This window comes from Bombina bombina, chromosome 7, assembly GCF_027579735.1.
Source record: "Bombina bombina isolate aBomBom1 chromosome 7, aBomBom1.pri, whole genome shotgun sequence".
NCBI classification, from domain to species: Eukaryota; Metazoa; Chordata; class Amphibia; order Anura; family Bombinatoridae; genus Bombina; species Bombina bombina.
This window is the reverse complement of record NC_069505.1, coordinates 572,758,053-572,902,231: the sequence shown is the minus strand read 5'-3', so window position 1 is coordinate 572,902,231 and position 144,179 is coordinate 572,758,053. Positions and strand designations below refer to the sequence as shown.

At 39.6% G+C, this 144,179-nt stretch overlaps 1 protein-coding gene across 1 annotated transcript; it reads left to right on the top strand.

The window, feature by feature from the left end:
- The first annotated feature begins 35,788 nt into the window (after window positions 1–35,788).
- On the top strand, window positions 35,789–95,855 carry LOC128636587 (uncharacterized). The gene is made up of 4 exons (XM_053689581.1): window positions 35,789–36,161; window positions 52,264–52,368; window positions 81,973–81,995; window positions 95,645–95,855. The coding sequence occupies exons 1-4, from the start codon at window positions 35,789–35,791 to the stop codon at window positions 95,771–95,773; spliced, it is 630 nt and encodes a 209-aa protein (XP_053545556.1). The 3' UTR covers window positions 95,774–95,855.
- The last annotated feature ends 48,324 nt before the right edge of the window (window positions 95,856–144,179 follow it).

Here is a 144,179-nt window from a genome sequence, read left to right as displayed (position 1 = left end):
GGAGTCCAGAGGCTCAGAAAAGGACTCCAGAGAGGCTTATTTGCTACCAAAATAATCCCTAAGGAAGGTAAAGGCCACGGTGGAAGCTGTGACAGGAGACTGTACTGTGTTAACCGGTTAATAACTGTTATTAGCTCCGGTTTGGGCATTAAGGGGTTAATTGGTCTGAAAACTTGTGTGCAATCTTTTCAAAACATTAAGACACTGTGGTGAAAATTTCATTAAAATCGGATGTTTATTTGATGGTTTTTTGATGTTTCAGCAATAAAGTGTGCACTTTTATTATTTAAAGAGACAGTAACATTTTTGTCAAAAATAATTTTTATTGCATTGAAGTTCTGTTTATGTCTGTCAAACATGTCTGAACCATGAAGCCTATGTTCTGTATGCTCAAAGTCCAAGGTGGTTCCCCCATTAAATTTATGTGTGAAGTGTGCCATAGCGTCCAAGCAGTTTAAGGACCATACAATCACACTTAAAATTATAGCCCAAGATGATTCTTTAGCTGAAGGTAGTGAAGATAGCTCGCTATCCTCTCCTTCTGTGTCAATACCAGCTATGCCCGCGCAAGCGTTGCCCAGTACATCTAGCGCACCAATTGTGATTACTATGCAACAGTTAGCGGCAGTAATGGATAATTCTCTTTCAGCATTTTTATCTAAACTGCCAGCTTTTCCTAGGAAGCGTGATTGCTCAGTTTTAAACACAGAAAATGAGCAAGCTGATGCAGAGGATAATTTATCTGTAGTACCCTCACATCAATCTGACTTGGCGGTGAGGGAGGGCCTGTCTGAGGGAGAAATTTCTGACACAGGGAAAGTTTCTCAGCAGGCAGAGCCTGATGCCATAGCATTTAAATTTAAGCTAGAACACCTCCGCGCCCTACTTAAGGAGGTCCTAGCTACACTTGATGATTGTGATCCTTTGGTGATCCCAGAAAAATTGTGTAAAATGGACAAATTCTTAGAGGTCCCAGTACACACTGATGCATTTCCGATACCTAAGAGGGTGGCGGATATCGTGACTAAGGAGTGGGAGAAGCCAGGTGTACCCTTTGTTCCCCCTCCTATATTTAAGAAAATGTTCCCAATTGTTGACCCTAGAAGGGACGCATGGCAGACGGTCCCTAAGGTAGAGGGGGCAGTTTCAACGCTAGCTAAGTGCACGACTATACCAATAGAAGACAGTTGCGCTTTCAAAGATCCGATGGATAAAAAATTAGAAGGTTTACTTAAGAAAATTTTAGTTCAACAAGGTTTTCTTCTACAACCAATTTCTTGCATTATTCCTGTAACCACTGCAGCTGCTTTTTGGTTTGAGGAATTAGAAAACTCCCTCCAGAAGGAGACTTCTTATGATGAAGTCATGGATAGAATTCACGCCCTCAAGTTGGCTAATTCTTTCATTACAGATGCCGCTATGCAGTTAGCTAAATTAGCGGTGAAAAATTCTGGCTTCGCAATAGTGGCGCGTAGAGCGCTTTGGCTAAAATCGTGGTCGGCGGATGTGTCTTCCAAAACAAAATTGCTTAATATTCCTTTTAAGGGTAAGACCCTATTTGGGCCAGAGTTGAAAGAAATTATTTCAGATATCACTGGGGGAAAGGGCCATGCTCTCCCACAGGATAGACCTTTCAAAGCTAAAAACAAGTCTAATTTTCATTCCTTTCGCAATTTCAGGAACGGACCGGCTTCTACCTCTACAGCCACTAGGCAAGAGGGTAACGCACCGGCATGGAAACCAATGCAAGGCTGGAACAAGGGTAAACAGGCCAAAAAGCCTGCTGCTGCTACCAAGACAGCATGAAGGGGTAGCCCCTGATCCGGGACTGGATCTAGTAGGGGGCAGACTTTCTCTCTTTGCTCAGGCCTGGGTGAGAGATGTTCCGGACCCCTGGGCACTAGAAATTGTCTCTCAGGGGTATCTTCTAGAATTCAAGGACCTTCCTCCAAGGGGAAGCTTCCACATGTCTCGCTTATCTTTAGACCAGATAAAGAGACAGGCATTCTTATATTGCGTAGAAGACCTTTTAAAAATGGGAGTGATACACCCAGTTCCAACAGCAGAACAAGGACTGGGATTTTACTCAAACCTATTTGTAGTTCCCAAAAAGGAAGGAACTTTCAGGCCAATTCTGGACTTAAAGATCCTAAACAAATTCCTCAGAGTTCCATCATTCAAAATGGAAACCATTCGGACAATTTTACCAATGATCCAGGAGGGTCAATATATGACTACCGTGGACTTAAAGGATGCGTACCTGCATATTCCTATCCACAAAGATCACCATCAGTTCCTGAGGTTCGCCTTTCTGGACAAGCATTACCAGTTCGTGGCTCTTCCCTTCGGATTGGCCACTGCTCCCAGAATTTTCACAAAGGTGCTAGGGTCTCTTCTAGCGGTGCTAAGGCCAAGGGGCATTGCAGTATCACCTTACCTAGACGACATTCTAATACAAGCGTCGTCCTTTCACAAAGCAAAGGCTCATACAGACATTGTTCTAGCCTTTCTAAGGTCCCACGGGTGGAAGGTGAACATAGAAAAAAGTTCTCTGTCCCCGTTCACAAGGGTTCCCTTCCTGGGAACAATAATAGACTCAGTAGAAATGAAGATCTTTCTGACAGAATATGTCATCGGTTCCACCATGGAAGCTACCTTTGAGGCAGGACCTTCTAATTCAAGGTCCATTCGAACATCCAAACCTAGTTTCTCTGCAACTGACTGCTTGGAGATTGAACGCTTGATTCTAGCTAAGCGTGGGTTTTCGGAATCAGTTATAGATACCCTGATCCAGGCTAGAAAGCCTGTCACAAGGAAAATTTACCATAAGATATGGAGGAAATATCTTTGTTGGTGTGAATCCAAAGGTTACTAATGGGGTAAGATTAGGATTCCAAGATTCTAGCCTTTCTCCAAGAAGGATTGGAGAAAGGTTTGTCAGCTAGTTCCTTAAAAGGACAGATTTCCACTCTGTCTGTTTTGTTACACAAGCGTCTGGCAGCGATGCCAGATGTTCAGGCGTTTGTACAGGCTTTAGTCAGAATCAAGCCTGTCTATAGACCTGTGGCTCCTCCATGGAGTCTAAATTTAGTTCTTTCAGTTCTTCAAGGGGTTCCGTTTGAACCTCTACATTCCATAGATATCAAGTTACTATCTTGGAAAGTTTTGTTTTTGGTAGCTATTTCTTCTGCTAGAAGAGTTTCTGAATTGTCTGCTTTGCAGTGTAATTCACCTTACCTGGTGTTCCATGCAGATAAGGTTGTTTTACGTACCAAACCTGGTTTTCTTCCAAAAGTGGTTTCCAATAAGAATAGTAACCAGGAGATAGTTGTTCCTTCTCTGTGTCCTAAACCAGTTTCTAACAAGGAACGTCTGTTGCACAATATTGATGTGGTTCGTGCTTTAAAGTTCTATCTAAAAGCAACTAAAGACTTCAGACAAACATCGTCCTTGTTTGTCGTCTATTCTGGCAAGAGGAGAGGTCAAAAGGCAACTGCGACCTCTCTGTCCTTCTGGCTGAAAAGCATCATCCGGTTGGCTTATGAGACTGCTGGAAGGCAGCCCCCTGAACAAATTACAGCTCACTCTACTAGAGCTGTGGCTTCCACATGGGCTTTCAAGAATGAGGCTTCTGTTGAACAGATCTGTAAGGCAGCGACTTGGTCTTCTCTGCATACATTTGCCAAATTTTACAAATTCGATACTTTTGCTTCTTCGGAGGCTATTTTTGGGAGAAAGGTTTTACAAGCAGTGGTGCCTTCTGTTTAGGTTACCTGACTTGTTCCCTCCCTTCATCCGTTTCCTAAAGCTTTGGTATTGGTTCCCACAAGTAAGGATGAAGCCGTGGACCGGATACACCAATGTAGGAGAAAACAGAATTTATGTTTACCTGATAAATTTCTTTCTCCTACGGTGTATCCGGTCCACGGCCCACCCTGGCATTTTAGTCCGGCTTAAATTTATTTTTCTAAACTACAGTCACCACTGCACCCTATGGTTCTCCTTTTTCTCCTAACCGTCGGTCGAATGACTGGGGGGGCGGAGCCTGAGGGGAGCTATATGGACAGCTCTGCTGTGTGCTCTCTTTGCCACTTCCTGTAGGGATTGAGAATATCCCACAAGTAAGGATGAAGCCGTGGACCGGATACACCAATGTAGGAGAAAACAGAATTTATGTTTACCTGATAAATTTCTTTCTCCTACGGTGTATCCGGTCCACGGCCCACCCTGGCATTTTAGTCCGGCTTAAATTTATTTTTCTAAACTACAGTCACCACTGCACCCTATGGTTCTCCTTTTTCTCCTAACCGTCGGTCGAATGACTGGGGGGGGCGGAGCCTGAGGGGAGCTATATGGACAGCTCTGCTGTGTGCTCTCTTTGCCACTTCCTGTAGGGATTGAGAATATCCCACAAGTAAGGATGAAGCCGTGGACCGGATACACCGTAGGAGAAAGAAATTTATCAGGTAAACATAAATTCTGTTTTTGTATTTAGTGGAGGATTTTAAACTCACTTTTCGCCTCCCCATAATTTTAATTGTTGTTGAATTTCCCCCAGAAATGAACTTTACCAAGCAGTGATTTAGCCTACTCCCAGCTGATGAGTGGCAATAACCACGAAACAGCTGTCCTGGGATTGGTCTAAATCACTGTACTAACCCTAGCTAAGCATCAAAGCTGTGTAATGCAGCAATGCTATGGCATAAAGGGAAGTCTGTCTTAAAAAGCAGGCTAAAAGTAAAAAGGTGAGTCATTGTGAACCTCATTTGCATATCTTACCCAGATTCCTTTGCTGCATTGGAAACAGTGTAGTCCGAGAGTTTCTGGGTTTAAAGCAAGTCTTCTGACTTGTTTAGATTTGTAAATGGTTTACGCAATGAGTTATTTTCTCTATATTTTGTATTTAGTGGAGGATTTTAAACTCACTTTTCGCCTCCCCATAATTTTAATTGTTGTTTTATATATATATATATATATATATATACATATATATATATATATATATATATATACATATATATATATATATATATATATATATACATATATATATATTTTTATATATATATATATATATATATATATATATATATATATATATATATATAGTTATATACAGGGAGTGCAGAATTATTAGGCAAGTTGTATTTTTGAGGATTAATTTTATTATTGAACAACAACCATGTTCTCAATGAACCCAAAAAACTCATTAATATAAAAGCTGAATATTTTTGGAAGTAGTTTTTAGTTTGTTTTTAGTTTTAGCTATTTTAGGGGGATATCTGTGGTGCAGGTGACTATTACTGTGCATAATTATTAGGCAACTTAACAAAAAACAAATATATACCCATTTCAATTATTTATTTTTACTAGTGAAACCAATATAACATCTCAACATTCACAAATATACATTTCTGACATTCAAAAACAAAACAAAAACAAATCAGTGACCAATATAGCCACCTTTCTTTGCAAGGACACTCAAAAGCCTGCCATCCATGGATTATGTCAGTGTTTTGATCTGTTCACCATCAACATTGCGTGCAGCAGCAACCACAGCCACCCAGACACTGTTCAGGAGGTGTACTGTTTTCCCTACTTGTAAATCTCACATTTGATGATGGACCACAGGTTCTCAATGGGGTTCAGATCAGGTGAACAAGGAGGCCATGTCATTAGATTTTGTTCTTTTATACCCTTTCTTGCCAGCCACGCTGTGGAGTACTTGGACGTGTGTGATGGAGCATTGTCCTGCATGAAAATCATGTTTTTCTTGAAGGATGCAGACTTCTTCCTGTACCACTGCTTGAAGAAGGTGTCTTCCAGAAACTGGCAGTAGGACTGGGAGTTGAGCTTGACTCCATCCTCAACCCGAAAACACCCCACAAGCTCATCTTTGATGATACCAGCCCAAACCAGTACTCCACCTCCACCTTGCTGGCGTCTGAGTCGGACTGGAGCTCTCTGCCCTTTACCAATCCAGCCACGAGCCCATCCATCTGGCCCATCAAGACTCACTCTCATTTCATCAGTCCATAAAACCTTAGAAAAATCAGTCTTGAGATATTTCTTGGCCCAGTCTTGATGTTTCAGCTTGTGTGTCTTGTTCAATGGTGGTCGTCTTTCAGCCTTTCTTACCTTGGCCATGTCTCTGAGTATTGCACACCTTGTGCTTTTGGGCACTCCAGTGATGTTGCAGCTCTGAAATATGGCCAAACTGGTGGCAAGTGGCATCTTGGCAGCTGCACGCTGTATATACAGGGAGTGCAGAATTATTAGGCAAATGAGTATTTTGACCACATCATCCTCTTTATGCATGTTGTCTTACTCCAAGCTGTATAGGCTCGAAGGCCTACTACCAATTAAGCATATTAGGTGATGTGCATCTCTGTAATGAGAAGGGGTGTGGTCTAATGACATCAACACCCTATATCAGGTGTGCATAATTATTAGGCAACTTCCTTTCCTTTGGCAAAATGGGTCAAAAGAAGGACTTGACAGGCTCAGAAAAGTCAAAAATAGTGAGATATCTTGCAGAGGGATGCAGCACTCTTAAAATGGCAAAGCTTCTGAAGCGTCATCATCGAACAATCAAGCGTTTCATTCAAAATAGTCAACAGGGTCGCAAGAAGCGTGTGGAAAAACAAAAGCGCAAAATAACTGCCCATGAACTGAGAAAAGTCAAGCGTGCAGCTGCCAAGATGCCACTTGCCACCAGTTTGGCCATATTTCAGAGCTGCAACATCACTGGAGTGCCCAAAAGCACAAGGTGTGCAATACTCAGAGACATGGCCAAGGTAAGAAAGGCTGAAAGACGACCACCACTGAACAAGACACACAAGCTGAAACGTCAAGACTGGGCCAAGAAATATCTCAAGACTGATTTTTCTAAGGTTTTATGGACTGATGAAATGAGAGTGAGTCTTGATGGGCCAGATGGATGGGCCCGTGGCTGGATTGGTAAAGGGCAGAGAGCTCCAGTCCGACTCAGACGCCAGCAAGGTGGAGGTGGAGTACTGGTTTGGGCTGGTATCATCAAAGATGAGCTTGTGGGGCCTTTTCGGTTTGAGGATGGAGTCAAGCTCAACTCCCAGTCCTACTGCCAGTTTCTGGAAGACACCTTCTTCAAGCAGTGGTACAGGAAGAAGTCTGCATCCTTCAAGAAAAACATGATTTTCATGCAGGACAATGCTCCATCACACACGCCCAAGTACTCCACAGCGTGGCTGGCAAGAAAGGGTATAAAAGAACAAAATCTAATGACATGGCCTCCTTGTTCACCTGATCTGAACCCCATTGAGAACCTGTGGTCCATCATCAAATGTGAGATTTACAAGTAGGGAAAACAGTACACCTCTCTGAACAGTGTCTGGGAGGCTGTGGTTGCTGCTGCACGCAATGTTGATGGTGAACATATCAAAACACTGACATAATCCATGGATGGCAGGCTTTTGAGTGTCCTTGCAAAGAAAGGTGGCTATATTGGTCACTGATTTGTTTTTGTTTTGTTTTTGAATGTCAGAAATGTATATTTGTGAATGTTGAGATGTTATATTGGTTTCACTGGTAAAAAGAAATAATTGAAATGGGTATATATTTGTTTTTTGTTAAGTTGCCTAATAATTATGCACAGTAATAGTCACCTGCACACACAGATATCCCCCTAAAATAGCTATAACTAAAAACAAACTAAAAACTACTTCCAAAACTATTCAGCTTTGATATTAATGAGTTTTTTGGGTTCATTGAGAACATGGTTGTTGTTCAATAATAAAATTAATCCTCAAAAATACAACTTGCCTAATAATTCTGCACTCCCTGTAGATAGATATTTACAGTATATATAGAGATATAAAAAATACAAGAAAAAAACTATATATATATATATATGCGCTAGCAGTAGAAACAAAATTCCAGACTAACATTACTCAGTCGATTTAAACAACCTGCAAAAGGATTTTCTCAATGAAACAATAGTTCTCTTAGACAGTTTCATTGCTACAGATATAAAACTAAAACAAAGTTTCCAACATTAATGTCCCAAAAAGATACATAAGTTGTTTGTAGGTATCAAGTTGGAGGCATCACAGCAAAGCTGTTAAGTATCCCCTTCCCACAATCCCCAGTCATTCTCTTTGCCTTCGTCAATGGAGGAGGTGAAGTTCTGGAAAATTGTATTTAGTGGAGGATTTTAAACTCACTTTTCGCCTCCCCATAATTTTAATTGTTGTTGAATTTCCCCCAGAAATGAACTTTACCAAGCAGTGATTTAGCCTACTCCCAGCTGATGAGTGGCAATAACCACGAAACAGCTGTCCTGGGATTGGTCTAAATCACTGTACTAACCCTAGCTAAGCATCAAAGCTGTGTAATGCAGCAGTGCTATGGCATAAAGGGAAGTCTGTCTTAAAAAGCAGGCTAAAAGTAAAAAGGTGAGTCATTGTGAACCTCATTTGCATATCTTACCCAGATTCCTTTGGTGCATTGGAAACAGTGTAGTCCGAGAGTTTCTGGGTTTAAAGCAAGTCTTCTGACTTGTTTAGATTTGTAAATGGTTTACGCAATGAGTTATTTTCTCTATATTTTGTATTTAGTGGAGGATTTTAAACTCACTTTTCGCCTCCCCATAATTTTAATTGTTGTTTTATATATATATATATATATATACATATATATATATATATATATATATATATATATATATATATATATATACATATATATATATATATATATATATATATATATACATATATATATATATATATATATATATACATATATATATATTTTTATATATATATATATATATATATATATATAGTTATATACAGGGAGTGCAGAATTATTAGGCAAGTTGTATTTTTGAGGATTAATTTTATTATTGAACAACAACCATGTTCTCAATGAACCCAAAAAACTCATTAATATAAAAGCTGAATATTTTTGGAAGTAGTTTTTAGTTTGTTTTTAGTTTTAGCTATTTTAGGGGGATATCTGTGGTGCAGGTGACTATTACTGTGCATAATTATTAGGCAACTTAACAAAAAACAAATATATACCCATTTCAATTATTTATTTTTACTAGTGAAACCAATATAACATCTCAACATTCACAAATATACATTTCTGACATTCAAAAACAAAACAAAAACAAATCAGTGACCAATATAGCCACCTTTCTTTGCAAGGACACTCAAATGCCTGCCATCCATGGATTATGTCAGTGTTTTGATCTGTTCACCATCAACATTGCGTGCAGCAGCAACCACAGCCACCCAGACACTGTTCAGGAGGTGTACTGTTTTCCCTACTTGTAAATCTCACATTTGATGATGGACCACAGGTTCTCAATGGGGTTCAGATCAGGTGAACAAGGAGGCCATGTCATTAGATTTTCTTCTTTTATACCCTTTCTTGCCAGCCACGCTGTGGAGTACTTGGACGTGTGTGATGGAGCATTGTCCTGCATGAAAATCATGTTTTTCTTGAAGGATGCAGACTTCTTCCTGTACCACTGCTTGAAGAAGGTGTCTTCCAGAAACTGGCAGTAGGACTGGGAGTTGAGCTTGACTCCATCCTCAACCCGAAAACACCCCACAAGCTCATCTTTGATGATACCAGCCCAAACCAGTACTCCACCTCCACCTTGCTGGCGTCTGAGTCGGACTGGAGCTCTCTGCCCTTTACCAATCCAGCCACGAGCCCATCCATCTGGCCCATCAAGACTCACTCTCATTTCATCAGTCCATAAAACCTTAGAAAAATCAGTCTTGAGATATTTCTTGGCCCAGTCTTGATGTTTCAGCTTGTGTGTCTTGTTCAATGGTGGTCGTCTTTCAGCCTTTCTTACCTTGGCCATGTCTCTGAGTTTTGCACACCTTGTGCTTTTGGGCACTCCAGTGATGTTGCAGCTCTGAAATATGGCCAAACTGGTGGCAAGTGGCATCTTGGCAGCTGCACGCTGTATATACAGGGAGTGCAGAATTATTAGGCAAATGAGTATTTTGACCACATCATCCTCTTTATGCATGTTGTCTTACTCCAAGCTGTATAGGCTCGAAAGCCTACTACCAATTAAGCATATTAGGTGATGTGCATCTCTGTAATGAGAAGGGGTGTGGTCTAATGACATCAACACCCTATATCAGGTGTGCATAATTATTAGGCAACTTCCTTTCCTTTGGCAAAATGGGTCAAAAGAAGGACTTGACAGGCTCAGAAAAGTCAAAAATAGTGAGATATCTTGCAGAGGGATGCAGCACTCTTAAAATGGCAAAGCTTCTGAAGCGTCATCATCGAACAATCAAGCGTTTCATTCAAAATAGTCAACAGGGTCGCAAGAAGCGTGTGGAAAAACAAAAGCGCAAAATAACTGCCCATGAACTGAGAAAAGTCAAGCGTGCAGCTGCCAAGATGCCACTTGCCACCAGTTTGGCCATATTTCAGAGCTGCAACATCACTGGAGTGCCCAAAAGCACAAGGTGTGCAATACTCAGAGACATGGCCAAGGTAAGAAAGGCTGAAAGACGACCACCACTGAACAAGACACACAAGCTGAAACGTCAAGACTGGGCCAAGAAATATCTCAAGACTGATTTTTCTAAGGTTTTATGGACTGATGAAATGAGAGTGAGTCTTGATGGGCCAGATGGATGGGCCCGTGGCTGGATTGGTAAAGGGCAGAGAGCTCCAGTCCGACTCAGACGCCAGCAAGGTGGAGGTGGAGTACTGGTTTGGGCTGGTATCATCAAAGATGAGCTTGTGGGGCCTTTTCGGTTTGAGGATGGAGTCAAGCTCAACTCCCAGTCCTACTGCCAGTTTCTGGAAGACACCTTCTTCAAGCAGTGGTACAGGAAGAAGTCTGCATCCTTCAAGAAAAACATGATTTTCATGCAGGACAATGCTCCATCACACACGCCCAAGTACTCCACAGCGTGGCTGGCAAGAAAGGGTATAAAAGAACAAAATCTAATGACATGGCCTCCTTGTTCACCTGATCTGAACCCCATTGAGAACCTGTGGTCCATCATCAAATGTGAGATTTACAAGTAGGGAAAACAGTACACCTCTCTGAACAGTGTCTGGGAGGCTGTGGTTGCTGCTGCACGCAATGTTGATGGTGAACATATCAAAACACTGACATAATCCATGGATGGCAGGCTTTTGAGTGTCCTTGCAAAGAAAGGTGGCTATATTGGTCACTGATTTGTTTTTGTTTTGTTTTTGAATGTCAGAAATGTATATTTGTGAATGTTGAGATGTTATATTGGTTTCACTGGTAAAAAGAAATAATTGAAATGGGTATATATTTGTTTTTTGTTAAGTTGCCTAATAATTATGCACAGTAATAGTCACCTGCACACACAGATATCCCCCTAAAATAGCTATAACTAAAAACAAACTAAAAACTACTTCCAAAACTATTCAGCTTTGATATTAATGAGTTTTTTGGGTTCATTGAGAACATGGTTGTTGTTCAATAATAAAATTAATCCTCAAAAATACAACTTGCCTAATAATTCTGCACTCCCTGTAGATAGATATTTACAGTATATATAGAGATATAAAAAATACAAGAAAAAAACTATATATATATATATATGCGCTAGCAGTAGAAACAAAATTCCAGACTAACATTACTCAGTCGATTTAAACAACCTGCAAAAGGATTTTCTCAATGAAACAATAGTTCTCTTAGACAGTTTCATTGCTACAGATATAAAACTAAAACAAAGTTTCCAACATTAATGTCCCAAAAAGATACATAAGTTGTTTGTAGGTATCAAGTTGGAGGCATCACAGCAAAGCTGTTAAGTATCCCCTTCCCACAATCCCCAGTCATTCTCTTTGCCTTCGTCAATGGAGGAGGTGAAGTTCTGGAAAATTGTATTTAGTGGAGGATTTTAAACTCACTTTTCGCCTCCCCATAATTTTAATTGTTGTTGAATTTCCCCCAGAAATGAACTTTACCAAGCAGTGATTTAGCCTACTCCCAGCTGATGAGTGGCAATAACCACGAAACAGCTGTCCTGGGATTGGTCTAAATCACTGTACTAACCCTAGCTAAGCATCAAAGCTGTGTAATGCAGCAGTGCTATGGCATAAAGGGAAGTCTGTCTTAAAAAGCAGGCTAAAAGTAAAAAGGTGAGTCATTGTGAACCTCATTTGCATATCTTACCCAGATTCCTTTGGTGCATTGGAAACAGTGTAGTCCGAGAGTTTCTGGGTTTAAAGCAAGTCTTCTGACTTGTTTAGATTTGTAAATGGTTTACGCAATGAGTTATTTTCTCTATATTTTGTATTTAGTGGAGGATTTTAAACTCACTTTTCGCCTCCCCATAATTTTAATTGTTGTTTTATATATATATATATATATATACATATATATATATATATATATATATATATATATATATATATATATATATACATATATATATATATATATATATATATATATATACATATATATATATATATATATATATATACATATATATATATTTTTATATATATATATATATATATATATATATAGTTATATACAGGGAGTGCAGAATTATTAGGCAAGTTGTATTTTTGAGGATTAATTTTATTATTGAACAACAACCATGTTCTCAATGAACCCAAAAAACTCATTAATATAAAAGCTGAATATTTTTGGAAGTAGTTTTTAGTTTGTTTTTAGTTTTAGCTATTTTAGGGGGATATCTGTGGTGCAGGTGACTATTACTGTGCATAATTATTAGGCAACTTAACAAAAAACAAATATATACCCATTTCAATTATTTATTTTTACTAGTGAAACCAATATAACATCTCAACATTCACAAATATACATTTCTGACATTCAAAAACAAAACAAAAACAAATCAGTGACCAATATAGCCACCTTTCTTTGCAAGGACACTCAAATGCCTGCCATCCATGGATTATGTCAGTGTTTTGATCTGTTCACCATCAACATTGCGTGCAGCAGCAACCACAGCCACCCAGACACTGTTCAGGAGGTGTACTGTTTTCCCTACTTGTAAATCTCACATTTGATGATGGACCACAGGTTCTCAATGGGGTTCAGATCAGGTGAACAAGGAGGCCATGTCATTAGATTTTCTTCTTTTATACCCTTTCTTGCCAGCCACGCTGTGGAGTACTTGGACGTGTGTGATGGAGCATTGTCCTGCATGAAAATCATGTTTTTCTTGAAGGATGCAGACTTCTTCCTGTACCACTGCTTGAAGAAGGTGTCTTCCAGAAACTGGCAGTAGGACTGGGAGTTGAGCTTGACTCCATCCTCAACCCGAAAACACCCCACAAGCTCATCTTTGATGATACCAGCCCAAACCAGTACTCCACCTCCACCTTGCTGGCGTCTGAGTCGGACTGGAGCTCTCTGCCCTTTACCAATCCAGCCACGAGCCCATCCATCTGGCCCATCAAGACTCACTCTCATTTCATCAGTCCATAAAACCTTAGAAAAATCAGTCTTGAGATATTTCTTGGCCCAGTCTTGATGTTTCAGCTTGTGTGTCTTGTTCAATGGTGGTCGTCTTTCAGCCTTTCTTACCTTGGCCATGTCTCTGAGTTTTGCACACCTTGTGCTTTTGGGCACTCCAGTGATGTTGCAGCTCTGAAATATGGCCAAACTGGTGGCAAGTGGCATCTTGGCAGCTGCACGCTGTATATACAGGGAGTGCAGAATTATTAGGCAAATGAGTATTTTGACCACATCATCCTCTTTATGCATGTTGTCTTACTCCAAGCTGTATAGGCTCGAAAGCCTACTACCAATTAAGCATATTAGGTGATGTGCATCTCTGTAATGAGAAGGGGTGTGGTCTAATGACATCAACACCCTATATCAGGTGTGCATAATTATTAGGCAACTTCCTTTCCTTTGGCAAAATGGGTCAAAAGAAGGACTTGACAGGCTCAGAAAAGTCAAAAATAGTGAGATATCTTGCAGAGGGATGCAGCACTCTTAAAATGGCAAAGCTTCTGAAGCGTCATCATCGAACAATCAAGCGTTTCATTCAAAATAGTCAACAGGGTCGCAAGAAGCGTGTGGAAAAACAAAAGCGCAAAATAACTGCCCATGAACTGAGAAAAGTCAAGCGTGCAGCTGCCAAGATGCCACTTGCCACCAGTTTGGCCATATTTCAGAGCTGCAACATCACTGGAGTGCCCAAAAGCACAAGGTGTGCAATACTCAGAGACATGGCCAAGGTAAGAAAGGCTGAAAGACGACCACCACTGAACAAGACACACAAGCTGAAACGTCAAGACTGGGCCAAGAAATATCTCAAGACTGATTTTTCTAAGGTTTTATGGACTGATGAAATGAGAGTGAGTCTTGATGGGCCAGATGGATGGGCCCGTGGCTGGATTGGTAAAGGGCAGAGAGCTCCAGTCCGACTCAGACGCCAGCAAGGTGGAGGTGGAGTACTGGTTTGGGCTGGTATCATCAAAGATGAGCTTGTGGGGCCTTTTCGGTTTGAGGATGGAGTCAAGCTCAACTCCCAGTCCTACTGCCAGTTTCTGGAAGACACCTTCTTCAAGCAGTGGTACAGGAAGAAGTCTGCATCCTTCAAGAAAAACATGATTTTCATGCAGGACAATGCTCCATCACACACGCCCAAGTACTCCACAGCGTGGCTGGCAAGAAAGGGTATAAAAGAACAAAATCTAATGACATGGCCTCCTTGTTCACCTGATCTGAACCCCATTGAGAACCTGTGGTCCATCATCAAATGTGAGATTTACAAGTAGGGAAAACAGTACACCTCTCTGAACAGTGTCTGGGAGGCTGTGGTTGCTGCTGCACGCAATGTTGATGGTGAACATATCAAAACACTGACATAATCCATGGATGGCAGGCTTTTGAGTGTCCTTGCAAAGAAAGGTGGCTATATTGGTCACTGATTTGTTTTTGTTTTGTTTTTGAATGTCAGAAATGTATATTTGTGAATGTTGAAATGTTATATTTGTTTCACTGGTAAAAAGAAATAATTGAAATGGGTATATATTTGTTTTTTGTTAAGTTGCCTAATAATTATGCACAGTAATAGTCACCTGCACACACAGATATCCCCCTAAAATAGCTATAACTAAAAACAAACTAAAAACTACTTCCAAAACTATTCAGCTTTGATATTAATGAGTTTTTTGGGTTCATTGAGAACATGGTTGTTGTTCAATAATAAAATTAATCCTCAAAAATACAACTTGCCTAATAATTCTGCACTCCCTGTAGATAGATATTTACAGTATATATATAGATATAAAAAATACAAGAAAAAAACTATATATATATATATGCGCTAGCAGTAGAAACAAAATTCCAGACTAACATTACTCAGTCGATTTAAACAACCTGCAAAAGGATTTTCTCAATGAAACAATAGTTCTCTTAGACAGTTTCATTGCTACAGATATAAAACTAAAACAAAGTTTCCAACATTAATGTCCCAAAAAGATACATAAGTTGTTTGTAGGTATCAAGTTGGAGGCATCACAGCAAAGCTGTTAAGTATCCCCTTCCCACAATCCCCAGTCATTCTCTTTGCCTTCGTCAATGGAGGAGGTGAAGTTCTGGAAAATTGGACAAGCAAGATTTTTTGGGTCTAGCCGTAGTCCACGTTAATCTCTACATTAGGGTAGTGGTGACTTTAAAGCAGTTAGGAACTTGTTAGATGGGGCTTGCTGCGTTTTCCTAACATGTTGGTGCCCTAGTATAGAAAGTCAGGTATACTCTGTTCTTTCTTTTTTCTACAGGTCTCTGATAGGAGTATGTGTCCTGTCACACCTTGTAAGATGGACGGCCAGATGGCAGGTAAGTGCCTTTTTGTCTTCTAGGGATGGAGATGGGCACTTAAGTATATAAAAGTAAATGAGCTGCAACTTTATGGGACATATATAATCTTTATACAGGATATGGCAGGTAGCAGGCATGTTTGTGACTTAGACACAAGGGGTTATTTATTTTATGATGAATTGAAGTATATCCCCTTTTTACTACATTTTGGGCATTCAGAAATGTATGTTTGTCTAACTAAGCAGGCTGCTTGTTTTAGGCACTGTTTCTGTTTTTTAATGCTGCTTGGGCTTATAATTAATCAGTTTGTTGTCAAGTTCATTATAGCTATTGTCTGCAATAGCAATAGCTATTGACTCTGCCTTTTCAGTTGTAAAGAACGTATGTAAGGCTGGCAGCAATGCAGTTGTGCTCTCCGTTAAGAAAAACAGACCTAAAGTGGTTAGTGTTTTTGCAGATTACGGTCACTTTCCTGATGAAACGCGCATTTGTATTGTCACTACGCAGTTTCTCTTAGACTAGCCACGTGACCCGCTTCTGTTTTTTTCTCTAAGCGGAGCGGCGTTCTCTCTGCCGCCGACACCTTGTGTTTCACTCGATTGGTAGGGGAGCGTTCTGCTGTTTCTTTGTTTATTATTTGAAATTAGAGGTGTTTAAAAAATGTTTGGGCTAGCCAGTTAGGGACAATGAAGCACTTATCTATCTCAGGGTTTTTCTTCTATTCAAGTGACAGTACTGTATTCTTTGATATGTTAAATAAAGTGACAGTAACAAATAATTACATATTTTGAATATTTCACTTTTTTTGTCATTTTATGTGGATATAGACATGGATGTTTCTGTGTCTTTTTGTATTCCTGTTATGCCCTGATGTACAAATTGTTTTATTTATGCAATTCTGTGCTGCATGAATTTTAAGATAGATTGTTGCCCATTGAGCTCATTGTCTCTTAGGATGATACTGCTCAGGCAATGCCGCAGTTTTGTTCATACGTCCTAAGCCTCAGTGGCGTCACATGCAGTGCCCTGCGGTTCCTCTCAGCCTCCTGGAGGGCATAGATTTGCCTGTAGATTTGCTGCACATATATCTTCTGTGGTATCTGTGGTGTTATCTACTTTTCCTGTATTGGGGAAACGCAAGAGGAAGTTTATATACTTTTCAGATAGTAAGGTGTGTGTTTTATCTGCTGCTTCGCAGGTTGCCCTCCTTAATAACCCTGATGAGAGGTTACCTTGTGGGCTTCTGAGTGTGTAATCTCAGATTATTTATTATTATTATTATACTTTATTTATGAAGCGCCAACATATTCCGCAGCGCTGTCCATAGATACAATTCATTTAAATAAAACAATACAAGACTTGTAAAAGACAGGACAAAATTTACAAACACATACAGGAGGGATTGATGGCCCTATTCCCGTGGGAATTTACAATCTAGAAGGGTAGGAGGTTGAGAAACAGGAGGTGAGGACTGCAAGATTTGGAAAGATGTTAATATAGAGTTAGATGAGGGAAATGTTAGGTAAGTGAAGTTAATTTATTATTGAGTTGGGTGGTAGGCTTCCCTGAACAGAAAAGTCTTCAGGAAACATTTAAAGGAAGACAGATTAGGGCAAAGCCTGACAGCACGAGGGAGAGTGTTCCAGAGGGTAGGTGCTGTATGACAGAAGTCCTGCATTCTAGCATGAGAAGAGGTGATAGTTGCGGATGCAAGGAGCAGGTCATTGTTGGATCTTAGTGGACGGGCTGGAGTATACTTGTGTATTAGAGAGTATAGGTAGAGGGGAGCGGCGTTGGTGAGAGCTTTGTATGTCAGGGTGAGAATTTTGAATTTAATTCTGCTGTGAATGGGGAGCCAATGAAGGGACTCGCAGAAAGGTGCAGCAGATGCAGATAAACGGGAAAGGTGGATCAGCCTGGCGGAGGCATTTAGGATGAATTGAAGGGGGGAGAGGCGGGAAAGAGGAAGGCCAGCAAGTAGGTTATTGCAGTAGTCAAGTCGGGAGATAACAAGGGAGTGGATTATTTGCTTTGTGGTGTCAGCACTCAGAAAAGGGCGATTCTGACAGTGTAAATCCTTTATATGATGCTAAAGTAGTAGACTTCAGGTTTCAGCTTGAACACTTTTGTGTACTGTTAAAGGAGGTATTGGCTACTTTGGACAACTCTGATGCTCTTGTCATTGTCAACCCTGTAAATCATAATAAATTCTATGATTTTCCTGTTCCAGTCTGTGTGTTGGAGATTTTTTCCAGGAATGGGAGAATTCAGGATATGTTCTCCCTGTCTCCTGTATTTAACAAGATGCTTATTGTTACTGTCTCCATTTACATTCATGGTGCCTAAGGTAGATAGGGATTTTTTTCTTCTGTGGCTAAGAAAACTATAGAGAGTTCCTTTAAGGATCCCATGGTTTTAAAGCTGGAGGCTTATCTGAAGAAGACGTTTGTTCACCTAGGTCTTTAATGGCAACCTGCAGTTTGTATTGCCACAGTAGCAAGTGCGACATCTTATTGGTGCAACGCCTTGTCTGAATCAATTTTAGTAAAGACTCCTTTGTAGGAGATACTAGATAGGATTAAGGCTCTTTATATAGCCAATTCCTTTATTTTTGTTGCTAATATACAAGTTATTGGACTGGAAGTCAGGACGGCTTCACTGTCCTAGCCCACTGGGCGTTGTGGCTAAAATTTTGGTCAAAGCAGACCAGTGTAGCCTAGCGGTTAGCTTTGTGGCTTTGCAACTCAAGAGTTGTTGGTTTGAATCCAGCTGCCGGTACTGAGCTTCTCCTGTTTAATTTTACATCTAAATCCAAGGTTTTTTGGCGCTTACAAGGGTAAAACATTTTTTGGTTCTGGTCTAGCAGATGGAAGGGTCTTTTCTTCCACTGGACAAGTAGAGTAGACCTAAAGGAAGTCAGAGTTTTCTTGGTAGCCCAATAATTTTTGGGACAAGGTGAAGCAATCAAAGAAATCTACAGCTGAGTCAGCAGGAAGGATCTGCCCCTGGTCCGGGATCGGATCAAGTGAGGAATAGACTTCTTCTGTTTGATTAAGCATGAATTCTAGATGTTCTAGAGCCTTGGGCTGTGGACATTGTATCTCAGGGTTACAATGTAGAATTAAATCTTCTTGATCTGCGTTCAGGATGTTTTTTCCCTGGGAGTGATAGTCCAGTTCCAGTATGGGAACGAGGCCTGGATTCTGCTCAGTTCTGTTTGTGGTTCCCAAATAAGAGGGAATTTATTGATACTTTCTAGACTTAAAAGTGTCTTATCAAGTTTCTCTGAATTCCGTCCTTCAATATGGAAACCATTAGTTCCATTTTTGCTTGGTTCCAAGAGGGTCAGCAGGGATTTCTCAAGTTCCTGAGATTTGCCTTTCTAGACAAAAACTTTCAGTTTGTGGCTCTTCTGTTTGGCCTTGCCACAGCTCCCAGAATTTTCTCAATGGTGCTGGGGGCTCTCTTGGCATTGATCAGGTCTTGGGGAAGTGCAGTGTCGACCTACCTGGACGACATATTGGTTCAGGCGCCATTCTTTCAACAAGCTAACTCTCATTCAGAGATCTTGTTGTCTCTTCTACATTCCCATGGATGGGGAGTTAATCTGGAAACAAGTTCCCTTGTTCCAGCTACAAGGGTAGTTTTCATAGAAAACTTAATAGATTCCCTATCCATGAAATTTCTCTGACAGGTCAGAAAATCCCAAATTCCTTCCTCTTGCCTCTCTCTTCAGTTTACTGTTTGGACATCAGTGGCTCAAAGTATGGCGGTAATTAGTCTGATGGTCGCTTTTATGGACATCATTCCCTTTGCTCAATTCCATATGAGAGCTCTGCATTTATGCATGCTCAGACAATGGAACGGGGACCATTCGGATCTGTCTCAGAGGATAGCTCTAGATCAGTCGACGAGAGACTCTCTTCTGTGGTGGTTTTCCCAGAAGCATCTGTCTCAGGGCACTTCCTTTCCGAAGACTTTCATGGGTGATTGTGACCACGGACTCGTTTAAGGTGCAAGGACTATGGGCTCGGGAGGAGTCTGCTCTTCCTATAATCATCTTGGAGTTGAGAGCAATTTACAATGCTCTGATGGCTTGGCCTCAGTTGTCCATAGCCTGGTTTATCAGGTTCCAGTCGGACAATTCACTTCAGTGGCTTACATCAGCCACCAGGGAGGAACTTGGAGTTCTTTAGCCATGAAGAAGTTTGCTTGAATTGTCCATTGGGCGGAACTTCACAATTGTTGTCTATCTGCCATCCACATTCCAGGAGTGGATAACTGGGAAACGGATTTCCTGAGCAGACAGACTGTTCTTCCCGTGGAGTGGACTCTCCTTCCAGAGGTTTTCTCCAGGTTGACCCCTAAATGAGGGGTACTGGAGTTAGATATGATGGCATCTCGGCAAAACGCCAAGCTTTCTCTGTATGATTAAAGGTCAAGAGATCCACAGGCCACCCTGATAGGTGCTCTGGCAGTACCTTGGAATTTTAGTCTAGCATCCGTTTGCTCTCCTTCCACGAGTCATTACTCGTATCAAACAGGAGAGAGCATTGGTAATTCTAATAGCTCCTACATGGCTCACAGGATCTGGTCTGCAGACCTAGTGAAGATGTCATTCCTTTAGTCACATACACTGTATCTTTAAACATTAGCCCTGCCCACTCTTCACTTCCCTATAAAGGTGTGATCAGAACACCTGTACATTGCTTGATTATTAAAATTCATTTGCTATCCTAAACTTCAATCTAGAAGTTATTCTCTTAAAATTCAACCTTGTTGCTCCTGTTCCTATTTGTCTTTTGGAACCCTCTAAGAAGGATTAAGTGGGAGTCCTCTTGCAGCACAAACCGCAACACAGTTTTCCTAGCCTGTCAAAGGTTACCCTCTCTGACGTCATTTATCATCGCCTGCAGCCTTCTCACTCTGTTCGCGGTCTGAGCTACTCTCCGAGTTAGACGTCAACACCGCTCCTCACACAATGCAGCTCCGCTGTGGACACTGAGCAGTAACCGGACCTCAGTTCAGTTCAAACTCCCTGTTACGCAAGTATAATCTATGCTTTATAGCCTCAATCTGGAAATGTGGATATTGAACTTTGCTTACTCAAACTAACCTACTTGTATGTGCATACTGACATTCTAGATAAGCAAACATATCGACACCTACGCTCTGATGCTTTTCAATCTGCTTAACCCTGTCATTATATTGTATTCAAGTATAAACTGGTCTGCTTCCTCACGTTGTTCTGCTAACTTTAAACTAACGACTGTGCTGCAAAGACGCTTGTACCTCTAATAAATAATGATACACTCATTCTAACTGCTCCAAACCTATCTAGTTTTCAAAATTAAACAAAGCTCAAAATACCTAAAGAACCACTTCAGGTTATTTAAGATTAACACTTTATTTATTGCCATTTAGTAAAGTGTTTTGATTTGAAACTTATTTCTAGCAACAATTGCTATTCCTTTCGGTATAATCTTTTGCATTAACTACATATGCATAAGGTATTAAAGGGATAGCCACAATTTCACAATTAACTTTTGTTGCATTTAATGGAACTTTATATTAGTTAATAAGGTTATCCACAAGAGAACTGATTATTAGATTAAGCATTTAACAGAATAATCAAGCCTTAAAAATGTTAAAACTCTTTCTCTTGATATTATTGTCATTATATAAAAGAATCATGGATCTTGCATTAATGGCAAATGAGATTGCCTCATTAAATCAGAAAGTTGAGATTTTGGCACAGGGGTTAACCGAAGTGCAAAATGAAAATCACACACTAGAGCGTTTAATGAATGATTTATTTTCAAGGAAAGAGGCTGAACATCCTGAACCTCTGGTAAACCCACCACGGGTCTTCTCTGGGGAACGTACATGATTTCGTGAATTCAGGAATGCATGTATGCTTTTATTTTCTATGAAGCCCAAAACATACTATTCAGATAGAATTAAGGTATGTACTACCATTTCTTATCTTACTGGTGATCCAAGATCATGGGCTGACAGATTCTATGAAACAGATGACCCTATTTTGGATTCTATCAATAATTTTTTTAAGGCAATGGCAGTATTGTATGAGGATAGTAATACTCAGTTAACCACTGAAAATAAGCTGAGAACCTTGAAGCAAGGAAAAAGAGCGGTTGAGGACTACGTGGCAGACTTCCAGCTATGGGCCACAGATTCCCAATGGAATCCTGTCAGCTTAAAAAACCAATTCAGATTAGGTCTATCTGAACATCTCAAGGATGAGATTTCTCGAATAGAACCCCCTGAGACACTGGAGTCCCTCATAAAAATAAGCATTGCCATGGACAGACGATACAGAGAAAGGAGGGCTGAAAAACAACACCCAGAGACCTACCAAAAGAAATACACAACTTTCCAAGGTGAGAAAACTTCCACAACTCCAGTTCCCATTGAGATAGGGACTATCAGAGGTCCTTTGTCCCAAGAAGAGAAGCAAAGAAGAAGGATATCTAACCTTTGTATGTATTGTGGTAATAAGGACCACAACGTCTCTTCTTGTCCAATCCTGAACAGACAGAAAAGGGGTAAGATTTTTATTGTAAACCCTAATATCAATACTAACCACGAAACGCACCTAACTCTTGCATTGTCTTTACAGTGGAACCAACATCATCTCATGAGTGAGGCACTGATCGACTCTGGTGATTATGGGAGTTTCATTGACAAAACCCTTGTAAATAAAAATAAAATACCGAGGCCTAGATTTGGAGTTCGGCGGTAGCCGTGAAAACCAGCGTTAGAGGCTCCTAACGCTGGTTTTGGCCGCCCGCTGGTATTTGGAGTCAGTGATTAAAGGGTCTAACGCTCACTTTTCAGCCGCGACTTTTCCATACCGCAGATCCCCCTACGCCATTTGCGTAGCCTATATTTTCAATGGGATCTTTCTAACGCTGGTATTTAGAGTCGTTTCTGAAGTGAGCGTTAGAGCTCTAACGACAATATTCCAGCCGCCTGAAAATAGCAGGAGTTAAGAGCTTTCTGGCTAACGCCGGTTCATAAAGCTCTTAACTACTGTACCCTAAAGTACACTAACACCCATAAACTACCTATGTACCCCTAAACCGAGCTCCCCCCACATCGCCGCCACTCTATTAAAATTTTTAACCCCTAATCTGCCGACCGCCACCTACGTTATACTTATGTACCCCTAATCTGCTGCCCCTAACACCGCCGACCCCTATATTATATTTATTAACCCCTAACTTGCCCCCCACAACGTCGCCGCCAGCTACTTAAAATAATTAACCCCTAATCTTCCGACCGCAAAGCGCCGCCACCTACGTTATCCCTATGTACCCCTAATCTGCTACCCCTAACACCGCCGACCCCTGTATTATATTTATTAACCCCTAACTTGCCCCCCACAACGTCGCCGCCAGCTACTTAAAATAATTAACCCCTAATCTTCCGACCGCAAAGCGCCGCCACCTACGTTATCCCTATGTACCCCTAATCTGCTACCCCTAACACCGCCGACCCCTATATTATATTTATTAACCCCTAATCTGCCCCCCTCAACGTCGCCGACACCTGCCTACACTTATTAACCCCTAATCTGCCGAGCGGACCTGAGCGCTACTATAATAAAGTTATTAACCCCTAACCCGCCTCACTAACCCTATCATAAATAGTATTAACCCCCTAATCTGCCCTCCCTAACATCGGCGACACCTAACTTCAATTATTAACCCCTAATCTGCCAAGCGGACCTCACCGCTATTCTAATAAATGTATTAACCCCTAAAGCTAAGTCTAACCCTAACACTAACACCCCCCTAACTTAAATATAATTTACATCTAACGAAATAAATTAACTCTTATTAAATAAATTATTCCTATTTAAAGCTAAATACTTACCTGTAAAATAAATCCTAATATAGCTACAATATAAATTATAATTATATTATAGCTATTTTAGGATTAATATTTATTTTACAGGCAACTTGGTATTTATTTTAACTAGGTACAATAGCTATTAAATAGTTAAGAACTATTTAATAGCTAAAATAGTTAAAATAATAACAAATTTACCTGTAAAATAAATCCTAACCTAAGATATAATTAAACCTAACACTACCCTATCAATAAATTAATTAAATAAAATACCTACAATTACCTACAATTAACCTTAATTAACCTTAATTCCGATTGGCTGATAGAATCCTATCAGCCAATTGGAATTCGAGGGACGCCATCTTGGATGACGTCCCTTAAAGGAACAGTCATTCGTCGTTCAGTCGTCGGTCCAGATGGATGTTCCGCGCTGGAGGTCTTCAGGATCCTGCCGCTTCGCTCCGGATGGAAGAAGATCGAAGATGCCGCTTGGAGAAGATGTTTGCCGGTCCGGATGTCCTCTTCTTGCCGGATAGGAGGAAGACTTTGGAGCCTCTTCTGGACCTCTTCAGCACCGGATTATGGATCGCCAACCCCCGCTTGGGTTGGATGAAGATGTTGGAGCCAGGACGGATTGGTGATACCTGGATGGTGAAGACAAGGTAGGAAGATCTTCAGGGGCTTAGTGTTAGGTTTATTTAAGGGGGGTTTGGGTTAGATTAGGGGTAAGGTAAAAGAGCTTGTAACTTTTTTAATTTAGAATAGGGTAGGGAATTTTTTATTTTGGGGGGCTTTGTTATTTTATTAGGGGGCTTAGAGTAGGTGTAATTAGTTTAAAATTGTTGTAATATTTTTCTTATGTTTGTAAATATTTTTTTATTTTTTGTAACTTAGTTCTTTTTTATTTTTTGTACTTTAGCTAGTTTATTTAATTGTATTTATTTGTAGCAATTGTGTTTAATTAATTTATTGATAGTGTAGTGTTAGGTTAATTGTAGGTAATTGTAGGTAGTTTATTTAATTATTTTATTGATAGGGTAGTGTTAGGTTTAATTATATCTTAGGTTAGGATTTATTTTACAGGTAAATTTGTTATTATTTTAACTATTTTAGCTATTAAATAGTTCTTAACTATTTAATAGCTATTGTACCTAGTTAAAATAAATACCAAGTTGCCTGTAAAATAAATATTAATCCTAAAATAGCTATAATATAATTATAATTTATATTGTAGCTATATTAGGATTTATTTTACAGGTAAGTATTTAGCTTTAAATAGGAATAATTTATTTAATAAGAGTTAATTTATTTCGTTAGATGTAAATTATATTTAAGTTAGGGGGGTGTTAGGGTTAGACTTAGCTTTAGGGGTTAATACATTTATTAGAATAGCGGTGAGGTCCGCTCGGCAGATTAGGGGTTAATAATTGAAGTTAGGTGTCGGCGATGTTAGGGAGGGCAGATTAGGGGGTTAATACTATTTATGATAGGGTTAGTGAGGCGGATTAGGGGTTAATAACTTTATTATAGTAGCGCTCAGGTCCGCTCGGCAGATTAGGGGTTAATAAGTGTAGGCAGGTGTCGGCGACGTTGAGGGGGGCAGATTAGGGGTTAATAAATATAATATAGGGGTCGGCGATGTTAGGGCAGCAGATTAGGGGTACATAGGGATAACGTAGGTTGCGGCGGTTTACGGAGCGGCAGATTAGGGGTTAAAAAAAATATGCAGGGGTCAGCGATAGCGGGGGCGGCAGATTAGGGGTTAATAAGTGTAAGGTTAGGGGTGTTTAGACTCGGGGTTCATGTTAGGGTGTTAGGTGCAGACGTAGGAAGTGTTTCCCCATAGGAAACAATGGGGCTGCGTTAGGAGCTGAACGCTGCTTTTTTGCAGGTGTTAGGTTTTTTTTCAGCTCAAACAGTCCCATTGTTTCCTATGGGAGAATCGTGCACGAGCACGTTTTTGAGGCCGGCCGCGTCCGTAAGCAACTCTGGTATCGAGAGTTGCATTTGCGGTAAAAATGCTCTACGCTCCTTTTTTGGAGCCTAACGCAGCATTTGTTTGAACTCTCGATACCAGAGTTAATTTTATGGTGCGGCCAGAAAAAAGCCTGCGGAGCGTTAACAGCCCTTTTACCGCCAAACTCCAAATCTAGGCCCTAGTGTGCTAAAGCAAATCCCTGTTTACGTGAAGGTTATTGATGGGTCTACTTACTTAAAGGGCCCAATCACACATCACACAATTCCATTACTTGTAACTACCACTAATGGTCATAGGGAATATATAACTTTTTATATTATTCCAAGCTCATTACACCCCTTAATACTAGGATTCCCTTGGTTAAAAAAACACAATCCTAAAATAAATTGGTCTGCTAACACAGTTACATTTACTTCATCTTATTGTTCTACAACTTGTTTCCCTTATGTTGAAATTAAAAAATTACAGCCTCAAGTACCATTAGAATATTCAGAGTTTTCAGATGTATTCGATCTTAAGGAAGCAGAAAATCTGCCTCCGCATAGACCTTATGATTGCCCCATTGATACCAAACCTGGGTCTACTATCCCATTTGGGCATATCTTCCCCTTATCCCAGAAAGAACTGAAACATCTCAGAGAGTACCTTGATGAGAATCTCAGAAAGGGTTTTATTTCAACATCTACCTCCCCCGCAGCAGCTGGGATATTTTTTGTTACCAACAAAGATGGTACCTTACATCCAATTATTGATTATAGGGGTCTAAATTCCATCACAATTAAAAACAGATATCCGCTCCCTCTGATTCCGGAACTACTTGAAAGATTAACAGATGCAACCATTTTTACTAAGTTAGACTTAAAGGGGGCATATAATCTGATTCGAATGAGGAGTGGTGACGAATGGAAAACAGCATTCAGAACCCGCTATGGCCTCTTTCAGTACAATGTAATGCCTTTTGGTTTAACAAATGCACCCTCCACATTTCAATTTTTTATTAACGATATCTTTAAAGATCTAATGGATGTATGCGTTGTAATATATCTCGATGATATCTTAATTTATTCCAAAAACTTAACTGATCATATAAAACACGTAAGATGGGTCCTGGGTATTGGTTCCTACTAATAATTGATGACGTTGTGGACTCTCCATATCTTAGGAAAGAAAACAAAATTTATGCTTACCTGATAAATTTCTTTTTTTCCGGATATGGAGAGTCAACGACCCCTCAGACAGTTATTTTTTTTACTAAACCTCAGGCACCGCTGCACCTTTGTGTTATTCCTTTTTTCCATTTTCCTTCTTTCGAATGACTGGGGATTGTGGGAAGGGGAGTGATACTTAACAGCTTTGCTGTGGTGCTCTTTGCCTCCTCCTGCTGGCCAGGAGTGATATTCCCACTAGTAATTGATGACGTTGTGGACTCTCCATATCCCGAAATAAATACATTTATCAGGTAAGCATACATTTTTGTTTTTCTGTACAGCTGTTGTGTTCCATAGAACCCTAGTTGATGTTGCTAAGTACTTCTTTTTGTTAATTTATACTTATGTAGCATTATTTAATTTGTGGTATGAAACAATATATTTTTTTTACTGCAGAATACAAAGAATACAATGTTTCACATTGGCTAAACATATGCAAAGAGAGATGGGATTAATGGGTGTGGGTGGGGTAGTGGGTGGATCAAAATTGGCGAGCAACATTTTGTCTTGGCTAGTAGTTTAGAGCTTGAAATTTTGAGCCCTGTATATATATATTAGAGCTGCAACAACTAATCATCATAATCAATATTAATCGATTATGAAAATAGTTGTCAACAAATCTCATAATCGATTAATCGGTTTGCAATTATTTGGTCTGTGCACAACACCAGCTGCTTCACTCCACTGAGCTCCTGCATATGGTATTGTGTTTTATGGTTATGTCCTTAGCCAAAAGGACGTCTACAGACATTTTACTTTTCACTTTTTCAGGACAGTATAAGTTTACAACTACCCCTGGCTTATGTGCAACCCAGCTATAATAGTCATCATTTGGTTTGTTTATATTAAATCAGGTGATTTGGAACTATGCTTTGCATGATATAGTGCCAAGCTTGTTATTTACACCTTGCCCCTAGATTGATGGGAGTTATTTAAATTGATGTGCACTATTATCTGTTATATTAGCGTATTGCTTGCTATTGCTGATTATATGTATTGTATAAATAAATGTGTAGGGCTTTGTCCTATTGTTGATATACAGTCCTTAGCACTTCTGATTTTGTTTTTTATTTTTTTATATATTTTTAATAAATTGTGATAATATGTACCAGATACAACCTTTATAAGTATATATTCGTTATTTTTAGAGCGGACTAGATATTTCCCCTAACCTTATAGCTGGTTATTTACGATTGCATATAGATATTCAAGATATTTTTATGTTAGAATGAAGTCAAGGGTTACTTTATTGAGAGGCCCCTTGCCAAGGTAGAAAACACTTAGCATTGGTGAAGAGCTAACAAAGATAAATATCCCACTTTGGTGAAATTGGCAAAACCCTACTTATACACCTCAACAGCCTTTTCTCTGCTGCAGGAAATATAGCTGCAAACAGAGAACCAGCCTTAGCAAGAAGCATGTGGACATGTTGAGATGTTTGCATTTCAATGCAAAGTTTCTGAAAGAGTGAATAACAGAATGTTATTAACAGTGATAGTCTAACTCTTTCTAGTTCTACCTCTTTTCAAACAGTTTGTGGTTTGGTTTTGTTTAATTATAAAACTGTGTTCTGCTGCTTAAAAATGGAAGAAACAGTTGTGTTAATGTAAAGTTTTAGTCTGAAGTTTATATTTGTAACACTCATTATGTGGATTTTATTTAAAACATAGAAAACTATTATTAATTCTCTTTTTATCCGATTAGTCGATTAATCGAAAAAATAATCGGCCTATTAATCGATTATCAAAATAATCGTTAGTTGCAGCCCTAATATATATATATACAGCACACAGAGAAAGTCCAGCACTCACTTACAGGCTCTCAGCTAAGATTAAAAGCAAAAATGGAAGAGTTAGTTACCTTATCTGGCCAAATGGGACAAGCTCAGGTACCACGTCAAGGTCCTTTCCAATACCTGGGACCCTAAAACAGCCACACAATGCAAGCTCTCAATCCAACAAACTGGGAACAAGTGAAGGGTGCACAGGCTTCTATAATCACCCTAGACATATACAAAACACGGAAGGGGACTGCACTCTCAGGGGCATATGTATCAAACTCCGAATGGAGCTTGATGCCCCGTGTTTCTGGCGAGCCTGCAGGCTCGCCAGAAACAGCAGTTATGAAGCAGCAGTCACAAAGACCGCTGCTCCATTACCTGTCCGCCTGCTCTGAGCAGGCGGACAGACATCGCCGCAATTCAACCCGATCGAGTACGATCGGGTTGATTGACAGCTCCCTGCTGGCGGCCCATTGGCCGCGAGACTGCAGGGGGCGGCGTTGCACCAGCAGCTCTTGTGAGCTGCTGGTGCAATGCTGAATACGGCGAGCGTATTGCTCACCATATTCAGCGATGTCTTTCGGACCTGATCCGCACTGTCGGATCAGGTCCAACAGACATTGATAACTAGAGGCCTCAGACCGGACTGGGTACACATCCCATGACCCTGCAACATGCTCAGCCCTTCACTTGTTCCCAGTTTGTTGGATTGAGAGCTTGCATTGTGTGGCTGTTTTAGGGTCCCAGGTTTTGGAAGAGACCTTGACCTTGATGCAGTAACTAACCCTTCCCTTTTTGCTTTTAATCTTAGCTGAGAGCTTGTAAGTGAGTGCTGGACTTTCTCTGTGTGTTGTATTAATTTGTTTTGTAATTTTCCCTATTGGCCTTGCACCCAGACCTGTCTGGGGTTAACTGCCTGTGACTCTGGGGACAGTTCAGCTTCCTGAGACTGCTATTGTGCACCCAGGGCTGTGCATGTTGCAGGGTCATGGGATGTGTACCCAGTCCGGTCTGAGAATGCAGTTCCCTTCCGTGTTTTATATATACAGTGGATATAAAAAGTCTACACACCCCTATTAAAATGTCAGGTTTCTGTGATGTAAAAAAATGAGACAAGGATAAATCATTTCAGAACTTTTTCCACCTTTAATGTGACCTATAAACTGTACAACTCAATTGAAAAACAAACTAAAATATTTTAAGTAGAGGGAAGAAAAAATATAAAAATAAAATAATATGGTTGCATAAGTGTGCACACCCTTAAACTAATACTTTGTTGAAGCACCTTTTGATTTTATTACAGCATTGCCCACTCTTCTTTGCAAAAACACTATAAATCTGTCAGATTGCGAGGGCATTTCCTGTGCACAGCCCTCTTCAGATCACCTCACAGATTTTCAATCGGATTCAGGTCTGGGCTCTGGCTGGGTCATTTCAAAACTTTAATTTTCTTCTGGTGAAGCCATTCCTTTGTTGATTTGGATGTATGCTTTGGGTCGTTGTCATGCAGAAAGATGAAGTTCCTCTTCATGTTCAGCTTTCTAGCAGAAGCCTGAAGGTTTTGTGCCAATATTGTCTGGTATTTGGAACTGTTCATTATTCCCTCTACCTTAACTAAGGCCCCAGTTCCAGCTGAAGGAAAACAGCCCCGAAGCATGATGCTGACACCACCATGCTTCACTGTGGGTATGGTGTTCTTTTGGTGATGTGCAGTGTTGTTTTTGCGCCAAACATATCTTTTGGAATTATGGCCAAAAAGTTCAACCTTGGTTTCATCAGACCAGAACACCTTTTGCGATATGCTTTTGGGAGACTTCAGATGTGTTTTTGCAAAATGTAGCCTGGCTTGGATGTTTTTCTTCGTAAGAAAAGGCTTTCGTCTTGCCACTCTACCCCATAGCCCAGACATATGAAGAATACGGGCGATTGTTGTCACATGTACCACACATCCAGTACTTGCCAGATATTCCTGCAGCTCCTTTAATGTTGCTGTAGGCCTCTTGGCAGCCTCCCAGACCAGTTTTCTTCTCGTCTTTTCATCAATTTTGGAGGGACGTCCAGTTCTTGTTAATGTCATTGTTGCGCCATATTTTCTCCACTTGATGATGACTGTCTTCACTGTGTTCCATGGTACATCTAATGCCTTGGAAATTATTTTGTACCCTTCTCCTGACTGATACCTTTTAACAATGAGATCCCTCTGATGCTTTGGAAGCTCTCTGTGGACCATGGCTTTTGCTGTAGGATGCAACTAAGAAAATTTCAGGAAAGACCAACTAGAGCAGCTGAACTTTATTTGGGGTTAATCAGATGCACTTTAAATGATGGCTGGTGTATGCTGACTCCTATTTAAAATGATTTTGAATGTGATTGCTTAATTCTGAACACACCTACATGCCCAGTTATAAGTGTGCACACTTATGCAACCATATTATTTTATTTTTTTATTTTTACTTCCCTCCACCTAAAAGATTTCAGTTTGTTTTTCAATTGAGTTGTACAGTTTATAGGTCACATTAAAGGTGGAAACATTTCTGAAATGATTTATCTTTGTCTCATTTTTTTTACATCACAGAAACCTGACATTTTAACAGGGGTGTGTAGACTTTTTATATCTCATGTGTATATATATATATATATATATATACACATATACATATTTAGACATGTATATTTATGTATCTCTATGCTAAAGCTGTGTGCAGCCTTTTTTCTTCTTCTTTGTGAAACCTGTAACCTCATATCTTTGAGCCCTTATAACTTTTTAATGCAATATTTGTATTTAATATTTTTTATCAGACAATGTTAATATGAGTGTAACTGTATTGATAGGTGTATTTTTTATGTGTTTTGTGCGTAATAGTTAACCAGAGTTGCTCTAACCCAACAAGTGTAAATCGAGATTGCGCTCACGCTTTCGAGTTTACTTTCAACTTGTAATAACAACGTTATTTCCGACACCCGCAAAAAGATGAAAATATCCATGAAAGAAAAACGTTGGGTTTCATGTTTCTTTACATCTGCCTTCATGACATTGTTATGTACTAAGTTTATAAAGTCCCAGACTTGAGTTTCAACTTAAAGGGACATGGGATTCAAAATAAAACTTTCAAGTTTAAGACAGTAAAATAACTTTCCAATTTCCAATTCCTCATTCTCTTGGTATCCTTTCTTAGTACATAGCTATTTTCAATGAGAGCATACTGAGGTACTCTCATGAGTGTTCACAGGTCCTAAGCACTATGGGCCAGATTATAAGAGGCGCGCTTTCATTTTCATCCGCACAATTGGGCATTTTTCCAATTTTTACAAGTTGAAATTAAATGCGATTGCGAGAGCCCAATCTCAATTTATGCTAAAAACATTTACGCATCTTAAAAACTCTGGTTAACTGTTTTGTGAGTATAAAAAGTTACATTAAAATACATGTAACAGTACAGTTACTCTCATATTAACACTGATATTTAAAAACAAAATTGCATTAATAAGTTACAAGGACGCAAAAATATGAGATGTAAAGTGAAAAGAAAAAAACAGCCAGCAAATTGCGACCGAGTTTGCGCAACCTGTTGTGTGTTAGGTTTTTGAATAAACACAATCGCAACTAGACAAAGTCTATCTTTAACCACGATTATGCGGTTTACTTTCAATTTGTAATAATTGCGCACATGGACACACAAAATAACAAAAACCAAGTGCCAATAATGCACCAGCGGGAGCACAAAATAACACTCCACTTGTAATCTGGCCCTATATGTATATTGTTACAAACATTGTTGCAAACACTGTTGCCTTATAGAGGCCTATTTAACAACGGTCTTGCGGACCTGATCCGACAGTGCGGATCAGGTCCGCAAGACCTCGCTGAATGCGGAGAGCAATATGCTCTCCGTATTTAGCATTGCACCAGCAGCTCACAAGAGCTGCTGGTGCAACGCCGACCCCTGCAGACTCGCGGCCAATGGGCCGCCAGCAGGGAGGTGTCAATCAACCCGATCGTACTTGATCGGGTTTAATTGTGGTGATTCCTGTCCGCCTGCTGAGAGCAGGCGGACAGGGTTATGGAGCAGCGGTCTTTAGATACGGAGCTTGATAAATGGACCTCATAGTGTTCAAGACGTGCACACTCCTGAGCTTACTTCAAGGCTACCGTTCAAGTCATTATGTTCTATTCTGCGCACTCCTGATTATGTGTGGCTACCCGGCTACTTTGTTTATAATAATGTTTTTTATAGTCATAATTAAATTGTAACATTTGCAGATACCTCTAAAAGGATTGTTTTGATTGATAGGGGCAAATTTATCAATGTGCAAGCGGACATGATACAAAGTAGCGTATCATGTCCGCTGCACATCGATAAATGCCAACAGCGTATCTTGTGAACTGCTGGTGCAATGCCGCCCCCTGCAGATTCACAGGCCAATCGGCCGCTAGCAGGGGGTGTCAATCAACCCGATCGTATTCGATCTGGTTGATTTCTGTCCGTGGCCTCAGAGCAGGCGGACAAGATATGGAGCAGCGGTCTTTAGACCACTGCTTAATAACTTCTGGGCACCAAGCTCCATACGGAGATTGATAAATATGCCCCTTAGGGTTAATAAATAAATGTTCTCACACACAGCAAAAAGCAAAGTGTTAACGTCATGTAAACAACAAATCCCTAACCAATAGTAGAACAATCCACTGTTGTTAAGAGTGTACACGCGTGTCCTGCATGGGTGCACTGAGCATTTTAGCAATAAGACCTGAATCGAGCCACATAAGGGGGTAATGGGGAGCGTCTGATGTGCTGCATCTGCTCACAGTCACCAACAAGCTAGTGTAGCGGTAACAAATGGGTTACTCTAGCGGTTGTGACTAAGGGAGTGGGCGGTAGCAGGCAGGCAACCACAAACACAGGAAGTGCCTACAGCCCCTCCCCTGTTCAAAGATTAGCAAGAGCAACTGCAGCACTGACAGATGCGCTAGTGGGTGGGAGTTGGGGTGGGCAGCAGAAGATCAGGAGCTAGCTGAAATGCTGACAGCTGCGCTAGCAGTAACTAAGCTGTTAATAGTGAGCAGGGCGGGTGGCCTGCCCTGTGAAAAGATAGCTTTTTCCTCTGGGGGCCCTGTAGTGTGGGATCTAACCATGGAGGGTCTGTGATTGTGAAGGCCCTGGAGTATGGGATCGCTGGCCTCTTGATGTTGGAGGTTCTTTCCCTGAAGGTTGGTCCTGTCTACTTTGTGAAACCGGACAAACTTACAAAATCAGGAGCGTACAGATTAAATTATATTCGCACGCAGAGTAGCCTTGTAATTGGCTGCACTGTATTCTGCTGTACCTGCTTGGGGGACAGTCTTAACGGATTATTAAAGGTAAAATTCTCCTTTCATATCACAGCTACAAATCTGCTTTCTTGATATAGACAATATGGCACACATTACTTATTAAAAGAAGAAAATGTCAACCTTTATTTAAAAATATAAATATTAATAATATTCAGGTGCAATTAACTTTAATTTTTATTTCCAAGTTAAATAACACAGGGCATTATATATGTCAGAACAAACAATTAGTCATAGACAGCCTGCTTCAGTAAATCACTCTACTTGCTAGTCAATAGGTCATTTATCTTATGGTGTGAAAAAAGAATGTCAGAAACTCCACTACACATAATGCAGTAATTAAATATAAAGTGCATATGCCTATATTGCATGGCTAACACAGGTATTAAAACCTATAACAAACTGATAAACTACAGATACCATGTTACCACAGCATTTCTGAGAAACTGACAGGAAATAAGCACGTATCGTGTGCTCACTGTGGGATTCCAAAGTCATTTTAACATGGTCTTCTATAAAAGCACATCACTATTTTGTACTGTGTATTTTAAAATACGTTTTGCTTTTTATATTTAATATTGAGACTAGTTTTTATTTTGTATTGTTTTATATGAAAAACAAAACAAAAAGGACTTTCTATTGTAATTATTTTTTTATTTTTGCTTTTAATGTTTTATTTAGTTTATTGAATTACTTTAAGGGACAGTCAACATCAGAATTTTTGTTGTTTTAAAAGATAGATAATCCCTTTATTACCAATTCCCCAGTTTTGCATAACCAACACAGTTATAATTATACACGTTTTACCTCTGTGATTACCTTGTATCTAAGCCTCGGCAGACTGCCCCCTTATTTCAGTTCTTTTGACAGACTTGCATTTTAGCCAATCAGAGCTGACTTCATGGTAAATTAACGTGCATTAACTCAATGTTATCTATATGAAACACATGAACTAATGCCCTCTAGTGTTGAAAAACTATCAAAATGCATTTAGATTAGAGGCGGCCTTCAAGGTCTAAGAAATTACCATATGAACCTCCTAGGTTTAGCTTTCAACTAAGAATACCAAGAGAACAAAGCAAAATTGGTGATAAAAGTAAATTAGAAAGTTGTGTTTAAAATTACATGCCCTATCTGAATCATGAAAGTTTTTTGGAATTGACTGTCCCTTTAAAGAGAGATTGTACTCAAAACTATATGAAGGATCATTATTTAAACATGCTGATTTTAGTCTATAAAAAGGAAATCCAAACTTTGTACCTAATACAGAAGTATTAGTTATGCATTCATCTTCATAAGCTGTCTTCATTAGCTGACAGGTACCATGCTCATTGTTTTGATTAGCCAATAAGCATCAATATGAGGTGCCTTCCAACCAATGAGCATTAGTAGGAGGTGCTTAATGCGTATCATCCAATGAGCATTAGTAGAAGGTGCATATCAGTCACAGAGTTTTGGTAGGAACAGCCCATCAGCCAGTGAGCATTGGTAGAAAATACCTATCTGCCAATGAACATTAGTAGGAGGTACCTATCAACCAATGAGCATTACTAGGAATTGCCAATCAGCATTTGGAAATACCTTTCAGCCTATGAACAACAGTAGGAAATACCTATAAGCCAATAAGCATTAGTAGGAAGGGCCTATCACCTAATAAGCATAAATATACAACATATACAAATGTATTAGTTTCAATATAAAATTAAAAAGCTTTTACTTTTCAGGCAAAATAAAAATCAATGTGAATGATACAATTTTGTTGATTACAACAGTTTTAACAAATTTAAAAGATTTTGTATTAATCATGATGTTCATTGTTGATTTTCATTTTCTTTCCTACAAAGATGGTAAAGGTCATAACAATGTGTTGGTGGAACAACCTGCATTAATAGAAGTTGAAGCTGGAAAGTCAGTGACCATCAACTGCACCTTTAAGGCTGAATCTCAACATTACTCTGTGATCTGGTCTTTGGGATGCAGTAATCGCAGTCCTATTCACAGTGAAGTGTGTTACAGACAGAGAGTGACTTTACTTCGCAACCAAATCACCATCTTCAATCTGACAGAGAACGACTCAGGAACTTACTGCTGTCATGTAGATTTGTATGGTGGGTACCAAGGGACTGGAAATGGAACCAGAATAGTAGTGACACAAAGAGGAAAACAGAATCACGCAGGTATTTCTGATTGTAATTAGTACTTGTTAATCCCTTAGGGGAAGATTTATTAACGGTCTGTCTGACATGATCCGCTCAGCGGATCATGTCCGAAAGACATCGCTGAATGCTGACAGCATACGCTGTCGGCATTTAATATTGCACAAGCAGTTCTGGTGAACTGCTTGTGCAATGCCGGCTCCTGCAGAATTGCCACGAACAAGGGGTTAAGGAGCAGCGGACCAGTTAAGGAACAGCGGTCTTAAGACTTAACTTCTGTTTCCGGCAAGCCTGAATTAATAGTCCGTCCCTTGTTGGAACAAAGAAACCTATTTATAGTGACATGTTTCAAGAGACAGTAAATATTAAATACATTTTATAAGCATAGTATTGAGGTAATTCCTGCCTCCCCTCTAATCATGGGTTCCGCCATATTGAAATCTAGGTTTCACTGCATTACAGTGCTCTCTTTCAAATACCTTTAGTGTAACCTAGGTTCCAAAATGTCAGCATCCACATTTAGAGGGAGGTGCATGAAATGTATTTAGTGTTTAGCTCTCCTGTATTTGCGTAAAATGTGTGCTTACTCCACATTCCATAGGGAGGGCAAAAAAAAATCAAATTCTGTAAGCAAGGTTTTCTTCAAAATACTGGAAACTACTTAAAGGAACAGCCTAGTCAAAAATAAACGTTCATGATTCAGATAGGGCATGCAATTTTAAACACCTTTCCAATTTACTTTTATTATCAAATTAGCTTTTTTCTCTTGGTATTCTTTGTTGAAAGCTAAACCTGTAATGCTCGTGGGATATTCCACTATCAGACCAAACTTGGCAAGTAGTTTTCTTATCCCGGCGTCAAGCAGGAATGATAGGGAATATCCCAGAGCAGAGAAAGTTCACAAAATGAGGTAAGCGGTAGTCACAATAGGCAGGGTGGTCTTTGGCGGCAACAGGTAGGGAATCAGTGGTTAGGCAACTCAAGGGTAAACCACTTGAAGGACTGGAGACAAACAGGATAGCCTTTGACAGCAACAGGTAGAGAAAGCAGTGGTAAGACAGTTTTAAGGGTAAACCATTAGAATGGTCAGGCAGGCAGAGTTCGGCAACAGTAAGGCAGTCCAAAGGTTCAAGGAATAAAGAGGCAGAGTGGTCAGACAGGCAATGTTAAGCAACTGAATGGCAATCCAGATTTTAGGGGTTAAGCAAGCAGAGTAGTCAGACAGGCAGAGTTGATTAACAGTGAGGCAATCCAGTTCTTTATGGGTTAAGCAAGCAGAGTAGTCAGACAGGCAGAGTTCATCAACAGTGAGGCAATCCAGTACTTTAGGGGTTAAGCAAGCAGAGTAGTCAGACAGGCAGAGTTCAACAGTGAGGCAATCCAGTACTTTAGAGGTTAAGCAAGCAGAGTAGTCAGACAGGCAGAGTTCATCAACAGTGAGGCAATCCAGTACTTTAGGGGTTAAGCAAGCAGAGTAGTCAGACAGGCAGAGTTCATCAACATTGAGGCAATCCAGTACTTTAGGGGTTAAGCAAGCAGAGTAATCAGACAGGCAGAGTTCAACAGTGAGGCAATCCAGTACTTTAGGGGTTAAGCAGGCAGAGTAGTCAGACAGGCAGAGTTCAACAGTGAGGCAATCCAGTACTTTAGGGGTTAAGCAGGCAGAGTAGTCAGACAGGCAGAGTTCAATAACGTTATGACAATCCAGTACTTTAGGGGTTAAGCAGGCAGAGTTCAATAACGTTATGGCAATCCAGTACTTTAGGGGTTAAGCAGGCAGAGTAGTCAGACAGGCAGAGTTTAACAGTGAGGCAATCCAGTACTTTAGGGGTTAAGCAGGCAGAGTAGTCAGGCAGAGTTCAATAACGTTATAACTTGCAAACAGGGGAATGATTCAGGTGTGTGCACTGTTTTTCAACTAAAGATAGAAAGAGTCTTTGTTGTTAGAGGTAACTTGTGAATATGTCTTTGAAAAGCCACTGCATGAATTTGGCTGTTTGTAAATATTGAAATGTGACGGTGTTCCCTAAACAACCGCCACAATTTAGTTCACAAGGGAACCACTCCCAGACATCCGTATATCAAATATATATACAAATTTACTCACCACTGTCTGGTCCCTTGGTAAAATACCTCCTCAGATTCAGATGCTGTGTCCAGTGTTTATGTGAACAGTTAAGCCAGGTTTTGCACCTCTTCCATATGTGATCCAGGTATCCTTATTTTCTGCCTGGCAATTTTACTTTTAGGGCCATGAAAATCCACACAAATCCCTTGGAAGTAAACAGTCCAATGCAGCGTGCTCCCAGTTCACCAACCACAGTTTTTTTTTTTTTTTTTTAATATATTTTTATTATTATTCAACAAGACACGAACATATACATTCTGGTAGTAACCACAAACATATATATGAAACAAAAACCATCATGATACATGGGTTACATTTTCCAAAACAATATGAAAATCTCAGTCGCAATATCATGCCACATCTCTATTACGATTTAATTTAACTCCAAAAAACCGTCATGTCACCAAAATCAAACAAACTAAAGGCATTTCTGTTACTAACCCTATACCACAATTATACCTTTTGTGGCTAAATCCCTAAAAATTAAAACTAAACTCTTATTAAATTAATTGTACCCATATCCATAACAGATATGTCTAACTGTTATTTATCTATCCAGACCTACCACTAACCATGTTTCCAAAGCGCTACCTAAAAAAAAAAAAAAAAAAAAAAAAAAATAATAAAAAAGAAAAAAAAAATTTAATAAAAAAATAAAATAAAAAATAAAATAAATAAATAAATAAATAAATGAGACACATATAAGACACTCTGACGTCCAACCCTCCACTCCGACCTTGTCCTATCCATGCCCTTACCACGTCACGTTGCCCCACTATTACACCATGCACTGGGAAAATGACCAGCCAACACTTGTAATTGCACGTATTCTGTATCCTTAAAAGGTTTAATCAATCTGATTTGAGTTTCCACTGGGAATGACAAAATAAATATTTTCCAATGGTTAAAAAATAATTCTAACTTTCTCTCTGTGGAATCTCGAAGATTCCATTGTTCAAGTAAAAAATGCGCAGTCAACGCATTCTTAAGCTTCTTTACATTAGGGGCAATTTTTGCTTTCCACGCTTTTAATATCATATTACGACCCAAAAATATTATCAGATTAATTAATCTACGATTCTGTGGAATTGTCTGCGATTTTAACAAGAAAAATATTTCCGTTGCCTGTGGCTGATACTCTATTTTCAGTGTGGTCTGCATCCAATAAGCTACTTTAGCCCAAAATTGATTAATCTTTGGGCAGGCCCAAAAACAGTGCACTAAATCCGCCCTAACGGATGAGCATTTAGGGCATACATTCTTCACCCTATACCAATTCGCCAATCTAACTGGTGTTAAGTATGTCATAAAAGATAATTTCACCTGTGTCTCCCTCCAAGTAGTCACCACCCAGCCTTCTCCACTTGTTTTGAAAGTGTCCTCAATATCCTGGGGGTTTATCTCAGGGAAAAATTTATTCCATTTCGCAGCTATATATTCTCTTTGAGCAACCGATGATTCTTGGTTAAACAAATTATAGAAAGGAGCTATAGAATGGAAGCCCTTTTGAAAATTATTGATTCTAGTTTGCAGTTCTGCCGAAGACCAATCCAATCCATAATTTTGCTTAAGTTCAAATATGAAATGTCTCAGTTGCAAATATGCATAAAAATCTTTGTTCTCAAGTCCAAACCGATGCATTAGCTCGGTAAAAGTTAATGGAACATACTCCGAGTCTAGGATTTGTGTAACAAATACTAATCCTTTAAGAAACCAATTTTTAAAAGTTTTGTCTGACAATCCAGGGGCAAAATTTGGGTTACCTGTAATAGATAAGTACTTAGAAACATAGGGCGCGCATTTTACAAGAGTGCAAGCTTTTTGCCAAGCTAAAATAATATATCTATATGTTTTGAGAACAAAAATTGATGATGGGAGCGCCGTCATTGGACAGTGAAGACTAGCATCTAAGCGAAATGGAGCTACTAGAGCAGATTCCCAAGCCCTAGCCGTAACTTGATCTTGTTTCGTTAACCAATCTACCGCAATTTTTATGCGTGCTGCCAAACTATATAGTTGTAAATCGGGGAGAGAAAGTCCAGCCGCTTCTTTGTTACGCATAAGACGCGAAACAGAAATACGTGGTCTGGCGCCTCTCCAAATTAATTTAGAACAAGCCTTATTGTAATTATTTATGTCTGTCTTATATATAGGTATTGGGATATTTTGTATAAGATAAAATATTTTGGGAAAAATAATAGTTTTTATAAGTGTAACTCTAGCTATTAATGAGATGGGTAGATTTATCCAACCCTCCATACTCCTTTTGCAGTCTGAGAAACATTTACGAAAATTTAGGTTATACCAGTCATCTGGATTAGCGCTTAATTTGATACCGAGATAAGTTATTTGAGAAGTTTCAGTAAACGGATGTCTAATAAAATGTTCTCTTTTATTCAACCATAATAGTTCAGATTTAGCGAGGTTGATTTTGTATCCAGAAATAGAGCCGAATAATTCTATTGATTCTAGTAACAGTGCAAGATTTCGGTCAATATTACTCAAACAGACAAGAACATCATCCGCGTACATTAACAATACTAATCTCTGGTCTCCGATACGAATCCCATCCAATTGTTGTCGAAGCAAGATCGCAAGTGGTTCCAATGATAAATTGAACAACAATGGAGATAGAGGGCATCCCTGTCGCGTACCTCGTTGTAAAGTCATACGTTTTGAAATTTGACCATTAATCAGTAGTGTTGAGATAGGAGAAGAATATATTAACTGAATAAACTTATGTATATGTCCAGAGATACCGAATTGTTCTAAAGTAAAGAAAAGATGTTTCCAAGAGATACGATCGAACGCCTTTTCGGCGTCCAATGTTAATAAGGCTAAATCTGGTACGTCTCTATGACATGTCGCTCTAAATTTATTCCAAACGAAGTCTAGAAGTGTCAAAACCTTTCGCATATTTTTAGAGGGATTCCGTCCAGCCATAAAACCAGATTGGTCTTCGTGGATAATTAGCCCTAAACATGGTTTCAATCTTTTTGCTAAAACAGACGCTAATAATTTATAATCCGTATTTAACACGGAAATTGGCCTATATGACTCTGGAAGATCTAAATCTTTATTTTTTTTGGGGATCAGAGATATTACTGCGGCTGCAAAATACGGAGAGCATTTATTATTTCCCACAAAATAGAAGTTAAACAGTTTCTTGAGGGACAGAATAATGTTGGGATGTAGAATCCTATAGAATTCAATAGGGAGGCAATCTGGCCCTGCTGCCTTATTGGTTTTAGCAATTTTAATTGCTTCAGAAATTTCATCTTCTTCAACCGGTTTATTAAGATCCGCCAGGATTTCTGGGGAGATTTTAGGGATCTCAATTCTATCCCAAAAACCTTTCTGTCTAGATACTGGATATTCTTCGGCTCTATAAAGTTTGGAGAAATAATCATAGAAAGTGTTGATAATATCTGAATTATTGGTAAACCTGTGCGAGTTAGATCTAATGGCCGTTATTATGTTTCGATGCGTTTTTTTCGTTAATCTGGCCAAAAATTTGGCAGATCTGCCAGCGAATCCGCCATATAGAGCTTTTTGCTTCTGAAGTTCTAGGGCAGTTCTTTGTTTAATAAACACATCTCTCGTAGTTTTGGCATCTATATATTTTTGCCATTTTCCATTTCTACGATCCCTCATATATGCTCTATACGTGTTTTTTACTTGATTGCTTAATTGCAATTCTTGTTGTCTAGTTTTTTTTTTGAGTTTGCACATATATGCCTTAATTTGGCCTCTCAAAACGGCTTTCGCTGCTTCCCAGTATATCTCAGGTCTGTCTTTATAAGCTTTGTTAAGACTTTCGTATTCTTTCCATTGAATATTTAACCAGTTTTTAAAATTAACATTGTTCAATAAATATTTGGGGAAAAAAATAGTTTGATTATTGTTTATTTGTATGCGAGGAACATTAAGTGCTAAAGTGATCACCGCATGATCGGAAATTGTTATATCTCTGATGTCTGCTTTCCATTCTAACCCGATCATAGCTTCTGCAACCAGGAATAGATCTATTCTGGAGAGAGATTGCTTTCCTTTTGATAGACAAGAAAAGGCCCTTAAATCAGGGTTTTGTATGCGCCAGATATCTAATAATCCCAATTGCGCACAGAATTTTTGTAGAATACGGGTCTTTCTATCGCGCGTACAACTATTACCTTTATTCAATCTATCAAGAGTAGGATCTGCCAATAGGTTAAAGTCACCTGCCACTATCAGGTTTTGCCCGATAAACTTATGCAGCAGAGATATCATCTTGTCCCAAAAGGACTTATCAATTTTATTAGGCCCATATACATTGCACAATACGTAACGGGTTTTATTAATTGTACTTTCTATGATTACAAAACGCCCTTCCGGATCCACGAAAGTAGATTCTATTTTATATTCCAAACCTTTATTGAAAAGGATAGCCACTCCTCTTTTATGCGTATTATATGAGGCGGCAATTACCTCCCCCACCCAGTTAGTCTGCAGTTTCATAGATTCCACATTATTTAAATGCGTCTCTTGTAGGAAAGCCAAGTCTGGTTTCATTTTTGCTAAATGCTTAATTATGGTTTTCCGCTTTATTGGGGAGTTTATGCCCCCCACGTTCCACGAAACCAAATTAAGAGTCCCCAACATATATCCTTGCCCTAAGAGATCTTACCATGTGACCCATCTGTAATTATGTAAACGTGAGGCAACCAAACTGTCAGGAGGCGAGGGGTCGAAGAGGAACGTGGAGGAGGGAGCAAAAACAAACAGGGAAAGAAGAAAAAAGAAAAAAAAAAAAAAAAAAAGAACCCAACAAGGTATAAAAATAAAAAACTTTTTAAAACACAAAGACCATAAAATTACATTATGATACATCAACACTTTAAATATTAAGCTTCTAAGGAGCAAACAGTATTCTCTATACAGTATTCTCACTGTATACCCAATTTCTTGCATAAAGATCTTGCCTCTTCAATATTATTCACAACATAGGATGTTCCTGCCTTATGAATCAGAAGTCTAGCTGGGTATACTAACCTAACATCACATTCTGCCTTCAAGAATTTCTCAAAATAGGGGGACATTTCTTTTCTCTTCAACCTTGTTTCTACAGAAAAATCTTGAAAAATTGCAACTCTATGCGACTTAATATTCAAGGAATTAAGTTTCCGGTAGTGATTCAAAAATAATACTTTGTCCTGATAATTGACAAATTTAAAAATACTGTTATTTTCTCTCAGTGCCCCAATTCTATGCGCTCTTTCTATCAAAAATGGTGTGGAAGGAGGGGGGATCAGGAGTGCCTGGGGCAGAGTGACGGAAACGAAATGTAATAGATCTTGAAATTCAGCTGTTTCGGGTAGGCCTATCACTCGTAAGTTATTGCGCCTTGACCTATCCTCAAGGTCCTCTACACGAGCCTGTAACTGAGTGATGGCCTTATCCCGAACAGCTGCTACTGCTTCCGAGGCATTCACTCTGTTCTCTAGATCCGACACTCTCGTCTCCACCTCCTCCATTCTAGCAGTAAATTGCCTAATCTCACACGTAAGGTTAGAAATCTCAGATTTAATTTCTTGCTTGACTAATTCAAGGTGTGGGGCCATCATTTTTGCCACTTCAGTGGCGAACTCTGATATATCATTAAAGAAATTTAAAGTGTTTCGATCCTGCAAGGTATCATGAGACGCTTCTGTGTTTTTAGCGTTCGTTTTTTTGTCTTTCTGTTTAGGTGGCATTATCGGAGAAGAGTTCTTTTGTTGAGAAATGAACCTCTCCATTCAAATCAATATAGGTGTAAATGTGCTGTATATCGGGACTAATGTGTGACTGTGTGTATGAATAGTGGCACTCAGTGTAATACCCCACCAGGCCAGGTGAGGGGGGAAAAAAAAAAAAAAAGAAAATTCTAATTCAATTTGTGTTTCAGTGCAGAAAAAGGATATTCTCCTTCAATTTGTGCCAAAAAAGGTAAATTTAGGGATAGAAAAAAAAGAGAAAAAAAAAAGGAATAAATTCTCCTTCAATTTGTGCCAAGAGGAAAAAAAAAAAAAAAAAAAAAGGGTAACTTCAGTGAGTTCTATTCAAAAATGTGAATTCAGTGTTTCTCAGATCACTCTGAGAGAAAAAAAAAAATAGGGATATTAAGCTACAGCTACAGTGAATTCTATCCAAAAAATGTGAATACGGTGTTTCTCAGATCATTTAAACTACAAAAAATATGGAATAAAATAAAATTATATATAGAGAGGAACTCAGAAACAACTTCTATACCTAAATCAAATAAACGAATTTGATACCATAAATTATACTAAGCGATCTCACTTCCTCTTTCAGGAGGTCCTAGATGTGTTTATTCCTTCTCATTTGGTCAATGCAGCTTTAATATTGTCTTATGGTTACTGCTTAATGAGCAATTTATACACAGTTAGTATTACCAATGAAAAGCTAAGCAATACTTCTATCTAATAGATGAGTAAATCTTAACAGTATGCTGTTCTGTAGCTGCTGGTATGAGAATAATTCCACACCTAGGTTAGTCAATTTGTTACCATGAAATACTTAATAAACATCCACAGGGAAAACCAAGGCATCCTACACAGCCTAGAAGCGAAAAAAAAAAAAAAAAAAAAAAAATTTGCATAAACTTATAAAACTTTGTCTGTAGCTGAAAAGGAAAGAATCTCATCTATATATATAAAGTAATAGATATAGGTATACAATGTATATAATTCTATGTTTCGAAAAGCATCTGAAACACTGTATCTGTCAGAACTCTATATGCAAGGAAAACTTTGTCCCCACACAATATATTTCCAGTCAAGACCGGTATTTAAAGTATCCCTGCCAGCATATTCTTATCCCATCAATGTATTGGAAGTCCGGTGATATTGGTTAACAACTGTTCCGATATTCAATCAGTTCAGCAGACAAAAAAAAAGCCCCTATATTGTATAGCAGGGTCAAAACACAGTGTAATCACCAAAAGTACCTTGTATAGCCCCGCAAAGCTGTATTGCTGGTATTCTACCTCCTTGTCCCGCACTCCGATAACTCCAGACACAGGGCCCACTTTTGCAGCTCCAGAGATAATACAGGGCCAGCGCTCCTCCTAGATTCTCCAATTTAGCTTCGGATTCTCAGCCTGGTATTTTTTACTTTTTGCCCTAGGAGACTCTTAGTAATCCACACAAGGCATATTGTTAGTAGTGTGTTTCGACTTTAGACGCCAAATATAACTTATCTTCTTTCAATGCGCCTCATATAGTGCCGTCACATTGAGCTGCGTTCCAGCCAGACACCACTCCAGGCTTGGCACTTGGGGGTCGTGGGGAATGCCTTCTCCCTGCACAGAGCCGATTGCTCCAATTGGCGTTTTCCAGATCAGTGACAACCAAATGCTAAGTGCCCACGAATGAGCATCCAGCGGCCCTCGGCGGACAACCCGCGGAGGGGAGAGCCCCTCTACTTAGCCAGACAGTCACCTATCGCACGCTTCCCAAGCGACCTATAACCATCGGCTACAACGATTCCAGCCAAGTCACCCAGGGACTTTAAGGTAAGTGAAGAGGCGGGGTAGAATACGTGTGTCCGCGTATTCTTAGAACCTTCAGAGAGAACAAGGTTTAACCCGGCAAACAGAAGAGGTACCTTGCTTAAGCCGCCCAACAGCGTTTTTGTGTCCGGTGAGGATTTACCTCCAAGCTCCGTGGGACAGCAGATCAGCCGCTTGACAAGCGAGTCCCAAGAGGCAGGAAATTATCAGACGCTTCAGTCCCAGCCAAGCCGCTGGTGGCCACCCAGGGCGTTTGTAGTAAGTGAAGAGGCGGGATGATATATGGTAACCCGCGTATTCTCTGTACCTCCAGAAAGTACAATGTTTAGTCCGGTAAGCAGGTACAGTGCTTCAGCAGCCCAGCAAAGTTTTTGCAACAAATAAGGACTTCCCACCGAGATCCGCTAAACAGCGGATCAAGTATAAGTACAAGCCCTGATATAACAGCTCAGAGCAACGTACACTTCGGCAGATTGGAGAATGGTATAGCTCCTAAGACAGAGCAACGAAGCGGACGGTAGCAGCTACCTGCACCAACCACCTACACGCTCCGCCCCCAAACGGAAGTCCACCAACCACAGTTAATATCCATAACCTGTGCTCACTGTTTGGCCAAATAGTAAGCAAAACTTCAGAAAAAATGTATAACAGGAGCACCAGGTATAAGGATAAAACATTAAACTTTATTTGAATACAAAGGGTGTCATAACCCCTGGGTAAGAACATACAAATATAATAGTCAAACAGATGAAAAAAGGCTGACCGGTTTCGGCTGTTGCCTTACTCCTCAATAACGTTATGGAAATCCAGTGCTTTAGGGGTGAAGCAGGCAGAGTAGTCAGACAGGCAGAGTTCAATAACGTTATGGCAATCCAGTACTTTAGGGGTTAAACAGGCAGAGCAGTCAGACAGGCAGAGTTCAATAACTCTGAGGCAATCCAGTAGTTTAGGGTTAAGCAGGCAGAGTAGTCAGACAGGCAGAGTTCAATAACGTTATGGCAATCCAGTACATTAGGGGGTTAAGCAGGCAGAGTAGTCAGACAGGCAGAGTTTAATAACGATATGGCAATCCAGTATACAATAACAATCACACCCACGAGCACACAAAGTAACACCTATACTTGGGCAGTGATAGGTAGAAAGTGAGCAACTTAGATAGGCGCAGGATTAGCGACACAGGAGATCCTGACCGGCTTCAGAGTGAGAGGAGCATGCGGCGATGACGTCACTGCCGCAATCAACAGACGCTGACTCAACCCTAGGCAATGAGCAGAGTAGCAGACGCTGCGTCCCTAGCAACAGCTAGAGCGGTGCGGCGAGACAAAACCTAGGTAGGCTCATATGCTTATTTCTAAGCCCTTGAAGGCTGCCTCTTATCTCAGTGCATGTTGACAGTTTTCTTACAGCTAGACAGAGCTAGTTCATGTGTGCCATATAGATAACATGGTGCTCACTCCCGTGGAGTTATTTATGAGTCAGCAGTGATTGGCTAAAATGCAAGTCTGTGAAAAGAACTTTTATAAGGGGCAGTCTGCAGAGGCTTAGATATAAGGTAATCACAAAGGTAAAAAGTGTATTGATATAACTGTGTTAACCTATTTTGGCAATGTTTAATTGTAAAAAGGTGTTTATACTTCCAAAATGAATATCTGGTTAATTTTATGACTGCTAATTGCTACCGTGAGCTTGCGGTTGCATTAACCAGCCACTTGTAATGGCTGGTTATTTATCACGCGCCTGAAACTGGTGAATTTGCCCGTTTACAGGCGCCAAAAAAATGAGTGCTCCCCTTGAAATCTGGCCCATATTAAGTAATGGTTGGTAAAGAAAAAGTTAAATGTTATATTATTTAAAACATCTAATTTTTGCAACAGAATGCCCTTTTAAGTCATGATGAAGAAAAGTACAACTGGGAATTGTATCCAGAGCTGTAATATAAATTAACACTTGCTTAACAATTTGCAAATAAAGTAATACTTTACTTTCTAGAATCAGTATCATCATTACTTGCAAGAGAAGGAACTATAACAGAGACATAGATACAATCACACCAGTTTATTTTTTAAATTTTTTGGGACTGCTCATATCCTCTTTAAGCGATGAATATATGGGAGCTGGGTAAAATAATGTCACCCATCTGAGGTGGGGCAGGGTGTTAAGAAGGCTGGTAAAGGTGGAACAAGGGTTAAGTCAAGGCAGCCAGTCATTGTCATTTCTACGCAAGGCTTAGGTGTTCCCCAGCTTCAGGACTTTAATAGGGGAAGGTCGGTTATTGAGCCAAAGCTCTAAAATTGGCACCATCTCCCAGCATGCAGGAGGCAGTTGGAAGTTCTGCCTTTTGGTGCATTTTTTCCTTTTAACTCTTTGTGTTGTGCAATGTAGCTTCCTAACAAACACAATTAAACAATAAAAGAACACAATAACAGGTCTTTTTCTCACATTTCCAATTTACTACTTTCTGCCCCAACAGAGAATAAATAAATATCCATCCATATGAAATGTTCTATAGCCTTCCAAGTGAATTGCAAGTTTCTATTTCATGATACACTTTAAATAAGTTTTGAGTTCATATCAAGTTGTCCATCTTGGCCTCTTTCAAGAGATGGCAGGGGATGTGATTGTCCTATTTATGGCAATAAACCAGTTCCCAAGACATGGCTGTTATTATAAGACTTTATGATTTGGTGCAGTTACATTTAGTAACAATATAGGTATGCCCAATCACATTATAAAACCAAGTGGATTCTTTTAATATCAGACATGACTTGTCTGACAGATCACCTGGTATCTTAAGTAATTACAACTTCTCCTGACATACTCTAATTTGTCTGAAATGCTGTTAGGGATTTGTATTTGGATAACTGGGTTCTATCAGCCACCTGCCAGGTTTAGAGAAAGAAATGTTATTATACAAGACCAGCCATAAATACCTGCAAATTGACATTTGTGCCACTAACAATAGGGATATATGTGCAGCCAACAATCAGCAGCTAGTTCCTAGTAGTGCATTACTGCTCCAGAGCCTACCTAAGTATGCTTTTTAACAAAGTATACCAAGAGAACAAAGAAAAGTAGAGCATAGAAGAAAATTGGAATGTTGTTTACAATTGTATGCGCTATCAGAATAATAAATTGTTAATTTTGACTTTACTGTCCCTTTAAAGGGACACTGAACACAATTTTTTTTGTTCATGATTCAGATAGAGCATGAAATTTTAAGCAACTTTCTAGTTTACTCCTATTATCAAATTTTCTTTATTCTTTTGGTATCTTTATTTGAAATGCAAGAATGTAAGTTTAGATGCCGGCCCATTTTTGGTAAACAACCTGGGTTGTCCTTGCTGATTGGTGGATAAATTCATCCACCAATAAAAAAAGTGCTGTCTAGAGTTCTGAACCAAGAAAAAAGCTTAGATGCCTTCTTTTTCAAATAAAAATAGCAAGAGAACGAAGAAAAAAAGTAGGAGTAAATTAGAAAGTTGCTTAAAATTGCATGCTCTATCTGAATCACAAAAGAAAAAATTTGGGTTAAGTGTTAAGTGGGTTAAGAAACTGGCATGGTACCCACTTTTTTTCGGCTGTTGAGTTTTTTTCACTAGGAAAAGCCTCGCCTACAGACAGAATTTTTATTATACTTTCTCAATTTCTGAAAAAATATATTAAGAATACAAAACATAAAATTCTCTGTGTGTCCTTCATATGTCTGTAAGTAGGTTTTTCTCTTATGAACATAGAAATAATCCTTTACCATTTAGTACAGCAGTTATTTTCCCTAGACATGTATCTTCTTAATGGTAAAGTAGCAGCTTGGTCTTCTTTGTACACCTTTATAACATCCTTATTTATGTTCATCTTTAGATGGTTCAAACATTTTCTCCTCATTAGAACCACAGTTAGCTTTATTGGTCCTTTTATCTGTTTTGTGTCAGTTTATTAGTATTACTAGGCGATAAGCCTGCCTAGAGGGTGGTCTATGTTTAAAAAATACAAACCCCCAAGCTAAAGTTACAAAAAATAAAAAAAGTAAAATTACAGAAAAAAATAAACAAAGCTTTCCAAAATATGAAAAATTAAACCTAAACTAATACCCCTATAAAAATAAAAAATCCCCCCACAATAAAAACACCCCCTAATCTAATACTAAACTACCAATAGCCCTTAAAAGAGCCTTTTGTAGGGCATTGCCCTAAGTTAAACAGCTCTTTTACTTCCAAAAATTACCAATTACCCCCTAACAGTAACACCCCCTACCCACCAAACCCCCCAAAATAAAAAAACCTAACACTGAAAAACCCTAAACTTCCCATTGCCCTATAAGTGGCATTTTATGGGCATTGCCCTTAAAAGGGCATTTATCTCTTTTACTGCCCTTAAAAGGGCAATCAGCTCTTTTCCAAAAAACCTTAATATAAAAAAAAAACCTAAGACTAAGCCCCAAATAGGTACTCACCGTTCCTGAAGTCCGGCGGAGAAGGTCTTCTTCCAGGCGGCTCCATCATCTGCTATCTTCATCTGGAACGAAGGTGGCGTGGAGTGGAGGTTCGGAGCTGTCTTCCCCGATGCATGGATCCTCAGTGGAGGTCCTCAACGGCAGTGGTCCTCGGCGGCGGCGGTCCTCGGTGGCGTAGAGTCTCCTCTCCATCCGATCTCCGTCGTACACTGAAGATTGAATGCACGGTACCGCATTCAATTTGGGGTACCTTGCATTCTTATTGGCTGAAATTTGAACTCAGCCAATAGGATTAGAGCTACTGAAATCCTATTGGTTGATCAAATCAGCCAATAAGATTTCAGTAGCTCTCATCCTATTGGCTGATTTCAAAATTTCAGCAAATAGGAATGCAAGGTACCCCAATAAATATGGGGTACCTTGCATTCAAACTTCACTGTGCGACAGACGATCGCATGAAGCGGAGCCTCCACTCCATCGAGGACCATCACCATTGAGAACCGCCGCTGAGGATCCGTGTATCAGGGGAAGCCAACTCCGCACCTCTGCTCCGCGCAGCCTTCGCTCCAGATGGAAATAGAAGATGATGGAGCCGCCTGGAAGAAAACCTTCTCCGCCGGACTTCAGGAATGGTGAGTACCTATTTGGGGCTTAGTTTTAGGATTTTTTTTTTTTTTTTAAGATTAGGGATTTAATGGGCTTGAAAAAAAGCTGATTGCCCTTTTAAGGGCAGTAAAATAATAGATATTCTTATATATGTCTGTATATATCTATACCTATTAGGGATGGGCAAATGTACTGAAAATGTAATTAGTTTGGTAGAACAAATGGTCCTGATGACATTCGTTTTGGAAAATTGAAAGAATGAAAATCCATTAAAATTCGGTAATCAAATGTTATTTCCAGTTTTCGAATGTTACTTTAGTTTTCAAATGTTCATAATTAGATCGAATACCCACATTCAAAATTGAGAATATTACATTTGATTTAACAAGTACAGAAGTTCAATAGTTCATGTGGTAGATAATTTAGTAAACTGAAACATAATACAAATTTATCAATTCAAATTTTCTTTTTCTATTATTGCATAATTCGAATATTACATTTAAAGAGAGCATTAGAAATACTATTACAAGCATATTGATTAGAATTTTTTTAATTTGAATATTCCGTAATTCAAATCAAATTAATATAAAAGTTTGAATTGAATATTACATTTAAAGAAAGTATTAGAAATACTATTACATTACACAAATGTTAGAATGCAGTACAAACATTCGAAATGAACAAACAAATGTGTTAAAATTAATTTAATTTTTCGAATGTTGCAAAACATTCATCCATCCCTAATACCTATATATATATATATATTGTACAAAGACCCATCAAATATATTGAAATATGTTTTTATGAATAAATAGAACATATTATTCTATGTGAAGAACATTGGAATGTGAAATATTCATATTTTCATGTCGTGTTAGCCCACTTGAGAATATGCAATTGGGTTTGCAAACACGTTGGGCTATCACGCGTGCGATATTCTAAGTTCGGCTTTTTGCACTCGTCTGGTTAATGCTCAAGTGAAAACAGTTTACTTTCATCTCATAATACCAGTGCATCTCGGCACGCACATAAAGCTTTCCCTAGATATTAAATAATGCTCCACTTGTAATCTGGCCCTAAGGTGGGCTCAGGAGCAGGCATGTGATGAGAGCCATATGGCAGCAGTGTCTGTAACAATGTTATATAGATAGTGTTCAAGTTGTGCACGCTCCTGAAGCGGCAAATGTCCGCTGTAAAGGAGCTACGTTTCAAAAAAAGGATGCTCAGAAATAGTGTTGATTTGGTAACAGACGTAAAAAGGAAACTTGTTTTTTTCTGGAATCACGACAGCTTAATTTTGACTTAATTTCCATTAAATGAAACATTTTATAGAGGGATTTAATGTATAAAATCTTAGCTTTGTGTTTTAACATTTTTTTTCCTCTTTCAGATTCAAAGAGACAAGATACTAAGTATATACTTTACAGTATTATCGGATTCGAATTTTGCATCATTATTGCTCTTCTAGTTTTTGTAATCAATAATCGCTTACAAGGTAATTTGTTTTAATATTCATAATATTGTGTGCCTTGTTTTTAAATATTCTGAAATAGACACTACTGTCCGCATTTATCATTGCACAATCATTTCTAGTGAAATGCTTGTGCAATGCCCCCCCCTGCTTACTGGCAATCATCCGAATCTAATTTCTCTGAGACTGACTGCATGGAGATTGAACGCTTGATTTTATCAAAGCGTGGCTTCTCCGAGTCAGTCATTGATACCCTTATACAGGCACGAAAGCCTGTCACCAGGAAAATCTACCATAAGATATGGCGTAAATACCTTTATTGGTGTGAATCCAAGAATTACTCATGGAGTAAGGTTAGGATCGGCCGCTAACAGGGGCTGTCAATCATCCCGATTACGACCACTACTTCTTAACTTCTGTGAAACGATGGGTCTCCGAAGCAGCAACCGCTGCTTAATAAATGTCCTACTTCTTTACTTCGCTCGGTGGGAATTTTTCTATCTATTAATGCCCAAGAAGGAAAATTATATGGGTATCAGGTACTTTAGTGGAGTGAGCATATTCAGTCTATACTATTCAGATATTTACGAGGGAGGAGCATAAGAATCACAGCATGTATGTGTGTATATATATATATATATATATATATAAATAAAATATATTCATTTAGGTTATGGAGTAGATAAAACTGAGAGATTAAAATCCAACACTACCTAAAGTAAGAGCCATAAAAACTGATGTATAGACAATCAGCACATCTAGGCAAGTATCCCTGCTTGCCTTCCAGTAGAAGTAGTCTGTATACATTACTAATGCAGCAGAGAACTCTGGGTAAGATATGCAAATTAGATATACAATATCTCACAGTTTTTGCTTCTATATAGTATATACAACATATATACTGTATATACCTCTAGATGGCCCTTAACATGTTAAATAATAACATGGCAGCTAAGGGGCACAGGATACTAAGGAATATGGTAGCCTGTACTATTACTAATTGTCCCTATTAAATCTTTTCACATGTAGGTGCCTAGAATGCAGTCAGCTCTCCGGAGCAGGTTCCTCTTCCTCTAGTACTGGATTTGTTTAGTCTGTTATGTTTTTGAATCTTATCACAAATCCTTGTCATTAAAAACCCCTATCTCTGTACCAAGCGCTACGGAATTTTGCGGCTCTATACAAATAAATGCTAATAATAATAATGCTTAAATGTTCCCACCTAACTCCATATGGTGCTGAGCGCTTACACCTAGCTACAAATTAAAAACAGTAAGATTTATTTATAAAATGTTTAGTTATGAATAATAAAACAACTTCACAATATACTTTCATTATTTTTGTGCCCCCTTTTCATGTAATTTAGCTCTGAAAATTGTGGATTTTCAAATTCTCACAACCAGAAATGCACAATGCCGACTTCTCAAGGCTAACACTGCTGCATATCTGTCCCTTATTGGCTTAGATTGCAAAACAATCCACTTTACACTAACATAATGACCATGGCTAGCCTTGTTATTTGCAGACTTAAAAGGACAGTCTAGCCAAAGTTAAACCTTCATGATTCAGATAGGGCATGCTATTTTACACAACTTTCCTATTTACTTTTATCATCAAATTTTCCTTGTTCACTTGGTATTTTTTGTTGAAAGCTAAACCTAGGTAGGCTCATATACTAATTTCTAAGCCATTAAAGGTTGCCTTTTATCTCTAAGCATTTTGACAGTTTTTTTCACATTTAGACAGTGCTAGTTCCTGTGTGTCATATAGATAACATTGTGCTCACTCCAAGGAGTTACTAATGACTCAGCACTGATTTGCTAAAATGCAAGTCTGTCAAAAGAACTGAGATAAGGGGGCAGTCTGCAGAGGCTTAAATACATGGTAATCACAGAAGTATATTAATATAACTGTGTTGGTTATGCAAAACTGGGAATTGTAATAAAGGGATTATCTATCTTTTTAAACAATAACATTTTTGGTATAGACTATCCCTTTAAGCCCAGATTGGATTCTCCAAATAATTCATTTGGTAGGTGGAGTTTGGTTATATAAATATAATTGTAGCAAACCAGGCTTGGACAGGGCAAGAGGGGCACCCACCCGACTCCCGCACTTTGGAGCACTACACACTGTCATGGATGAGGGTATAAGAAAATGCAATGTACATTCAGTATTTAGTTTATAATGAAGTGTTTATGGTATCAAACGGTGTAATATATAGTGTAATTCTTTATATAGGACACACTGAATGTCGGGATAGGGTTGGGCCATACAGAGGGCAGGGCATACAGGGGGAGGGGAATAAGGTGGCTGGACTGAAGGGCCCACAAATGTATCTTACCCAGAGCCCCACAAATGCTGATGGTGGCCCTCAGCAAACAAAATGTTACACAACAGAAATGTCTTATTATTAGTCTCCCTTTAAAAATATCAACATCAGAATTTATAAATTGCTTATTATTCACACCCACACAATGCTGAACAGTCACACCAAGGTAATCAATGACAATTGTTCAAACATGGGTTCGTACTCAATGATTACAACCTAGCTTCGCACAATGCTCATTAATTACCACTAATGTTGTACAGTGATGACTATTAAGTTAACTTCAGGGGCGCGATTACATATACGACACAGGCTTCAGCGCAAGCGCTGCAACCCGCGCAGCCCGTAATTTCACCTCACACATCGGGGTATTACATATATCCCGCCGGCAGCTCATAAAGTGCCGTAAGTCTGATAAACTAGCGATGTCCAGAAATGAGAGTAAATACAAATATCCGGAGTTGCCAGTGACTTGCGGCACTTTAGAAACTGCCGGCGCCTAAGAAAAGTAAAGAAAATAACAAATCTCCCGTAAAAGTCTAAACGCCTCCCAAAAATAAGCCTGACACGTAAAAACCCCTATATCCGCAATCCCCCCTCTCACTACCAATAATAAATGTGTTAACCCCTAGACCGACAACCCCCCACAACGCAATAAACCTAATTAAACTATTAACCCCTATATCCGCCATCAAACCCACACCGCAAGTAATAACTAAATTATTAACCCCTAAATCCGCCATCAAACCCACACCACAAGTAATAACTAACACCTAGATTTAGAGTTTTGCGTTAGAAGGGGTGCGTTAGCTACGCATGCTTTTTTTCCCCCGCACCTTTTAAATACCGCTGGTATTTAGAGTTCACAGAATGGCTGCGTTAGGCTCCAAAAAGGGAGCGTAGAGCATAATTTACCGCCACTGCAACTCTCAATACCAGCGGTGCTTACGGACGCGGCCAGCTTCAAAAACGTGCTCGTGCACGATATCCCCATAGGAAACAATGGGGCAGTTTGAGCTGAAAAAAAACCTAACACCTGCAAAAAAGCAGCGTTAAGCTCCTAACGCAGCCCCATTGTTTCCTATGGGGAAACACTTCCTAAGTCTGCACCTAACACCCTAACATGTTCCCCGAGTCTAAACACCCCTAACCTTACACTTATTAACCCCTAATCTGCCGCCCCCTGCATTTTATTATTAACCCCTAATCTGCCGCTCCGTACACCGCCACAACCTACGTTATCCCTATGTACCCCTAATCTGCTGCCCCTAACCCCCGCTGACCCCTATATTATATTTATTACCCCCTAATCTGCCCCCCCCAACGTCGCTGCTACCTACCTACAATTATTAACCCCTAATCTGCCGATCGGACCACACCGCTAATCTAATAAATGTATTAACCCCTAAAGCTAAGTCTAACCCTAACACTAACACCCCCCTAAATTAAATATAATTTTATTCTAACGAAATAAAATAAATCTTATTAAATAAATTAATCCTATTTAAAGCTAAATACTTACCTGTAAAATAAACCCTAATATAGCTACAATATAAAGAATAATTATATTGTAGCTATTTTAGGATTAATATTTATTTTACAGGCAACTTTTTATTTATTTTAACCAGGTACAATAGCTATTAAATAGTTAATAACTATTTAATAGCTACCTAGTTAAAATAATTACAAAATTACCTGTAAAATAAATCCTAACCTAATTTACAATTAAACCTAACACTACACTATCAATAAATTAATTAAATAAAATACCTACATCCAATCAGCCAATCAGATTGAGCTTGAATCTGATTGGCTGATTCCATCAGCCAATCAGAATTTCCCTACCTTAATTCCGATTGGCTGATAGAATCCTATCAGCCAATCGGAATTCGAGGGACGCCATCTTGGATGACGTCCCTTAAAGGAACCGTCATTCGTCGTTCAGTCGTCGGCCAGGATGGATGTTCCGCGTCGGCGGGATGAAGATGGATCCGGAAGAAAGAAGACTGAAGATACCGCTTGATAGAAGACTTCAGCCGGATGATGGATCTCTTCAGCCCGCGCTTGGATCAAGACTTCAGCCGGATGATGGATATCTTCAGCCCGCGCTTGGATCAAGACTTCAGCCGGATGAGTGTTAGGTTTATTTAAGGGGGGTTTGGGTTAGATTAGGGGTATGTGGGTGGTGGGTTGTAATGTTGGGGAGGGTATTGTATGTTTTTTTTTTTACAGGCAAAAGAGCAGAATTCTTTGGGGCATGCCCCGCAAAAGGCCCTTTTAAGGGCTGGTAAGGTAAAAGAGCTTTTCTATTTTTATTTTAGAATAGGGTAGGGCATTTTTTTATTTTGGGGGGCTTTGTTATTTTATTAGGGGGCTTAGAGTAGGTGTAATTAGCTTAAAATTGTTGTAATCTTTTTATAATGTTTGTAAATTATTTTTTTATTTTTTGTAACTTCGTTCTTTTTTTATTTTTTGTACTTTAGTTAGTGTATTTATTTGTATTTATTTGTAGGTATTTTATGTAATTAATTTATTGATAGTGTAGTGTTAGGTTTAATTGTAACTTAGGTTAGGATTTATTTTACAGGAAATTTTGTAATTATTTTAACTAGGTAGCTATTAAATAGTTATTAACTATTTAATAGCTATTGTACCTGGTTAAAATAAATACAAAGTTGCCTGTAAAATAAATATTAATCCTAAAATAGCTACAATGTAATTATTAGTTATATTGTAGCTATATTAGGGTTTATTTTACAGGTAAGTATTTAGCTTTAAATAGGAATAATTTATTTAATAAGAGTTAATTTATTTCGTTAGATAAAAATTATATTTAACTTAGGGGGGTGTTAGTGTTAGGGTTAGACTTAGTTTTAGGGGTTAATAAATTTATTAGAGTAGCCGTGAGGTCCGGTCGGCAGATTAGGGGTTAATACTTGAAGTTAGGTGTCGGCGATGTTAGGGAGGGCAGATTAGGGGTTAATAATATTTATTATAGGGTTATTGAGGCGGGAGTAAGGCGGATTAGGGGTTAATAACTTTATTATAGTAGCGGTGAGGTCCGGTCGGTAGATTAGGGGTTAATAATTGTAGGTAGGTGGCGGCGACGTTGGGGGCGGCAGATTAGGGGTTAATAAATATAATATAGGGGTCGGCGGTGTTAGGGGCAGCAGATTAGGGGTACATAGGGATAACGTGGGTTGCGGTGGTGTGCGGTCGGCAGATTAGGGGTTAAAATTTTTTATTAGAGTGGCGGCGATGTGGGGGGACCTCGGTTTAGGGGTGCATAGGTAGTTTATGGGTGTTAGTGTACTTTAGAGCACAGTAGTTAAGAGCTTTATGAACCGGCGTTGGCCCAAAAAGCTCTTAACTCCTGGCTTTTTTCTGCGGCTGGAGTTTTGTCGTTAGAGTTCTAACTCTCACTCCAGCCAAGATTCTAAATACCGGCATTAGAAAGATCCCATTGAAAAGATAGGATACGCAAATGGCGTAGGGGGATCTGCGGTATGGAAAAGTCGCGGCTGGAAAGTGAGCGTTAGACCCTTACCTACACGACTCTAAATACCAGCGGTAGCCCAAAACCAGCGTTAGGAGCCCCTAACGCTGGTTTTGACGGCTAACGCAAAACTCTAAATCTAGCCGTAAATTATTAACTCCTAAATCCGCTATCAAACCCACACCGCAAGTAATAACTAAATTATTAACCCCTATATCCGCCAACTACAACATCGCAAACTACCTATTAAAACTATTAACCCCTAATCCGCAATTAACCCACAATGCAATAAAACCCATTAAAACTATTAACCCCTAAACCGCCAAAGCCCACAACGCAATAAACCTATTAAAGTATTAACCCCTAATTCGCCAAAGCCCACAACGCAATAAACCCATTAAAACTATTAACCCCTAAACGGCCAAAGCCCACAGCTCAATAAACCTAACCCCTAACCTAACTCCCCTAACCTAACACCCCCTAAATGAACCCAAATTCAAAATACTAAAGTTACTATTAAATTAAAAAAAACCTAACACTACTTTAAAAATACAAATAAACTAAGTATAAATTAAAGGGACAGTCTAATCAAAATTCTGGAGTAGACTGTCCCTTTAAGCTACAATTACAGAAAATAAAAAAATCTAAGATTACAGAAAATAAAAAAGAAAATGACCAAATTTAAAAAAATGATACCTAATCTCTATGAAAATAAAAAAGCCCCCCCCCCCAAATAAAAACACCCCCTACTCTAATAAACTACCAGTAGCCCTTAAAAGGGCTTTTTGCAGGGCATTGCCCCAAGATAATCAGCTCTTTTACAAGAATATACACAACCCCCCCAACAGCAAAACCCCCCACCCACCAAACCCCCCAAATAAAATAACACTAAAAACCCTAAACTACCCATTGCCCTTGAAAAGGCATTTGTTGGGCATTGCCCTTAAAAAGGCATTCTGCTCTTTTACTGCCCACCCTATCTAAATAAACTAAAACATAAAAAAAAAACTTAAAAAACCCTAAGTCTAAGCCCCAGGTTGCTACTCACCATTCCTGAAGTCCGGCGGAGAAGGTCCTGTTCCAGACGATGAAGTCTTCTTCCAAGCAGCAACCTCTTCTTTCTTCTTCCTGGAACATCCTTCGCGGAGCGGAGCTGAAGACTGAATGCCGCGGAGCTGAAGACCGTCGACTCTGGAACTGAAGACCGGCGACCACGGAGCCATGGAGCGTGGAGGATCCTCTTTGTACGATCTTCACCGCACATTAGATAGAGAATTCAAGGGACGCGATTAAAAATGGTGTCCCTTGAATTCCTATTGGCTGATTTGATTCTTCAAATTCAAATCAGCCAATAGGATGAAAGCTACTCAAATCCTATTGGCTGCTCAAATCAGCCAATAGGATGAGAACTACTGAAATTCTATTGGCTATTCAAATCAGCCAATAGGTAATTTGGGTTCATTTAGGGGGTGTTAGGTTAGGGGGGTTAGGTTAGGGGTTAGGTTTATTGCGTTGTGGGCTTTGGCGGTTTAGGGTTTAATAGTTTTAATGGGTTTATTGCGTTGTGGGCTTTGGCGGTTTATGGGCTAATAGTTTTAATGGGTTTATTGCGTTGTGGGTTAATGGCGGATTAGGGGTTAATAGTTTTAATAGGTAGTTTGCGATGTTGGGGTTGGCGGATATAGGGGTTAATAATTTAGTTATTACTTGCGGTGTGGGTTTAATGGCGGATATAGGGGTTAATACACTTTATTAGTTATTGCGGTGGGGGATTGTGGTTGACAGGAAGACATTGCGCATGCGTTAGGTGTTAGTTTATTTTTGCAGGCATTTTCGGGAGTTACGGTGCTCCCATACTCAGCGCAAGGCCTGCTACTGCTGCCTTTTATGGCGAGGTAAAAATGGAGTAAGATTTCTACATTTTCGCCACGTAAGTCCTTACACTAGATATTGGATACCAATTTGCAACGCGGTCCCATGTTAGCCTATGGTAGTAAAAATTGCGGGCGACGGGTGAAATATACGTGCCGCATTTATATGCGGCGCTGTATATAGGATACCAAAACCGCGCAAAAACTGGAGTCGCCTGCTTTTGCGGGTGACACCGCATATGTAATGGGGCCCCAGATATATATATATTAACACCGCTAGGAAATTCTTTCTGCCCAAACATGATTGTCAAATGATTTAGACCTCAAAAAGAAGTCATTGTGTTGATGCAATTGTGTGTAAAGGGACATGAGACGTCAAATTTGAAATGTGATGAGATGCTTTGCAAATTTCAATAGAATAATTTTTTGCAGCTTGAATTTATTTATTTATTTACAAATATAGGGCTGGATCTTATGTGACTGGCCACTGTGGCGGCGGTTGTGGTTAGGATTGTTTTTTTGGAGGATAATGTTAAGGACAGTGCGGTTTGGGTATTTTTTGTGTGGGAGGCTGCATATAAGTTTGTTTGTTGTGGGAGTTGGATGAATAGTGGTTAGGATTAACATGAAGGGAGGGTTTAGCGAATGTAGTAGCACTTAGGGTTAAAGTGTGGTTGGTCTGTTGAGTCAGTGGACACAAGTTACAAAGTATGTACAATAAGAAAGGTAATCCGTACACAAGAATAAAGTTTATTAAAGGGACACAGCTCTGTAAAAAATGTTTTCCCCTCAATGGGCTAGATATTGTTTTAACACTTTTGTTACTTGGAAGAAGAAACATAAATGAATATATGAATAAGACATAGACCTAAAATTAATAAAAACTAGAGATGTTTGCAGGTGAAAAGTTTGTTTTAGCCAAAAGATATATTTCAGATTTTTCCCAACATTTGGTTTGGCCAAATATCCTTCATGTGGGCATTCATTTTGGTCAAATATTATTTTGGATTTGTTTCTGTTATTTTCAATGGGAACAGCAAAAATATTCAACAAATTTTAACAAAAATCTGACATTATAGAATTCAAACAATTAAAAGAACCTGTTTTTCATTGCTAACAGCATATATAACTCACTGATTAAATTCGTGTTTGAGCTTTCCCTAGTCTCCCACCTCCCTATGCTAGGTTAAAGGGATAGTAAACCCCAAAAATGTCTTTTATGATTCAGATAGAACATACAATTTTAAACAACTTTCCAATTTAATTCTATTATAACATTTTCTTCATTCTCTTGTTATCTATTGCTGAAGGGACAGCATTGCATTACTGACAGGAAGCTGAAAATATCTATTTAGACAATCACAAGAGACAAATGTGTGCAGGCACCAATTAGCAGCAACAAGTTTAATTTTGACTTTCCTATCCCTTTAAGGATTGACTGGATAAAATCCAACTGTTAGTGCCTGACCGGCTGTCGCTAACATCAGTCATTAATAATACTATTGCAGGATTGGACAGGGGACGGTGGACACACGAAGGGTTAGAACCATTGTACATCGTTAAAAAAAAGGAGCTGATTAGCCAAACGATATAGCTCCTTTCCTGGCCTTTTTGGGGAGCTAAATGGTGCAAACCAATGAATACATTGATTTAGTCCAGCAATTGATAGAGGCAAGACAGTGCTATTTATCTTGTAAAGGTGTATCCAGTCCACGGGTTCATCCATTACATGTGGGATATTCTCCTTCCCAAAAGGAAGTTGCAAGAGGACACCCACAGCAGAGCTGTCTATATAGCTCCTCCCCTAACTGCCACCCCCAGTCATTCTCTTGCAACTCTCGACAAGATAGGAAGTACAAGAGATATGTGGTGACTTAGTGTAGTTTTTACCTTCAATCAAGAGTTTCTTATTTTTAAACGGTACCGGCATTGTACTGTTTTACTCTCAGGCAGAAATTAGAAGAAGAATCTGCCTGGAGGTTGATGATCTTAGCGGTTTGTAACTAAGGTCCATTGCTGTTCTCACACATAACTGAAGAGTATGGAAAGAAAACTTCAGTTGGGGGAACGGTCTGCAGATTACCTGCTTTGAGGTATGTTCAGTATATTTATTTCTAGAGAGATGATAAGGTCTAGAAAATGCGGTCAGAGCCTTGTATTTTTGAGGTAAGCCTGATGCAGTGATTTAACCGACTGGGATCATGCTTACAAAAAAGGGTAATATTCATGTTAATACTCATATTACTTAGTGTCAAAACGTTTGCATGGTTTATAGAAAAAACGTTTTTTCTCTGAGGGTGATAAATCTTTATTTGGGGCCTAGTTTCCACATGGCTAGTCAGATTACTCCTAGGAGTACTTTTTTAAGGCCCTCTGACATCGAGTGCATGGTGGGAGGGGCCTATTTTAGAGCTCTAGATGCGCAGTTGATATTCAGACTGAGACATCCAGCTTCCCTAAGGAGTCCTCTGGCATCTAAGAACCACTATAGAGGGCTTATTTCTGCAAAAAAACGTGTTTAAGGGCAGGTAGGAGCCACAGCAGAGCTGTGGCAGTGTGTTTGACTGTTTTTTAATGGTTTTAACGTTTTTCAAATCCGGTTTGGGGCCTAAGGGGTTAATCTTCCATTTACAAGTGGGTGCAACGCTGCTTTAGTCCCTTATACACACTGTAAAAATTTCGTAGAGTTTACTACTTTTTAACACTGTTTTGCAGTTTATGTGGTAGTTTTTTCCTCTTAAAGGCACAGTACCGTTTTTGTTTAATTGCTGTTTCACATTTATTAAAGTGTTTTCCAAGCTTGCTGGTCTCATTACTAGTCTGTTAAACATGTCTGACATAGAGGAAACTCCTTGTTCATTATGTTTAGAAGCCATTGTGGAACCCCCTCTTAGAATGTGTACCAAATGTACTGATATTTCTATAAGTTATAAAGACCATATTATGGCATTTAAAGATTTATCACCAGAGGTTTCTCAGACTGACAAAAGGGAGGTTAAACCACCTAGCTCTCCCCATGTGTCAGAACCTATATCTCCCGCTCAAGTGACGCCAAGTACATCTGGCGCGTCCAATGCGTTTACCTTACAAGACATGGCGGCGGTTATGACTAATACCCTCACAGAGGTATTGTCCAAACTGCCAGGGTTACAAGGAAAGCGAGACAGCTCTGGGGCTAGAACAAATACAGAGCTTTCTGACGCTTTAGTAGCTATGTCCGATATACCCTCACAATATGCAGAAGCCGAAGCAGGAGAGCTTCTATCTGTGGGTGACATTTCTGATTCAGGGAAGGCGTTACTTCAGTCTGACTCTGAAATGACAGCGTTTAAATTTAAGCTTGAACACCTCTGCTTGTTGCTCAGGGAGGTTTTAGCGACTCTGGATGACTGTGACCCCATTGTAGTCCCAGAGAAATTGTGTAAAATGGACAAATACTTTGCAGTGCCTGTTTACACTGACGTTTTTCCAGTCCCTAAGAGGTTTTCTGAAATTATTACTAAGGAATGGGATAGACCAGGTGTGCCGTTCTCTCCCCCTCCTGCTTTTAAAAAGATGTTTCCCATAGATGCCGCAGCACGGGACTCGTGGCAGACGTCCCTAAGGTGGAGGGAGCAGTCTCTACCCTAGCTAAGCGTACAACTATCCCTGTCGAGGACAGTTGTGCTTTCCTAGATCCAATGGATCCTTAAGAAAATCTTTATACAGCAAGGTTTTATTCTCCAGCCTCTTGCATGCATTGCCCCAGTCACTGCTGCAGCGGCTTTCTGGTTCGAGTCTCTTGAGGAGGCTCTACAGGTGGAGACCCCGTTAGATGATATTTTAGACAGGATTAAAGCTCTTAAGTTAGCTAATTCCTTTATTTCTGACGCCGTTTTTCATTTAACCAAGCTAACGGCTAAGAATTCAGGTTTTGCCATTCAGGCGCGTAGGGCGCTATGGCTTAAATCCTGGTAAGCTGACGTCACTTCAAAGTCTAAGCTTCTTGGACTGAAGGAGATCATTTCTGATATTACTGGAGGAAAAGGCCATGCCCTTCCTCAGGATAGGTCCAACAAATTAAGGAACAAACAGACTAATGTTCATTCCTTTCGAAACTTCAAGAGTGGCACAGCTTCAACTTCCTCTAATGCAAAACAAGAGGGAAATTTTGCCCAGTCCAAACCAGTCTGGAGACCTAACCAGGCTTGGAACAAGGGGAAGCAGGCCAAAAAACCTGCTGCTGCCTCTTAAGACAGCATGAAGGAGTAGCCCCCAATTCGGGACCGGATCGAGTTGGGGGCAGACTTTCTCTCTTCGCCCAGGCTTGGGCAAGAGACGTCCAGGATCCCTGGGCTCTGGAGATTGTTTCCCAGGGATATCTTCTGGACTTCAAAGCTTCATCTCCAAAGGGGAGATTTCATCTCTCACAATTATCTGCAAACCAGATAAAGAGAGAGGCATTCTTACGTTGCGTTCAAGACCTACTGGTTATGGGAGTGATCCACCCAGTTCCAAGGGAGGAACAGGGCCAGGGTTTCTATTCAAATCTGTTTATAGTTCCCAAGAAAGAGGGAACTTTCAGACCAATCTTGGATCTCAAGATCTTAAACAAATTTCTCAGGGTTCCATCCTTCAAGATGGAGACTATTCGAACCATCCTACCTATGATCCAGGAGGGTCAATATATGACTACCGTGGACTTAAAGGATGCTTATCTCCCCATTCCGATACACAGAGATCATCATCATTTCCTCAGGTTCGCCTTCCTAGACAGGCATTACCAGTTTGTGGCTCTTCCCTTCGGGCTAGCTACGGCACCAAGAATCTTTACGAAGGTTCTAGGGTCCCTACTGGCGGTTCTAAGGCCACGAGGCATAGCGGTGGCTCCTTACCTAGATGACATTCTGATACAGGCGTCGACTTTTCAAATCGCCAAGTCCCATATGGACATTGCTCTGGCATTCCTGAGGTCTCACGGGTGGAAGGTGAACGAAGAAAAGAGTTCTCTCTCCCCTCTCACAAGAGTTTCCTTCCTAGGAACTCTGATAGATTCAGTAGAAATGAAGATTTTTCTGACAGAGGTCAGGTTGTCAAAACTTCTAACTTCCTGTCGTGCTCTTCATTCCACTTCTCGGCCGTCAGTGGCTCAGTGTATGGAAGTAATCGGCCTAATGGTAGCGGCAATGGACATAGTTCCGTTTGCCCGCCTACATCTCAGACCACTGCAACTTTGCATGCTCAATCAGTGGAATGGGGACTACACAGATTTGTCTCCTTGGATAAATCTGGATCAAGAGACCAGGGATTCTCTTCTCTGGTGGCTATCTCGGGTCCATCTGTCCAGGGGAATGAATTTCCCAGGCCAGAATGGACTATAGTGACGACAGATGCCAGCCTTCTGGGCTGGGGCGCAGTCTGGAACTCCTTGAAGGCTCAGGGTTCGTGGACTCAGGAGGAAGCCCTCCTTCCGATAAACATTCTGGAACTAAGAGCGATATTCAATGCTCTTCAGGCTTGGCCTCAGCTAGCTGCGGTCAGGTTCATCAGATTTCAGTCGGACAACATCACGACTGTAGCCTATATCAACCATCAGGGGGGAACAAGGAGCCCCCTGGCAATGTTGGAGGTTTCAAAGATAATTCTATGGGCAGAGGTTCACTCTTGCCATCTCTCAGCTATCCATATCCCAGGAGTAGAGAACTGGGAGGCGGATTTTCTAAGTCGGCAGACTTTTCATCCGGGGGAGTGGGAGCTCCATCCGGAGGTATTTGCCCAGCTGATTCAATTATGGATCTAGATCTAATGGCGTCTCGTCAGAACGCCAAGCTTCCTTGTTACGGGTCCAGGTCAAGGGATCCCCAGGCAGCGCTGATAGATGCTCTAGCAGCGCCCTGGTCCTTCAGCCTGGCTTATGTGTTTCCACCATTTCCTCTGCTCTCTCGTCTGATTGCCAAGATCAAGCAGGAGAGAGCTTCGGTGATTTTGATAGCACCTGCGTGGCCACGCAGGACTTGGTATGCAGATCTGGTGAACATGTCATCCTTTCCACCATGGACTCTGCCGCTGAGGCAGGACCTTCTACTTCAAGGTCCCTTTAAACATCCAAATCTAATTTCTCTGCGTCTGACTGCTTGGAGATTGAACGCTTGATTTTATCAAAGCGTGGTTTCTCTGAGTCGGTCATTGATACCTTAATTCAGGCTCGAAAGCCTGTCACCAGGAAAATCTATCATAAGATATGGTGTAAATATCTTCATTGGTGCGAATCCAAGGGTTACTCATGGAGTAAGGTCAAGATTCCTAGGATATTATCCTTTCTCCAAGAAGGATTGGAGAAGGGTTTGTCAGCTAGTTCCTTAAAGGGACAGATTTCTGCTCTGTCTATTCTTTTGCACAAGCGTCTGGCTGATGTTCCAGACGTTCAGGCGTTTTGTCAGGCTTTAGTTAGAATCAAGCCTGTGTTTAAACCTGTTGCTCCGCCATGGAGTTTAAATTTGGTTCTTAAAGTTCTTCAAGGGGTTCCGTTTGAACCTTTGCATTCTTGGAAAGTTCTGTTTTTGGTAGCTATCTCTTCAGCTCGAAGAGTTTCAGAGTTATCTGCCTTACAGTGTGATTCCCCTTATCTGATCTTCCATGCAGATAAGGTAGTTTTGCGTACCAAACCTGGGTTTCTTCCTAAGGTGGTATCTAATAAGAATATCAATCAGGAGATTGTTGTTCCTTCACTGTGTCCTAATCCTTCTTCAAAGAAGGAACATCTATTACACAATCTTGATGTGGTTTGTGCTTTAAAGTTTTTTTTTTTTGTTTTTTTTTAAGATATTTTTTATTAAGGTTCATCAAACGTTACAAAGAGAATGGAACATCCATCAATACACAACAAAGACACAGAGTTTCCAATGACAGTGATAATTACATAATCAGTGGTACTAGATTAGGGTGATCGGTAAACTAACTATACATAATGAAAGCTAATCTTAAAACTCTTATAATCTCCAGTCATTTAGGAAGGTTATAGAGAATGAATGGTCCTTTATCGGGCATCTTTTCAAAGATAGAACCCAATTTTCCATTTTTTTTCCCTTCAAAACAAATGCAAAACATTTTTTATACTGATAGGTGTACGTGCCAGAAGGTCCTGGCGGAAAGAAAAAGGGGAGAAGAAGAAGAAGAAAGAAAGGGAGAGAGGGGAGGGAGGGAGGAGAAAAAAAAAAAAAAAAAAAAAAAACCAGCCAAAGGCACTATATGGTTTTGTTCCAGTAAGCAATTATAAGTTCATAAGTTTCTAATTTATGACTTTTCAGGTAGTGATATCTCTCGAGTAGTAGCAGATCTTCCACCTGATTGCGCCATTCTTGTTCAGAGGGGGTCGTTTGTGATTTCCAATATTTTGGAATAATCTTTTTAGCTGCTGTCAACATCAACAGGAACAATGCTTGTTTACCCCTTCCTGAAAGCTGGGGCATGGAGCAGAATAGTAATGTTTCGGGCACTAACGAGACCGTTACGCCCAATGTATCCGACATGGCCTGGAATACCCCACTCCAGAAACCCTTCAAGTGTGGGCAGCTCCACCAGATGTGAAGGAGAGAGCCTATCTCTCCACACCCTCGCCAGCAGGTGTTGGTTGTGCCAGGAAACATTTTGCTCAATCTCAATGGTGTCAGGTACCATCGGACCGCTAATTTGATGTGGATTTCTTGTATCCTAGCCGACACTGACGAGCGTTTGATGAGCTTAAATGCTCTCAACCAAATCTCGGGGTCTATATTTTGATTAAGTTCCCGTTGCCATGAAATTGTATATGAAGGTAGGGGGGCAGTGGGAGGGGCAACAGTAAGTTTGTATAATTTGGATATCAAGTGGCTAGGATAATTAGGTTGTATACAGAGCTTTTCGAATTGTGTGAGGGCTCTACCAAAGTCTGGTCTGTGTTTGTGATGCGAAATATAATGAATTAGTTGGTTGTAATGGAGCCATGAGGAGAAGATTCCCCCATGGGTCTCTGCCAGAGTCTGCTGTGTTTTCAGCTTACCCCCTTCTGAGATGAAACAGATAGAACCGTCTCTAAGGGGGTATGGGGTCGAGAATTTATTTTTCAGTTTATGATAGGGAAGGTCTACATTCTCGAGCAGCGGGGAGAGCGGGCCAAATCTAGAAGAGATATGTGTCGTAGTAGAGAGTATTTTGTCCCACTCTAGTAAGATATACATCGTGATGGAGTACTGTTGTATGTGTTTGAGCCTCTGTTGTGTAGGCGTCCAAGCTAGTGTTGCTACATTATTTACCTTGAAAATATCCCTGTCTAGTTGAAGCCAAATCTTGTTGTCAGAATTGTGTGCCCATTCTGCTATATGACGGAGTACAATTGCTTGTTTATAAGCCGTAAGGTTTGGAATCCCCAACCCTCCATTATCCCTGGGAAGATATTGTGTTTTCCTTGGAACTCTGGGGCTAGTGCCAGCCCATATGAACTGATCTATTATCTTTTGCAGTTGGGGGAGATAGTTATCTGGGAGCTGTATGGGTAGCACCTGCATCAGGTATAGGATACGGGGGAGGACATTCATTTTTATGACCCCTATCCTGCCTAGCCAGGACAGAGGTTTGTTTCTCCAGGAGGATAAATCCCGTGCTATATCATTTTTCAAGGGGCTATAATTAAATTTGAATAGGTCTTGAATATTGGTGGTCAGGTGAACACCCAAATATTTCAGTGTACCTGTTGCCCAAGGGACTCCATAGGTGTCTTTAATGTTCTGTAGAATTGTGGAGGACGTGTTAATGTTCAATATTTCTGATTTTGAGATATTAAGTTTAAAGTTAGAAACCCTGCCATACGCTTCCAGTTCCGATAACAGTTCAGGCACGGAGCTCTCTGCCTCAGTCAGGGAGAAAAGAATGTCATCAGCGTATAGCGCTTGTTTATGTTCCAATTGGCCTATTTTGAGGCCTTTAATGTTACTGTTGTTTCTAACCTTCTGGGCTAAGATTTCAATAGAGATGGCAAAGAGCAGGGGCGACAGTGGACACCCCTGCCTTGTGCCGTTGTTTATAAGAAAAGGTTCTGACAAGGTGTTGTTAACTCTTATTCTCGCGTTGGGGTTGGAGTACAGGGCAAAGGACATATTTAAAAAGGGTTCTGGTATTCCCATCTCAATCATAGCTCGACGCAGAAAAGACCAACGAACCCTGTCGAAGGCCTTCTCCGCGTCTGATGAGAAGAGGACTAGGGGTGTGCCGGAGGCCTTAGCGAAGTTAATAAGATGGATAGTTTTAATGACATTATCTCTGGCTTCCCGACCCGGGATAAATCCAGACTGGTCGCCAGAAATCAGATTAGGAAGGTATTTATTTAATCTAGTGGACAGAATTTTCGCTAGGATTTTCATATCCGTATTAATGAGAGAGATGGGTCGGAAGTTCTCGGGCTTAGTCGGTGATTTTCCCGGTTTGGGGAGAACAGTGATATGGGCCTCTAATAGATTCTTAGATAGGGATGGATGTTCTCTCAGGTTATTAAATAGTTTTAGGAGATGAGGGGCCAAAACGTCTGATAGTTTCTTGTAGTATCCCATAGTGTAACCGTCTGGCCCCGGACTCTTCCCGGATGGGGAATCTTTGATAGCTTGTTTTACTTCCTCAAGTGTGATAAGTGATTCTAAGTGTGATTTCTCTTCCTCATTTAAGGTGTGCAGATCTAATCCCTGAAAGTAACTGTCAAATTGGTCTACATGTTCTGGAGGAGAATCTACTCCCTGTACCCGTTCCCCCAGCTGCTGGATATTGTACAATGTGTTATAGTATTGTCTAAAAGTGGATGCTATATTTTTATTGCTTTTTATTAGATGACCCTCCGAAGATTGAAGGTGATGGATGTAAGTGGACAGTTGCTTTCTCCGCAAACATCTGGCCAGCACCTTGCCTGGCTTGTCCCCACCCTCATAGTAATATTGCCTCAGATGGAGAGCGTTACGTTGATGTATCTTTATTAAATGTGCTTTGAGGTCGGCTCTAGTTTTAACAAGATCATCTCTAATTGTGTCATTTGATGTATTGTGTTTATGAGCCCTTTCCAGGGTGCCTATTCTATTCAGGAGATATGTATGTTTCTCTCTAGCTTGCTTAAGGATTCTCGCTCTTCGTTTGATAAGTATACCGCGCATAACGGATTTATGGGCTTCCCATTCGCACTGTATTGAGGCCGTCGAGTTACCATTTAACAAAAAGTACTCTGTGACGTCTCTGTTCAACTCTGCAAGCGCAATGGGGTCATCTAAAAGGGACTCGTCCAACCTCCAAATTTTAGTTGTAATAGGAAGATCCGGCCATTGAACCGAGCATGTTACTGGGGCGTGATCGGTCCAGGTAATCTGGCCAATCTCACAATGGTTAGTCAGTGATAAACCATCTGCGTCAGTAAATATATGGTCGATCCTAGAGTAGCAGTTATGTGGGGGAGAATAGTAAGTGTAGTCTTTAGTCTGTGGGTGTAACGTCCTCCAAGTATCATGCAAGTGGAGGTTGTGAAATATGTTCTTTATTGTTTTTAGTTTGGATCTAGGGATGGACGAGACTCCTCTAGAGGAGTCAAGCCCAGGCTCAAAGGCCAAGTTGAAGTCCCCTGCTAGAAACAGGGTCCCTTTGACCCGGTCCAGGATTAAGTTTGAAATTTTTCTAAAGAATGCGGTGTGTGCCTGGTTTGGGGCGTAAATGTTCAACAGCGAAAGATGTTGACCAAACAGTTGTCCCGTCATAAGGATATACCGACCCTCGGGGTCTTTGTCAATTTGTGTGACCTGAAAGGGGAGAGATCTATGAATTAGGACACCTACTCCTCCCTTTTTTTTTGGTCCTGAGGCAAAACTGGCTATGGGAAATTGAGGGGTGAGCCACCTAGGTTCTTTACCCTTCTGGAAGTGTGTTTCCTGGATCATGAGAATCTGACTCCTTAATCTGGAGAATTCTCTACTAGCTATTGATCTTTTGCCAGGGCTATTGAGACCTTTGACATTTATAGTGGAGATTTGCAGATTATGCTCCTGAAATCTACTCATTTTACCCGCCATGGCTCAAAAAAAAAAAAAAAAAAAAAAAAAAAAAAGGGAAGGGAGGGGGGCTTGGATGAGGCAAGAAAAAAGCTAAAGAAAGAGTTAAGTAAGGGAGAGCCCTCCAAGCAGTCAGGGAAGAAGAGGGTTCAAGAATGAAAAAAGAGTAAAAAGGGAAGAACTCCTTTCTAAAGTACGAGGAGAAGAGAAGAAAGGTAGAGACACCTGGGGGAAGTATCTCCTTGTCCGGCTTGTAAAGATGTAAGTGTTATGTAGTATTTATTCTATAAGGCATGTAACTTATTCTAATAAAAGGGGGTAGGGCGGGAGGGGAAAAGAGGTATGACTGGAAAGGAAATGGAGCAGAGAATGGTAGAGTTGGAGGTGAGGATGTTGGGGGAGGAAGACAAGAATGGAGAAGGAGAGGTAATGTAGGTATTGGAAGAGGGAGAAAGAGTAGAGCAGAGATCCACTGATTCAATTGTCTTTTATGAACAAAAGTGGAGCCTGTCCTCTAGTTTTGTCCCTGGTTGAGGCAGGGAATACCATGTATGGATCTGGAGGGTCCATCAGAATATAAATCCGGATAAACATGAACACTTAAATAACATTTCACTTATTATATAAGAAACAAGTATAAACTTTTATCAATCCTCTAATCAGCATTTTCAAGATACTTAGAACGTTTAAGGTTACTCTGGTGATCCTGGTTTAGTAGGTATCTGATCTATACCCAAGGGAAGGTAGAGGGTGGATAAGGGAGAGAAGGGTAGGGGATTGGGGGGAATGGAAGGAAGGGCAGGAAGGATGGGAAAGGGGGGGGGTAGGGGACGTAGGTAATTAGAGAGAGCAGCGAGGGAAAAGGGAGGGAGGGGGGGGGGGTGGAGAGAAGCAAGTTTAACTGTCCCTTTTAGTTAGCACTGGGACGTGTCCCCCCAATTAACCACTTTGTGTAATAAGATAGACCACTAAAAGGTCTATAGAGCACTTAAAATGTATACCAAATTAAACATATGCAATGAGCATTAAGAAAGAACAACAACATTTCAACGATTCATACAGAAAACAAAAACAAGGAAAAAAAAAAAAAAACAAATAAAAGATTGTTGGCAGGACATTATATAGAAGAGTAATTTGTTGGGCCTATAAACAGCCCTTAGCACAAAAAGGATACGGTTTCCTGTAATAAAAGAACTTTAATGTCCCTTATCAAGGTGTCCAAAGTATAAGTTTTGAGATCTGTCCACTACAGTCAAGCAATGAGTGGGAGCCAGATCATGCTCTTTAAGTTTTGCTGTTTCCTTTTTTCTCCAATTATCCTGCCTTCCTTTCCTATATCCGTTTCTCTCTCTGTTCTTTATCCGTAATTTTGAGCAGCAGAGATTCACAAAAAGGGTCCCTTTAGCAGGAAAAAGATTGGTCACGGGCCCCAGAGGGACCGCTCATCTTGAGAATGTCTTATTCAGAGGGACTAGAATAGGTCTGTGGTTCTCTTGTAGTTTGGAGGGCTGCACCACTAACTTCTTTTAAGACAAATGGAAATGAGAGGTCGTTACAGAATGATTCAGGATCATCGCCAGGTCGAAAGGTAGCTGATTTGTTTTTATAGGAGACTATGAGAGAAACAGGGAATCCCCACCTGTACTGTATTTTATGCCTCCTCAGTGCAGAGGTTAAAGGAGCCATCTCTCTCCTTTTTTGCAGGGTAGATTGAGAGAGATCAGCAAATATAGAGATTTCCTCGCCTGCATGATAGACAGGGTGTTTGGTCCTAGCGCAACGGAGGATTTCCTCTCTGTCTTTGTATCGTGAGAATTTTACTATAATGTCCCTTGGCGGTGCTTTTGGGGGAGGTTTAGGTCTAATAGCTCTATGAGCTCTTTCAATAGCAATGTCATCAGCAGCCTGGTTGTCTTTAATGATTTTAAATAAAGCTTGAAGGTAGCCTTCTATGGCAGGGGGGAAAACAGTCTCTGAGACCCCCCTTATTCGCAAATTATTGCGGCGGCACCTATTTTCTAGGTCTTCTAGCTTGTCGGTTAGAGCGTTGATTTTATGTGTGTGTTCAGTTAATTGTATGGTGTTAGTCTGGGCCTGTTTTTCTGTGGCTGCCTGTTTTTCCTCCAGAGTGACAACCCTCTGGTCGAGTGCTCCAATATCCCTGCGAAGATCCCCAAACAGACTCCTCATCTCCTGCATAACTTCCTTAATGTCCTCTTTTGAGGAAAGGTGTGTAATGTCCCTTTTAGTGAGATACATATCTGTAGGGTTCTCCTCAAACTGCATCTGGACAGAGCTAGATGGTAAGGAGGATGGTATTTCAGCTGAGTGTGTAGGCGTAGGGGCCTCTGCTGGCTTAAGGTAATGGTTTAAGGTTTTATTAGTTATGGGTTTATCAGCTTTGTTATGCTTCTTGCAAGGCATTACATTGGTGGCAGGATGCATAAAACGCAGGCAAAATGGACAGAATGCTGTTATATTACCAAGCAAATGGTGTTGCAAGCTCCCTAGGTGTGTCTTGACAGTTGAGATATATATATGTTAGTGGAGGGAGATCTGGCTTCTACATTGGTGTAACTGAGAGAGTGTCCGGTTGTACTTTGTGATGTGCAGTTAGTGCACTTGTTCTTTATTCTGAGGCCGTGGGGGAGAGTAAATGAGATGGGAACTATCAGGCCTTCAATCGTTCTTTATGTCCCCCAGAGTGTGTTCAGCTAGCTTCAGAGTGGTGCCTAAGAGGCCCCCCGGCCTGCAGCGCAGGCTCTCTACTTGTGATTTGCCTCACGGAGTGTTATTGATCTGGGATGTTTAGACCCCAATCCAGTGATGCAGGCCCCCAGTGTAAGAAAAAAAAAAGCCAGGTACTCACTTTTTACGATTCAGAGTGCCGCTGTACTTTGCTTGATCCGATCTGTCCTATGATCTACTGCAAGCACTGTGGTAGCGGGTGGCTACGTAGAAGCAAGATGGCGACCGGCAGAGCCGCAATATACACAGCTTGCCCGGAGTTTAAACAGGTATTCAATTGCTTAGTGCAGAGTTCTCCTCTCAATGCTGGGATGGTCCGGGTGTGCAATAAGTTCTTGATATGTGCGGTAGGTGATCTAACAGGCTCGGCAGTGATTATGGTTCCGGGGCTACCAGTTGTTCTTCCCTCCGGTATTTTTCTGTTCCATTATCCCGCCGTCTTGAGAAAAGGTTAGGAAACAGTGTAAAGAGGGTTGTGGTGGGCTTTAAGAGTTTCAAAGGGACAGTTAGAGGAGGTTTATGAGTTAGCTACATGCCCCTAGAGCTATTTTTGCCGGGAAAGGAGATGGGAGCTCTAGCAAAAAGCAGCCATCATCCAGCGTGGCTAAGCTCCGCCCCCTCTAAAGTTTTATTTACAAGCTTACGAAGGATTTTCGTCAAACATCTGCTTTGTTTGTTGTCTACTCTGGACAGAGGAGAGGCCAAAAGGCTTCGGCAACTTCTCTTTCTTTTTGGCTAAGAAGCATAATCCGTTTAGCTTATGAGACTGCTGGCCAGCAGCCTCCTGAAAGAATTACAGCTCATGATACTTTTGCTTCCTCGGAGGCTATTTTTGGGAGAAAGGTCTTACAGACAGTGGTGCCTTCCGTTTAAGTTCCTGCCTTGTCCCTCCCTTCATCAGTGTCCTAAAGCTTTGGTATTGGTATCCCACAAGTAATGGATAAACCCGTGGACTGGATACACCTTTACAAGAGAAAACAAAATTTATGCTTACCTGATAAATTTATTTATCTTGTGGTGTATCCAGTCATTTTAAGGCAGGTATTTTTTATTTTTAAACTACAGTCACCACTGCACCCTATAGTTTCTCATTTTCTTTCATGTAATTAGCAAGAGTCCATGAGCTAGTGACGTATGGGATATACATTCCTACCAGGAGGGGCAAAGTTTCCCAAACCTCAAAATGCCCACAAATACACCCCTCACCACACCTACAAATCAGTTTTTACAAACTTTGCCTCCTATGGAGGAGGTGAAGTAAGTTTGTGCTAGATTCTACGTTGATATGCGCTCCGCAGCAGGTTGGAGCCCGGTTTTCCTCTCAGCATGCAGTGAATGTCAGAGGGATGTGAGGAGAGTATTGCCTATTTGAATTCAATGATCTCCTTCTACGGGGTCTATTTCATAGGTTCTCTGTTATCGGTCGTAGAGATTCATCTCTTACCTCCCTTTTCAGATCGACGATATACTCATATATACCATTACCTCTACTGATTCTCGTTTCAGTACTGGTTTGGCTTTCTACTACATGTAGATGAGTGTCCTGGGGTAAGTAAGTCTTATTTTCTGTGACACTCTAAGCTATGGTTGGGCACTTTTATATAAAGTTCTAAATATATGTGTTCAAACATTTATTTGCCTTGACTCAGGATGTTTAACGTTCCTTATTGCAGACAGTCAGTTTCATATTTGGGATAATGCATATGAATAAATCATTTTTTTCTTACCTTAAAAATTTGACTTTTTTTCCCTGTGGGCTGTTAGGCTTGCGGGGGCTGAAAATGCTTCATTTAATTGCGTCATTCTTGGCGCAGACTTTTTTGGCGCAAAAAATTATTTTCTGTTTCCGGCGTCATACGTGTCGCCGGAAGTTGCGTCATTTTTTGACGTTTTTTTTTGCGCCAAAAGTGTCGGCGTTCCGGATGTGGCGTCATTTTTGGCGCCAAAAGCATTTAGGCGCCAAATAATGTGGGCGTCTTTTTTGGCGCTAAAAAATATGGGCGTCACTTTTGTCTCCACATTATTTAAGTCTCATTATTTATTGCTTCTGGTTGCTAGAAGCTTGTTCACTGGCATTTTTTCCCATTCCTGAAACTGTCATTTAAGGAATTTGATCAATTTTGCTTTATATGTTGTTTTTTCTATTACATATTGCAAGATGTCCCAGATTGACCCTGAGTCAGAAGATACTTCTGGAAAGTCGCTGCCTGGTGCTGGATCTACCAAAGTTAAGTGTATCTGCTGTAAACTTGTGGTATCTGTTCCTACAGCTGTTGTTTGTAATGAATGTCATGACAAACTTGTTAATGCAGATAATATTTCCTTTAGTAATGTTACATTACCTGTTGCTGTTCCATCAACATCTAATACTCAGAGTGTTCCTGTTAACATAAGAGATTTTGTTTCTAAATCTATTAAGAAGGCTATGTCTGTTATTCCTCCTTCTAGTAAACGTAAAAGGTCTTTTAAAACTTCTCATTTTTCAGATGAATTTTTAAATGAACATCATCATTCTGATTCTGATAATGATTCCTCTGGTTCAGAGGATTCTGTTTCAGAGATTGATGCTGATAAATCTTCATATTTATTCAAAATGGAATTTATTCGTTCTTTACTTAAAGAAGTCTTAATTGCATTAGAAATAGAGGATTCTGGTCCTCTTGATACTAAATCTAAACGTTTAAATAAGGTTTTTAAATCTCCTGTAGTTATTCCAGAAGTTTTTCCTGTCCCTGATGCTATTTCTGAAGTAATCTCCAGGGAATGGAATAATTTGGGTAATTCATTTACTCCTTCTAAACGTTTTAAGCAATTATATCCTGTGCCATCTGACAGATTAGAGTTTTGGGACAAAATCCCTAAGGTTGATGGGGCTATCTCCACTCTTGCTAAACGTACTACTATTCCTACGGCAGATAGTACTTCCTTTAAGGATCCTTTAGATAGGAAAATTGAATCCTTTCTAAGAAAAGCTTACTTATGTTCAGGTAATCTTCTTAGACCTGCTATTTCTTTAGCGGATGTTGCTGCAGCTTCAACTTTTTGGTTAGAAGCTTTAGTGCAACAAGTAACCGATCATAATTCTTATAGCATTGTTAATCTTCTTCAACATGCTAATAACTTTATTTGTGATGCCATCTTTGATATCATTAGAGTTGATGTCAGGTATATGTCTCTAGCTATTTTAGCTAGAAGAGCTTTATGGCTTAAAACTTGGAATGCTGATATGTCTTCTAAATCAACTTTGCTTTCCCTTTCTTTCCAGGGTAATAAATTATTTGGTTCTCAGTTGGATTCTATTATCTCAACTGTTACTGGAGGGAAAGGAACTTTTTTACCACAGGATAAAAAATCTAGAGGTAAATTTAGGTCTAATAATCATTTTCGTTCCTTTCGTCACAACAAGGAACAAAAGCCTTATCCTTCACCCACAGGAGCGGTATCAGTTTGGAAACCATCTCCAGTCTGGAATAAATCCAAGCCTTCTAGAAAACCAAAGCCAGCTCCCAAGTCCACATGAAGGTGCGGCCCTCATTCCAGTCCAGCTGGTAGGGGGCAGATTACGATTTTTCAAAGAAATTTGGATCAATTCAATTCACAATCTTTGGATTCAGAACATTGTTTCAGAAGGGTACAGAATTGGCTTCAAGATAAGGCCTCCTGCAAAGAGATTTTTTCTTTCCCGTGTCCCAGTAAATCCAGCGAAGGCTCAAGCATTTCTGAAATGTGTTTCAGATCTAGAGTTGGCTGGAGTAATTATGCCAGTTCCAGTTCTGGAACAGGGGCTGGGGTTTTATTCAAATCTCTTCATTGTTCCAAAGAAGGAGAATTCCTTCAGACCAGTTCTGGATCTAAAAATATTGAATCGTTATGTAAGGATACCAACATTCAAAATGGTAACTATAAGGACTATCCTGCCTTTTGTTCAGCCAGGGCATTATATGTCCACAATAGATTTACAGGATGCATATCTGCATATTCCGATTCATCCAGATCACTGTCAGTTTCTGAGATTCTCTTTCCTAGACAAGCATTACCAGTTTGTGGCTCTGCCGTTTGGCCTAGCAACAGCTCCAAGAATTTTTACAAAGTTTCTCGGTGCCCTTCTGTCTGTAATCAGAGAACAGGGTATTGTGGTATTTCCTTATTTGGACGATATCTTGGTACTTGCTCAGTCTTCACATTTAGCAGAATCTCATACGAATCGACTTGTGTTGTTTCTTCGAGATCATGGTTGGAGGATCAATTTACCGAAAAGTTCATTGATTCCTCAGACAAGGGTAACCTTTTTAGGTTTCCAGATAGATTCAGTGTCCATGACTCTGTCTCTGACAGACAAGAGACGTCTAAAATTGATCTCAGCTTGTCGAAACCTTCAGTCTCAATCATTCCCTTCGGTAGCCTTATGCATGGAAATTCTAGGTCTTATGACTGCTGCATCGGACGCGATCCCCTTTGCTCGTTTTCACATGCGACCTCTTCAGCTCTGTATGCTGAACCAGTGGTGCAGGGATTACACAAAGATATCTCAATTAATATCTTTAAAACCGATTGTACGACACTCTCTGACGTGGTGGATAGATCACCATCGTTTAATTCAGGGGGCTTCTTTTGTTCTTCCAACCTGGACTGTAATTTCAACAGATGCAAGTCTGACAGGTTGGGGAGCTGTTTGGGGGTCTCTGACAGCTCAAGGGGTTTGGGAATCTCAGGAGGTGAGATTGCCAATTAATATTTTGGAACTCCGTGCAATTTTCAGAGCTCTTCAGTCATGGCCTCTTCTAAAGAGAGAGTTGTTAATTTGTTTTCAGACAGACAATGTCACAACTGTGGCATATATCAATCATCAAGGAGGGACTCACAGTCCTCTGGCTATGAAAGAAGTATCTCGAATTCTGGTATGGGCGGAATCCAGCTCCTGTCTAATTTCTGCGGTTCATATCCCAGGTATAGACAATTGGGAAGCGGATTATCTCAGTCGCCAAACATTACATCCGGGCGAATGGTCTCTTCACCCAGAGGTATTTCTTCAGATTGTTCAAATGTGGGGACTTCCAGAAATAGATCTGATGGCTTCTCATCTAAACAAGAAACTTCCCAGGTATCTGTCCAGATCCAGGGATCCTCAGGCGGAAGCAGTGGATGCATTGTCACTTCCTTGGAAGTATCATCCTGCCTATATCTTTCTGCCTCTAGTTCTTCTTCCAAGAGTAATCTCCAAGATTCTGAAGGAATCTTTGTTCTGCTGGTGGCTCCAGCATGGCCTCACAGGTTTTGGTATGCGGATCTTGTCCGGATGGCTTCTTGCCAACCATGGACTCTTCCGTTAAGACCAGACCTTTTGTCGCAAGGTCCTTTTTTCCATCAGGATCTCAAATCCTTAAATTTAAAGGTATGGAGATTGAACGCTTGATTCTTAGTCAAAGAGGTTTCTCTGACTCTGTGATTAATACTATGTTACAGGCTCGTAAATCTGTATCTAGGAAGATATATTATCGAGTCTGGAAGACTTATATTTCTTGGTGTCTTTCTCATCATTTTTCCTGGCATTCTTTTAGAATTCCGAGAATTTTACAGTTTCTTCAGGATGGTTTGGATAAAGGTTTGTCTGCAAGTTCCTTGAAAGGACAAATCTCTGCTCTTTCTGTTCTTTTTCACAGAAAGATTGCTAATCTTCCTGATATTCATTGTTTTGTACAAGCTTTGGTTCGTATAAAACCTGTTATTAAGTCAATTTCTCCTCCTTGGAGTTTGAATTTGGTTCTGGGGGCTCTTCAAGCTCCTCTGTTTGAACCTATGCATTAATTGGACATTAAATTACTTTCTTGGAAAGTTTTGTTTCTTTTGGCCATCTCTTCTGCTAGAAGAGTTTCTGAATTATCTGCTCTTTCTTGTGAGTCTCCTTTTCTGATTTTTCATCAGGATAAGGCGGTGTTGCGTACTTCTTTTACATTTTTACCTAAGGTTGTGAATTCTAACAACATTAGCAGAGAAATTGTGGTTCCTTCATTATGTCCTAATCCTAAGAATTCTAAGGAGAGATCATTGCATTCTTTGGATGTAGTTAGAGCTTTGAAATATTATGTTGAGGCTACTAAGAATTTCCGAAAGACTTCTAGTCTATTTGTTATCTTTTCCGGTTCTAGGAAAGGTCAGAAGGCCTCTGCCTTTTCTTTGGCATCTTGGTTGAAATCTTTAATTCATCATGCTTATGTCGAGTCGGGTAAAACTCCGCCTCAAAGGATTACAGCTCATTCTACTAGGTCAGTTTCTACTTCCTGGGTGTTTAGGAATGAAGCTTCGGTTGATCAGATTTGCAAAGCAGCAACTTGGTCTTCTTTGCATACTTTTACTAAATTCTACCATTTTGATGTGTTTTCTTCTTCTGAAGCAGTTTTTGGTAGAAAAGTACTTCAGGCAGCTGTTTCAGTTTGATTCTTCTGCTTATAATTTCAGTTTTTTTCATTATATGATTTAAACTTTATTTTGGGTGTGGATTATTTTCAACGGAATTGGCTGTCTTTATTTTATCCCTCCCTCTCTAGTGACTCTTGCGTGGAAGATCCACATCTTGGGTAGTCATTATCCCATACGTCACTAGCTCATGGACTCTTGCTAATTACATGAAAGAAAACATAATTTATGTAAGAACTTACCTGATAAATTAATTTCTTTCATATTAGCAAGAGTCCATGAGGCCCACCCTTTTTGTGGTGGTTATGATTTTTTGTATAAAGCACAATTATTCCAATTCCTTTTTTTTATGCTTTCGCACTTTTGTCTTATCACCCCACTTCTTGGCTATGCGTTAAACTGATTTGTGGGTGTGGTGAGGGGTGTATTTGTGGGCATTTTGAGGTTTGGGAAACTTTGCCCCTCCTGGTAGGAATGTATATCCCATACGTCACTAGCTCATGGACTCTTGCTAATATGAAAGAAATGAATTTATCAGGTAAGTTCTTACATAAATTATGTTTTTTCTTGCTTGTCTTCGGTCGAATGACTGGGGGTGGCAGTTAGGGGAGGAGCTATATAGACAGCTCTGCTGTGGGTGTCCTCTTGCAACTTCCTGTTGGGAAGGAGAATATCCCACAAGTAATGGATGAACCCGTGGACTGGATACACCACAAGAGAAATAAATTTATCAGGTAAGCATAAATTTTGTTTTCTGTGCATCTCAGGGAGTGAGGCATGCATTAATAACGCGGTTTGCAAGGGCAGTGATATTACAGGGCTAAAAACCCTTTAGGACACGGGACATACATGGTACATCTGTGTCGTTAAAGAGTTAAATACATTTATATTCTTAAAAATCTGCTCAATTTCCTTTTTCCTCTGTTCAGTGCAATAAAATGCACCTAGCTATCTTTTTATATGCATATCCCTTAATAACGAAACCGCAGCGTGCAAGCACCAGGAAGCAACGAACACCTCAACAAAAAAAACAAAAAGTGACCTGGTACATTTGAATAATACAGGATGTGTAAATACAGATGTTTATTTATAATCTTTATACCTATTTTTTTTTTTAAATTTGCTGATAATCCTAAAATATGGTATTAAATCTTTTGATAAAAAAAAGGATTGACCTGAAGTCTAGAACACTGCGCCATAGACAGAGCTTGGCAAAATTCTATCAAGCTGACTGTATTTTAAACAGCTAATCAGAACCAGTGAAGTAGTATTTACAGCATAGTGATGAGATGGATGAGAAGCATGGTCATTTCTTGCAACTGATATAAAATAGGAAGGGTAAAAGTCTGCTAAACACTGCAGAGATATGTTTATGAAGTATGGTAAATCTGTTCATGTAATTTCATTTAATATAAAACATATTTTTAACCCTTTAAATGGACATTGAAGTAAGGCATTAGTGCTTATTTATCAATGTATTAGCAGATAATCTTTCCAGCTAGGGAACCTGTCCCTCTCCCATTTGAAGCTGAGGACGCATCAGCTACACTCATTAATGTCACAACTTGTGTAGCCACTCCCTTTGCTGTTGCACAACCAATTTAGTGAGATCAGGACTTGCTAATCATTCTGGATGATTCAGTCCAAGATAATTTAAAGAAATGCTAAATTCAAAATTAAAGTTTAACGATTTAAAACTTTTATGCAAAATTATTTAATGTCCCTTTCATTTTTTAACAGGTTCACGTGACACACATAAAAAGGTGAGTAAACTAGTTACTATAAGGAATACTATCTTGCATGTGAAAGCGCTCCAGTTAAAAATGTTTACATAATGTTTGCATGCAAATGGTTATAGGGACAATCTGATGTAGTATAGCTGCCACCATGTGAGAAAAATACAGGAATACTTTTCTGCAGAATTGTAAACAATATGCACAAAATATTAAAGGGATAGAAAGGTCAATATTGAATTGTTCATGAGTACATTTCATTTTTTTAAAAGAAGCATTTCTTTCATGTAATTGGCAAGAGTCCATGAGCTAGTGACGTATAGGATATACAATCCTACCAGGAGGGGCAAAGTTTCCCAAACCTCAAAATGCCTATAAATACACACCCACAATTCAGTTTTAGATCTCATGACTGTAGCATCGGACACGATCCCCTTTGCTCGTTTTCACATGAGACCTCTTCAGCTTTGTATGCTGAACCAATGGTGCAGGGATTATACAAGGATATCACAATTAATATCCTTAAATCCCAATGTTCGACTATCTCTGACTTGGTGGTTAGATCACCATCGTATAGTTCAAGAGGCCTCTTTTGTTCGTCCAACCTGGACTGCGATCACAACAGATGCAAGTCTTTCAGGTTAGGGAGCTGTTTGGGGATCTCTGAGAGCACAAGGGGTTTGGAAATCTCAAGAGGCGAGATTACCAATCAATATTTTGGAACTCCGTGCGATTTTCAGGGCTCTTCAGATTTGGCCTCTGTTGAAGAGAGAACCGTTCATTTGTTTTCAGACAGACAATATCACAACTGTGGCATATGTCAATCATCAGGGTGGGACTCACAGTCCCCAAGCTATGAAAGAAGTATCTTGGATACTTGCTTGGGCGGAATCCAGCTCCTGTCTAATTTCTGCGGTTCATATCCCAGGTATAGACAATTGGGAGGCGGATTATCTCAGCCGTCAGACTTTACATCTGGGGGAGTGGTCCCTCCATCCAGATGTGTTTTCTCAGGTTGTTCAAATGTGGGGTTTTCCAGAAATAGATCTGATGGCTTCTCATCTAAACAAGAAACTTCCCAGGTACCTGTCCAGGTCCAGGGATCCACAGGCGGAAACAGTGGATGCATTGACACTTCCTTGGTGTTATCAACCTGCTTATATTTTCCCGCCTCTAGTTCTTCTTCCAAGAGTGATCTCCAGAATCATCATGGAGCAATTGTTTGTGTTGCTGGTGGCTCCAGCATGGCCTCACAGGTTTTGGTATGCAGATCTTGTTCAGATGTCCAGTTGCCAACCTTGGCCACTTCCACTAAGGCCAGACCTTCTGTCTCAAGGTCCGTTTTTCCATCAGGATCTCAAATCATTAAATTTGAAGGTATGGAAATTGAACGCCTAGTGCTTAGTCATAGAGGTTTCTCTGACTCAGTGATTAATACTATGTTACTGGCTTGTAAATCTGTTTCTAGAAAGATTTATTATTGAGTTTGGAAGATTTATATTTCATGGTGTTCTCATGAATTCTCTTGGCATTCTTTCAGAATTGCTAGAATTTTACAGTTTCTTCAGGATGGTTTGGATAAGGGTTTGTCTGCAAGTTCCTTGAAGGGACAAATCTCTGCTCTTTCTGTTTTATTTCACAGAAAGATTGCTAAACTTCCTGATATTCACTGTTTTGTACAGGCTTTGGCTCGTATCAAGCCTGTCATTAAATCAATCTCTCCTCCTTGGAGTCTTAATTTGGTTTTGAAGGCTTTACAGGCTCCTCCTTTTGAGCCTATGCATTCTTTGGACATTAAACTACTTTCTTGGAAAGTTTTGTTCCTTTTGGCCATCTCTTCTGCTCGAAGAGTTTCTGAATTATCTGCTCTTTCTTGTGAATCTTCTTTTCTGATTTTTCATCAGGATAAGGCGGTTTTGCGGACTTCATTTAAATTCTTACCTAAGGTTGTGAATTCTTACAACATTAATAGAGAAATGGTTGTCCCTTCCTTGTGTCCTAATCCTAAGAATTCTTTGGAGCGATCCTTACATTCTTTGGATGTGGTAAGAGCTTTGAAATATTATGTTGAAGCTACTAAAGATTTCAGGAAGACTTCTAGTCTATTTCTTATCTTTTCTGGTTCTAGGAAATGTCAGAAGGCTTCTGCTGTTTCCTTGGCTTCGTGGTTAAAGCTTTTGATTCATCAGGCTTATTTGGAGTCGGGTCAAGCCCCGCCTCAGAGAATCACAGCTCATTCTACTAGATCAGTCTCCACTTCATGGGCTTTTAAGAATGAAGCTTCATTTGATCAGATTTGCAAAGCAGCAACTTGGTCTTCTTTGCATACATTTACTAAATTATACCGTTTTGATGTATTTGCTTCTTCAGAAGCAGTTTTTGGTAGAAAAGTTCTTTAGGCAGCTGTTTCAGTTTGATTCTTCTGCTTATGTTTTAAGTTTTTCTTTTCATTTATGAGAATAAACTTCTATTTTGGGTTGTGGATTAATTTTTTTCAGCGGAAAATGGCTGTTTTTATTTTATCCCTCCCTCTCTAGTGACTCTTGCGTGGAGTTCCACATCTTGGGTATTTCTATCCCATATGTCACTAGCTCATGGACTCTTGCCAATTACATGAAAGAAAACATAATTTATGTAAGAACTTACCTGATAAATTCATTTCTTTCATATTGTCAAGAGTCCACGAGGCCCACCCTTTTTATGGTGGTTATGATTTTTTTTGTATAAAGCACAATTATTTCCAAATTCCTTTGTTGATGCTTGTTACTCCTTTCTTTATCACCCCACTGCTTGGCTATTAGTTAAACTGAATTGTGGGTGGGTTGAGGGGTGTATTTATAGGAATTTTGAGGTTTGGGAAACTTTGCCCCTCCTGGTAGGATTGTATATCCCATTCGTCACTAGCTCATGGACTCTTGCCAATATGAAAGAAATTAATTTATCAGGTAAGTTCTTACATAAATTATGTTTTTGAAATATACCTCCATTAGCAAAAATGCCTCTACTAAAAGTTATTACTGTTTTTCAGCGGCATATGCACATATGATGTGAGGGCCAGTGCACCAGTATTCAAACAACATGCCTCAGAGAATCATCTATGGCTTGTATGGCACAATAAAATGGGACATGATACCCTAATGTTTAAGCACTTAAAAGTGATGCGTTATAGGTGTAAAAATCTGACCAGAAAATATTTCCTATCTATTTCTATGTAAAAAAAGAAAAGATATTTAACCTCAAAATTTCCGTAGTAGCCACATCCCATTGTAAAGGGACTTTAAGCAGCCAAATAGGATGTTAGTCCCAGGACTTTCAATCAAGTGTACATCTGTCATGTTATTTCACTCCTCAGTTTTAGGAAGTTTACTATGAAATCTCATAAGATCACAGTAAAGTAAATTTGACATCAGCACTGATGGTGCTGATTGACTGTTTTGTTTTTTTCAGCATGCAGCTGCCAGTAACTGAAATATAGCAGAACACTTACTAGTGTAAATATGTATGTGCACAGTCACAAACATAATATAAACACACATATATATATATATATATATATATATATATATATATTTATATATATATATACACACACACACATACATATAGACATATACAGATATATATATATATACACTATTGAGCCCTTCCCAGTCCAATACCTTTATTAATCAATTTTAATATGTTATATGTTTTGAATAATCATACTTCACAATCCTATGTTCTTCATTCAGAAGAAAATGTTATTTTTATTTTTAAAAATATATTTCTATAAATATCTATATATAAAAAAGTATATATCTATATACATATCTATATCTGTATATATTCATATAGATATATAGGTATAGATATATATTTTACAAAAATATACAGATATATATAGAAATATATTTTTTTAAATAAAAAGAACACAGGAATGTGAAAATATTCCTAACACATCTTCTGATCTAGCGCAGTTGGTCTAGCGCATTTTCGGGTTAGCGTGCGAGTGATAAATAGAAAAGTCTTCCTTTAGAAGTCTATAGGGATATGGTGTTAAATGGTGTTTACATGGTCGCAATATCCGCAATTCTGAAGCTAGCGCGCCTAAATCTTTTGCTTGTGCTCTAACATTTTATTTTCAACTTGTAAATACCCACGCAAACCTGGGAACGATCAGTTTTTACTTTGAACACAGTTAGCGCTCATGAGCGATAACAATGTATCGCTCCACTTAATCTAGGCTTTATTTGGGTAACTACTTTTTTTTAATTCTCTTGAGTATGACTGCAAGCTTAACTATCAGCTAGATTACGAGTTTGGCGTTATGAGTGAAAAAGCAGCGTTATGCTTCATAACAATGCTTTTTCCCTAATGCCGCTATTACAAGTCTTGTGAGAATAGGTGTACCGCACACCTTTTTGTCCGTCACACAACGTCAGTACCGCACTTTTAAAAAAAGTCCTTTTTCAATAGGACTTTCATAGTGCCGGTATTACAAGTTTTGCTGTGAGGCCAAAAAGTGAGCAGTACAGCCTAAAATGACAAGATCCGTACCGTCATCTAAAGTCAGTAGTTATGAGTTTTACGTTACAAAGCTGTAACATAAAACTCATAACTAAAGTGTTAAAAAGTACACTAACACCCATAAACTACCTATTAACCCCTAAACCGAGGCCCTCCCACATCGCAAACACAATAATAAAAATATTAACCCCTAATCTGGCGTTCCGGACATCGCCGCCACTTAAAAAATGTATAAACCCCTATTCCGCCGCTCCCCGACATCGTCGCCACTATAATAAACCCCTAACCCCTAACGCCTAAACTGCCGCCCTCCCGCATCACAAACACTATTTAAATATTATTAACCTCTAATCTGCCGTCTGCCAACACCGCTGCTATAATAAACCTATTAACCACTAAACCGCAAGCCCCCCACAATGAAGTATAATAGAATAAACTATTAACCCCTAAACCTCTGGCCTCCCACATCACTACATAAATATATTAACCCCTAAGCCTAACCCTAACACCCCCTAACTTAACTATAATTAAAATAAATCTAAATAAAACTTACAATTATTACCTAAATAATTCCTATTTAAAACTAAATACCTATAAAATAAAACCTGAGCTAGCTACAAAATAACTAATAGTTACATTGTAGCTAGCTTAGGTTTTATTTTTATTTCGCAAGTAAGTTTGTATTTATTTTAACTAGGTAGACTAGTTAGTAAATAGTTATTAACTATTTACTAACTACCTAGTTAAAATAAATACAAACTTACCTGTAAAATAAAACCTAACCTGCCTTACACTAAAACCTAACATTACAGTAAAATAAATTAAATTAATAAAATGCAATTATTTAAATTACAAAAAGAAATAAACAGTAAATTACCCAAAATAAAAAACGATAATTATCAAAAATAAAAACAAATTACTCCTAATCTAATAGCCCTATCAAAATAAAAAAGCCCACCCAAAATAAAAAAAACCCTAGCCTACACTAAACTGCCAATGGCCCTTAAAAGGGCCTTTTGCGGGGCATTGCCCCAAAGAAATTAGCTCTTTTACCTGTTACCCCCAACAGTAAAACCCACCACCCACCCAACCAAACCCGAGAAATAAAAACCTATCTAAATAAAACTAAGCTAACCATTGTCCTGAAAAGGGAATTTGGATGGGCATTGCCCTTAAAAGGGCATTTAGCTCTTTTACATTGCCCAAACCCTAAATTAAAAATAAAACCCACCTAATAAACCCTTAAAACAACCTAACACTAACCCCCGATGATCCACTTACAGTTTTCGAAGACCAGACATCCATCCTCATCCAGGTGGCAGAAGTCTTCATCCAAGCGGGCAGAAGTCCTCATCGAAGCCGACAGAAGTTTTCATCCAGACGGTATCTTCTATCTTCATCCATCCGGCGTGGAGCGAGTCTGTCTTCAAGACATCCGGCGCAGAGCATTCTCTTCTTCCGATCGCTGCTGTAGAATGAAGTTTCCCTTTAAGTGACGTCATCCAAGATGGTGTCCCTTACATTCCGATTGGCTGATAGAATTCTATCAGCCAATAGGAATTAAAGGTGAAAAAATCCTATTGGCTGTTGCAATCTGCCAATAGGATTGAGCTTGCATTCTATTGGCTGATTGGAATAGCCAATAGAATGCAAGCTCAATCCTAATGGCTGATTGCATCAGCCAATAGGATGAAAGCTCAATCCTATTGGCTGATTGCAACAACCAATATGATTTTTTCACCTTTAATTTCTATTGGATGCAAGCTCAATCCTGTTGGCTGATTGCAACAACCAATAGGATTTTTTTCACCTTTAATTCCTATTGGATGCAAGCTCAGTCCTATTGGCTGATTGCAACAGCCAATAAGATTTTTTCACCTTTAATTCCTATTGGATTCAAGCTCAATCCTATTGGCTGATTGCAACAACCAATAGGATTTTTTCACCTTTAATTCCTATTGGATGCAAGCTCAATCCTATTGGCTGATTGCAACAGCCAATAGGATTTTTTCACCTTTAATTCCTATTAGATATGTGCGATTCGTTTTGGATCGATTCGGAAATTCGTCCGAATTCAGTAGATTCGGATCGATTCGAATTTCCGAATTAAAATAGTGCTGAATCTACGAATAAATCCGAATTAGCTCAGATTTATTCGGTAGATTCGGATGGCAATGGATTACACTAGTATTGTACAGTATATTAGGTTATATCACTCTTCTATGGGTTACACCTAATATACAGTACATAATACTAGTCTAATACACAGCATATCCCACACATACCAAAATTCCGAATTTCCGAACCGAATCCGAATCCGAATGAATCCAAAACGAATCCGAAACGAATTCATTCAAATTTTTCCGAATTCGAATCGTTCCGAACCGAAATTCAAAAAAATCCAAATCAATTTGAACCGAAACAAATTTTTCAATCATGCACAAGTCTAATTCCTATTGGCTGATAGAATTCAGAATCGGCCAATCGGAATGTAAGGGATGCCATCTTGGATGACATCACTTAAAGGGATATTTCATTCTACAGCAGCGATCGGAAGAAGAGGATGCTCCGCGCCCGATGTCTTGAAGATGGACCTGCTCAGCGCCGGATGGATGAAAATAGTAGATGCCGTTTGGATGAAGACTTCTGCCTGCTTGGATGAAGACTTCTGCCAGCTTCGATGAGGACTTCTGCCCGCTTGATGAAGACTTCTGCCGCCTGGATGAGGATGGATGTCCGGTCTTCGAAAACTGTAAGTGGATTGTCAGGGGGTTAGTGTTTTTTTAAGGGTTTATTGGGTGGGTTTTATTTTTAGCTTAGGGTTTGGGCAATGTAAAAGAGATAAATGCCCTTTTAAGGCCAATGCCCATCCAAATGCCCTTTTCAGGGCAATGGTTAGCTTAGGTTTATTTAGATTTTTATTTGGGGGTTTGGTTGGGTGGGTGGATGGGTGGTGGGTTTTACTGTTGGGGGGTGTTTGTATTTTTTTTTAACAGGTAAAAGAGCTGATTTCTTTGGGGCAATGCCTCGCAAAAGGCCCTTTTAAGGGCCAATTGGCGGTTTAGTGTAGGCTAAGGTTTTTTTTTTTATTTTGGGTGGGCTTTTTTATTTTGATAGGGCTATTAGATTAGGAGTAATTCATTTTTTTATTTTTGATCATTTCGTTTTTTATTTTGTGTAATTTAGTGTTTATTTTTTTTGTAATTTAGATAATTGTATTTCATTAGTTTAATTTATTTTATTTTATTGTAATGTTAGGGTTTAGTGTAAGGCAGGTTAGGTTTTATTTTACAGGTAAATTTGTATTTATTTTAACTAGATAGCTAGTAAATAGTTAATAACTATTTACTAACTAGTCTACCTAGTTAAAATAAATACAAACTTACCTGTGAAATAAAAATAAAACCTAAGATAGATACAATATAACTATTAGTTATATTGTAGCTAGCTTAGTTTTTTTTTTTACAGGTAAGTATTTAGTTGTAAATAGGAATTATTTAGGTAATAATTGTAAGTTTAATTTAGATTTATTTTAATTATATTTAAGTTAGGGGGGTTAGGGTTAGACTTAGGCTTAGGGTTACGTTAGGGTTATACTTAGGGTTAGGGTTATGTTAGGGTTAGGTTTAGGGGTTAATATATTTATTTAGTGTTAGTGATGTAGGAGGCCAGAGGTTTAGGGGTTAATAACTTTAGTATATTGGCAGCGACATTGGGCGCGGCAGATTGGGGTTAATAGTTTTATTTAGGTGGCGGCAATGTTAGGGGCAGCAGATTAGGGGTTAATAACTGTAATGTAGGTGGCAGTGATATCGGGAGCGGCAGATTGGGGTTAATAGTTTTATTTAGGTGGCGGCAATGTTAGGGGCAGCAGATTAGGGGTTAATAACTGTATGTAGGTGACAGCGATATCGGGGGTGGCAGATTAGGGGTTAATAACTGTAATGTAGGTGGCCTGCTTTCTACACTCAAGTCCATGTCAGCAGCGATGCTACTACACTGTCACACTTGAGAGGCCGTGTTCCTGTTCCATGGCGTAGATTCTGGTAAGATCGTTTCATTTTTTATACACATAATGATAACGCAGAAGAAGGGTCACAGTGTGATACTTTTTATCTTTATAGGGTTAATATCCCTGGTAGGGGGATTATTGAACAGTGTGGGGGGGGGGGGTTGTGCATAATATTGTTTGTTGTGTCATTAGTGCAATATGTGTCAGATGTGGCTCTGGCAATGGGTGGACTTTAGTTTAATTTCCGGGAGTATTTGCACGGCAGTTTTGCCACGTTTTCTCCCTAGTGCATGGACGGTCCTGTGAGGCATTCCTTCTGTCGGGTGACTTCCTTGCTTGAACGGTGGCGAAGGAGACGTAACGGTTTCTTTGGTCCGGGTCATAGGAGGTGGTGAGTGCCCCGGCCATTGGAGATTATAAAGGTGCCATTTTTATTAGATTATAACTAGTTTGTACTAAAGCCGCAAACTATGGAGGACTCTGACGCGTTAGAGGGTACTCCCTCTTTAACTAAGTCTAGTACCTGTGTTTATTGCAAGGAGGTTCTGGTATATCTGCCTGCTCGACTATGTTCCACATGCCTTGATAGAGCCATGACATCTCGAAAGAAAAGGATGTCTAGTACTACTGAGCTGTCCACCTCTGAGGGCTCCCCGTCCTGTGAGGTGCGTTCCCTACATACATCTCCGAGTACACATGCAGTGCCCGAGGGCATGTCTATTTCTCCTACGGGAGAGATCCGTTGGCCATCAGATTTTGCGGATCAACTGCCAACGGCGGTCTCTAAGGTGATAAGTGCCTTACCACGTTCTGCAAAGTGCAAGCGTAAGGTAAAATATGGCGATTCGGCCCAGGGGTCTTATACTCCAATGGATATCTCGGAAAGATCCGCTGACAAGGACGACTCCGACTCTTCGGAGGATGTTCCTTCTGGGTCGGAGTCCATGTCATCTAAAGCTCCCACTGCACAGTAGCCTGACTTTAGGTTTAGGATGGAAATTTCGCGCTTTTTGCTGAAGCAAGTGCTTGCTACCCTCAAGGTTCCGGAACCGAAACTACCGGAGGAACCTTCGATTCCTAAGTTTGATAAAATGTATGAGGAGAGGGTGGTACCTCAGACCTTCCCGGTTCCTGTTAAGATGGCTAACATTATTAAGAATAAATGGGAGAGATTAGGTTCTTCCTTTTCCCCTTCTTCTTCCTTTAAGAAGCTGTTCCCTGTCCAGGACTCTCAGCTCGAGCTATGGGGGACTGTCCCTAAGGTGGATAGTGCTATCTCTACGCTATACAACATGATTAAGGGATAACACCCGAAACGTTGTTCTATGTTTGTTTGGAGTAGATGTAAATAAATATACATCATTTATTCTGGAGTGCTGCAAGCTGCTTCTTTTTTCTACATTGTATTTGGGACTTGTTGGTGTGGAGTCCTGGATGGCGTGGTCACCCATTTGATACAAAGGTGCTGGAGAGCATATATATTCTACTCTATGCTATCTCTACGCTCGCAAAGTGGACAACGATTCCTCTTAAGGATAGTTCGTCATTTAAAGAGCCCATGGATAAAAAGTTGGAGAACATGTTAACAAAGATGTTCCAACACACAGGGTTTGTTTTTCAGCCAGCAGCGGTGGTAGCTGCGACATATTGCTGTGAGTCTCTGTCGGACATGGTCAAGAGGAAGACTCCCCTCAACGAGATACAGGAGAGAATTAAGGCCTTGAGGGTTGCAAATTCTTTTATTTGTGATGCCAATATGCAAATTAATCGCCTGAACGCAAAGGTGTCAGGTTTTTCCGTTTTAGCCCGCAGGGCTCTGTGGCTAAAATCATGGTCTGCGGACATGACCTCTAAGTCCAGACTTCTGTCCCTTCCCTTTCAGGGAAAGATCCTGTTCGGTCCAGGATTGGACTCAATCATACCCACGGTTACAGGAGGCAAGGGCGCTTTCCTACCGCAGGATAAAAGGTTAAGTCTAAGAGAACTACTTTTTGTCCCTTTTGTGCGGACAAGGCCCAACGCTAGCAGTCCACTGCGAAAGCGGATCAGTCCAAGGGTACTTGGAAACCAGCTCAGTCTTGGAATATGTCCAAGCAGAACAAGAAGCCCGCCGAAACACAGTCGGCATGAAGAGGCGGCCCCCGACCGGCCTCCGGACCAAGTAGGGGGCAGATTATCTCTCTTCTCAGAGGCCTGGTTGCAGGATGTTCAGGACCCTTGGTTTCTTGAGGTTATCGCCCAGGGTTACAGGATAGGGTTCAGATCTCATCCGCCCAGGGGCAGATTCCTCCTCTCAAATCTGTCTTCCAGACCAGAAAAGAGAGAAGCCTTTCTAGACTGTGTGAGGGATTTCTCTTCTCTTGGAGTTATTGTACCAGTAGCCACAGCAGAAAGGGGTCTAGGGTACTATTCAAACCTTTTTGTGGTCCCAAAGAAGGAGGGCACGTTCCGCCTGATTCTAGACCTAAAATGTTTAAATACATTTCTGGCTGTCCCATCGTTCAAAATGGAAACGATCAGATCGATTCTGCCCCTAGTTCAAGAGGGTCAGTTCATGATGACAATAGACTTGAAGGATGCCTACCTTCATATGCCTATCCACAGGGATTACTTTAGGTTCCTGAGATTTGCTTTCTGGACCAACATTTCCAGTTTGTGGCCCTTCCCTTTGGTCTGGCAAAGGCCCTGAGAGTCTTTACGAAGGTTCTGGGGACACTACTTACAGTGGCCAGATCCAGAGGCATTGCTGTGGCGCCCTATCTGGATGACATCCTATTCTAGGCACAGTCATTCAGTCCCGCAGAGGATCACTCCAGGGCCCTTCTTTCATTACTCCAATCTCACGGTTGGAAGATAAACTCAGGAAAGAGCTCCCTGATTCCCAGCAACAGGGTGAAGTTCCTGGGAACGATAATAGATTTTATATCAATGAAGATATTTCTCACAGATCAGTGACGCAGGAAGATTGTGTCCACCTGTCTTGCCCTTCAGTCCTCCTCCAGTCCCTCAGTGGCTCAGAGTATGGAGGTGATCGGGCTCATGGTGTCCAGCATCTATGTCATTCCATTCACCAGGTTCCATCTCAGACCTCTTCAGCTGTGCATGTTGAGAACATTACCTCGTGGCTTACATCAACCATCAGGGGGGGACGAGAAGCTCCCTAGCAATGAAGGAGGTTTCTCAGATATTGGAATGGGCAGAGTCCCACAGCTGCTCACTCTCAGTAATCCACATTCCAGGTGTGAACACCTGGGAAGTGGATTTTCTAAGCAGGCAATCATTCCATCCAGGGGAATGGTCTCTCTATCCCGAGGTGTTTGCGGAGGTTTGTCTCCAATGGGGGACACCGGAGATAGATCTCATGGTGTCCAGACTCAATTGCAAGCTACCCAGATACGGGTCGCGATCCAGGGATCCCCAGGCAGAGCTGACAGACACCTTAGCGGTTCCTTGGGGGTTCAACCCAGTTTATGTTTTTCCACCGTTGCCACTTCTACCTTGAGTAGTGGCCCGCATCAAGCAGGAGCAAGCTTAGGCTATTCTGATTGCTCCGTCGTGGCCGTGGAGGACGTGGTTTGCGGATCTGTGGGGGATGTCATTGTCTCCTCCATGTAGGTTACCCTGTTGCAGGGATCTGTTGGCATAGGGTACCTTTCAACATCAAAATCTAGATTCTCTGAGGCTGACTGCGTGGAGATTGAACGCTTAGTTTTAGCTAAGAGAGTGATTGATACTCTCGTTCAGGCCAGGAAGCCGGTCACTTATTGCATCTATCATAAGGTGTGGAGGACTTACTTGTCCTGGTGTGAAAAGTATGGATAGGAGAAGGGGCTTGCCGCTAGTTCCTTGAAGGGGCAGATTTCGGCTTTATCTGTTCTGTTGCACAAGAGGCTCGCTGAGCTTCCTGATATCCAGTCTTTTGTCTAGCCTCTGTCTAGAATCAGGCCTGTTTTTAGACAGTCCGCTCCTCCCTGGAGCTTGAACTTGGTTCTGAAGGTGTTGCAGAGCGTTCCGTTTGAACCTATGCACTCTCTTGACATTAAGTTACTTTCTTGGAAGGTTCTGTTTTTGTTGGCTATTGCATCGCCATGACGAGTATCTGAGTTGGCAGCCTTGCAATATGAGCCTCCTTATCTGGTTTTTCATGCTGATAAGGCTGTTCTTTGCACTGGTTTTGGATTTCTTCCCAAGGTTGTGTCTACTCGTAATATCAATCAGGAACTAGTTGTTCCTTCTTTGTGTCCTAACTCTTCTTCTCCTAAGGAGAGGTTACTTCATAATTTGGATGTGGTTCGTGCTTTGAAGTTTTATCTTCAGGCTACGAAGGATTTCAGACAGTCTACATCTCCTTTTGTGGTGTATTCAGGGAAGCACAAGGGGTAGAAGGCCTCTTCAACTTCTTTGTTCTTTTGGTTGAGGAGCATGATATACTTGGCCTACCAGACAGCATAACATAAGCCCCCTCAGAGGATCACGGCTCACTCAACTAGAGCTGTGGCTTCTTCTTGGGCCTTCAAGAATGAGGCCTCTATGGAACAGAATTGTAAGACAGCTACCTGGTCCTCCTTACATACCTTTAAAATTTTTTACAAATTTGACGTTTTTGCTTCGGCGGAAGCAGATTTTGGGAGAAAGGTTTTACAGGCTGTGGTGCCCTCAGATTAGGGTCCGCCTTCTTTGCCCTCCCATTTCTTTCATTCAGTGTCCTCTTGAGCTTGGGTATTTGTTCCCACAAGTAATGAATGAAGCTGCGGACTCTCCTCCTCTTTAGATGGAAAATATAAATTATGCTTACCTAATAATTTAATTTCCATCGTGGGGAGGAGAGTCCATGGCTTCCACCCGTTGCTCCGGTGGGCGGACCTAAAATTAATATTATTCTTCTGACACCATTTATACCTTGATATTTCTCCTACTGTTCTTTGTTCCCTCGGCAGAATGACTGGGGGATGAGGGAAGTGGGGGAGGTATTTAAGCCTTTGGCTGGGGTGTCTTTGCCTCCTCCTAGTGGCCAGGTTCTTAATTCCCACAAGTAATTAGTGAAGCCGTGGACTCTCCTCCCCACGATGGAAATGAAATTATCAGGTAAGCATAATTTATATTTTTATACAATAAAAGGTTCTGCAGGGATTATAGACTTATTTTTGGTTCTTCATTATAGGACGAGGAGCACAACATGGAACCTACACTTCATTATGCTGAGATCGCCAACAGAAAAGTGCCTTCTCGCCCAAGGAGCAAACATACGGAAGAGAAGATAACTTACGCACCTATTAAGACACAGCGTTGAATGTGCTCATGTCAGAACATCACTATTTTCAGGTCATATATGTTATAAAAAATATTGAGTAAATATGTTCTTTATATATTGAGATCATTTGTTTATTTGTATATATATTCAGCTTTTCAATTATTTGAGTTAAAGTTATTACTGTTTCAGGAGCATATGCTACATATGACTAGATCATTGGTGTTTAACCCCTTAATGACAACTGACGTACCAGGTACGTCATGCATTAACAACCAGTTAATGACAATAGACGTACCTGGTACGTCAGTTGTCTAAGAGAGTGCTGGAAGCGATCGCAATCGCTTCCAGCAGCTCTCAGGGTATTGCAGTGATGCCTCCATATGGAGGCATCCTGCAATACCTTTTTAGAAGACTCAGATGCAGAGAGAGCCACTCTGTGGCCCTCTCTGCACCGGTAGCGATGGTGCCGGTTCGTTGGTGGGTGGGAGCATAACAGGGAGGCGGGTGGGCGGCCCATCGCTACCCGGCATCCGGTTCCTGTAAGTGCAATGTGCACGCCGGGTGCCGGGAGCGTGCGGGGGCGCGCGTGCGCGCGCGCGATTAGCTGGCCACTGACACCAATGAGGAGGGAAGAGGGGGGAAAAAAGATGTTAAAAATATAAATATATAAGGATCTGGGAGGGGGAGGGGGTTGGGGTATTGTGGGGGGCTGCTACACTACAGAAAATATTAATAATTGCAAAAAGAGAAAAAGATACTTTTGTTTTTGGGGGCAAATTGGGTACTGGCAGACAGCTGCCAGTACCCAAGATGGCGGCAAATAGGTAGGGGAGAGTGTTAGAGAGCTGGGGGGGGGGGGGGGGGGATCATGGAGGTTGGGGCTAAGGCAGGGGTCCATCACAGCTAAAACATTTTATTTTTTTTTATTAAAAAAAAAGAAAAACTCCTTTTATTTAGTACTGGCAGACTTTCTGCCAGTACTTAAGATGGCGGGGACAATTGTGGGGTGGGGGAGGGAAGAGAGCTGTTTGGGAGGGATCAGGGGGTGGGATGTGTCAGCTGATCTCTACCCTAAAGCTAAAATTAACCCTGCAAGCTCCCTACAACCTACCTAATTAACCCCTTCACTGCTGGGCATAATTTACGTGTGGTGCGCAGCAGCATTTAGTGGCCTTCTAATTACCAAAAAGCAATGCCAAAGCCATATATGTCTGCTATTTCTGAACAAAGGGGATCCCAAAGAAGCTTTTACAACAATTTGTGCCATAATAGCACAAGCTGTTTGTAAATAATTTCAGTGAGAAACCTAAAATTGTGAAAAAAAAATTTTTTTTTAATTGTTTGCTCGCATTTGGCGGTGAAATAGTGGCATAAAATATATCAAAATGGGCCTAGATCAATACTTGGGGTTGTCTACTACACTACCCTAAAGCTAAAATTAACCATGCAAGCTCCCTACAACCTACCTAATTAACCCCTTCACTGCTGGGCATAATTTACGTGTGGTGCGCAGCAGCATTTAGCGGCCTTCTAATTACCAAAAAGCAACCCCAAAGCCATATATGTCTGCTATTTCTGAACAAAGGGGATCCCAAAGAAGCATTTACAACCATTTGTGCCTTAATTGCAGAAGCTGTTTGTAAATAATTTCAGTGGGAAACCTAAAGTTTGTGACAAAATTTGTGAAAAAGTGAACTTTTTTTTTTATTTGATGACATTTGGCGGTGAAATGGTGGCATGAAATATACCAAAATGGGCCTAGATCAATACTTTGGGATGTCTTCTAAAAAAAAATATATACATGTCAAGGGATATTCAGGTATTCCTGACAGATATCAGGGTTCTAATGTAACTAGCGCAAATTTTGAAAAGAAATGGTTTGGAAATAGCAAAGTGCTACTTGTATTTATGGCCCTATAACTTGCAAAAAAAGCAAAGAACATGTAAACATTGGGTATTTCTAAACTCAGGACAAAATTTAGAAACTATTTAGCATGGGTGTTTTTTGGTGGTTATAGATGTGTAACAGATTTTGGGGGTAAAAGTTAGAAAAAGTGTGTTTTTTTCAATTTTTTCCTCATATTTTATATTTTTTTTATAGTAAATTATAAGATATGATGAAAATAATGGTATCTTTAGAAAGTCCATTTAATGGCGAGAAAAACGGTATATAATATGTGTGGGTACAGTAAATGAGTAAGAAGAAAATTACAGCTAAACACAAACACCACAGAAATGTAAAAATAGCCTTTGTCATTAAGGGTAAGAAAATTGAAAAATGGTCTGGTCATTAAGGGGTTAACCTTGGCACCAGTGATGTTTTGGAACTACATTTCCCATGATGCTTAACCAGACTGCAGAGTGCCTAAGCATCATGGGAAATGTAGTTCCAAAATATCTGGGGTGCTAAGGTTAGCCATTACTGGACTAGAGCATCAGGATATAAACACTTTATTTCCCAGAGGGCTGGAGGTGGTGTGTATTGTGTCAGTGAAGACTTCATTTGTTTCATACATTCCCCTGCTGGTGCATAGGCACTCACAGCATATGTGCATATGCCACTGAAAAAACACATAACTTTTTACTAGAAGCATTTTTGCAAATGGAAGTACATTGCAAAATGCTTCTATTCAAAATTGAAATACACTTATGCACATTTCAGTTTTGACGTTTCTATCCCTTAAGTATATAGCAGATTAAATATTCACTATTTTATTATGATGTTTAGAGAGTCGTTACCTTTCATTTGCTACCCCCCATAGACTGCAATAAAATGATATAATACTACTATGAGGAAATTCACTAATTCTTCTATAGATGCTAGTTTAGAATAGAGGTAGATTTAGGGTTAGTGAGACCCTGAGCAAAAAACAATGCTGCCCTTTCTGCGAGGGTTGTTACTAGCACAATCAAGTCTTTAGAGGCTGAAAATTGATTGTGACCATTAGGGATCGGCAAATGTTTTGAAACTTTGAAATGTAAAATTAATTTCGATATGTTTGAATCAAAATATTTGTTTGAATAATCAAATGTTTACCTATGTATTTTACATCAAATTCAAAAATATTACTAAAATTTGATTTCAAATTTGTTTTATGCAAATTAAATTTCAATATTTAATTTCACATTGTATTTCTAATCTACATTTAGCTTTTATAAATTTAATATTCAAATTCAAAACCAACATTCCAAACTAAAATTCGAAATTGAAACCTAAATTTGAAATTGAAAGTTACATTCAAAAACCAGAAATAACATTAGATTTTGTAAATTAAAGAATATTCGTTCTTATCAACATTCGATTTTCCAAATCGAATTTTGACAATAAAATTTGTTCTACCATTCAAATTCTAATTTAAACACATTCCCCCATCCCTAGTGACCATACAAGGGCTGAGATTCTCTGAATATCTATTAATAATGCACACATTTCCAAACATACACTACTGTGCAAAAGTTATAGACAAGTGTGAGAAATTGCTGTAATGTAAGAATGCTTACAAAAATATAAATGTTAATACCTTATTTTTATCAATTAATAAAATGCAAAGTGAGTGAACAGAAGAAAAATCTTAATCAAATCAATATTTGGTCTGACCACCCTTTGCCTTCAAAGCATAAATTCTTCTAGATACATTTCCACAAAGTCAGTGATTTTGTAGGAATATTTTCAGGTGCATGATTAAACAATTACAGGTGCTAATGATTTTCAATTAAATATGTAGGTTGAAACACAATCATTCACTGAAACAGAAACAGCAATGTAGGAGAAATAAAGCTTGGTGAGGAACAGCAAACTCTGCTAACAAGGTGAGGTTGCTGAAGACAGTTAAATGTCAAAAGTCCTACACCATGGCAAGACTGAGCACAGCAACAAGACACAAGATAGTTATACTGCATTAGCAAAGGTCTCTCCCAGGCAGACAGGGGTTTCCAGATGTGTTAACCAAGCTCTTCTGAAGAAACACAAAGAGCAAAGGCATCGTTGAGGACATTAGAATCAGTGGTCATCTAAGGAAACAGTGCAGCAGATGAAATACCCATCAAGCTTACTTCCCTAAACAATTGGAAGATTTCCAGCAGTGCCATAAGCTCAGAATTGGCTGATGAGTCAATATTTGAAATATTTGGCTGTAGTAGAAGGCAGTTTGTTTGCTGAAGGGCTGGTGAGTGGTACAAAAATGAGTTTCTGCAGGCAACTGTGAAGCATGGTGGAGGTTCCCTGCAAGTTTGGGGCTGCATTTCTGCAAATGGAGTTGGGGATTTGGTCAGAATTATTGGTCTCCTCAATTCTGAGAAGTACAGGTAGATACATATCCATCATGCAATACCATCAGGAAGGCATCTGATGGGCCCCACATATATTCTACAGCATGGCCACAATCCCAAACATACAGCCAAAGCCATTAAGATCTATCTTCAGTGTAAATAAGAACAAAGAGTCCTGGAACTGAATTTATGGCCCCCACAGAGCCCTGATCTCATCATCATTGAGTCTGTTTGGGATTACATCAAGAAACAGAAGCAACTGAGGTTGCCTACATTCACAGCAGAACTGTGGTTAGTTCTCCAAGTTGTGTGAAAAAACGTATCTTCTGAATTCCTTAAAAAAACCTGTGTGCAAGTGTACCTTTAAAGGCAAAGGGTGGTCACACCAAATATTGATTTGATTTAGATTTTTCTTCTGTTCACTCACTTAGCATTCAGGTAATTGATAATAATAAACTATTAACATTTTTATTTTTTAAAGCATTGTTACGGTTACCCTTAGTCTCGCTGAGAGATGGACCGCTTAGTAGCCTGGATCCCTATTGCTAAAGAGGGGAGAAGCTGCTTTCCATAGTATTCTATATGAGTCTCGCAAATATAGAATAATCTCCCTTAGCTGCAGTACAGCTAGGATACCCTTCTGCCCACAAAAACGAGTCAACGCTGCGATTGAGGGTCAAACAAGAACTCAGGACTGGGATGCCCAGCCTGCTTTTTATTAAGGTTACATGCACACAGGGCACTCCCAGGGGGAGAGGGGTTGAAGCACAAAATCCCCCATCACACATTTAGATAGAGAGCACTGTCCTTTGACAGGCCACAATAGGATTACAGTACTTAAGATAACAAGTTTACAAGTTCATCTTATCAATTAGCAGTCTGGCTCCAGAGGTGATTAGACAATAGTTTCTAAAAGCTGAAAAAAAAGAGTTAACTCTTTATGAAATGATACTTGTTACGGTTTTCTTGGAGCCCTTCTTAGGCGCTGGCTTGCTGGTTCAGGCATTGCTGCTGGGAAATAAGCTCTTCACAACAAAATAACTAATGCTTCTGTAACAGTGCTCCCTTTCTGTGGAACACTCTGGCAGACACGGTCTGACCCCTTTTCGGGGCAGACTAAGGCTGTCCAGGCCGCTGGTTATGCGGGGCTGAGGTCGGTTTGTCTGGACAACCCGTCGGCGTTGCCATTCTGTTTCCCAGGTCTGTAAGTAATGGTGAAATTGAAGGGTTGCAACGATAAGCTCCAACGTAATAGCCTGCCGTTATCTCCAGAGACCCGGTTCAGCCACACCAACGGGTTATGGTCGGTGACCAGAGTGAACTCCTGACCATATAAATAGGGAGTCAATTTCTTTAATGCCCACACCAAAGCCAAACACTCCTTTTCGACCGCTGCATAGCTGACTTCGCGGGGCAGGAGCTTCCGGCTGATGTAGGCAACTGGATGCTCCCCTCCATCTTCGCCTACTTGGCTGAGGACGGCTCCCAGCCCGAACATGGAAGCATCTGTATGGACGATAAAACGTTTGTTAAGGGCTGGGGCCGCCAAGACAGGAGCGTTAATTAGAGCATTTTTGAGAGCCTGGAAAGCCGTTTCACAGTGGGGAGACCACAGGACCTGTCGAGGTAAGTTCTTCTTGGTCAAGTCAGTCAGGGGTTTGGCAAGTGTGCTGTAGTCTGGTACGAACCGTCTATAGTACCCTGCCGTGCCCAGGAAGGCTAGGACCTGAGTCTTAGTGATGGGGGTGGGCCAATTGGCGACAGCTTCTATTTTGGCCGGCTCTGGTCGCTGCTTTCCACACCCCACCCGGTGACCCAGGTACTGTACCTCGGCCATCCCAAAGTGGCATTTTTCTGGCTTCAGAGTCAGGCCAGCAGCCCGGATCTGATCCAGAACCATTCCCACATGAGCTAAGTGGTCCTCCCAGGACTCACTGTGGATCGCTATGTCGTCCAGGTAGGCGCAAGCAAAACTCTGGAAGCCATCCAGGAGCCTATCCACCAAGCGCTGGAATGTAGCTGGGGCATTCTTCATCCCAAACGGCATTACCCTAAACTGATATAAGCCGAATGGAGTGACGAATGCCGACTTGGGGATAGCCTCCGGGGCCAGGGGAATCTGCCAGTAACCTTTGCAGAGGTCAATAGTGGTCAGGTAATTTCCCCTGGCTATACGATCGAGTAGCTCGTCTACCCTGGGCATAGGGTAAGCGTCCGTCACGGTCTTTTCATTGAGCCTCCGATAGTCTACGCAGAACCGGGTGGTCCCATCTTTCTTGGGCACCAAGACAACTGGGGAGGCCCAGGGACTATCGGAGGGCTCAATTACCCTGAGCTGGAGCATCTCATCGATCTCCTTCTTCATTCCTGTCCTAACTGCTTCGGGGATTCGGTACGGAGCCTGGCGCAAGGGAGCTTGTCCCGGAGTATCTACCTGGTGGGTGGTTAAAGTAGTGTACCCTGGCTTCGGGGAGAAGGTGAGGTGTTTGGACTGGAGGAGTTGGTTGAGCTGCTCCCTTTCAGTGGGGCTAAGTCGGTCCCCTATCTGAACCTGCGCCACTATACCTGTGGGGAGGCTCTTTTCTAATAGGTCTGGAATGGGTAAACTGTCGGGGTCTTCCTGAGGGGAACAACATACGGCCGTCACGTTCTCTGGTCGCTCAAAATATTCCTTGAGCATGTTTACATGGAATGTCTTTCTAAGATTGTTGTCGTGGCAGCTAGCTATCACATAAGTGGTGTCTCCCCTTTTCTCTACGATCTGGTAGGGACCCTGCCAGGACGCCTGCAATTTGTCTGTCTTCACCGGCTTAAGTACTAACACCTTTTGTCCTATGGTGAAGATTCTCTTTCGGGCCCCCCGATCGTACCATACTTTCTGTCTTCTCTGGGCCAACTGGAGATTAGCCCGCACGGATTTGGCTAATTGCTCCATTCGGTCCCTGAGTTCCAGCACGTATGGCACAATTGGGACACCGTCAGCCTCCATCTCTCCCTCCCAGTGCTCCCGGATCAGGTTTAGGGGTCCCCGTACCTTTCTTCCGTAGAGCAACTCGAAGGGAGAGAACCCTGTCGTTTCCTGGGGCACCTCCCGATAAGCAAATAGGAGGTGCGGCAGGAAGCGTTCCCAGTCTCGGTATTCCTGAGTGAACGTCTTGAGCATTTGCTTGAGGGTCCCATTGAACCTCTCACACAGCCCGTTCGTCTGGGGGTGGTATGGGGAGCTCAGGAGGGACTTAATTTTGCAAACCTGCCAGAGTTGTTGGGTCAATTCAGCCGTAAATTGGGTGCCTCGGTCGGATAGGATTTCTTTTGGAAATCCTACCCGGGAGAACACCTGTACTAGTGCATTTGCTACCGTATCCGCTTGTATGTTGGATAGGGCGACAGCCTCTGGGTACCTGGTAGCGTAGTCCACTACGGTAAGAATGTATCGCTTACCGGAGGGACTAGGGGTAGCCAGTGGTCCCACTAGGTCAATAGCAACCCGGCTGAAGGGTTCCTCTACAATGGGCATATTTACTAGCTGGGCTTTAGGGTGATCGCCTCGCCTTCCTACTCGTTGACACACATCGCAGGTGTTACAGTAAGTTCTAACGTCAGCGTGCACCCCTGGCCAAAAGAACGTGTGAGTAATGCGGTGTAGGGTACGGGTAACGGCTAGGTGGCCTGCTAAGGGGATGTCGTGGCCTATTTTGAGGATTTCTTGATGGTATTTGTGGGGCACTACCAGCTGTCGCCTACGCTGTCCCCTTTTCTCTGTCCAGCGGTATAGTTTCCCTTTTTCCCATAAGAATGTTTCGTTATCTGCCCCGCCCCCTCCGGTCTCTGCTCGTTCCCGGTACTTTTGTAAGGTCGGGTCAGTCTTAGACTCTGCCTCGAAAGCATCTGGGGTGTCCCAGGGTATGGGGCCTAACCTGTCAGGCAAGGTCGGGGTAGGTCTTACCTGTGTCTCCCGCACTGGTGAGAGCTCTCGCTCCGTCCGGGCTTGGGCCCGTGTAGTCACTGGGTCCACCTCGTTGTTGCATACTGGAGCATAGGCAGAAGTCATGGGGCCCAAATCGTTGCCCAGTAGTACTTCGGCAGGTAAATTATCCATTAGGCCCACGTTCACAGCCCCCTTTCCCGCTCCCCAATCAAGATGCACTTTAGCTGTTGGAATTTTGTACACATCCCCCCCCGCCACTCTAACGGCCACAGTCTGTCCGGATCGCTTGTGCTCTGGCACCAAATGACTCTGTACCAGCGTGATAGTAGCCCCTGTGTCTCGCAATCCCTCGGTAGATCGCCCCTCGAGCCATACCCTCTGCCGATGGTGCTGGCGGTTATCTGAGGCAGCATATACAGGGTCTGCCTCGTGAAGCAGCCCCACATATCCCTCCATAGGGGCCTCTTGGTTAACACAGAGGGCCCGGGCCGGACGATAGGACCCAGAGGGGTAATTGTAATACCTGGGTGTCTGGTGCGTATTAAGGGGGCAGCTAGCCATGAAATGCCCTGGTTGCTTGCATCGGTGGGAAGTCGGTCTGGGACGCTCAGAGCTGTTATTGGGTGGTCCTGAGTGTCGGACGGGCCCTGTGGGCACCGGGGCTCGGAATTCAGCACGAGGGGGTGCACGGTAAACCTCTCTGGGTTCGACCCGTGCTGGAGCTCGGTAGTTCAAGGGTTCGTGAAGACGGGAGTCATAATGTTCATCGGCCAATTTGGCTGCTTCTTCTAAGGTAGAAGGCCGCCTGTCTCGCAGCCATTCCTTCCCTTGCTGTTCCATGCCATTATAAAAATGTTCTAAGAGAAACAATTGTAAAATTTCCTCCCCAGTCACCGCTTTACTTCCGCTCAGCCAGTGATTTGCCGCTCTCCGCATTCGGTGCGCCCATTCCATATGCGTATCGTTAGGCTTCTTTTCCGTGCCCCGAAACTGTCGGCGATACGTGTCCGGAGTTACAGCGTACCGTCGCAACAGTGTCTCCTTAACTAGCTCATACTGTGTCACTTCCTCAGCACCCAGAGTACGAAAGGCTTCCAGGGCTCGCCCGGATAGTTTCCCAGACAATATCGTGGGCCACTCTCTGTTGGGAATCTGGTGCAGGGCACATTGCCTTTCGAAGTCCGCCAAATATTCATCAATCCCTGTCTCGCTCTCTAGGAAGGGTCGAAATGCCGCATAGGGTATCTTGGGCCTCCCAGCATTTTCGACAGGGATGATTACCTGCGGGGCTTCAGCATTGTGGTGTGCGTTCGCTAGGTTGAGTTCGTGGGCTCGAGTCTCTCGTATATCCTCGTCCGCCTCCGCCATCAACTGCTGTACCAATTCCATGGAGGGGTTCGGCCCGTATAATGAGAGCCTTTCCCGAACAATCCTGTTTTTTTCGTCACTAATCATGGTCGGTGTTTCCGCCATTGTGAAGCTCTGATCCAGTTCGGTCAATTCTGCGATCAGCTCTCTCCTCGGCCGGTTGCTGGCGTACCCCCCTCTGCTTTCAAGTAAATCCTTTAGGGTTGTACGCTTCAATTTTTCGTAAGCGCTCTCCATCCGTTCTGTACCTCTCCTAGGAAATCCAGGAAAATCCCGCCGCTGCCGCCAAATGTTACGGTTACCCTTAGTCTCGCTGAGAGATGGACCGCTTAGTAGCCTGGATCCCTATTGCTAAAGAGGGGAGAAGCTGCTTTCCATAGTATTCTATATGTGTCTCGCAAATATAGAATAATCTCCCTTAGCTGCAGTACAGCTAGGATACCCTTCTGCCCACAAAAACGAGTCAACGCTGCGATTGAGGGTCAAACAAGAACTCAGGACTGGGATGCCCAGCCTGCTTTTTATTAAGGTTACATGCACACAGGGCACTCCCAGGGGGAGAGGGGGGGAAGCACAAAATCCCCCATCACACATTTAGATAGAGAGCACTGTCCTTTGACAGGCCACAATAGGATTACAGTACTTAAGATAACAAGTTTACAAGTTCATCTTATCAATTAGCAGTCTGGCTCCAGAGGTGATTAGACAATAGTTTCTAAAAGCTGAAAAAAAGAGTTAACTCTTTATGAAATGATACTTGTTACGGTTTTCTTGGAGCCCTTCTTAGGCGCTGTCTTGCTGGTTCAGGCATTGCTGCTGGGAAATAAGCTCTTCACAACAAAATAACTAATGCTTCTGTAACAAGCATCTATTAGTTTACAGCATTTATTCACACCTGCCTACAACTTTTGCTTTGCACAGTATGTGTAGGTTACGAAATCAGGGTGTTATTTTGCCTGATGTATTGTCTACCATTTAAGAGAAAGTATACACTTTTAATATAAAATATTTTTGTTATGGGAGGCGGGGCTTGGCCGCACTGTGTAATGGCCGCTCACTGAACTAGCTCCGGAGTCTAGACCCCCTAAAACGGCATCTGTGACACAGCAAATGGGACACAAATGTTTATAAATGTAGGGGAAACATCCCTTAATCTACCAGGCTGAACCAAACACACCTCGTACTGCGTTGCGGAAGTGTGTGGAATACTTAGCAGAAACGGAGCAAGAAGGCAGGGCCTAAACGAATTCTGCCTAACGGAAAAAAAGATGACATCCAACGCTAAGCAAGCCCTCCGGTTAGTATGGTCATACAAATCAGCATGGCTCAACACTGTATACAGCTCTGAGGACGCAGTAAGCACCAGGATCTCAATAACGCAGAGGCTATAGGCAGGAAAGACCGAGGCCTAATAAAGGATATAACTGGCGAACAGCACGCAGGTAAAAAAGGGGGCTCTTAAAACAGCACTGATTCTGGACCTTTGAAATAACATTGAGGATATTTTCATTGCACAAACAAGCTGGGAATAAACAGACACAAGCTAAATAAAACATCAGGCCAATTTGCCCCTGTGTCTATAGAATAAGATTTACAGCAAGGGAAGCAGACAGGAATGATTTAATATAGTCCTTGTATGTTTCTTATGGGAGTATAATATATAGACCAGCGCACAGAATATTATATCACATACTTCTATGTTTAATAAACTGTCACAAATACTTGAATCCCCACGTGGCTATGCCAGCTAAAAAACAGCAGAAAAGTGAAACTCCAGCCAAATCCAAGATGATAAATCAATATTTAAAACAGGTTGAAAAACCGCAGCTTGAAGAGCCCCGCTCTCTCATCCCAGAGCCCACATCTGCTTCACCTCATAAAACACGGGCACAGGAAATAGCAGATAATTCCTCATCTACAGAAATAACAAAATAAGATTTGAAATTTTTATCCACAAAAGATGATATAAAAACTGCAATGTCTGACATGCGTGATATGTTCAATGAGATGAAAAAAAGATATCAAAAAAGTGGACCGTAAAGTGTCAATGCTAGAGGAGAGTCACAACACTGCCACACAGGACATCCAGCACCTCTCACAGCTGTCTTACAGCCAAGAGGAGATAATCCATAACCTGATGGAGAAAATTGAAGACCTGGATAATAGAGGTCACAGAAATAACTTGAGGATAAGAGGGGCTCCTGAATCTATTCAACCTACAGCGATACAAGGCTATCTCCAAGATCTTTTTAGAACAATAAAAGGTTCTAACGACTCGCCAAATATTGTTCTGGAACGAGCACACCCAGCTCTTCGAGCCAGACCATCACCGAAAGCTCCACCACGGGATATAATAGTAAAATTCCTCAACTACGCAGATAAAGAAGAGATCTTGAAGCATGCAAGGCAAAAGCGCCAAATTAGCCATGCAGGCATCCAAATTCAAGTATTTACAGACTTAAGCCCAACAACACTCCAGAAACGGAGAGATTTGCAATTCTTAACATCAACCTTAAGGTCTCAAAACATACCATATAGATGGGGCTTCCCACTAAGCCTAACTGCATCTAGAGGAGACACGACAGTGACCTTTCGCAACCTGGATGATTTACCAACATTTTGTGAAGCCTTACAAATACCAACACCGGCACCTACAGGACCCCAGAATACACTGAATGTTAAGTCTACACCTGAACAACATAAGGATAACCGAATACTACAATTGGATTCTACCTAGAACTTTTACTAGCGGACATACAAACTTGCAGCTAACAAACAGCTAACACAAATGGACATACACCACAGCAGCGGACAGATGAGTATGGTAGTATAAGTGATAAATTATGGTTGTTAGTGTGCAGAATGACAAAATTGTGTAAATAATTCTTATCTTATCCTCCTCAGGTACAACAGCTCTCACTTACCTAGCAACTAGTGCAAACACTTAGTACACTAACTATGAGATGCATACAACACACAGTTAACTATAAACACACAATTATACTAACTGACATATCACACTGAGGCTACACTGAAAAGCAAACATTAAAGGCTCAGATAGAGGTAGTTAACAAGGGGCACATGGTAGCAGAACAACTACAAAGGATAGCGACATCTATATTGTGCACCCAAGAGAAGAGTAAATAACTGTACACACAGCTGGTCCAGTAGAAAACCATTTGCCCATAGGCACATTACACAATGTTCAAAAGGATGCCGTGGAGGGGGGAAAGGCCTCTACCCTCACTTGTTTTTTGTTCAAAACTTGTATAATACTATTATAAAATTTGTTCTGTTCAGAATTGTTTAATATATAAGATAAAAAGGAAGGGTTTCTTTGGTTTCAAACTTGATACTTTTGATACATTAAGTGTTACTGCATTTATACTAGCTGTGTCTTGCTCTCACCATATCCACTGGTCCACAAAAATTTACGAATCACAACATAACGCGGGACATAGCTTACACCCCCTTTCCCTCTTGACCAACCTGAAAACAAAGATCCCACCATGAGTGAGACAGCCAGGGTACACCCCATAAACATTATAACTACAAATGTTAAAGGCTTTAATTTACCTCAAAAACGCTCCATAATACTTAATGACCTATATAAACAGAAAGGAGCGATTATCCTAATACAAGAGACGCATTTAAAAAAAGGACGAGAACCTAAATGGTTTCATCCAAAGTATGCAACAGCATACTTCTCTTCAGGTCCAACCAAAAAATGTGGTGTAGGTATCCTGATCAGAAATGACATACCCCTAGTACCGATACATGTTGAAAAGGATAATGAGGGTAGAACTCTTATTCTGACGGGCTTACTATACGTAAGACCTATTACACTGGTTAACACATACTTCCCCAATAGGCAACAGTTGACATATATGCATAAACTCTCCAATAGAATTTTAGAACATTCCAAAGGCACATTAATAGTGGGAGGAGACTTCAACACTCCCATGGAGCCAGATATGGATACTTCCACAGGTGTCACTAACATCTCCAAAAAAGACATCAAGAATATAAATGCCCAAATTAAGTCCCTTGCTTTACATGACTCATGGCGGATCTTCCACCCCACCTCTAGGGACTTTACTTTCTATTCACATCCACAAAGGGTATACTCCAGATTATATTATATTTTAACAGACTCCATTGGCCTTGCAATTATAAAAAAAGTATCCATACTGACCAAAACATGGTCCGACCATGCACCAGTCCTCTGTCAAATAGAGTGGCCAGATAGTCCCATGATACCCTTCATTTGGAGATTAGATGATAGCCTGTTAGATCACCCACTCATTCAACCGAAGATTGAGAAAACACTAGAAGACTATTTTCATATAAACAACACCCCTGACATGGCTTGGACAAATATATGGGAGGCACATAAATGTGTGTTAAGGGGAGAACTAATAAAACAAAAAGCACATCTAGTACAACAAATTAGAATTAAGTACAGGTCCTTATTAGAGGATATACATAACATAGAACAAAAACATAAAAAAGCCAAAAAACGAGGAACTTAACACTCATCTTAACCAAGCTAGAAAAGATTTAAACACATTCCTTCAGCAGGAGCAGCAAAAAAGAACCTTCATTTTGCAGCAAAAATATTATGACCAAGGTAATAAGGCAGGGAGAATGCTAGCCAGATCACTTAAACACAAACAAATTAAAACACATGTACGCCAACTCAAAAACAAAGCAGGACAATTTAAGTCAGATAGCATTTCCATTGCTGAAATATTCCTCTCATATTACTCAGACCTATATAACATTACAAGCTCTGAACAATCTGATAAGACACTAAGTAGTAAACAGGAAAATATTTCCGCATATCTAAGTAGCATAGAGCTACCAAAATGAAATAATGAGCAGTCCCAAGCATTAGATCTCCCCATAAGCGTTATTGAAATAAAAAGGGCAATCAAGACTCTAAACACAGGGAAAAGCCAGGGCCCGGACGGGTTCGGCACAAAATACTATAAAAAATTTGTTAATATCCTTGCACCGAAACTTGCTACGCTGTTTAACTCCCTTGATGGAGAATGGGGTTTCCCTACTTCCATGCTCGAGGCCCACAGTCTTACCAAAGCCAGATAGGTCCCCAGACACACCAGAAAACTTCAGACCTATTTCTCTCCTAAACACAGATATAAAAATTATGGCAAGAGTACTGGCGGACAGGCTGAACCCGTTACTTACACAACTAGTAGCACCTGATCAAGTCGGCTTTATCCCGGGCAGGGAAGCTAGGGACAACACCCTAAAAATTTTGCAATTGAAACACAAACCACACATGGGTCTCATCTCAACAGATGCCGAAAAGGATTTTGACTGGGATGGACTGGGATTTTCTCAGGGCCACCATGTCCAAAATGAACCTAGGTAACCATTACATCGAAAAGGTTTTTTCTCTATCCACCAATCCTACAGCTAGAGTCAAGACCAATTCCATTCTTTCAGACCCATTTAAAATAAGCAATGGCACATGGCAAGGCTGTCCCTTGTCGCCCATACTGTTTGCCTTATCCATAGAAGTATTAGCTAGCAGGATTAGATCTGACCAAAGCATCAGGGGTGTATACACACAACAGTCAGAATATAAATTGGCAATGTACGCGGATGATGTCTTACTTACCCTGACAGGGTTGGAGACTTACCTTCCGGCACTGTTGGGAGTGTTCGCAGAATATGGCAAAGTGTCAAATTTTCATCTCAATCTCTCCAAATCAGAGGTCTTGAACATGAATACCCCAATGCATAGCATAGATAGGGTGAAGGGGAATTGTCCTTTCCGCTTTCCGCAAAAACAATTAAAATACTTGGGGATCCTATTAACTAGCAATCACCAAGATCTATACACGGCCAATTTCAAGTTACTTATGAACAATGTAGTAAGAGACCTATCAAGCTGGAAAAGCAAACCACTATCTTGGTTAGGGAGACTCCACACCGTAAAAATGAATATCCTACCTCGGATACTAAATGTACTGTAAACATTACCTATAACTTTACCAAAAGAATGCCTCAATCAGCTGCAGGGTAACATAGAAAAATTTATATGGAACGGAATTAAACCTAGAATACCAAAATTTTTTTATATTTAACTAGAGAGGGGGGGGGGGCTGGGGCTCCCACTCATTTCAAGATATAGACTTGCAACAATATTTCAAAGAATAATAGATTGGAGTCACAACTCCATCAATAAACAGTGGATACAATTAGATAGGGAAATACTACAACTGGAAAATGTAGGTGAACTAGCATGGATACACCCGACACATAGACTAAATAAAATCCGAGAGCACCCATTGCTGGTAGAACTCTTCACGTAATGGGATATAATCACAAACACCAGCACATATATTACAACAAGACCTGCACCCCTTACCTCCTTGGCTTGATAATCCGGAACTTCCATTCATACAAAAACGCAAAGTGGATAGACCCGGCACTATCAGAGACCTGACATTGATGAATATAGCACCGAAGGGAAAACTCCTCTCCTTGTGAGAGATTACAGACAAAATAGAAAGTGCTCATATGTCTTGCTTTGTTCATGTGCAATTATCTCACTATATCAACACCCACAAGCAAAAAAATAACCTATCACGACAGCTAACTCCTTTTGAACACTTATGCACACAAGCACATTGCCCCCGCCACACCATCTCATCAATGTATGGGATTCTCTCAGAACCATGCTCTGGTGCTCTCCCTTCATATTGCTATAAATGGACAATAGAACTAGGCATAGACATTTCTCTTAAAGGGACACTCAGGTTAAATCAAATGTTCATGATTCAGATACAGCGTGTAATTTTAAACAACTTTCCAATTTATTTCCATTAAAAAAAATGTGCACAGTCTTTTATAATTACAATTTTTGAGTCACCAGATCCTACTGAGCATGTGCAAGAATTCACAGACTATACGTATATGCATTTGTGATTGGCTGATTGCTATCACATGGTACAAGGGGAGTGGAAATATACATAACTTTCAAATTTGTTATAAAAAAATCTACTACTCATTTGAAGTTCAGATTAAGTGCTATTGCATTGTCTTGTTATCTTGCATTTGTTGATTATGCAAATCTAATGTGTTGACTGGTCCTTTAAAGAGTGGTCTAAAATCTTCCAAATTCATAAAAGAGCATCATCATCAGCCAGGATTCAGGAAATGAACTACAAATTTCTTTCGTGTTGGTACCTAACACCAATGCGCCTACAAAAAATATACAAACATGTCGGTAAATCATGCTGGAGGGGATGTGGTGAGCATGCGGACATGCTCCACGTTTGGTGGCAATGCGATAGACTGGGTACCTTCTGGAGAGACATAATCACACACATTAACAAAACATTATCTGCTCATATAGAAGTCGAACCATACATTTTACTGTTCCACAAATTACCAAACACCAAAGATGAGGTTAAGCAGACATTGTTACATATAATGATAAACAGCGCTAAAATTCTAATACCTCAGAGATGGAAAACTGCAAATGTACTGGATGTTTTCTCCTGTAAACACCAAGTAGACAATTTGCTTTTATTAGAGAGATACCATTACCTCAAAAGCAACAAATTAGAAAAATATGAATACATGATTATGAGATGGTATGCTAATAGATACAGTGAGTAATACTCATATATAGGGAGCTCGGGTGAAACAACCTACTGATCTCTACACGCTAGACAAATTATTAGACTTGTGCAGCTTCGAAAAATTCGGTTCGGAACGATTCGGACCGATTCGAATTTCGGTTCGGATCGATTCGAATTCGGAAGAAATCGAATTAATTTGTTTCGGATTCATTCGGATTCTTTCGGATTCGTGAAAAATTCGGTTAGATTCGGTTCGGATCGATTCAGAATTTCAGTCAGTGTTAAGTGGGATGGGCTGTGTATTACACTAGTATACTGTACAATACTAGTGTAATACACAGCCATCCGAATCCATTCTAATAGATTCGGATGTATTCGGTAGATTCGGCACTACCGCAATTCGGAAATTCGAATCGATCCGAATCTCCGAATTCGACAAATTCATCCGAATTTCGATTCGGACCGAATCGAATCGCACATGTCTACAAATTATGACTTGATTACATAGACCAGTGGATGCATAACTGAATTGTTATATTTCAACCAAACGTGGTGGGATGCAGGATAAACACAGAATCTTATAGTGTTAAGTTAGACAATGTTAAAATATAAGCATTAACGATTGAAATGTCATGTTCATAAGTGCTAAGATACCATGGTAAAACTAATCTGATGTATAAAATGTTGCATAAAAACTAACTACAAACATTGCAGAACATTGAGATGAGAGAAGACCTTTTCCTTATTTGTTATAAACTATTGCTATTCAGTGCACTGAGAACATCTTTGTAAAGGAAACATTGTTTTCTTTATCCGTTATTTTTGAATGCAGTACAGATTGTTTTGTAAAACCTGTTGGAGCTGCGCCTCTAAACAATGTAAACTTTCTTTTGACACAAATAAAGCTTTTTAAAAATAAAAAATAAAAATATATATATATTTGTTATGAGTAATAAAACAACTGTTCTTATTAAACCCTGGTCAAACCGTTTTGGCAATATCCGTGTACTGTTCCTATATCCACAGAAATATCAGCGCATTATCTGTGAAGTTTAAAGGGACAGTAAACACCTTGTAATTACAAGACATTTCTGTTGTGTTGCTATAGAACAGTAATGGCTAAATCCCAGATGTTTTGGAACTACATTTCCCATGATGCTTAGGCTCTCTGCAGTCTAGTTAAGTATCAAGGGAAATGTAGTTCCGAAACACCAGGGGTGCCAATTTTAGCCATCACTGCTATAAAACAACACACTTTTTACTGCAACTGTTTATCTATACAAACTACATGCACCATTTGCCTCATTTAGAGGAGCCAATCTAGGCTTTAATCTGCAGACGACAAGGCTAATCACAGTGATAATGCTAGTATAAAGTTGTTATCAGTTTAAGCCAATTAGGGTCATATATGCAGTAGGGTTAGCCTTGTGAAGTTTGCAGTGATGTTATGATAATTAGAAAATCTGCAAATTTTCAGAGGTAAATTGCATCAAAAGTGGGCAAAATAAATAATGAAAGTATATCTCCAAGTCCTTTCAGTATACATAACTAAACATTTTATATAAAAAATCTCAAAGTGTTTAGTGTCCCTTTAAGTCTAGAGTTGAAATCCTTGTGCAGTTTTTCTAAGTACAATCTGTAAAATAGACTGCAAGCTCTTGGGAACATATGTATTATTTAAAATATTTACACAAATCCAATCACAAGATAAGTAAAGTTACATCTGAATAATCTATCAGCCAATAGAGGACTAGATTACAAGTGTCGCACTAACTTAAGCACGCCCGATATTGAAATATCGCGGCCGTGCTAACTTGTGTGCGTATTAGAAATTAAAAGTAAGCAAGTCTGCATGAGCGCAAACTAAATTTGCACTCGTTAGGTTGGCACGACTCAAGTCCTCACATATAAAGGGTTAGGGCTAAAAAAAAATTACACCAAACATGCCCTAAATATATTAAAATAATTAGTCGTAGAAATATTAAAAAAAGTTAAAAGGTATATGGTATATGACAAGGTATTTGAATGGAAAAGGCTATATTGTATATAAATGATGAAACGGAGCAGCTAAAATTTCCAAAATTTATTTGGAAAAGTTTTAAAACATATTTACAGTCTCACATGGAATACAAAATTCAAATGTATAGACTAGGGATTGTTTGAGAGGACACCGTGCAGAAAAAAGAAATCGACCAATAGAGGCAGCAAAGAGGTTTCCCTTTAGATGCCGGGTCGGATCTTGAAGCCAGCTGCAAAGAGAGCGGTGAGCGTTCTGACTGAAGCATAATTGAAGGGATCAAGTTACCACTAAGTTCCTAACCTTTCTTGCCTCCTGACACAAGTCTCTAAGGGCTAGATTTATCAAGCCCCTACGGCAGCAAGTTCTCACAAGAACTTGCTCGCCGCGATTTATCAAGCAGCGGTCACCAGACCGCTGCTTCCCTAACATCTTCGCCACAAAAATTAAATTTCCTCGGTCGAGTTCGACCGAGGAGATTGACAGCTCCTGCCCGCACGTGATTGGCTGTGCACGGGCAGGGGGCGGGATTGCACGCGAGCGCAAAATTGCGCTCGTGTGCAATGTTAATTACCTGCGGGTAATTTTGCCCCGCCACAGGCGAGCTGAGGCGTACAGGGGCACGTATACGTGCCCCTGTACGCCTCAGCATTGATAAATCTAGCCCTAAGTCTCTCTCTTCCCCAATACGGCATTGTCTTTTTTCTGGCTTGCATGACCTGACTATATTGCCTGTTCTTTGTGTAATTGGATCTGCCTACATCATACGGGTGGAGAGGTTTTTGGAACACATTTGCTGTCTAGCCTAGGGGATCTTTTTGGGACTGTACACACGTGTGTTTATGCTTTTGCATTCATCTTTGCACATTTGACACCGCATCCTATACATAGCTTTTGAATTTAAGAGGTACAGAGCATCTGTGAGTCATAAACACCCTTGCATCTATATTGTATATATACAAACATATACATGTCTAAATATGTGTATGTATCTATGTATACCTATGTATATATTTGTATACATGTGTACCAGATATATATGGAAATATATCATTAAAAACAAATAGAACATTTTCTTCTATGTGAAGAACATAGAACATTGGAATGTAAAATATTCATAACTACCTTTGTGTTAACGCTGTAGGTGGAATAAGTGTCGGGTTAGTGCGCAATCTATAAGTGTTAGTTTTTTTTCAGTTTGCACTCATCATTAAAGTATATGGGAAAATTAAGTTATCGAAGCCGCAATATTCCTGAAGTTAGCGTACGTCGGTTTTCGCTTGCTCGCATTTTACATTCAACTGCTGATACACATGCTAACCTGCGCGAGTTAAAAGTTTACTGCTGGCTGTGTTTGTGCTGGAGTGAAAGCGCTACATAGCACGTCACTTGTAATCTGGCCCAGAATTATGTGACATCATTAAGAGGTGACTGAGATTTTTTTGTAACCTCTCAGACTTTTTTTGGTCAAAATTTAATAATGATCAAGTTTGTTTTTAACTGCTTTTTTTCTGCCTTTATAGCTATGGTAGTAATTGATCTAAAATATTATATTTCGATGATACAAGCTTATTTAGTCTCAAACTGACTTTAGTGCATTGCAGATAACTCCAGTTTGAGAAGCCATATTCATTCCTGTTTAAAGACTGCAAAGTCGTGCCAAAAACATGAACAAAAAATGATTTTCTTTTTTATAATATGTATTATTTTAGATCAATTTACCCATTTATGGGATTGTTTAACCTCTTGCACATATCACCTTCATATTATATTAGTATATATATTTATTTGCCTCTATATAGGACTTATTTAATATCTAATAGTTTACAGCCAGTTAGTCACATTTTAATTCATTTTCCAGTAAATTTCATGAAAACAAAATGATGTATCATTTAACGAAGAAAAAAATGATAATAAATATATCACATTACCTCTTGTTTGTCTAAGATAGATAAAAACATACATGTATTTAAGACTGGCCAGTGGTGGAACAAGCACGTTGACCACATTTCCTTGATGTCACAAGTGCAAGCGTTAGTTTAAAAAAAAAAAAACTGGGTCATTTTATGCAGATCTTGGCTCTTTTCTACAGGGTCCTGTTTATTAACTCCCTTGTTCTTTGTCTGAATAATGAAGGTGTATTTTCTGTTCAAGATGGTGTTGATACAGCGTTTTATACTTCAACAGACAACTGGTAAGTTTGTCCCGAGCAGTGGACAGTGCTTGTATAACCGTATGACAGCACCATACTTATTGGGGGACACATGCAGAAACAAAGTAACCTGATTACGGCAGCATGTTTAATGGTTTTAAGGATCAGTCCCATGTAGGAACAAAGTGACATGATGATATAGGGTTAGTATCCTATGGGGGCACATAGAACTAATATCAGTGACATGTTTAATGGGTTAAAGGGTTAGTATCCTATGGGGCACATAGAACTAATATCAGTGACATGTTTAATGGGTTAAAGGCTTAGTATCATATGGGGCACATATAACTAATATCAGTGACATGTTTAATGGGTTAAAGGGTTAGTATCATATGGGGCACATATAACTAATATCAGTGACAGGTTTAATGGGTTAAAGGGTTAGTATCCTATGGGGGCACATAGAACTAATATCAGTGACATGTTTAATGGGTTAAAGGGTTAGTATCCTATGGGGCACATATAACTAATATCAGTGACATGTTTAATGGGTTAAAGGGTTAGTATCATATGGGGGCACATATAACTAATATTAGTGACATGTTTAATGGGTTAAAGGGTTAGTATCCTATGGGGGCACATATAACTAATATCAGTGACATGTTTAATGGGTTAAAGGGTTAGTATCCTATGGGGGCACATAGAACTAATATCAGTGACATGTTTAATGGGTTAAAGGGTTAGTATCCTATGGGGCACATAGAACTAATATAAGTGACATGTTTAATGGGTTAAAGGGTTAGTATCATATGGGGGCACATAGAACTAATATAAGTGACATGTTTAATGGGTTAAAGGGCTAGTATCCTATGGGGGCACATAGAACTAATATCAGTGACATGTTTAATAAGTTAAAGGGTCAGTATCATATGGGGGCACATAGAACTAATATCAGTGACATGTTTAATGGGTTAAAGGGTTAGTATCATATGGGGCACATAGAACTAATATCAGTGACATGTTTAATGGGTTAAAGGGTTAGTATCCTATGGGGGCACATAGAACTAATATCAGTGACATGTTAAAGGGTTAAAGGGTTAGTATCCTATGGGGGCACATAGAACTAATATCAGTGACATGTTTAATGGGTTAAAGGGTCAGTATCCTATAGGGTACATATAACTAATATCAGTGACATGTTTAATGAGTTAAAGGGTTAGTATCCTATGGGGCACATAGAACTAATATCAGTGACACGTTTAATGGGTTAAAGGGTCAGTATCATATGGGGCACATATAACTAATATCAGTGACATGTTTAATGGGTTAAAGGGTTAGTATCATATGGGGCACATAGAACTAATATCAGTGACATGTTTAATGGGTTAAAGGGTTAGTATCCTATGGGGGCACATAGAACTAATATCAGTGACATGTTTAATGGGTTAAAGGGTTAGTATCCTATGGGGGCACATAGAACTAATATCAGTGACATGTTTAATGGGTTAAAGGGTTAGTATCATATGGGGGCACATAGAACTAATATAAGTGACACGTTTAATGGGTTAAAGGGTTAGTATCATATGGGGGCACATAGAACTAATATCAGTGACATGTTTAATGGGTTAAAGGGTCAGTATCCTATGGGGGCACATAGAACTAATATAGGTGACATGTTTAATGGGTTAAAGGGTCAGTATCCTATGGGGGCACATAGAACTAATATCAGTGACATGTTTAATGGGTTAAAGGGTCAGTATCCTATGGGGGCACATAGAACTAATATAGGTGACATGTTTAATGGGTTAACGGGTCAGTATCCTATGGGGGCACATAGAACTAATATCAGTGACATGTTTAATGGGTTAAAGGGTTAGTATCCTATGGGGCACATAGAACTAATATCAGTGACATGTTTAATGGGTTAAAGGCTTAGTATCATATGGGGCACATATAACTAATATAGATGACATGTTTAATGGGTTAAAGGGTCAGTATCCTATGGGGGCACATAGAACTAATATCAGTGACATGTTTAATGGGTTAAAGGGTTAGTATCTTATTGGGGCACATAGAACTAATATCAGTGACATGTTTAATGGGTTAAAGGGTTAGTATCTTATGGGGGCACATAGAACTAATATCAGTGACATGTTTAATGGGTTAAAGGGTCAGTATCCTATGGGGGCACATAGAACTAATATAAGTGACATGTTTAATGGGTTAAAGGGTCAGTATCCTATGGGGGCACATAGAACTAATATAGGTGACATGTTTAATGGGTTAAAGGGTCAGTATCCTATGGGGGCACATAGAACTAATATCAGTGACATGTTTAATGGGTTAAAGGGTCAGTATCCTATGGGGGCACATAGAACTAATATAGGTGACATGTTTAATGGGTTAAAGGGTCAGTATCCTATGGGGGCACATATAACTAATATCAGTGACATGTTTAATGGGTTAAAGGGTTAGTATCCTATGGGGGCACATAGAACTAATATAAGTGACATGTTTAATGGGTTAAAGGGTTAGTATCTTATGGGGGCACATAGAACGAATATCAGTGACATGTTTAATGGGTTAAAGGGTTAGTATCTTATGGGGGCACATAGAACTAATATCAGTGACATGTTTAATGGGTTAAAGGGTCAGTATCCTATGGGGGCACATAGAACTAATATAAGTGACATGTTTAATGGGTTAAAGGGTTAGTATCATATGGGGGCACATAGAACTAATATAAGTGACATGTTTAATGGGTTAAAGGGTTAGTATCATATGGGGCACATAGAACTAATATCAGTGACATGTTTAATGGGTTAAAGGGTTAGTATCATATGGGGCACATAGAACTAATATCAGTGACATGTTTAATGGGTTAAAGGGTTAGTATCCTATGGGGGCACATAGAACTAATATAAGTGACATGTTTAATTGGTTAAAGGGTTAGTATCATATGGGGGCACATAGAACTAATATAAGTGACATGTTTAATGGGTTAAAGGGTTAGTATCATATGGGGCACAAAGAACTAATATCAGTGACATGTTTAATGGGTTAAAGGGTTAGTATCATATGGGGCACATAGAACTAATATCAGTGACATGTTTAATGGGTTAAAGGGTTAGTATCCTATGGGGGCACATAGAACTAATATAAGTGACATGTTTAATTGGTTAAAGGGTTAGTATCATATGGGGGCACATAGAACTAATATCAGTGACATGTTTAATGGGTTAAAGGGTTAGTATCCTATGGGGGCACATAGAACTAATATCAGTGACATGTTTAATGGGTTAAAGGGTTAGTATCATATGGGGGCACATAGAACTAATATCAGTGACATGTTTAATGGGTTAAAGGGTTAGTATAATATGGGGGCACATAGAACTAATATCAGTGACATGTTTAATGGGTTAAAGGGTTAGTATAATATGGGGGCACATAGAACTAATATCAGTGACATGTTTAATGGGTTAAAGGGTCAGTATCCTATGGGGGCACATAGAACTAATATCAGTGACATGTTTAATGGGTTAAAGGGTTAGTATCCTATGGGGCACATAGAACTAATATCAGTGACATGTTTAATGGGTTAAAGGGTTAGTATCCTATGGGGGCACATAGAACTAATATAAGTGACATGTTTAATGGGTTAAAGGGTTAGTATCCTATGGGGGCACATAGAACTAATATCAGTGACATGTTTAATGGGTTAAAGGGTTAGTATCCTATGGGGGCACATAGAACTAATATAAGTGACATGTTTAATGGGTTAAAGGGTTAGTATCATATGGGGGCACATAGAACTAATATCAGTGACATGTTTAATGGGTTAAAGGGTTAGTATAATATGGGGGCACATATAACTAATATAAGTGACATGTTTAATGGGTTAAAGGGTTAGTATCATATGGGGGCACATATAACTAATATCAGTGACATGTTTAATGGGTTAAAGGGTTAGTATCCTATGGGGGCACATATAACTAATATAAGTGACATGTTTAATGGGTTAAAGGGTTAGTATAATATGGGGGCACATAGAACTAATATCAGTGACATGTTTAATGGGTTAAAGGGTCAGTATCCTATGGGGGCACATAGAACTAATATCAGTGACATGTTTAATGGGTTAAAGGGTTAGTATCCTATGGGGGCACATAGAACTAATATCAGTGACATGTTTAATGGGTTAAAGGGTTAGTATCCTATGGGGGCACATAGAACTAATATAAGTGACATGTTTAATGGGTTAAAGGGTTAGTATCATATGGGGCACATAGAACTAATATCAGTGACATGTTTAATGGGTTAAAGGGTCAGTATCATATGGGGGCACATAGAACTAATATCAGTGACATGTTTAATGGGTTAAAGGGTTAGTATCATATGGGGCACATAGAACTAATATCAGTGACATGTTTAATGGGTTAAAGGGTCAGTATCATATGGGGGCACATAGAACTAATATCAGTGACATGTTTAATGGGTTAAAGGGTCAGTATCCTATGGGGGCACATAGAACTAATATAAGTGACATGTTTAATGGGTTAAAGGGTTAGTATCATATGGGGGCACATAGAACTAATATCAGTGACATGTTTAATGGGTTAAAGGGTCAGTATCCTATGGGGGCACATAGAACTAATATCAGTGACATGTTTAATGGGTTAAAGGGTCAGTATCCTATGGGGGCACATAGAACTAATATCAGTGACATGTTTAATGGGTTAAAGGGTTAGTATCATATGGGGCACATAGAACTAATATCAGTGACATGTTTAATGGGTTAAAGGGTTAGTATCCTATGGGGGCACATAGAACTAATATAAGTGACATGTTTAATGGGTTAAAGGGTTAGTATCATATAGGGTCACATAGAACTCATATCAGTGACATGTTTAATGGGTTAAAGGGTCAGTATCCTATGGGGGCACATAGAACTAATATAAGTGACATGTTTAATGGGTTAAAGGGTTAGTATCATATGGGGGCACATAGAACTAATATCAGTGACATGTTTAATGGGTTAAAGGGTTAGTATCATATGGGGGCACATAGAACTAATATCAGTGACATGTTTAATGGGTTAAAGGGCTAGTATCCTATGGGGGCACATAGAACTAATATCAGTGACATGTTTAATGGGTTAAAGGGTTAGTATCCTATGGGGGCACATATAACTAATATCAGTGACATGTTTAATGGGTTAAAGGGTTAGTATCCTATGGGGGCACATAGAACTAATATCAGTGACATGTTTAATGGGTTAAAGGGTTAGTATCATATGGGGCACATAGAACTAATATCAGTGACATGTTTAATGGGTTAAAGGGTTAGTATCATATGGGGCACATATAACTAATATCAGTGACATGTTTAATGGGTTAAAGGGTTAGTATCATTTGGGGGCGCATAGAACTAATATCAGTGACATGTTTAATGGGTTAAAGGGTTAGTATCCTATGGGGGCGCATAGAACTAATATCAGTGACAGGTTTAATGGGTTAAAGGGTTAGTATCATATGGGGCACATAGAACTAATATCAGTGACATGTTTAATGGGTTAAAGGGTTAGTATCCTATGGGGGCACATAGAACTAATATCAGTGACAGGTTTAATGGGTTAAAGGGTTAGTATCCTATGGGGGCAGATAGAACTAATATCAGTGACATGTTTAATGGGTTAAAGGGTTAGTATCATATGGGGGCACATAGAACTAATATCAGTGACATGTTTAATGGGTTAAAGGGCTAGTATCCTATGGGGGCACATAGAACTAATATCAGTGACATGTTTAATGGGTTAAAGGGTTAGTATCCTATGGGGGCACATATAACTAATATCAGTGACATGTTTAATGGGTTAAAGGGTTAGTATCCTATGGGGGCACATAGAACTAATATCAGTGACATGTTTAATGGGTTAAAGAGTTAGTATCCTATGGGGGCACATAGAACTAATATCAGTGACATGTTTAATGGGTTAAAGGGTTAGTATCCTATGGGGGCACATAGAACTAATATCAGTGACATGTTTAATGGGTTAAAGGGTTAGTATCCTATGGGGGCACATAGAACTAATATCAGTGACATGTTTAATGAGTTAAAGGGTTAGTATCATATGGGGGCGCATAGAACTAATATCAGTGACATGTTTAATGAGTTTAAGGGTTAGTATCATATGGGGGCACATATAACTAATATCAGTGACATGTTTAATGAGTTAAAGGGTTAGTATCATATGGGGGCGCATATAACTAATATCAGTGACATGTTTAATGGGTTAAAGGGTTAGTATCATATGGGGGCAAATAGAACTAATATCAGTGACATGTTTAATGGGTTAAAGGGTTAGTATCATATTTGGCACATAGAACTAATATCAGTGACAGGTTTAATGGGTTAAAGGGTTAGTATCATATGGGGGCAGATAGAACTAATATCAGTGACATATTTAATGGGTTAAAGGGTTAGTATCATATGGGGGCACATATAACTAATATCAGTGACAGGTTTAATGGGTTAAAGGGTTAGTATCATATGGGGGCACATAGAACTAGTATCAGTGACATGTTTAATGGGTTAAAGGGTTAGTATCCTATGGGAGCACATAGAACTAATATCAGTGACATGTTTAATGGGTTAAAGGGTTAGTATCATATGGGGCACATAGAACTAATATCAGTGACATGTTTAATGGGTTAAAGGGTTAGTATCATATGGGGCACATAGAACTAATATCAGTGACAGGTTTAATGGGTTAAAGGGTTAGTATCATATGGGGCACATAGAACTAATATCAGTGACATGTTTAATGGGTTAAAGGGTTAGTATCATATGGGGGCACATATAACTAATATCAGTGACATGTTTAATGGGTTAAAGGGTTAGTATCATATGGGGGCACATAGAACTAATATCAGTGACATGTTTAATGGGTTAAAGGGTTAGTATCATATGGGGCACATAGAACTAATATCAGTGACATGTTTAATGGGTTAAAGGGTTACTATCCTATGGGGGCACATAGAACTAATATCAGTGACATGTTTAATGGTTTAAAGGGTTACTATCCTATGGGGGCACATAGAACTAATATCAGTGACATGTTTAATGGGTTAAAGGGTTAGTATCCTATGGGGACACATAGAACTAATATCAGTGACATGTTTAATGGGTTAAAGGGTTAGTATCCTATGGGGCCAAATTTACTTAATCACAGTGATATGTTACATTTTTAAATGGTCAGTGCCATGTTTAATGGGTTCATGTGTAAGTCAACCAAAGTGACCTGATGGCAGTGACATGTTTATAAACTTAAAGGGTCAGTTCCATATGATACCAGTCACTTAATGACAGTGGCATGGTTAAAGGGTAAGTCCATGTAGGAGCAAAATGACCTAATTACATTTACTCCTTTAATGGGTTAGAGGGTCAGTTTCATTTAGGAGGAAAGTGACCTAATGGCAATGACATGGTTAATGGATTAAATTGTCAGCTACATATGTGACCAGTATAGCCTAATGATAGTGACATATTTAATGGTTAAATGACCAGTCCCATGTATGTACAAAATAACCTAATCACAGTGATATATTTTGTAGTTTAAGGACCTGCATCATGTTTAAACAAATTGACCTAATAACAGTGATATGTTTAATGGGTTAAATGACCATTAGTCCTATTTAGGAGCAAAATGATTGGGAGCCTTACTTTGTGTACATAAGAAAACCAGTAAAATAGATTTTTATCTTTACACTGCAATGTCCCTTTAAATGGTCAACTCTTTGTAGCAGCAAAGTGACCTAATAATGGAGACATAGTTAAAGGGTTAAAGTATCCTAATAACAGTGACATGTTGAATAGGTTAATGGTCAGTACCATGTATGAGCAAAGTAACATAATGACAGTGACATGTTAATAGGTTTAAGGATTAGTGCCATTTAGAATTAAACTGACCTAATTGCAACAAAAATATCAAATGACAGTGGATATACGTTTTTGGTTCAACTGGTCAGCTAGAAAGTCTTTTTACCCACAATCATTTTTCCTACAAAGATGGTAAAGGTCAGAAAAATCTGTTGGTGGAACAACCTGCATTAATAGAAGTTGAAGCTGGAGAGTCAGTGACCATCAACTGCACCTTTAAGGCCGAATCTCAACATTACTCTATGATCTGGTCTCTTGGATGCAGTAATCGCAGTCCTATTCACAGTGAAGTGTGTTACAGACAGAGAGTGACTTTACATCGCAACCAAATCACCATCTTAAAAGTAACGGAGAACGACTCAGGAACTTACTGCTGTCATGTAGATATGTATGGTGGGTACCAAGGGACTGGAAATGGAACCAGAATAGTAGTGACACAAAGAGGAAGACAGAATCACACAGGTATTTCTAATTAAGGTTTATGCTCTTACATAAAATTAGTAAATGTTAACTCCAATCAGGAGCATCATGACTGAATGGTGCTGATATGTTTGTTGATATCATCTCCAGAAATGATCCCTATTGGTCCATGTAACCTCTCCCTATTACATCAAATTATCACAAACAAATCACTGTGGACTTTAATGGTAATTTTCTGTAGAAAAGTATTAGATAAGATTTTTTCTAAAGGATTGTGATTTACAGCTACATTGTTTCATGAAATGTATGTATATTAAAGGGACATGAAAACCAAAATGTATAGGGTGAATTTAATTTTCAAATGACTCTTTTTGTTTGTTTTTTTGCATTTTCTTTACTGATCCAACTTTTTTCGGAATTGGGGTTGTAATTTTAAGACTAGTGACCCTTTAATGAAATATTTTACCAACCTGAAAGAAATACAGAAAGACAAGCGCAAAATGATCTACAACAAATACCTAATAAGAAGGAGACATTCCCAAATCTCCAAGGAAACAGACTAAAACACAATTAGCTACTTACAGGTGCGCAAAAGGAATGCTTAAGTTTATAGAAAAAAGGGGGACTATCTGACTCTCTTAAAATAAATAACTGTCAAGAGTATATGTGTATATATATATATATATATATATATATATATATATATATATATATATATATATATATATATAATCTCCTTAAATGTGGTCTATATTTATTTTTATTTTTTATTTTTCACCCACACAACTCATCCCAAAAATTGTATAAAATATATAATATATAACAATTAATTTTGTTTGCAAAATGAATTCGGTAATGGAGGGGCTAAAAAAGGTAACGGTATAATAAGTTTAAAAATATTTAATTTAGTTTAGACACAAATTCATAAAACCAACGATAAAATATACATCTGTGAAAATAAATACAAATAATAACAAATACAATAAGTATCAAAGATTCGCTGCTTTAAGAATCAAAGCAGTTCCATAAAGCTGGATATTCTCACAAAAAGTGGTAACAAATACGATCCTCCAAAGCCTTTTCCACAAGTTTAAAGAATGGTGGAACTTTGGGATCCTTTTCAGGAAATGAGCGTGTCTTGAACGCTGCAAGCTGTCTAAGTAGGAGACAAAAATCGGCCGCTTAGATAAACTTCAAAGACAAGTCACAATAACGTACATCGGTACTTACACATCAGTAACCGAAGATCAGCGTAGCGTCCAGCTCTCCGTTCTCCCAAGGGTCCTTATGGAGTATTCAGTGATAATTGACCCCACAAATTGTTCAGGAACCCAACACGACCACCTTATTGAACAGGGTACACAGGATCACCGGAGAACGCCAGACGTGCAAACACATGAACAGGATTACAAGACTGCAGAGAGTCCTTAGCAGCAAGAAGTCAGGTGGTACAAAGTAGCAAATGATTACTGAGCAACGCGTTTCAAAGTCTTTGTCAAGCTTGATTCTTAAAGGAGCGAATCTTTGATACTTATTGTATATTGTTTACTTATTGTATTTGTTATTATTTGTATTTATTTTCACAGATGTATATTTTATCGTTAGTTTTATGAATTTGTGTCTAAATTAAATATTTTTAAACTTATTATACCGTTATCTTTTTTAACCCCTCCATTACCGAATTCATTTAGCAAACAAAATTAATTGTTATATATTATATATTTTATACAATTTTTGGGATGAGTTGTGTGGGTGAAAAATAAAAAATAAAAATAAATATAGACCACATTTAAGGAGATATATATATATATATATATATATATATATATACATATACTCTTGGCAGTTATTTAGTCAGATAGTCCCCCTTTTTTTCTATAAACTTAATCATTCCTTTTGCGCACCTGTAAGTAGCTAATTGTGTAATATTTTACCAACCACAAAGGGTTTAAACACAGAGTAGAAGTGCCGCTTCACACGGAGCACTGTTGATTCTTAGCGGAAACTGGTGCTGATCCAATCAGCAGTGCCTGTTAAACAGCTGAGTTGTGCAACTAGTGCTGCTGATTAGCTGTAGTTTCTACTCAGGACTAGCAGTGCTCTGTTGGTCCAGAGAGGTACTTCTGCTATGTGTTTAACCCCTTTGCATGTATTAAACAAAACACGTAGTGGCTGATTTAACATGCTGCGAATGCAGCAGTTTCGGCGGAAACATAAGTTAAGAAGCATCGGTCTTAAGATCGCTACTCCTTAACTTATCCACCACCTCTGAGGCGGCGGACAGCAATCATCCCGATCAGGATGATTGACACCTCTTGGCTTCAAATCTGCAGGGGGCGACATTGCACAAGCATTTCACTAGAAATGCTTGTGCAATGTTAAATGCAGACAGCGTATGCTGTCGGCATTTAGCGATGTCGGGGGGACATGATCCGCTACAGTGGATCATGTCTGCCCGCATCTTAATAAATCGTCCCCATAGTATTAAAGGGTCCTTAGTCTTCAAAATTACATGCTTTAATGAATGTCCCTTTAAAACCCCTTACTAGCCAAATAATATCTCTCTCTATAGCCTTTTCTTTGCACCAAATAACACCTTCCTATATTTACTCTTCTCCATATAACCTTATCATATAAAGCTGTGCTCTCTACAACTCTCCCTAATGCTCCTAGCAAATGCTCCTTATATCTAATGCTATAGTTTCATATAACCTTTCCCTATAACCCCTCCTATTGTTCCATATAACCACTCACTATAACTCCTATTGCACCATATAACCTCTCCCTATAACTCCTCCTACTGTTTCATGTAATCTCTCCCTATAACTCCTCCTATTGCACCATATAACCTCTCCCTATAACTCCTCCTACTGTTCCATGTAATCTCTCCCTATAACTCCTCATATTGCACCATATAACCTCTCCCTATAACTCCTCCTATTGCAACATATAACCTCTCCCTATAACCCCTCCTATTGTTCCATATAACCACTCACTATAACTCCTATTGCACTATATAACCTCTCCCTATAACTCCTCCTACTGTTCCATGTAATCTCTCCCTATAACTCCTCATATTGCACCATATAACCTCTCCCTATAACCCCTCCTATTGTTCCATATAACCACTCACTATAACTCCTATTGCACTATATAACCTCTCCCTATAACTCCTCCTACTGTTCCATGTAATCTCTCCCTATAACTCCTCATATTGCACCATATAACCTCTTCCTATAACTCCTCCTATTGCACCATATAATTTCTCCCTATAACTCCTCCTATTGTACCATATAACCTCTCCCTATAACTCCTCCTATTGCACCATATAACCTCTTCCTATAACTTCTCATATTGCTCCATATAACCTCTCCCTATAACTCCTCCTACTGCTTCATATTCTTCATATAACTCCTCCTATTGCACCATATAACTTCTCCCTATAACTCCTCATATTGCACCATATAACCTCTCCCTATAACTCCTCCTACTGCTTCATATTCTTCATATAACTCCTCCTATTGCACCATATAACTTCTCCCTATAACTCCTCATATTGCACCATATAACCTCTCCCTATAACTCCTCCTATTGTTCCATATAACCACTAACTATAACTCCTATTGCACCATATAACCTCTCCCTATAACCCCTCCTATTGTTCCATATAACCACTCCCTATAACTCCTCCTATTGTTCCATATAACCACTCACTATAACTACTATTGCACCATATAACCTCTCCCTATAACTCCTACTGTTCCATGTAAACTCTCCCTATAACTCCTCATATTGCACCATATAAACTTTTCCTATAACTCCTTCTATTGTTCCGTATAACCTCTCCCTATAACTCCTGCTATTGCAACATATAACTCTTCTCTTTAACTCCTCCTATTGCACCATATAACCTCTCCCTATAACTCTTCCTATTGCACCATATAACTTCTCCCTATAACTACTCCTATTGCACCATATAACCTCTCCCTATAACTCCTCCTATTGCACCATATAACCTCTCCCTATAACTCCTCCTATTGCACCATATAACCTCTCCCTATAACTCCTCCTATTGCACCATATAATCTCTCCCTATAAGCTCCTCCTATTGCACCATATAACCATTTTCTATAACTCCTCCTATTACACCATATAACCACTCCCTATAACTCCTCCTATTACACCATATAACCTCTCCTTATAACTCCTCCTATTACACCATATAACCACTCCCTATAACTCCTCCTATTACACCATATAACCTCTCCCTATAACTCCTCCTATTGCACCATATAACCTCTCCCTATAACTCCTCCTATTGCACCATATAACCTCTCCCTATAACTCCTCCTATTGCACCATATAACCTCTACCTATAACTCCTCCTATTGCACCATATAACCTCTCCCTATAACTCCTCCTATTGCACCATATAACCTCTCCCTATAACTCCTCCTATTGTTCCATATAACCACTCACTATAACTCCTATTGCACCATATAACCTCTCCCTATAACCCCTCCTATTGTTCCATATAACCACTCCCTATAACTCCTCCTATTGCACCATATAACCTCTCCCTATAACTCCTACTGTTCCATGTAAACTCTCCCTATAACTCCTCATATTGCATCATATAATCTTTTCCTATAACTCCTTCTATTGTTCCGTATAACCTCTCCCTATAACTCCTGCTATTGCAACATAGAACTCTTCTCTTTAACTCCTCCTATTGCACCATATAACCTCTCCCTATAACTCTTCCTATTGCACCATATAACCTCTCCCTATAACTCCTCCTATTGCAAAATATAACCTCTCCCTATAACTCCTCCTATTGCACCATATAACCTCTCCCTATAACTCCTCCTATTGCACCATATAACCTCTCCCTATAACTCCTCCTATTGCACCAAATAATCTCTCCCTATAAACTCCTCCTATTGCACCATATAACCTCTTTCTATAACTCCCCCTATTACACCATATAACCACTCCCTATAACTCCTCCTATTACATCATATAACCTCTCCCTATAACTCCTCCTATTGCACCATATAACCTCTCCCTATAACTCCTCCTATTGTTCCATATAACCACTCACTATAACTCCTAATGCACCATATAACCTCTCCCTATAACTCCTCCTACTGTTCCATGTAATCTCTCCGTATAACTCCTCATATTGCACCATATAACCTCTTCCTATAACACCTCCTATTGCACCATATAACCTCTTCCTATAACTTCTCATATTGCTCCATATAACCTCTCCTTATAACTCCTCCTACTGCTTCATATTCTTCATATAACTCCTCCTATTGCACCATATAACTTCTCCCTATAACTCCTCATATTGCACCATATAACCTCTCCCTATAACTCCTCCTATTGTTCCATATAACCACTCACTATAACTCCTATTGCACCATATAACCTCTCCCTATAACCCCTCCTATTGTTCCATATAACCACTCCCTATACTCCTCCTATTGTTCCATATAACCACTCACTATAACTACTATTGCACCATATAACCTCTCCCTATAACTCCTACTGTTCCATGTAAACTCTCCCTATAACTCCTCATATTGCACCATATAAACTTTTCCTATAACTCCTTCTATTGTTCCGTATAACCTCTCCCTATAACTCCTGCTATTGCAACATATAACTCTTCTCTTTAACTCCTCCTATTGCACCATATAACCTCTCCCTATAACTCCTCCTATTGCACCATATAACCTCTCCCTATAACTCTTCCTATTGCACCATATAACTTCTCCCTATAACTCCTCCTATTGCACCATATAACCTCTCCCTATAACTCCTCCTATTGCACCATATAACCTCTCCCTATAACTCCTCCTATTGCACCATATAACCTCTCCCTATAACTCCTCCTATTGCACCATATAACCTCTCCCTATAACTCCTCCTATTGCACCATATAACCTCTCCCTATAACTCTTCCTATTGCACCATATAACTTCTCCCTATAACTCCTCCTATTGCACCATATAACCTCTCCCTATAACTCCTCCTATTGCACCATATAACCTCTCCCTATAACTCCTCCTATTGCACCATATAACCTCTCCCTATAACTCCTCCTATTGCACCATATAATATTTCCCTATAAACTCCTCCTATTGCACCATATAACTATTTTCTATAACTCCTCCTATTACACCATATAACCACTCCCTATAACTCCTCCTATTACACCATATAACCTCTCCCTATAACTCCTCCTATTACACCATATAACCACTCCCTATAACTCCTCCTATTACACCATATAACCTCTCCCTATAACTCCTCGTATTGCACCATATAACCTCTACCTATAACTCCTCCTATTGCACCATATAACCTCTCCCTATAACTCCTCCTATTGCACCATATAACCTCTCCCTATAACTCCTCCTATTGCACCATATAACTTCTCCCTATAACTCCTCCTATTGCACCATATAACCTCTCCCTATAACTCCTCTTATTACACCATATAACCTCTCCCTATAACTCCTCCTATTGCACCATATAACCTCTCCCTATAACTCCTCCTATTGCACCATATAACTTCTCCCTATAACTCCTCCTATTGCACCATATAACCTCTCCCTATAACTCCTCCTATTGCACCATATAACATCTCCCTATAACTCCTCCTATTGCACCATATAACCTCTCCCTATAACCCCTCCTATTGTTCCATATAACCACTCACTATAACTCCTCCTATTGTTCCATATAACCACTCACTATAACTACTATTGCACCATATAACCTCTCCCTATAACTCCTACTATTGAACCATATAACCTCTCCCTATAACTCCTCATATTGCACCATATAATCTCTCCCTATAAACTCCTCCTATTGCACCATATAACCTCTCCCTATAACTCCTCCTATTGCACCATATAACCTCTCCCTATAACTCCTATTGCACCATATAACCTCTCCCTATAACTCCTCCTATTGCACCATATAACCTCTCCCTATAACTCCTCCTATTGCACCATATAAACTCTCTCTATAACTCCTCCTATTGCACCATATACCCTCTCCCTATAACTCCTCCTATTGCACCATATAACCTCTCCCTATAACTCCTCATATTGCACCATATAATCTCTCCCTATAAACTCCTCCTATTGCACCATATAACCTCTACCTATAGCTCATACTATTGCACCTTTTAACCTCTACCTATAACTCATCCTGTTGATCCATGTAACCCCTCCCTACTACTTCATATATCAGGGTTCTTTGAATGCAATCCACAAGACACACTAACAGTCCAAATTTTTAAGATTAGCCTTAATAAGACCAGGCTGGTAATTAGAGATGTTCATTTAAGCTTTTGACAAATGCAAATCCATCAGAATTTTGCGGATTCATTGAGTTGTCTGATAAAACAAGCAGCTTAAAACATTATTGAAGAAAAACAAATGAAGAACAAATCATTACATGGACAAAAAGATTTTTTCATTAGTTTTTGCAATTTGACACCTAAAAAAAAGTTGCAGGAAGGGGGGGAGGAGTTATATTATTTGGTTAATCAGCCCTTTTGTCTGTATGTCCTTTGTTTGTATGTTGAACAGGGGGTCTGACCTTTCATGTGTCCATCGCCTGCTGTCCAATCCTGCCATAGTATTACTAATGACAGATGTTAAGGACACCCAGTCAGGCACTAAATGTTGATTTTAGTCACACAAACTTCTCCAGTCTATTTAGCAAAGGGAGGTGGAAAACTAGTGAAAGCTCAGACATTTTTAATCACTTTGTCTCGAGCTATTGGAATGTGTAGTTGTATGACTTCTATGCCTCTATGAGCTAGTCATTGACTCAAATTCAATCATCAAGTTGTATGTTCTTTTCAACATCGAAAAATGGTCCTATAGTGTAAGATTTTTGTTAAAATTAGTTGTATATAGATGCTGTTCCCATTGGAAATAATAGTAACAAATCCAAAAAAAATATTTGTCAGAAATTAATGACCACAAGGATGAACTTGGCCAAACTGAAAGCTTGGAAAAATCTGAAATAAATCTTTTGGACAAAACAAATTTTTCAGTGTGCTCATGTCTACTGGTAACCATGATTACCAAGCAGCTCATTATATCCACTATACGCTAGTTTAGATATTTTAAAATCTGTTCTGTCAGTGCGTCCTATGTTTGGAACTAAAGAATGCTGCCTAATATTTCCTCAACATAACCTTCTACTATTGTTAACATAACACTCTGTTTAGTCTCACTATAATAATGATTTACTATCTCTGTTCCTATCTAATCAGCATCTCATACATTGCCCCTGTTTATAATAAAATGCAAAAAATAATAATCATTTTATTTCTGCATGTTATTACGCACTAAATGTTTGATTTCATTTCTTTTGCAGAATTGAATTGCTCTATGGGTAATCTCTGGCTGGCGATGGAAATCCTACGTATCATCTGCTTAGTTATCCTAATAATCCTTGTTAGCATATTAATTAAACAGTCATCATAAAAATGTAAAAGAAAATAGTTTTAATATAGGAATTGGCTCTATGCAGTTTTTGTAAATGGCAAGCAAGACAGAGCTAGTTCCACAAATTCTTCTCTTAAAAAAAATATTATATAAGATCTAGCTGTTTTTATTATAACAGTTCTCTCTTGGGCCTTTATATTCAAAGGTTCTCCAGGTTGGAGAGAAATATTCAAAAGAAAAAGGGCGTAACTCTCCAGCACTGCGAGATCTCTCTCATTTATATATATGAAGGAGAGACAAGCCCAGTGAAATCCCGCACTGCGTGATATGAGAGTTTTGTTACACTTCTGTGTTACTTTAACAAGTTAGGATCATGCTTTGAATATTTCTGTTTATATATACAAATTACATTGCACCATGAATTTGCTGCATTGCAAACTAAAACTGACACCTTCAGAGAGTGGAAGGGAGAGGGCAGTTCCCCGGGCTAAACAGGGGAGTTCCCAGGGTATCTTTGGAGCTCTCTTAACAGTCTTGGGAAACTTTCTAAGCATTTTAAACAAGCTGGTCTCACTGATTTTTCTCGCCAGCTGTATGCAGGTGATGTTTGCTCAAAATTCACAATATACTTATTTTAACTAACAGAAAAGTAACATATACTTAAATAAAGACAAAAGCAAGTTAAATTGTAGTGAATATATTTCAGTTTAATTTGGAATTGATGCAAACTGAGCCTTTATATCAGCTCCAGGGGTTCTCCAGTTACCTTCTCTCTCCCATGTGAAATTTTGTATCCCAGACAACTTCATAACTTCATTAAAGGGACAGTCTAGGCCAAAATAAACTTTCATGATTCACATAGAGCATGTAATTTTAAACAAGTTTCCAATTTACTTGTATCACCAATTTTGCTTTGTTCTCTTGGTATTCTTAGTTGAAAGCATAAACTTGGAGGTTCATATGCTAATTTCTTAGACCGGAAGGCCACCTCTTTTCAGAATGCATTTTAACAGTTTTTCACAACTAGAGGGTGTTAGTTCACGTATTTCATATAGATAACACTGTGCTCGTGCATGTGAAGTTATCTGGGAGCAGGCACTGATTGGCTAAACTGCAAGTCTGTCAAAAGAACTGAAATAAAGGGGCAGTTTGCAGAGGCTTAGATACAAGATAATCACATAGGTTAAAAGTATATTAATATAACTGCGTTGGTTATGCAAAACTGGGGAATGGGTAATAAAGGGATTATCTATCTTTTAAAACAATAACAATTCTGGTGTACACTGTCCCTTTAATTTCTATTGAAGTCATCTCTCATCTCTCTGGGATTTCGAGGTTCCTCCCCCTTTCTTAGTAAATTCAGTGAGTTAATCCTCTGTAAAGTCGGCTCTATAATCAGAATTTGTAAAATCACAATCCTAAATACACTGATGTACACAAAATAAAATACAAAATAGAAAGTGCAAACTTTAAATGTAATACAATTTAATCAGAAGTGTAAAGTGATATAAAGGAGAAAGCACAAAGTGTAAATGAAGCAGAACTGTTAAGTCATGCAATGCTATATTGCACTGGACTTGTCTCTCCTTGTCAAGTCTGTGATATCTGCAGTGCGAAAATCTTTATAGAATTACTCTGGGATTAGTGAGACATTGTCATATACGCCAATGGAACGCCCATGTTCAGCCCATTTTACGAAAAAACAACAATTACGCTTTGCATTTTGTATTTATAAATTCAAATTTCTGTGTGATTTTATCACATCCAGTGTACTACAATTACGATTTACACTGTGAATATTTAATTTGCTTTATTCCTGTGTAAATTACATACTAATTTTACTTTTTTGTTAACATACAATTTTTGGTGAAGAATTTTGTTACGATTTTTGATGCACCTTAACAATACAATTTTTCCCTGCTTATTTTTGTGTGAATGGTTCAAATATTTTTGTATAATGTTTAAAATACGAATTTTGTTGTGCACATTCCATATGAAAATGCAGTATACGCCCCTTAGCAAGAAAAAATGGATTTAGATCATTCCACCTGGGAAATAGAAGGACTGGTGAGCATTCATTAATAATCTCACCAGCCCAGAGAGCTTTCAATCATCGAGCCCACAGAAATGCAGGGAATGACCCTTGAAGAAGTAAAACAAAACCTGCCTTTTGAAAATTTCGCTAGGAATCTTGCAGTGCTGGAGTATCAATTCAGAACATCTCACCAGAACAGAGAGGTTTTGAATATCAGGGCCTAAATAACTGTAAATATTAATCTATTAATATAAATCATTCAGAAAAAAACACTGTATAGCACAGGGGTGCTGGCCCTCTTTGAAATTGTGTGCCCAAATTGGCAATAAACTTCTAGAAAAATTCTCTAATACTCATGGCTCCTTGTATATCACTATAACTATGTCTAAGAATTAACTTTGGACAATTGAAAGTCCACCACTGGTTTCTCCTACATAGAACAGGAGTCTAAATTAATAAATCCAACAGACTTTGACCTTTAGGACCTAGTATGCTGTACTTTATTTTGGATCTCTTTCCGTTTGTCTTTTTCAATGTTCACCTATGTCTTCCCCGTCTGCCAGCCTTAGCTAAATATGTCATAGGTTTGCTACCCCTGGCATAGTATATCACTATAACCATATTTAAGAATAGACTTTTAAAGTTAAAAGTCCATCACCTTCTTTCATCTATAATATGAGTGTCAAGTAATGAAACTCAATACACTTTGAACAGTTGGACCTAGGATGTTGTATTTTACTTTGGATGTCTTTCAGTTGCTTTTTTCCATGCCCACATATATCTTTCCCATAATCCAGCCTTAGCTAGATGTAGGCCATCGAGTAATTGATTGATAACTAAGATATAATTTTCCAAAGATAAAATTCTATTTCTAGGACATTACCACCTCCTCTAATATTATCATGCTTGAAGTGTATCACTGTCCATAACTTTATCTAGAATATGTCTCAACTAGTGAAACCAACAGACTTTGAACATTTAAACCTAGGAGGTTGTTTTTGATTTTGGATCTTTCAGTTGCTTTTTTCCAGGCCCACTTATATGTCTTCCCCTTCTGCCAGCCTTAGCTAAATCCAGACCTTCTAGTAATGGACTTGTAGCTAAGATATAATTTTGCCAAAAAAAATAAATTTTCTAAGATATCACTACCTACTCTAAGAACGTCATGCTTGGAGAAAGATGGTCTTCATCAAGGGCGGAAGAACTGAGATTAAGTAGGTTTTCAAGGTTTAAACAGTGGTGAGTTTTGTACATAAAACCTAAAATGGCACAAAATCCACAATATTTGGAGAAACAGATATCTATTTGACAATTATTTTCCATCTTTATTTAAAGTAGCTTTGCTTTGAACATGTGTTCATCAAATGTGTTCAAGCAAGTCAGTAAAACAATCATAGATCATTCTATAATGGACAGCCCTCACAAAGAACATATTTTTTTAAGTTGAGTTATAAAGTTTGTTTTCCTTTTCTTTCCCTATCATGTGGTAGGTTTGCTGGTCTTACCAAATCATTATCCCAACAACTTTGTTCTCCAGACTATTGTTTAACTGTATGTAATTTACAAGCCACTATCCAATGTAGGCAGTGAAATTGAATGTTTATTGTATATAATAAAATCATATAATACAATAATATATATACAGTATATATGGGCTCAAAATGTCAAGTCCTAAACTACTAGCCAGGACAAAATGTTACTCTCCACTTCTAACCCCACCCACACCACACCCACTACTTCAACCCCTCTTTGCACATGTTTAGCCATTGTGAAACATTTTGTAATATTGTTTTTATTTTATACCATAACAAATTAATGCTACACACAGTAATAAATTAACAGAAGTAAGTTCATAGCAGTTAGAAACATCAACTACAGGTTCTGGGGAAGACAACAGCTGGATAGAAAAAGGAAGTTGTTGAACTCAGAGAATGCAAAGAGTGCTGACAGTCATGGAAGGTCACAACAGACCTAGAGATTATGTTTTTTTTTTTTTTTTCCAAAAGCATAACATTTATAAATGATATATTTAGCAGACATCTTTACATCACATTACATCACGTGTGTGTTTTCTTTATTATCATCCACAGTACACATCATCATATTTCATTTTACTTAACATTTAATATAGAAATATTTAACTTATTTGTATAATTTTTTTTAAATATAACTTTCCTTTCCATTTCCAAATATACTTTAAAAACCTAGCTGATCTACATATGCTTGTAACCTAATGCCACCTGGGAAGGAGGGCTGTGACTATACAGAATCAGGTAGAAAATGCAGCTGCTTTGGTTTAGGCAAACAAAGGATTGATTAATTATTGTACCATGCTGTTCTAAACCCATCTACATCTTAGACAGTTTTACTCAGCAATCACACTGGAAGCAACTGGCTGAGACTGTGGAAAGAGAAAGCTAAGCCAAAACCTCTAAGACTTCCACTCTATGTTGTAAGCATTCAGATGATATAGTTCTAAAGATAGTTCCAAAGATCTCAGGAAGAAGTAATTATGACTTTGTTAAATAAATCCTACATATAAATCCTTACTACTGACAGCATGAACGGTCTGGAAAAAGCCTATCTTGTAACTGAGAGAGCTACGAAGATGTATTCTTTAACCAAAGTCAGGTAAAATATTTATATTATTATTATTATTTTATAAATGAGAAGTCATTATTTGTAAAGTGAGCACAATTGATGCTATATTTTATTGAGAACTAAAACTGTATAAATGTAAAATGAAAAGTGCAGTGAGCGGCTAATTAATTTGTACTTTGGATTTTCATTAATCTGTTATAAAACTAGCCAGTGATCTTAGTTTGATGAATAACATCACATGTGTAGTCACTGTTAAAAGTTAATGTGGAATATATTAAGGAACATAAAATTGTAAACACAATGTTTAAGATATTTTGCTCTAGGAAAACACATTTATTCTGTTTTTCCCTTCTATAACTGCATTTCAAAGGGACATGAAACCCAATTTGATTCAGATACAGCATGCAATTTTAAACAACTTTCCAATTCACTTCCACTATTCATCTTGTTCTGTTCTATTGGCATCTTTTGTTAAAAAGAATGCCTAGGGTCCTGCCCATTTCTGGAGCACCACACGGCTGCAGTTTTGCAAGAATTATATCCATTTGCAAGAACACTATTCCCTGCCATCCAGTGTTCCAGATGCCTACCCAGGCACCTCTTCAACACAGATTATCATGGGAACGAAGCAAATTTGAAAACAAAAGCAAACTGGAAATTCTTTTAAAATGTTTCGTCTGAATCACAAAATACATCTTATGGGTTTCATATCCCTTTAATTTAAAAGTGGCTTATATTTATATAAAAGTAACAAACTCACAAACTGGGAAACTCATTGCTATCACTTACTATAAATAAAAGAACCATAAACCTGATGTATCATAATTTAATTTTTTGAAAATGAATATTTCTCATTGTTTTATTGTGAGTTCTATAGTTTTGTTTCATCCTTTGTAAAACTCATGGTTTTAACTCCTATAAATTTTAGTTAATGAAAATATAACATGCAATATGTCTTCATTATTTATTTTATTTGTTTTTGCTGAAAAAGACATTAGAGTTTACATTTTGCGCTTAAAGTGATAGCAAACACCTTGAGATTTTTATATGAAATATTTAGCTGTGTACGGTAAAACATCTTTCAAAAATACTATTTATTTTGCACCCTTTTCATGCAATTTAGCTCTGAAAATTGAGGATTTTCTTATTATCAGTACTGGGATTACACCTGAAAAAGATTGTGCTTTATTCTAACATAATGACCGTGGCTAGCCATTGTTGTCTGGAATAGCTACTCCAAAGTGGTGGGTGGAGTTTGGTTACTAAAAACAATTGCAGCAAAAAGATTTTGTTTTAAAAATGTTTAGACTTGGCCAGTAAGTTATTCTATTGCAAGGTGTTTACGGTCCCTCAAAGGGACATAAAACACAAAATTCACTTCATGATTCAGACAAAACATGCAATTCTAAACAACTTTCTAGTCTACTTTTCTTAATCAAATTGTCCTCATTATCTTATCTTTTTTGCAAAAAGCAGGAAATTAAGTTCAGGAGCGTGTACGTGCCAGCAGCAGTTTTGCAACAATGTTATATATTAGCAAGAACACTAGATGGCAGTAGTATTTCCTGTCATGTAGTACCCCAGACATGCGCATGCTACCTACCTAGATAACTCTTCAACAAATAATAAAATGAGAGCAAAGCAAATTTGATAGTAGAAGCAAATTGGAAACATTCTTAAAATTTGTATTCTCTAAATTGTGGAAGAAAAATTTTAGGATTCATGTCCCTTTAAGTATGCACCATTTTTATGTGTAACTCGGATATAATTTAATTCCCTTACAGTCTTTATCGTTACCACCTCTGCTGGAAATGTATTCTATGAATTGTCTACCATCTCTGTAAAGATAAGCTTCAGCAGACTGCAAACTCAAGAGCTAACCCTAATTGCTTTCTTCGCCACACCCGAATGAGATAAAATAAACATTTTCAAGTGGTTTATTTCTGGATTGCTCTCAATTTGCAAAGCCCTGCATATTTGTTAACAATGTTAAAGCTTTTTTTTTTTTTTTTTTTTTTTAGTTTTCAAAGCTTTATTTTGCCAATTCAGAAATACAAAGGCAGCATCGCACAGTGAAAAGAAAAACTTCTGAGCCCTGAGGCTCTTTTACACACATATCCATATAAAGTAAAGGAACATTTTTCCAACTTACAGTGTAGATAGAAACATTGTCAATTACCTTCATTATCCAAATCGACATTGCTTACTAAATAATGGTGAGGGTTGAGCCTTGAAATCATCAAGGTGAATAAGGTAAAAAAAAAAGAAAAAATAACGATTACCTATTGATTAACTTAATAACTAATAGTAATAATAACCTAGTCAATTTCTTATATCATATGATAGAGCCAGTAGGCTAACTACACTCTATCTATTCTCCTAAAAACAGTAATAGGTGCTTAAAACACTCTAGGCTCAGAACACCTCTGAAAGCGAATCATTGCTGTGTGTGGAGTTCCCCGGCCGCCAGATCAGCTGTTACAGTCTCAGTACTTGGTCTGTCGTTGTCAATGTTAGTGTTGTGGAGAGAGTCTTCCCACAAGAATTTCATGTCATGTGCCAAGGGAAGTTTGTGTCTTTTGAGGTATCCGTATTCCTCTAGGCCCAGCAACTCTCCTACTTTGTCCACCCAAGTCCGGCCAGTCAAAGGTTTTTGTGTTTTCCAGTTTAGGGCTATCAGACATTTAGCTCCGTTTAGGCCTATTTGTAGTAATTGTCTTCGAATCCGGCAGGCAATAAATGAAACATCATTCATTAGGGCTATGCTAGGAGTCAAGTTAAAGTCATTTGTCAGTATTTTGCGGAAAGGAGTTTCTATGTACGTCCAAAACTGTCGCAATTGCCTACAATCCCACCACATGTGTTTGAAGCTTCCTCTCGCTTCACAACCTCTCCAACATAAGGCGCTAGCTGAAGGGTAGATTGAGTGTATACGTGTGGGAGTTAGGTACCATCGTGTTAAGACTTTGTAATTAAGTTCTAACAGTCTAGGTGATGTGGAAGATTTTTGAGTGTTGCGAAACATGGATTCCCACTCCTTGAGTGTGTATGTTAAGCCTAATTCCTCCTGCCACTTTAACGCATAGGACGGGAGAGTGGTATGTTGAGGTTCCTGTAATAGGGACCTCATCTTTGATAATGAATGGGGGAGGGGTGTGTTGTTCAGGCACAATGTTTCAAATGAGGTAAGGGGTCTAAGGAAGTCTGTTTTGTATTCTGAGACGGAAAGAAGGTGTGAGAGCTGCATGTGTTTCAACCAAGAAGAGTATGTCCCACCTGCTACGTCTGTTAACTGATTGCTGTCCAGTAATTTACCAGCTTCAATAAACTTGACTAAAGGTGTAGTGTATGGCCATTCTGTGACTCCCTGGAAGTTTTCCCCTAATCCACCAGTCAGTTCAGCATTATTTGGAATTGGAAATAAGGGAGACCTGGGGCCTGTGATGTGACTATTACGCGTAGATATGTGGTCCCAGGAATCAAAGATGTGTCTGTGTGTATGAGATTACATTTTTTAATAATTATCAGCTCTCCCTCTCTCCCTTCTCCCTCTTAGCTATCTTTCTCAACTCCCTCCTCTTTTCAATCTCTCCTTTACCCTCTACCTTCTCTCTCAGGACATATCTTCTCTTTACACTCTTTCTTTCCCCTCTCTCATATCTCTTCACTTTTTTCTAAATTCTCTGTTAACTCTATCTTCTTCTGCAATTCCACTTTTCCTCTCCAGTCTCTCTCTGCCCCATTTACCCTCTCAGAAGTAACAGTCTAAGCACTAATGGGGTCCCTACAGCCCTAGAGAAATAATATATAATATCCCTTTAGATAATAGTTTTAGCACATAGCCCAAAATGTGTGTTTAGCAGTGCTGCAATAGGAATGTATATACAGTCTGCAAATACAATGTGCCAACTTTGCCACTTACAACATACCACCAGACAAGCCAATAGCAATATTTAATATGCAGTGACGTTTCGGGGGTACCCCTTCCTCAGACCATTAAATATTATACAACAACTTACCCCCTTATATGCCCACCAATGTGCCAAATGTTCCACCAGCCATCCGACAGCATCCCATTCACACAACTGTGCATGTGAACTAAGCGCTACAGATGCTCCAGTAGGAAAAACCATCTAAAAAGGCGAACAGACTAAGCCATCAAATATAACACATTGCAAGCACAGCACATAATGTTATAACAACAACAATTATAAAGTGCATGTCATAATGTACAAACAACTAAAAACACTTCATTTCCTATATAAAGCAAATATAAAGCAAATGCCTCATCATGGATAGTCTCTGTGCTAGGTACAGTATATTCCTACATATCACTATCACTACCTTATCTATATTATATATTCATAACTAAGCCTGCAGATCCCCTCTCGTGGTCATTGTTGGTGTTACACTAAATTTCACAAATCATATGTACACCTATTTTTCAACTAACTCTATACAGGTTACTAACATTATTATCAAAATATTACATACTCCATATACATTATATTTACATCATTGTTTACACTGAATTACCCACCTACTTATGTTGTATGTGTAATGGTTTGTTATTAATCCCAGTATTGTGGCTCCTATAGCTACTAACACATACAGCCTCACAGAAAGCACTGCAGATCAAAATTGGTATTTAGACCATGAGAAATTATGTTATTTATCATATACAGGTGGCCCTCATTTTACAACGGTTCAATTTACACCGTTTCAGAATAACAACCTTTTTTTCCAGTCATGTGACTGCTATTAAAAAGCATTGAGAAGCAGTGCATTTATTAAAATAGCCAGTAGGTGGAGCTGTCCGCTTGTGTTGCAGCAAAGCCCAGCAAGCTGAAATTAATCAGTTTAACCAGACCTGAGCTTTCGAGTAGATTTCAAAGGAACAAGATCTTCCTGTCTATAACTCAGTCCAGATTGGAATGCACAGATAGAACTGTTTGCAGAAAAATGCAAGTGAAGTCTGTGTTGTGTGATTATTTTATTAGGTTTATAATGCTGTTAGGAAATGTTTTTGTTCATTTAACTTAGTTTAATTATATATTTTGTGTTGTGTGATTATTTTATTACGTTTATAATGCTGTCTAGCATTTAAAGTCTTCATTTCAAAGCTTTAAAAATAATGTATTAGGTGTTACTTATGACAATTTTGAGAGGGGCCTGGAACCTATCTCCCTTACTTCCCATTGACTTACATTATAAACTGGGTTTCAATTTACAACGGTTTCGATTTACAACCATTCCTTCTGGAACCTAACCCCGGCGTAAACTGAGGGCTACCTGTATATCCATTTGGATTTTTTCTGCAGGAGCAATCTAGCTCTATCACCACCTCTATGTAATTTTGGCAAATGATCTATAATCATGTATTGTAAATCAGCCACCATGTGTCCGTTCTGTACAAAATGTCTAGCCATAGGCTGCTCAGAATTCCCACTAGCTATTGCTGCCCTAATTGCAGCTCTATGATTTGCTATTCTTTCTCGTAGGTCATCATTCGTTTTACCAACGTAATATTTTCTACAGTTACAGTGCAAAAGTAGACTATAAATTTAGTTGTACATATGACCATGTGTCTGATAAAAAAATCTCTTATTAGCATT

Coding starts and splice junctions, on each gene's coding strand:
- LOC128636587 (XM_053689581.1), top strand. CDS start 35,789: ATGATGTTCATTGTTGATTTTCATTTTCTTTCCTACAAAGATGGTAAA. Junction 52,369..81,972: donor AATCAATAATCGCTTACAAG/GTAATTTGTTTT, acceptor ATTTTTTAACAG/GTTCACGTGACACACATAAA. Junction 81,996..95,644: donor CACGTGACACACATAAAAAG/GTGAGTAAACTA, acceptor TCTTCATTATAG/GACGAGGAGCACAACATGGA.